Below are 144,179 nucleotides of genomic sequence, written 5' to 3' on the forward strand. Positions count from 1 at the left end.
CAAAAGGGTATACAAACCTTGTAACACTAAAAGCTCCTTTAATCTATTTAATAAACTCCATCATGTTAATGCTATCAAGAAGCAAAAAATGAGAATGGGAGAGGAACAGGGAAGGTTATCACAATTAGCAGTGGTGATGATGAGTGGCACAAGTTGAGGATTAGGAGCCCTCCTACCAAGCTCAGAATTAATATTTTTAAGAGGGGAAACCAGATTGACTGAGAAAGTAGAACACCAGCTGCCTGCTTACTTCTCCACAGTTCAGAAAAATGTAGACTCAGTGGAGGGTTACAGCAGCAGTAGGAGTAACACTAGAAGAAAGAGGGCATCAGCCAAACCAGCACAATGCTCCCTGTTCCATGATAAGTCTGCAGCAGATCTTTGCAGAACCTACTAATTTGAATGAATAGTGTGAGGGAGTAGAAGAATTAGAGGAAGGGGATATTGAAAGTCTAGTAGTTGAGGTAAATTTGGAGAACCTACTTACTAACATGATATTTGGTGATTAGCTGAAACATGTACTCATAATTCAATTCAGGGTCTGGATTGCTTTTATTTTCCTTTTGATAGTCACTTTCCAGCTTCTCAGGAAAAAGCCCAAGCGAGAGAGATATAGTTTTTTGTTTTAACCAAAGGCATAACTTTATTAATTTTAATTTATATTTGCAATGTTGTTTCCTCATCAATCATATTAAATTAAATCAAATTTTCATTAAATGAATGCAAATGATAATTTTTCAAAAATTGTATCTTTTATTTTTGCAACAGGAATAACAAACAGTATTTTACAATTGCCCCATCTCTTTCCTCTATTTTCAAACCTTATATTACTTGTAACTTTCTTCCCTGATAGGAGTCCAGTTTCTCACATAATCTTCTTTAGGAGTATTCTAATCTTTTGCCTCCACAGGTTTTAGGAATCCATTACTCCATCTAAAATGAAAGTTTCCAGAATTTGAGTCCTGCTACCAATTCAGAGTTTCACTGGCCTTTGACCTACAGCTAGCCTGTTGATAATAATACAGGTCTACAGTCTCCTTCAAGGTTTGTACAGAACTGAGGAAATGCCATCTTTCTGCTGACTTTGTGGAGCTATTCCATATGAATTTCCCTCAACTACTGGACATGTGCTTTGAAGGTTTGAATAATCTGCACACGTCATTAGAAGACTGATTATGAATGGGTTTTTTTGCTGGGTTTTGACATACTTGTAACACTTATTCTTTTTCAATTTCTTTCTGATTCTTGGATTTCCTAGTTGTGGACTTACATTTTTTCTTTTCTTGTTTTGAGAAGCAATTATGTATGCTATTGATTTTACTTTTCCTTTATTGTATTTGCTTGAAATGCATTATTTAAAAAAATGCATGTTCCATACTGTAAGTATGTGGGCAATTGAGGTTAATAAAATTGCATATATGCACGTCCATGAAGCCTTTTTGAAAATTCATTCCATAATGTTCTAGGGATACCATCTCCCTTCTCAGGCTTCATGGTATATATAATGTTATATCCTCACCCAGCTGTTTCTATACAATGCAGATTATCAGTTCCCATCTGTCTGACAACTTATGTTTTCCACTCAGAAACAAATCACCTTCTGTAATAAATTATGGGGTAGATTTTATAACATGTGCGCGGGTGTACATGTGCACTCACTACCCGGCACGCGCACATGTACATCCAATTTTATAACTTGCACACACAGGCGCACGCAAGTTATAAAATCAGGGGTCGGCGCGTGCAAGGGGGTGCACGCTGAGCCATGCTGCCTTCCCCCGTTCCCTCCTCCCTAGCCTGACCTTCCCACCCCTTCCCCTAACCTTTCCCCCCCAGCCCTACTCTAACCCCCCCCCCAAAAGTTTTATCCTTCCTTTTGTGCCTGCCTCTAGACAGGCACAAGTTGTGCGCACCGGCAGCTTGCCGGCATGCGATCCAATTGACACAGCAGCAATGGCCGCTATGTTGAAGGCCTCTGGCCCCACCCTCACCCTGCCCCTTTTTGCAAGCCCCAGGACTTACACGCGTCCCGGGGCTTTACATGTGTCACCGGGCCTTTTTAAAATAGGCCCGGCGCGCATAACCCCCCCTACGTGCATAAATCCTCTGGATTTACGCATGTAGGGCTTTGAAAATATGCCCCTATTTATGTATTTTTGCATCTAATCTGTACTTGTTAGCAACCTGGTTGTTCTCGGCCTCTTTAATAGCTAATTCAGAGGCAAATCAGAGTTTTCTCCTTAATTCCTTCATGTAAATTTGATCACTATATAGAACATCCATCTGGCTTGATTCAAAGCAATTGAAAACAAAGGCAGACCATCATACATTAGACAGTAAGTTAATATGACTTCATTTTTAGTACAATTGTATACATGTACTAAATGTTGAAAGTACCTATGCATTTGTATATTTTATTTTTATTTAAAATCATTTATATTCTGATTTATCTGGACAAGTAGTTTAGGGCAGATTACAATTTAAAATACACAAAACAAAATTTCTGACATACAATACATAATCATAAACTAAAATTGATAAACATGAAATCAATAAAACTAAAAAACAAATATATTTCAATCTCCAAAGGCTTGGATAAAATAAAAAGCTTTAAGTTGCTTCCTAAAATCAAGGTAATCATCAATTTCATGATTCACAATAGGTACAGCATTGCACAAGATTGCTCTGATTACAGAATAAAAGTCCGCTGTTGGGTTGAAATCACTGAACATCAGAAGGAGAAAGAACTACTAGCAACTTCTGGTCTGCGGATCTCAGTACATGAACATGGTTATAGGGCAACAAAAGATCTTTTAAACACTAAGGAGCCCATGCAATACAGTGCGCTCATCTGTGCGCACTGTTTAACCCGCAGTTGAGTGTGGGTTGTGTAGTGATAATAACCTGGATTAAATAATTAAATAATGAAAATTATTGGAACAGTTTTGCACAAGAGAAGGAATGTGTTTTAGTTTTTAACAGGCAAAACAGGCCTTGCATGCGAGACGCAAGCAGTTTGTGTGGAGCCAGCTCAAGGCCTAGTGTGCCAAGATAATGGTACTTTTACATCATTAGTTTAGGTAAAGGTTCAGTAATGCCGTGAATAAAACAAAAGAGGAAAAAAAAAAGAAGAAACGCTGTCAGCCATACATGTATATAATGTATCTTATATTAAAAGAGGAGAAGAGAGAAAGCAGGACAGGTTAGGTAGTACTTTGCTGTTAGATGCACTATGCTTCTAAGACAGATTATTACAGAAGGGCAGGCCTTCTGCCCCAGAGCATAGACTCCAGAATTGAACTCTCTGCATGCTTAGAGCATTCAGGTAATGATTTGAACTCCCTGCAAAAGCAGGTAATGATACTTTTGAAATCCCAGAGTATCGCAGCGCTCTAGTAATGAACATAATTGGTGACCCGAGACGTGATTACTCGCCATGGAGGATCTTGAGCTGGCCCTGGGTAAGGATCCCTTCCAGCTGACAGTGGAAGATGTCTATGACATCTCCTCCGTGATCGGCAGGGATCTGCGGAAGATCGGAGGCGACTCGCAGGGGCAGGCCGACAGAATCTCCGAGCTGCAGTTTAAAATCATCCGTGTCCTGGAACTGCTGGAAGCCCTAGTGAACCAGTGCAGCCAGAGCAAGGAGGAGGAGCTGAGACTGGAAAGAGATAATCTTAATCTGAAGATGGAGCTGGAGCGACTGTCGGAGGACAGGGTGAGAGGTGATAAGGAGCAGCCAAACCTTGTAATAGATATGGAGATGATTTCAGCACCGGCACAGGCAGAAATGCTTACACCAGTCACAGAAAAGCAGAGTAGGAATTCTGACAATGTATGCCAGTCTCCAGATGCTTTCTCTCAGCAGGAGACTTTAGCTTCCCCAGCTCCCACTGCACCTCCCGATGCTCTCCCTTCTCTTTCCCACTATACAGACACAGACACAGATGAAAGCTAGTGACCCGTCTTTAAAGGCAGCTGGATATACTCCTAATTTAACTTCAGAGCACCAACTCCCAACCTCCACTATCCCCCTACTTAATCAGCCTACAGGGAACTCCGCTTGGGTTGATATCACGGAGAGAGTTCAGTGTACTCCCGTTATAGAATTAGATTCCCCAGTTTGTGAACAGATTAATGAAACATTTGGAGCCTGTGGCTATCAGCTTAATGACCTAGCCTCTTTAAAACCTTTAGACAAGTGTTTAAGAACAATTGAGGGACAGAATGAAAAGTGTTGTGAGACAACAGCAGATGGGGTAGATGCCCCAGTGGCACACAATACCCCAGTATCTCACAATACCAGGTTTAAGAAAAGGGGGGTGCCTGGCAATGCTCCGTCACATCTTATTGCCCCTGTCATTGCTTTCTTTGCAGTAGTAGAACACTGCTTTGCTCTGCTGCCCTTACACAAATGTGTCATGATTATGTATCCCATTCTGTGTGTTATGTCAAACTGCTATTCCTAGACGAGGTCCACAAGTAGAACCAGGTCACATTTCCCTGAGAGAGATAGGCTTCAGGTAATGAATATTACATGATGACATTGAGGTAAGCAAAGACAGAGCACTCGTCATTTGAGGAACTATTTTCATTTACTTTTTGCTGAATCGCTTCCTTCATAGCTGCAGGAGCTGTTAGCATACCACACCCTTAGGAATTCATTTACAATTTGCTTTGATTAATTTTAGGTTATTGAGGTGCTTATCTTAGATGCATGTATAATCCGTCCTTTATTTTCATTTAATTTCTGTTTAATTACCTACTGTTACATAGTAGCTTAAAGTTGGTAATTTGTTTTTTTCTAAAGCATTCTACATTTAAAGCATTAGTTTGTGAATTGAAAGTTACAAGTAGAGATGTGAATCAGGACCAGAATTGGTTCTGATTCTGGTTCCGATTCACATCGTGAAATTTTTTTTGTGCGGCGCCATCTTTAAAAATGGCATGGGCCATCCAGTGCCATCCAATGCTCCTACCATGTGACAGGGGCCGGCCAATGGCACGGATACCCTGTCACATGGTAAGGGCAAAGGGCCATCGGCGTCAATTTGATTAGTGACAGTCGATGGTCCAAGAGTGGGAGATCACTCCCGGGACCCCCACTGGACCACCAGGTAATTTTAAAAAGTTTGGGGGTGGGGGTCAGGAGGGTGGGGGAAGCTAAGGGATCTGTTTTAAAGGGTTGGGGTGGGTTTAGGGGTTGTTTTTGTGTGCCATTTTTCCCACCCTCCCCCAAAACAACAAGAGAACCCCACGAACAATTTTGTGGGGTTTTCCTATCGGTTTCGGGGAGCCCCTGATTTCTGACGACTTTGAAAATATCATACGATATTTTCAATTGTCAGAAAAACGATTCACATCCCTAGTTACAAGTATTACTAAGTATCAGTTTTTTCATCCCAAAAGTTCTCCCTTCCCCCTTACAAGAGCAGAGAGCAAGTAAGTTTAGAACTTGAAAGGACAAGGCAATTAAGGGTTAACAACAGATGATCAGTAGCAAGCGAGGGAGGTTAGAGCCAGCATGGGAGAATACAGAGAAGTGGGGTTTTTTTTCAAGACAAGACAAACAGAAAAGAAAAGAACTCCATTCAATGAATCAATCCTTTAAGTTTAGAAACAGATGTGTGAAGAATTTAAAGATATTAAGAATAATAATAGCCTTAATTTAGAAAGAAAGTTTAATTTCATTTACAGTGAATAAAAACATCTGTGTCTTGCCAATGCAGGAAATGCAAAGTTGAAAAGGCTTTTTCCTTCTGGAAGAAGATTTGTTTGTTTAAATAGAGCGTCATTATTGGAAGTGAATACATACGTGTGTGTACGTGAATAAGATGGAGTTGTGTCATGGTAATGTTAAAAAGAAAGAGAATTGAGATTGTTTGAAAGTACAGAGAGACATTGAAAAAGTTATGATTCCTTGGCATGCAATCACTGGTGGGGATTGGTACAAAGCATTATCATACCGGCACACTTAAAGCAACCTCCGCCCCCCCCCCCCCCCCCCCCCCCGGCCTTTTTCTTGCAAGTCCAAATTGATTTTATTGAATTGTATAGTAGAACTTATTCTCCAAGATTAAAAAACTAAAAATGTTATTATTCCACAGAGCAACTTGCGGTAGCACCTCCTAGAGGCAAAACAGTAGAAATAAGAAAGTAGTTAAAAATTTCACTCTAATCATTATTTTAATAATTTTGTTGTATGCCAGATTTTATTTTCCAGATTGCTGGCCTTCCTGCCATGAAAGAAGTGAGGCTGACATTTTTTCCAAATTTTTCCCAGTTTATTTTATTTTTAAACAGAATTCTGATTTTTTTTTTATTCTGGATCGATCCTAACACTTTTCAAACATTTTCCACACTTTTTGCCAAACATTTTCCAAACACTTTTTGGTCTAATTTTTTGAGCTCAAATATGTGTTCATTGTTTGTTTTCTGTCTTTTGTCATTTGTGATTTGTATGTCCTTACAGCTGCAGAATGATGTGAGTGAAATTTATGTTTCTATGTAATGTCTGAGTACCTGAGTTGTTTGTGGTTCTGATTATTGCAAATTACCTTATAATAAAGTGGAAACATTATATAGATTAAAAATAGTAGAGTTATATTCATGATGGAATCTTCTCATTGATTAATTGGAATTTGTGTTGCTTTCATATTAGGTTTTTTTGAATCCATAAACACACACATCTCACTTAATAAAGAATTAAGAGGCTATGCTTTGATGACAAAAGAAATACACCATACTGAGAGAACTGAATACACCATTGAGTTTTAGAAATCATCCCATCAAGTCTTTTCCATGCCTTTGCCACAGAAATCATGCCATTACCACAGAAGTCATGTCTTTGCCACAGAGGACATCTTGCACCCTTCATTATATGAACTGAACTGTTACTGCTTTTTGTCTGATTTTCTATTTGTGTTTGTTTTGCTCTATACTTAGATGTTGTTTCCCTTGCTTAGATGAGAACCCTTTGCTCAAAGATTGTAATCAGTATTATCCTTTATTAGATGCACTTAGTTATACCTTTTGCTCAACTCGCAATAGCTGCTGAATTAGGAATACTACTAGAAGATTGCAATCAGTAGTGCATGTAGTGACATATGAGTTAGGAATTGCATTGAAAGCTTTGCAACAAACTGTTGACTTAGATTATATGCTTCCAGCACTATATTAAACAGTTCAGAGCATTTTGAGGGAAGATTAACAGTGCCGATGGGACACTCTCTTTTCCTGGTTCTCTAGGCCTTGATAGTTTTATATTTTTTATCCTATGATTACTGTTATGTTTCTGTCTCCCATGTCTTTGCTCATGCCTGTAACTCTGACCAAGGATGCCTTTCATTATCTCTCAGAATACCGTTGTGCAAACCCAATATGCAGAGTCATGTGCTCCTGATCCAGAATCACCTATGTAAACCAATGGTAACAACAGTATGCTAAGGCAAGGACGGGTAAGATCTGGTGAGGATGGGTAGTGCTGGGCAACCTAGGACAGCCAGGTATGGGCCATTCGGAGTGAAGAATTAGTAGCGTTAATTCTTCAAGAGGGGAATGATAATAACCTGGATTAAATAATTAAATAATGAAAATTCATGGAACAGTTTTGCACAAGAGAAGGAATATATTTTTGTTTTTAACAGGCAAAACAGGCCTTGCATGAGAGATGCAAGCAGTTTGTGTGGAGCTAGCTCAAGGCCTAGTGTGCCAAGATAACGGTACTTTTACATCATTAGTTTAGGTAAAGGTTCAGTAATGCCGTGAGTAAAACAAAAGAAAGAAAAAAAAAATAAGAAATACTGTCAACCATACATTTATATAATGTATCTTGTATCTTGTATTAAAAGAGGAGAAGAGAGAAAGCAGGACAGGTTAGGTAGTACTTTGCTGTTAGATGCACTTAGGGCCGGATTTTAAAAGGGTTACGAGCCTAAATTATGCGTGTAACCCTTTTAAAACCCCCCTGCACGCGCCGAGCCTATTTTGCATAGGCTCGGTGGCGCGTGCAAGCCCTGGGATGTGCGTAAGTCCCGGGGCTTCACTAGGGGGCTGTGTCGGGGGCGTGTCGGGGCCAACGTGACATTCGGGGCGTTCCGGGGGGTGTTTCGGGGGTGTGGTGCTGGCCCGAGGGCATTTCGGGGGCATGGCCAAGGCCTCAGAAATGGGTCCCGGGCCAGGGAATCGCACCAGCAGTCCGCTGGCGCGCGTGAGTTATGCCTGCTTCTGGCAGGCGTAACTTTTAAAACACAGGTAGGGGGGGTTTAGATAGGGCCGGGGGGTGGGTTAGGTAGGGGAAGGGAGGACAAGGTGTGGGGGGGGGGGGTGGAAGGAAAGTTCCCTCCAAGGCCGCTCCGATTTCGGAGTGGCCTCGGAGGGAACAGGCAGCGCATGCAGGGCTCGGTGCACGCAAGGTGCACAAATGTGCACCCCCTTGAGCGCGCCGACCCCGGATTTTATAAGATACGTGCGGCTACACACGTATCTTATAAAATCCCGCGTACTTTTGTTCATTCCTGGTGCGCAAACAATAGTACGCGCGGGAGTAGATTTATAAAATCTACCTCTAAGCTTCTAAGACAGATTATTACAGAAGGGCAGCCTTCTGCCCCAGAGCATAGAGTCTGGAATTGAACTCTCTGCATGCTTAGACCATTCAGATAATGACTTGAACTCCCTGCAAAAGCAGGTAATGATACTTTTGAAATCCCAGAGTACCGCAGCGCTCTGGTAATGAACAGTAGGCACGTCCACAGCCCCTTATGCTATAAGGGGATTAGCACCTCCACAATGCATGTCCAACACACTGCAAAACTAATAGCATTCAACACATGCAAATGCATGAGGATGAGGTTATTAGTCATCCCAAATGCAAAAAAAATGTACATCCAATACACACATTTTTGCGCTCAGAAATTAATGCCTGCCCTGAGCAGTGCCCCCAAAAATCTGTAGAAAAGCAGAAAATACTGTTTTTCTGTAATTATCTGACTTATCATGGTGATATTGTCGGAAGAATGAAAGATTTTTTTTTTTTTTTTTTTTAAGTGTCGGCGGTCAGGTTTGGGAAATGCATGCTCAGTTAACGAGTGTCCATTTTCCAAACCAATGGCTGTGAGCCATTTACAAAAGTGGACGCCAATAAATTCAGCATCCGTTTTCTTAACTGGCGGACAGCTGCAGACAGCTGACCTCTCCCAGGTGCTCACTGTAAAGGAGGTGCTAGGGGTATGCAATTGACCCTAACGCCTCCTTGACAGCTCAACCCGTAATTTAAATACTGCATGGCGCCCCCAGGAGAGGTGCCTGGGGGTACATTAGGGAAGTGGGCACTAAACACTCAGTGCCCACTTTCAGCGCATTTTGTTTTGCATTGGACCCTATGGTACTTTACTTTTCAAATCCTTATAAACTATTGTGCCCACCTTAAAATCAGCCCTATACATCAAGGGTAGACAGTGAAGTTGAATTAATTGTAGGGTAATGTGCGCCTTACAATGCTTCCCAGTAATTAGCCTAGTGGCTGCATTTTATACCATCTGAAGGGTATGAAAGTGATTTTTCAGTAGGCCAGCATAAAGCACAGTACAATAGGGATGTGAATCGTTTTTTGACGATTTAAAATATCGTCCGATATATTTTAAATCATCAAAAATCGTTAGAGCCGCGATACAATAACAATTCCCCCGATTTATCGTCAAAAAATCATAAATCGGGGGAAGGGGGAGGGGAAGGGGGAGGGCGGGAAAACCGGCACACTAAAACAACCCTAAAACCCACCCCGACCCTTTAAAATAAGTCCCCCATCCTCCCGAACCCCCCCCAAAATGCCTTAAATTACCTGGGGTCCAGAGGAAGGGTCCCGGAGTGATCTTTTACTCTCGGACCTCCATGCGTTGTAGAAATGGCGCCGGCGCTACCTTAGGTAGCGCCGGCGCCATTTTGTTTTTTTGTCCCTCGACGTCAGGAGCGTAGGAGATCGCTCCCGGACCCCCGCTGGACTGGGGGTCCGGGAGCGCCGTCCATATGGCCGGCGCCATTTTGCGCAAAATGGCGCCGGCCATACGGAAACACGATTCGACTGCAGGAGGTCGTTCCGGACCCCCGCTGGACTTTTGGCAAGTCTTGTGGGGTCAGGAGGCCCCCCCAAGCTGGCCAAAAGTCCCTGGGGGTCCAGCAGGGGTCCGGAACGACCTGCAGTCAAATCGTTTTTCCGTATGGAAAACCGATTCGCGGTAGGAGATCATTCCGGAACCCCGCTGGACTTTTGGCAAGTCTTGTGGGGGTCAGGAGGCCCCCCCAAGCTGGCCAAAAGTCCCTGGGGGTCCAGCGGGGGTCCGGGAGTGATCTCCTACGCTCCTGATGTCGGGGTACAAAAAAACAAAATGGCGCCGGCGCTACCTTTGACCTGTCATATGACAGGTCAAAGGTAGCGCCGGCACCATTTCTACAACGCACGGATGTCCGAGAGTAAAAGATCACACCGGGACCCTTCCTCTGGACCCCAGGTAATTTAAGGCATTTTGGGGGGGTTCGGGAGGGTGGGGGATTTATTTTAAAGGGTCGGGGTGGGTTTTAGGGTTGTTTTAGTGTGCTGGTTTTCCCGCCCTCCCCCTTCCCCTCCCCCCCCCACTGGACCCCAGGTAATTTAAGGCATTTTGGGGGGTTTCGGGAGGGTGGGGGATTTATTTTAAAGGTTCGGGGTGGTTTTTAGGGATGTTTTAGTGTGCCGGTTTTCGATTTACACGATTTACACGATATTTAAAAAACCCAAACTGCGACGATCCGATTCCCTCCCCCTCCCAGCCGAAATCGATCGTTAAGACGATCGATCACACGATTCACATCTCTACAGTACAATAATCAATTGCACATAGTGCAATGGTCTGTATGACTCTTCGAAAATCAGCAACAGAAAGAAGGTATTTCAGTCTACATAATATCCTCAGTTTAGAAAATGCAGACTTTGACTTCTTGAATTTGCATTTCATGGAAATCTGGGTAGCTAATAGCATACCTAAGTTTCAGACTTCTGAAATTAGTTTAATTTCTGTGCCCTTAATCCTTAATGGTAGGATGTCATCTGGACATATACCCAACTGATTCACAGGATCTCTGTTTTTTTAGCATTGAGGATGAGTCCATATTGGGCTAACCAACTACCTTCTGCCTTTTAACCAGTAACATGGGCATCAATGGCTTCAATCAAACTGATGCTTATTTGAAAAACAAGTTGGGTGTCACCTGCATAGCTTCAGTACTAATGCCATGGCTTTTAGCAAAGCCCCCAGGAGTTGTAGATACAAATTGAATAATACTGAAGAGAGGTCAGATCCCTGGGAATGTCCACACTGTACTGGTCATTTTCTTCTGGTTCCCAAATGTACTCAATATACTTAAGAGGGTTCTGTTAAAGCACTTCATTGGGTTTCCCTTCAGAATTGTTCATGTTTTGACATCACAGATCTGAACCAATCCTGCAATTAATTCAGATTCAAAATTTTCCCCTTCTTCATTGTGGATTCTTCTAGGAAAATCCTTGATGGCTGATGTAATTTTCCTAAAGGGTCTGACCTACAGTCTTGGCAGTCTGATTCTTTGTAAGGTATGCCTGAACATATTTTATAACATGATCAGTAACCACAAGAATATTTTGAATGTCTTTCTCATCTGGTCCTATGGTCAAAATCTGCATGCAACTTTAAAGGGATAATATGATTTTACGTTGATCAATTGGGATGTTTTCTACACTTCATCCTTTCTTTTGATGCACCTTTCACAAGTAATATGTCATTGTGTCTTGTGTCATTTTTGTGCTAATAAACTCTGCCTCATGATAATTCCCATGTTCTTTCTATGCCCATATGGCCTACTTCATCATGTATGCCTCTTATAGCTCTAGAATGCTGGATATTGGTAACACCAACTGAAAGAACTCTTTCCCCTTTCATTGAATAAATTCAGGACTGGGAATAAATCCAAGATCAGTTTCCAAATGTTTCAGCTGTATGGACTTTAAAACCTCCCATCTTACTCATCTACCTACTTCAAGGTCTGCCTTTCTTAAGTAGCCTTATCGAGCTCTGCTGGACATCTAAATGAAATAATTAATTAGTACTCCAGGTGATTAGGTTCCTTAAAAAAAAAATATATATATACAGGTGTTCCACAGAAGCAAATTTATATAATGACTCTTTCAAAGAAATGAAATGAAACATAGAAATGACGGCAGAAAAAGACCAATCGGCCCATCTAGTCTGCCCAGCAAGCTTCCACACTTATTTTCCCATACTTATCTGTTTCAACCACCAACTTCAGGGCTCTTGTTGGTAACTGTTTGATTAAAATTTTCTGCCATCCCCTGTCATTGATATAGAGAGTAATGTTGGAATTGCATCAAAGGTGAGCAAAAGGCTTATGGATAAGGCTTGTAACTGCCGCATCAAGCAAGTTACCCCAATGCTTGTTTACCCAGATTGCACAGATTGATGCCTTGTTGGATGATGTCTGAATGTAAATCCTGTTTTCCTCACTTCCCCCTACTGTTGAAGCAGATAGCAACTCTATATATGCTTTCAAAGTGATTTATCAGGCTTAATTGGTTTAGGGTAGTAACCACCGTAATAAGCAAGCTACCCCATGCTTATTTGTTTACCCAGATTATGAAGTTCAGTCCTAGTTGGTTGTTGTTTCAGTGCAATAACTGAGAATAACTGAAAATAATTGAGAATCTCGACTCCAAAGGCAAACCATCTAGAAACTTAGGGCCTGGTTTTAAAAAGCATTTACTGGGTTTTATTTGAGTAAATGCATTTTACTCAAGTAAGTGGGCTTTTGAAAATTGCTACAATATATGCTATTGAATTGTCCATAGGATTTAGTCGAGTAAGTGCACTTTACTCAAGTAAATGGGTTTTGAAAGTTGCTACAATAGCATGTTACATTTATGTGCGTAACTCGTTTAAAAATTACCCCCTGAGAGCTTTATCATCTGCATGCAGTTCTCTGCCTTAAAAAAGGAGTTAACTGATGTTAAAGAGGAATTAGCTAAAATTAAGGGACCCTCCATTAATACACAATATCCAGAAATCTTCCTCTGAGCTTACAAAGAAACCAAAAACATGAGTCATGGTGACACACAGGCATCCTTTTCAAATCTAACCCACACAAATTGCCCTCACAGCATTTTGAAGCATTGGTTTTTTTGTTATTTTTTTAAGATTGCACTTAGAACGTCTATAGAAACTTCTTCCAGTTTCTAGAATCTATGATTTATAAAGCCCGGTATAAGCGTGGCAATTATCTGCTCAGCATCCCGATGCCGAATCAGTGTTTTGAAATATGTATTCTTGCTTTGGGGCAAAGTTTGTTCACAGGGCTATATTAAGTCTCTCAGATCACAATTTATTTTAAAACTATAATTAAAAAAGAGATTAATGACTAATATCATGCACTGAAGCAAAATTGCCAAGTAAGCCCATGATGCACAGGAAGGTTATTGGAACATCAAATAAAGCATTTTATAAAAAAAATCCTATATAAAGAATTGCGTTACTCTAAAACAGCATTATTCAAAACACTGAGAGTTCATAACATTTTCTTACTAAGAAGGCAGCATAGTATGGAAAAAGAGAAAAGTTCTAATATAGCAAAGGCTTGTAACATTCTGCAGCTATTATTTGGAGCTGCAATACAGATGCCATTTTTAGAGGGACTTATGGTAGGAAATAAACAGTCAAATCAAACTTCAGATATTATTTGTCATTTAAAGTGAATAAAAGATGAAAAAATGTGAAAGTGTACAACTGAACTTAGCAATTCTTGATTAATGTAAAATGCATGTCCAAAAATAACTCAGATTGAAAAATATTAAAAATAAAAATATAACCAAATGTGAATCATAAAAACTTATATTCACTATAAAGACCTTTCTGAGATTTTAAATGGAAATATCACAAAGAATACCAATCTATTTTTTAAGTCCCAATGGAGCAACTTTATTCAGGAAAAACTGCTCATGTCTATTCAAAAATTGTATTACATTGCCACCTCGTGGAGAGAGACATATCTTTTCTAAGACTGTTCACAGCAAATCCAAAAACAGATGACTCTCATGAATACAATGATCCACAATGTGTGCCTGAAATTTCTGTATTTAGACAACATGTTCATTTAGACATACCCTGATAGCTCGACTTATCCATCCAATGCAAATCTTGGGACATGGGCATTGTATCACATAAATTACTGTCTTGGATGTACAATCTGTATAACTTCTATACTTGATTACTTGTCCAGTGATAGAAAAGCACCATTCTAGGCCCTGTATGGTATCAGTACACATATCACAGGAGTCACAAGAACAATGACCTGGTTGTAAAAAAAAGTTCTGGTAATACTGTAAGCAGTGCCACATGTAATGCCTGCTCTCTGATATTATTCCCTCACTTGTATGAAAAACTAAGTGATGTATGGAAAATGGAGTGAAAGTTGAGTATATGCTAAAGTTGCTTTATAGGGCTGGTTATCTTGAGATTGAAAGAGGTATATTTTAAAACACACATGGGGTAGATTTTCAAAGGGTTACGGGCGTAAGATACGCGCATAACCCCGAAAACCTACCCCTGCGCGCCCCGAGCCTATTTTGCATAGGCTTGGCAGCGCGCGCAAGCCCCGGGACGTGAGTATGTCCTGGGGCTTTAAAAAATGGGTGGTCTGGGGCCGAGCCGGGGACATGGCGGTGGGCCGGGGGCAGTTCGGGGGCATTCCCGAGTCCTCTGGCACAGCGGCCGTGCCGGAGATTCACGTGCCGGCAGCTGGCTGGTGCGCGCAAGTTACGCCTGCCAGAGGCAGGCGTAATTTGGCGAAACAAGGTGGGGGAGGGGATTTAGGTAGGGCTGGGGTGGGTTAGATAGAGGAAGGGAGGAGTGAAAAAAAAGTTCCCTCCAAGGCCGCTTCGATTTTGGAGCGGCCTTGGAGGGAACGGGGAAAGCCATCAGGGCTCCCCTTGGGCTCGGCACACGCAAGGTGCACAAGTGTGCACCCCCTTGTGTGCGCCGACCCTGGATTATATAACATGCATGCGGCAGTGCGCGCATGTTATAAAATCGGATGTACATTTGTATATGCCGGGTAGTGCGCACAAATGTACCCCGCGCGCGTAAAATTTTAAATCGGCCCCATAAAATCATCTGATGATGGCCATACTTTGTTTTGTGAAAAATAACTAGCTATATGTTTGTTTTGCCGTGCTGCCGTGCCTCCAACTCAAAAGGTCTGTTTGACTGCCGCCAACGTGGCCGATGTTTCGCTATGAAAAACGCTGCTTCAGGGCGGACTAAAGTTAAAGGGTTCCTCCTTCTTTGAACGTCAGGCTCAGACTGAAACTATGTTGGAGGCACGGCAGCACGGCAAAACAAGAGTTCTACACTGCAAGCGCCAGATAAGTGCTCCCTTATAAAATACAAAAATTGTCGGGATTGTTAAAGAGTACTGACGGCGGTCAAACTGACCCTTTGAGTTGGAGGCACGGCAGCGCGGCAGAATAAGAGTTCTATATTGCAAGCACCAGATAAGTGCTCCGCTATAAAATTGAAAAACTGTTGGGATTGTTAAGGAGTATTGGACATTAGAAGCACAAATATGCGCTTTACAAAATGACACAATTGTCATTTGTTGGAGGTTTGAAAGATAAAAAGAAATTTGTAAGAAGGGCTATCAAGAAAGAATTTTAACTTGTGTTGCAGAGAAAACTGTTGAAAGGTGTCATTTGGTTTATGAGCCAGTGATGAATAAGAGTATATAAATTATAATGTTCCAGCATTTAAAACACAGCGGGATAATAATGAATAGGGATGTGAATCGTGTGATCGATCGTCTTAACGATCGATTTTGGCTGGGGGGGGAGGGAAATCTGATCGTCATGGTTTGGTTTTTTTTTAAATCGTAAAAAATCGTAAATCGGGGGAGGGCGGGAAAACGGGCACACCAAAACAGCCCTAAAACCCACCCGACCCTTTAAAACAAATCCCCCACCCTCCCAAACCCCCCCAAAATGTTTTAAATGACCTGGGGTCTAGTGGGGGTGTCCCGGCGCAATATCCAACTTGGCACATATCATAGTGCTGCCCAAGCCCGGGAAGGATCTTTTCTCCCCATTCTCTTACAGGCCTATATCTTTATTAAATTTTGATCAGAAGATCTTTTCTAAAATATTGGCTGATAGACTGGCGGTGCTTCTTCCCTCCTTTATCTGTCCTGGGCAAGTTGGATTTTTTCATAGACATTCAGTGTTGACGAATGTGCAATCATTATTAACAGCTATAAACCTCTGTCAACATTCTGGACAGCCATTTTTGGTAATTAGCTTTGATGCCAAAAAGGCATTTTACAGAGTGAAATGGAGATATTTTATGTCCTAGATCGCATTGGATGGGGTGTTTTTTGTTTTTTTTAATGCAATCCACTTGCTTTATTCCCAACCAGAAACTGTGATTATGGCCAATGGCATGCAGTCAGACCTATTTTCAATTACTAGAGGAACAAGGCAAGGATGTCCCTTATCCCCTCATTTATTAACTTTGGAACCATTATTGGCATTTATTCATAAGTCTGAGTTGGTGAAGGGGATGTTACTCGGTATAGGTTTTTAAGTATGCTGCCTTTGCAGATGACATTTTAATTTTTCTTACTGACACGGTACCATCCCTTAAATTGCTGATGGGCATATTTAAAGATTTTGGGGCCTTCTCCAGTTTTAAATTGAATACCAACAAGTGAGAAGCTCTAGTATATCCAGATACATTGACGAGCACTTGGGGGTATCATTTTCCTTTGCATTGGGCAGACAAAATGCTTCGATACATGGGACTCCAAATTACTCTAGATTTACCAGCCCTCTATGATTTAAATGTTTCTACCTTAGGCCTGGATTTATCAAAATGCGGTAAGTACTGCATGCGATTGCAAAAGGGGCATGTTTTATGCTAATATAGTATTTATTGCAATTTGTGCAAAGAGCTAAGTTAGTGCAAATTGTGATACCATTTCAGATTCTGTGATAAGTGCCAGACCTGTTGTATTTCCTGCATTCAACCACTGGGGGACCATTTTTAATGATCCCTCAAATGAGAGAGAGAGAGAGAGAGAGAGAGAGAGAGAGAGAGAGAGAGAGAGAGAGAGAGAGAGAGAGAGAGAGAGAGACTGGCCATAATATCATGGCCCATAGGCATGTATTTGTATCCCTATGGTAGGCCCACCTAGTAACTCGAGGTGGGGTTTAGGTATGAGTGTAGGGGGTTCGGGGCCACTTTGACATTCTACGTGACACCTACGAACAGAACAGTGGTCTCTTGTGAAGATTTGCTGGCCTTCGGAGTGAGGAAACTCACTCCAAGATGAGATTTGGGCAAGGTTCTCTCAACCTAGCTTGATGTTACCCAGGTAGAGAGTCCAAAATACTCAAAATGGCGCCGATCACCGTCATAGTGAGGGCAAAGGCGATCGGCGCCATTTTGAGTATTGGGATCGGATGGCCAGCGTGCAAGGAGGTCGCTCCCGGACCCCCGCTGGACTTTTGGCAAGTTTTGTGGGGGTCAGGAGGCCCCCCCAAGCTGGCCAAAAGTCCCTGTGGGTCCAACGGGGTCCCGGAGCGACCTGCCGTCTGACGCCAGGACTCAAAATGGCGCCGAGAGCCTTTGCCCATACTATGTCACAGGGGCTACCGGTGCCATTGGTCAGCCCCTGTCACAAGGTAGGAGCACAAGATGGCGCCGATGGCCATGTGACAGGGGCTGACCAATGGCACCGATAGCCCCTGTGACAAAGGCTATCGGCGCCGTGATGAAACTAGCACCGAGGGTGTGAGTGAGTTCCCGGACCCCACCGCTGGACCACCAGGGAGTTTTGGTAAGTCTTGGGGGGGTCAGGAGGGTGGGGGGTTGTAGTTAATTTAGTAGTAACGTATTTACAGATTGACAACTTATTGAATTCTCCATTCTTCCACATCACACGGAATTGACCCCCCACGAATACCTATCGCGTACGCAACGAAAACTTTTTGCCTGCACATCCCTATTCCCTGGTCTTTGTGCTTTGTGAAAGTGTAAATAACTATTTCATGTTTACCCATTCCAATGCACTCATTATTTTATAGGCCTCTGTCATATCTCCCATCAAGCTGAAGAGCCCTAACTTCTTTAGCCTTTCCTCATAGGGATTTGTTACATCCCCTTTAACATTTTAGTCTCCCTTCTCTGTACCTTTTCTAATTCTACTATATCTTTTATGAGATGTGCTAACTAAAACTGCACACAGTATTCAAGGTGCGGTCAAATCATGGAGCGATACAGATGAATTACGATATTCTATGTTTTATTGTCCATTCCTTTCCTAATAATTCTTAGCATTCTATTTGCTTGCTTTCTTGACTGCCACTGCACACGAGTCAGAGGATTTCAGCATATTGCATTGTGTAGATATAATTTGGGTGCCTCTTCCCTCTGTGCATCACTTTGTACTTGTCCACATTAAATGACATCTACCATTTGGATGCCCAGTCTCCCAGTCTCGCAAGGACCTCTTGCAATATCTCACAGTCCTCTTGTGATTTAACAACTTTGAATAATTTAATATCATCAGCAAATTTGACCATTTTACTCGTTATTCCCATCTCTAGGTCATTTACAAATATGTTAAACAGAAGCAGTTCCAGCACAGATCTCTGGGGCACTCCACTAGTCACCTTTTTCCAATAAGAAAACTGACTGTTTAGCCCTACTCTTAAGAAAGCCACCATGCCTCAGTTTTTAATCAAAAACATCCTTCATGTCATTAAAAAATTCCCATTTAGTTAGTATTGCTTCATGTTGTACAAAACACATCATTGTTATGATATGGCAATAAATTTGAAAATATGTGACAAAAAGTCAATCCAAAAAATGCCTCTCTGTACAAAAATGCTTTAAATCATTCTTGGAGACCAATTGCTGTACATGCAAATTTACATAAGCATTCTATATAATTGTAAAAGGCCCATCAGAACTACTCCAATGTCAGACTACCATTTATGCATTCTGAGATGTATTTTGTATATTTTTGTGAATTTTACAAAATGCAAATAAAATAAATAAACTTAAATGTTTTGCCTGACACTATCAATTAAAAACAGTCTAGTCCCTTATATTTGTTTGTGTACAAGTTTGTGTGTGTGTATGGGGAGGAGGGGATTTCCTTTGCACAAGCAAATATAAGGGGCTACAGTGTTTCCAATTGATAGAGCATCAGCCAAAATATTTAAGGAATTCACACAAAGATGCGTTTATTTATTTTAAAATCCAATGCTGTTCACAACAATTCAAAAGCAGATTCACTTCATTTTCCCTCCAATCCACAGACACACCTATTCCAATACTGACCATCAGAGATCTTCAAAGGAATGATAACATGAAAAACAATATTGTACCATATGTTCTTCCACTTTCTGTATCTTGAGACAACTGTGATGTTAATCTAAGATGTTGTAATTTGACCCTTCATATATCCAACATACAGTTTAGAACATGGGCATATGATTACATAGACAATACTAACCAATGTACAATTTGTCTGTTTCTGACTTTTGTAATTCTGCCCAATCAAAGGATTCTGCAAAAAGACACCATAGGTAGCCTTACACACTGAGCACCCTAGAGATGTGCAGACAAAAAGTTTACGTTGAGTCGTTGATACGTTGTAGGTGAGGGTCGATTCCGTTCAATATGGACGTATGGAGAAATCCATAAGTTGTGGATCTGTCCATACGTTGCCCAGTTCCCTAAATAAAAATTTAAATCCCCCACCCTCCTTAATCCCCCCCCCCCCAAGACTTACCAAAACTCCCTGGTGGTCCAGCGGGGAGTTAGGAAGCCATCCCTGCACTCGTCTGCAATTTCCTCATGGCGCCGATAGCCTGTGTCACAGGGGCTGCCGTGCCATTGGTCAGCCCCTGTCACATGGTCACCGGCACCATCTTGTGCTCCTACCACGTGACAGGTAGGTCATGTGGCAGGAGGTCGCTCTGGGACCCCCGTTGGACCCAACCGGAACTTTTGGCCAGCTTGGGGGGGCCTCCTGACCCCCCCAATCTGGCCAAAACTTCCGGTTGGGTCCAACGGGGGTCCCGGAGCGGAGGAGCACGTGACGCCGGAGCGGAGTGACGCCGGCGTCACGTGCTTTTCCGCGCCTCCGCTCCCGGACCCCCGCTGGACTTTTTGCAAGTCTTGTGGGGGTCAGGAGGCCCCCCCAAGCTGGCCAAAAGTTCTGGTTGGGTCCAACGGGGGTCCGGGAGCGGAGGCGCGGAGGAGCACATGACGCCGGCGTCACTCCGCTCCGGCGTCACGTGCTCCTCCGCTCCGGGACCCCCGTTGGACCCAACCGGAACTTTTGGCCAACTTGGGGGGGGTCAGGAGACCCCCCCAAGCTGGCCAAAAGTTCCGGTTGGGGGGGTCAGGAGACCCCCCCCCCAAGCTGGTCAAGGAGACCCCCCCAAGCTGGCCAAAAGTTCAGCTTGGGGGGGTCAGGAGACCCCCCCAAGCTGGCCAAAAGTTCCGGTTGGGTCCAACGGGGGTCCCGGAGCGACCTCCTGCCACATGACCTACCTGTCACGTGGTAGGAGCACAAGATGGCGCCAGTGACCATGTGACAGGGGCTGACCAATGGCATGGCAGCCCCTGTGACACAGGCTATCGGCGCCATGAGGACATCACAAAGGAGTGCAGGGATGGCTTCCTGACTCCCCGCTGGACCACCAGGGAGTTTTGGTAAGTCTTGGGGGGGTCAGGAGGGTGGGGGGGGTTTAAGTGTTTATTTAGGTTCAACGTATTCAACAGAAATATGTTGAATATATTGGAACTCGCAATGCGTTTCTGCTCAAACCTTTTTTTTCTCTTTTAAAAATATAAGTTGCGTTTTACATATGCGTTCAAAACGAATGCACACCCCTAGAGCACCCCCAATGCATTTGATGGCCTCCTTCAGTCTCTCACATTTTCATCATTACATCTTCGGCATCACATCTATCACATTGTGCTAATGGTGATCTTCCTATATAGTTCTTAATATTTTTTCCTATTGTAAACTATATGCAACATGTGATGGCTCAGAGAAAAATCATATATAGTCATGACACATCCCGATGTTTGAAAATGGCTGATACTATATAAAAGGATTTATTGATATATTTCAATACCCAAGTCGTGCAATCCTCTTCTTCAGTGGATGTAAAAGATTCCAATTTGCATATAAATCCTTCAGGAAAGCCTTCCTAATTGCTCCAGCTGTATATCTATTGGCTAGAACACTAGAGGCCAGCAACTTTGCCTCAATTTTATAATCTGAAACATCTGAGCATATATGGATATGTGGATGGCCACTTTCAATCCCCAACAGATTATTCCGTTCTGTAGGTTTGCAATACGGGGTGTGCTTCAAGCTACTCTCATCATTCATAATTAATAAACCTGAAAAAGCTATTTCCATCATACCATACTAAACTTGAGATGAAGATCTCTGGTGTTCAGCCAGCTATGACATTCTTTTAATTCATCAAGAGAACCATCTCATATCAATCATCTCAAACATAGGACTTGTTCAAATGTATTAAATCCATACAAATATTTTCAGACTTGAACAGCATTTGCTAAACTCTCAAGTATATAAATCATTGTACATATTAAGTCAAGGTAACATGTAAAACAAAAATAAATGTGAATAACCAAAAATAGTTAATGTGGAGCATTAATTTGGTGTATGAATCACAATCATAAACATTATCATGTGCTGTAGAACCTGAAGGGATGAATAATGAAATGGAATAGTTCAGTCTAATATCAGCAAATGATTAAAATGACAAAAATGTGGTATTTTTTCATCCAATAATATGACATCTCGTAGGAAAGTACAAAATGGCACTTCAGGTAGAAGCAAAGAAAGAGAGTGAAATTCCTCTGCCAGCCAAAATTTAGCTTGGCAGATACTGAATGGTGCAAGTCAATGGAGAAAACTTTCAGGATGTAACTGTAGGTATGGAAATCTGTATTGCACTTGTCATATGAAATATGTGCTAAAACTGTGGTTTCTTTCTTTCTAGATTTGTATGAATGATGACAGTGTAAAAATGGGTCAATGCAAATCTGACCCCTGATGCAGATGGCATATTTTGACACATGAGGACTCTATCAGTCATTAGTGATTGAAGGATTTAAATTTGAGAAGGAAGCCTTTGAAGATGGCTGAAAGTTGATAGTGGATGAACTTACCTGTTTGAAAATGACTAAGAACATACGAATATAAGAAATTGCCATACTGGATCAAACCAAGAGTCCATCAAGCCCAGCATCCTGTTTCCAGCAATGGCTAATCCAGGCTACAAGTACCTGGCAAGTACCCAAAAACTAAGTATAATCCAAGCTACTGATGCCAATAATAGCAATGGCTATTTTCTAAGTCAACTTGATTAATAACAGGTAATGGACTTCGAGAATTATCCAAATCTTTTTTAAACCCAGCTACACTAACTGCACTAACCGCATCCCCTGGTAACAAATTCCAGAGTTTAATTGAGCGTTGAGTGAAAAAGAATTTTCTCCAATTAGTTTTAAATGTGCTACATGCTAACTTCATGGAGTGCCCCCTAGCCTTATTATCCGAAATAACCGATTCACATTTACCCATTCTAGACCTCTCATGATTTTAAAGACCTCTATCATATCCCCCCTCAACCGTCTCTTCTCCAAGCTGAACAGCCCTAACCTCTTTAGTCTTTCCTCATAGGGGAGCTGTTCTATCCCCTTTATTATTTTGGTCACCCTTCTCTATACCTTCTCCATTGCAACTATATCTTTTTTGAGATGCAGCAACCAGAATTGTACACAGTATTCAAGGTGCGATCTCCCCATGGAGCGATACAGAGGCATTATGATGTTTTCCGCTTTATTCACCATCCTTCCTAATAATTCCTAACATTCTGTTTGCTTTTTTGACTTCCACAGCACACTGTGCCGACGACTTTAATGAATAGTCCACTATGACATCTAGATCTCTTTCCTGGGTGGTAACTCCTAATATGGAACCTAACATCGTATAACTACAGCATGGGTTATTTTTCCCTATATGCATCACCTTGCACTTATCCACATTAAATTTCATCTGCCATTTGGTTGCCCAATTTTCCAGTGTCACAAGGTTCTCCTGCAATTTATCACAATCTGTTTGTGATTTAACTACCCTGAATAATTTTGTATCACTCGTTGTATTCCTTTCCAGATCATTTATAAATATATTGAAAAACACGGGTCCCAGTACAGATCCCTGAGGCACTCTACTACCTACTCCCCTCTACTGAGAAAACTGTCCATTTAATCCTACTCTCTGTTTCCTGTCTTTTAACCAGTTTGCAATCCATGAAAGAACATCGCTACCTATCCCATGACTTTTTACTTTTATTTTTTTATTTATTTATTTATAAACTTTTCCATACCGTCGCTAAGTTATATACCATCGCAACGGTTTACAAATAGGCACATAGACTAAGGTAAGTAAATGTAGGATATCGTACATTCTAACAGGTGCCAATAAAGTTCAGTTACAATTTCATAAATAAAATCATTATTTGAGTAATGTTGGTCAAGTCCAGGTGTATTATTGAGTTACTATCACTTTGAAATATTATTTCTTAAATGTAGGATTGAGTAAATTCATTCTCATCTGCATTATCCTGTACTTTCATTCTCTACCCTCCACACTCTTTAGTGAAGGCTTTTTTAAAGAGCCATGTTTTTAGATTTTTCTTAAAAGTTTTGAGATTATTCTGTAATCTGAGTTCGGGGGGCATCGTGTTCCATAGTATGGGCCCAGCCAATGATAAAGCCCTTTCTCTCACTTGGGTTAATTTTGCTGACTTTACTGAAGGGATTGTTAGTAGTGCTTTGTTTGCTGATCGGAGGTTTCTTTGTGGAACGTGTACTCGTAAGGCTGTGTTTAGCCAGTCTGCTTCTTTATCATATATTAGTTTGTGTATGGTGCATAAGGCTTTGTATTTTATCCTGTATTCGATGGGTAACCTATGTAAATTTGCTAGAGTTTCGGTTATATGGTCCCTCCTCTTTTTTCCCGTTAGTATTCTGGCTGCAGTATTTTGAAGTATCTGGAGTGGTCTTATCGATGTGCTTGGGAGTCCTAGTAAGAGTGCGTTGCAGTAGTCAGTGCTAGAAAAGATAAGTGTTTGTAATACTGTTCTGAAGTGGGCGGGTGTGAGTAATGGTTTCAGTCTTCTGAGGACCATAAGTTTTGCGTAGCCTTCTCTTACTTTTATAGATATGTGTTGCTTCAGGTTGATTTCTAGGTCCATTATTACTCCCAGATTCCTTACTTTTTCGGCTAGCTCAATTTTTTGGTTATTTCTTAGGGTTATCGGTGTTTGAATGATTTTAGTATGTTTTCTCTCAAGGTGAAGGAATTCAGTTTTGTCAATGTTGATAACCAGTTCCATCTGGTTTAGTAGTTGTTTAATTATGTCTAGGTACATGTTAGCTAGACTTAATGTTTTTTCAATTGTGTCGTCTATTGGTAGAATTAATTGAATGTCATCTGCGTAAATGTAATGTATTATCCCTAGGCCTGCCAGCAGATGACATAAGGGTAGCATATATATGTTAAAGAGGGTAGCAGACAGCGCTGAACCCTGAGGTACTCCTGTTTCAAGTTTAAATTTTTCTTATAATGTGTTTTTTTATCTGGACTTGAAAGAACCTGTTGTTTAGGTAGGATCTGAACCAGTTTATTGTTTTGTCACATAATCCAATTTCTTCGTCTTTTTAGTAGTATTTTGTGGTTTACTGTATCAAAGGCTGCAGATAAGTCTAGCATTATAAGGATGTAATGTTTACTGTTATCAAAACCTCTTAGTATGTTGTCTGTTAGTGAGAGAAGTAATGTCTCAGTGCTGTAGTGTTTTCGGAAGCCGTGTTGTGAAGGGTACAGTATGTTATTATTGTCTAGGTGTTCAGCTAGCTGTTTCTGTACTGTTTTCTCTATTAATTTAGCTAATAATGGGAGGCTTGAGACTGGGCGGTAGTTAATGAGGATTAATGGGTCACTGTTTTTCTTTTTGATGATTGGCTTAATGATTACCCCTTTTAGTGTATCTGGCATTAATCCTTTAGTTAGGGATAGGTTTATGATATTAGTTAGTGTTGGGGTTATTACATTGGTAATCTTTTTTATCTCAGTTGTTGGTATTGTATCGATTTTGTGTGGAGCAGGGTTTATATTTTTTATCATTGATTCAACTTCTTGTTCTGATATTTCTATAAATGAGGACCATATGTTAACATCTCTTTTTTGCATTACGATTGCTTGTTTGCTGTTTTTTGGGAGTTTGTTTCTTAGGTTTAATATTTTGTCACTAAAAAATTTAGCTAATTCATTGCATTTTGATTCAGGAAGACTTTGAGGTGATTCTTGTTTGTCATTTGTGAGATTCGTTACTATGGAGAATAAGGTTCTTGGGTTATTGGCAAACTTTTCTATTTTATTGGAATAGTATTCTTTTTTAGTATTAAGGATCAGTTGTTTGTAGAAAGCTAGATGTTTCCTGAATTTGGTTAGGTTTTCAGTTGTTTTGTGTTTTCTCCAGTTTTTTTCAAGTTTTCTGAGCTTTCTTTTTGCATCTTTTATTTTTGCATTATGCCAGTAGTTATTTTGTTTTGTTTCTTTGATAGTTATTGTTTTGATGGGGTTTATTTCATCAGCTATTTTTTTAGTTGAGTCTAACCAGAGTCTTTTAGTTCTTCTTCTAATTTGTCCTTTAGTTCATCTTTGTTATAGGGTGGTCGATATTTAAATTCTATGGGATTATGAGTTTGTATGGTCTGAGGATTGAGAATATTAATATTGGACTGAATAAGGAGGTGGTCAGACCAAGGAATTTGTGTGTAGCTTGTTGCTAAGTGTTCTAGATAGTTGCTATTTATGAATATTAGTTCAAGTGAGTGTCCGGCTCTGTGTGTTGGTTTATCGGTTATTAGTGAAAACCCTAGTGCTGTCATGGCATCCATTAGTGTCTGGCATGTGTTAGAAAGGGGTTGGATATCCATGTGTAGATTAAAGTCACCTAACACTATGGTAGGTTTAGAGGTGTTTAGATGTGTTGTCAGAAACTCGATTAGTGGTGACATATTTAGCTCTAGTAAACTGGGAGGGCAGTATATAAGGCATATTTGTATATTGTTAGTGCTGAAGATGGCAATTTCATGGTTAGGTGGAGGCATTATTGGGATTAGTTTACATTTAAAAGCTTTTTCGATAATTAGTAGTAGGCCGCCTCCACGTTTATTTATCCTTGGGATTGAGAATACCTCATAATTTTTGTGTGCTATTTGATTTTTTAAGACTACATCAGATTTTTTTAACCAAAGTTGGGTTTATTGTCATACAGTAGGTCGGAGATGATTGGGAATTTTTTAGTGATTGATTGAGCATTAACTAAGATGAATGTTAACATTAGTAAGTAATTTAGAGTTAGGGTGTTAGATTTGGTGGTTCTTATTATCTGTACCAGGTTGTTTTCTTTTTTAAATGACTTCTACAAATCTCTTTTATTGTGATTAGATCTCAAAATTTTATAATTCTTGTTATATTTACCTTTGTTCATGCAGACTGATATTGGTTGCTTACTTGAGACTTATCCTTCCTTTTCCATGTTTGTTGTGTGGTTTGGACGGTTGATCCAAGTTCCTTTGGTGTGCGAATGGGTGTACGAAGGGGCGTACAAAGGGGCATGCCCCTTTGTAGCACCCCTTCGGAGCGCGGCGCCGGCACGTGGCACCTCCGGTCCTTCTTGCTTTTTAAATCCTCCCTCTTGGCTGCGCTTCCGGCATCGGTGACGTCAGCCAAGGGGGAGGAGGTTGCTGGTCTTCTGGGTTCCTCGGGTTTTGCAATCAGCGTCAGCTGCAGGAGAAAAAAGCAGAAAAAAGCAGAATAAGCAGGAGGGAAGGGATAGAAAACAGATAAACAAACAGGTTCATGAGCCACAGGGCAGAGCGAGAAATGAAGGCAGAGGGGGAGGGTAGGTAGGAGCGGGCGGGAGGGTGGAAAGATACAGTGATCCCTGCAATCAGCGTCTGCTGCAGGAGAAAAAAAAACAGAAAAAAAAAGGCAGAAAAAGCAGGAAGGAGAGTGTATTAAACACAGAAACAAACAGGTTGGTGAGCCACAGGGTAGGGCGAGAAAGGAAGGCAGAGGGGGAGGGTAGGTAGGAGCGAGCGGGAGGGTGGAAATGATACAGGGAGCCTTTTGGTTTTTAATCAGGCAGGTTGCAGATCATCTTAGAAGCTTCTTAGAAGCCTCTCATGAGGAACTTTGTCAAATGCCTTCTGAAAATCCAGATGTACCACATCTACCAGTTCACCTTTATCTACATGTTTATTAATACCTTCAAAGAAGTGGATAAAGCCATGCTGACTTTGTGCTATTAAACCATGTCTTTCTATGTGTTCTGTGATTTTGATCTTTAGAACATTTTCAACTATTTTTCCTGGCACTGAAGTCAGGCTAACTGGTCTGTAGTTTCCTGGATCACCCCTGAAGCCCTTTTTAAATATTGGGGTTACATTAGCCACCCACCAATCTTCAGGTACAATGAATGATTTTAATGATAGGTTCCAAATTTTTGTAATAGATCTGAAATTTTATTTTTTAGTTTCTTCAGAACCCTGGGGTGTATACCATCTGGTCCAGGTGATTTACTACTCTTCAATTTGTCAATCAGGCTTACCACATCTTCTAGGTTCACCGTAATTTGGTTCAGCCCATTTGAATCATTACCCATGAAAACCTTCTCTGGCATGGTTATCTCCTCAACATCCTCTTCAGTAAACTCTGAAGCAAAGATGGTCTTATCCTCTCTAAGTGCCCCTTTAACCATTCAATCATCTAATGGTCCAACTGACTCCCTCACAGGCTTTATGCTTCGGATATATTTTTTAAAGTTTTTACTGTGAGTTTTTGCCTCTATGGCCAACTTTTTTACAAATTCTCTATTAGCCTGTCTTATCAATGTCTTAGATTTAACTTGCAATGCTTATGCTTTATCCTATTTTCTTCTGTTAGATCCTTCTTCCAATTTTTGAATGAAGATCTTTTGGCTAAAATAGTGTCTTTTACCTCACCTTTTAACCATGCCAGTATTCATTTTGCCTTCCTTCCACCTTGCATAATACGTGGAATACATCTGGACTGTGCTTCTAGGATGGACTTTTTTTTTTTAATGTCCATACCTCTTGCACACTTTTTACCTTTGTAGCTGCTCCTTTCAGTTTTTTTCTAACTATTTTTCTCATTTTATCAAAGTTTCCCTTTTGAAAGTTTAGTGGTAGAGCCATGGATTTGCTTACTGTCCCCCTTCCAGTCATTAATTCAAATTTGATCATATTATGATCACTATTGCCAAGCAGCCCCACCACCATTACCTCTCTCAGCAAATCCTGTGCTCCACTGAGAATTAGACCTAAAATTGTTCCCTCTCTCTTTGGTTCCTGAACCAATTGCACCATAAAACTGTAATTTATTCCATCCAGGAACTTTATCTCTCTAACATGGCCTTATGTTACATTTACCCAGTCAAAAGTAGGTTAATTTAAATCTCCCATTATTACTTCACTACCAATTTGGTTATTCCCTAATTTCTCTTAGCATTTCACTGTCCGTCGCACCATCTTGGCCAAGTAGACAGTAGTATACTCCTATCACTATAATCTTTCTCAACTCACAAGGGATTTCTACCCAGGAAATCATCAAATGGAGTTTGGGAATAAAATTCCTGTGTTTTTCAGATAAGTGTTTCACCTTCATCTTTATAATTTCACATTTTTTTCATATGTACTGCCATATCAAAACAATGATGTGTTAATAATATTTTTTTTATTTTTATTCCACCTTGCATGGAATAGCAAAGCATATTTTATTCAGGTACAGTAGCTATTTCTCTATTTCTATATGACTTACAATCTAAAGGGGTTATTTCCTAAGGTGCAATAGGCATTTATCATGCAAAAAATGCTGCTTATTATGCTATAAATGCCTATCACAGCAATATTAGCAAGATATTTTAAATACCTTGCATTATTTTTAAAATAATGCAGGTATTTAAATGAGCTACTTTCCATGCATAAGCTTTGTAAATTCATGAAAAACAGCTTATACTTTCATATATGTATGCAAATAAAATAGCAAAGCTTCCCCCAAACAATACAAGCCATGCCATTTCCAAGAAAGCTAGCTAAAATTCCGGAGTTGTAACTAACTTTCCCCTGGAGCATCAGGATGCCAATGTGCATCCTATTGCACTGGGTCTGCTTCTTAAAGATCCACACAAGTCCAAAATAGACCCTTTTCAAAGTGTGCAGGTCACCCACAGGGGTCTTGTGAGACCTCCACCCACCCTCTCTGACCACCACTAAAGCTAGGCCACAGGGCTCACATTTTTTTAAAAAAGGGGCCAAAGTTGCATGGTGATGGCTCCTCCTCTTGTCTCCACCCCAAACATTTAACCAGCAAGATTACCCCCAGCCATCACTCACATCAGTATCAGACCACCCCAGCCAACACCTCCCATCAAATACCTCCATTATCAAAATACCCCCGGCCTTCTCCCCCAGAACCCACTCACACAACCCTCCCTCCACACAATCCTGACCCCTCCTTGGGTACCTTTTTGATCAGGGAGGGGTGTGTGTGAGAGAGTGTGATCAGGGAGGGGTGTGGGGGAGGAAGGCCAGGGTCATTTTTTATGGCACCATTTTGAAAAATATCTGCAGCTGGACCAGATCTTAGGAGGCTCTCCAGGCCCCACTAGACTACATATCTTGGGAGGGGAGGTGGGTAAAGGGGGGCTGTGGTGCTATTAGGAAGGGGGAGGCTGGGGGGGGGGCTTTGCTGCGAGGGGGGCTTTGATGAGGGTGATGGAAAAGAGTCCTGATACTGATGGAGGTTGGAAGGCTGGAAGGAGCTTGATGTTTAAGGGAGTGAGGCGGAGATGGGGGTGGGCTGTCACTGAGTGACTTTTTGGCACCTTTTTAACTTTGAGTTTTCCAGCCTGCCTCTAAATGTGGCAGGGGATGGGGGGAGGAGGATCTCACAAGACACCCAGTAGGGACTTGTACACATTGGGGAGCAGGACTTTAGGACTGATGTGACCTTTTAAAAAGTTAGTGGCCCTGGGTGAAGGCCACCACTGTGCAATTTTTGATGTTTTGTCCTGTGATATTTTTCTTCATAGAATTTGTCCATGAGACAACATAGACCACCATGGCATTTTTTTTACAGAAGGGAAAAATATAATCCATGGAAAAATGCCTTGTGAAAGCCACCGTGGTATTTTTCCCCTCCATGTGAAAATACCACTGCTTAGTAAATGACTCCCTAAATTTGTACCTATGACTTGCCCAAGATCACAAGAAGTGTCAGTGGGATTTGATCTCTTACTTCCCTGATTCGCAACCTGCTGTTCTAACAATAAAGCTATCCCTCCATTTCTGTACAGCATGAAGCAATGTTAATTATTTTTTTTAAAGGATATGAAGAATATTTTTTGACCAATGTTTAAAATTTAGTATGGTGGTTTTTTTAAGATTAACCCATTGACCTCTCTGAATGAGGGTCCTTGAGTTTCTTTAGGGGAAATTTTTCTGGTTTTAGTGAATTTGAACAGCAGACTTTTTTTTTTGTAGACACAATTAACAAAGTATATCTCAATGGGCTAATTTTAAAATGAGCATGCATGCTCCCATACATGCACATATCAGTGCACAAATGAAGGCATGCTACAGCTTTAAATTGTGCACACATTTGCACATGTATCTTTAAAAACACACTTCCCGTGTGTAAGTATGCACCTAATCTTAAGAGATTGCTTGAGAAAGCATATCTTTGCTTTTTTTCCCTAGAACTTTGCTGGCTTTTACGGGCGTATGCAGGTAGATTTTAAAACATGCTCACGTGAGGGACAACCCAGTTTTTCCAATCAGTTCACCAGTTTGCCCAGTTAATATCGAGGTTTTCAGGATCCCTCTGGTTCTTCATCCTGCATGCCCCTAGTTGACCCAGCCCCCTCACCCTGTCCTCTAAGCCCTAAAACTTGAGATCTACAGACTTGCTCCTCATTTGGAGCAGCAGTAAAGTTATGCGGCTAACAAGCTGACGCGTGCCACATTCTCCGTTTTTAAAATCCGGAGTTATGGGCAGGACTGTTTGCCCTGACCTGGAATGCTCTTGCTCCACCGATGCCCTGCCCTTTTTCCGTCCTCTTATTTTGATGCTCACACTGGCATATATGTGCATACTTTGCAGCTTTTTAAAATCCGCGTTGCTTGCACGGAGGCCACATACACCAGTGTAAGGGCATTTTTACGTGAGCAATGATTTTAAAATTGTTTTCTAAATATATAACCATTCACAAAAAAATATCCAGAAAAAAATAATCTGCTTTATAGTGGTATGGAACAACTTATTCTGATCTGGTTTTATGGAAGTAGACACACTCAGGATTTGTTTTGTGTGCTTTTACTAACCTACAAAAGAAGTTCAGTGAACCCAACTACATTGTTATTGCTGTCTTTCTGTTATACAAAACTAAATCAGCCTTGTACTGAAAGTCAATGGCTATGTAAAATTCTTTATCTGACAAAATTTGTGCTCTGGCTTTGTTAAGAGATTTCACTCAATGTTGATACTGGAAAATCAGTCAGTAGATAATCAGGCCATTATCAGCTTTTTTTCTCAATTGCAACCCAGGATAAGTGAAACTCTAGTAACTGCCTGTGCTAGGATCCTTTATATTTCATATCTGAGTGAGTCATATGGTATTGCTTTTTTTCATAGTTTGGATAACACTATAATGGGCTTTTAACTGAAACTGAGGTGTTGCTTATTAGCTTTGGTGTGTCATTTAAGAACATAAGAACATGCCATACTGGGTCAGACCAAGGGTCCATCAAGCCCAGCATCCTGTTTCCAACAGTGGCCAATCCAGGCCATAAGAACCTGGCAATTACCCAAAAACTAAGTCTATTCCATGTTACCGTTGCTAGTAATAGCGGTGGCTATTTTCTAAGTCAACTTAATTAATAGCAGGTAATGGACTTCTCCTCACAAGCCTTGCAGTTCTCCTAGTGATGGATAGAAGAAATAGATATTCTCAGCATGCTTCTTTTACTCTGACCCAACTATTCAACAAAAGTTTATAATATTCTGCTTTCCCAAGATCCCACTCTTAACCTATCCTCTCACACCAAGCATAGATCTCCAGGGGCACCTGCCCAGGAAGGAAGGGTTAGGATTATTATTCATGGGTTGTAAATGTTTTTAATGTACACAGAAAAGGTATCACCAAGTGCACAAAAATACACAAATATATAGATTAAAAAGTGGGTGAGTCTGGTGTAATGGAGGGTATTCGGTGGTGTGTTAATGATTATAAATTGTTTGACACCCCGTTGTTGTTTGACACCCCTGTTGTAGTTGGTGATTCAATTATAGGAAGGTTGATAGTTGGGTGACTGGTAGACATGAGTATCGCTTGGTAACTTGCCTGCCTGGTGCAAAGGTGGTGAAGTTCACATATCACATACATAAGATTTTAGATAGTGCTGGGGAGGAGCCAGCTGTTGTGATACATGTGGGTAACAATGACATAGGAAAGTATATGATGAAGGTTCTAGAAGTCAAATTTAGGATTTTAGGTAGAACATTGAAATCCAGCACCTCCAGAGTAGCATTCTCAGTAGTACTTCCTGTTCCATGTGCAGGACCACAGAGACAGGCAGAGATCCAGAGCCTCATTGCAAGGATGAGACAATAGTGCAGGGAAGAGGGTATTAGGTTTGTTAGGAACTGGACATCATTTGGGGGAAGAGGGAGCCTATTCTGATGGGATGGGCTCCATCAAAATAGCCAAATAGATTTTCACATATTCCAGTGATTTTTCTGAATGATCATGAGACCACTACCACATCCTCTCTTTCTGGGCTAGGAAGCACAAACATAACCAACAAGGCAAATCTTGTTCAATACAACAGAATCAGAATCTAGTAACCATGTTTCTATGATGCAGAAGAAGTCAGGTTCTCTGTAATCAAAAGACTGTGAATAATATGAGACTTTTTCCTAATGGCTTGAACATTTACTAGCATTAAAGTGAGAGGGATATCCATTACATAAAGCCTCACATCACCAATTGGAATAATTAAACAAGATGCCTGTCTTCTACTCATATTATATGTTTGACCATAAAAATCACCAAATGGCTAAATCCATGTTGGCTTTGTCCCATTAGACTATGACTATATATATGTTTATTGATTTTCTTCTTTATGTTTCAACCATTTTTCCCAGCACTGACATCATGCTTACTGGTCTGTAGTTTCCTGGATCACCCCTAGAGCCATTTTTAAAATATGGCATTACATTGGTCACCCTCCAATTTCAGGTACTATAGCTGATTTTAGTGATAGTTTATAGAGATGTGCATCATTTTTTGTGTTCGTGTCGTTCTTCGTTTTTCGGCCGCCATGGAAAATGTCATTTTTTTTCGGTTCGTGTCTTTTTTTTCGCGAAAAATCGATTTTTAGTTAGTGGGTACTAACTCTCCATTAGTGTGCGCTAACTCCCCGTTAGCGCGCACTAACAAAAACCGTTAGATTTTGTTACTTTTTGTTACTTTTTGTTAGTTTTTGTTAGTGCGCGCTAACGGGGAGTTAGCGCGCACTGACTCCCGTTAGTGCACACTAATCGGAAAAATGAATTTTTGCGAAAAAATTGGAAAATCCTGATTTTTTTCGGGCTCCCTGAAACATGCCGAATTGGACAATTTCGTTGCAATTTTCCAATTCGGCAAAAATGAATGCACATCTCTAATAGTTTACAGATGACTAAAAGGTCTGCAATTTCATTTTTCAGTACTTTCAGCACTCTGGGATATATATATATATATACCATCTGGTTCAAGTAACTTGCTATTCTTTTGTCAACTTGCCTTATTGCATCTTTCAGGTTCTCTGAGATTAGTTTCAATTCCTCTGAATCATCATTTTTAAATATCACTTCTGTATGGATATCTGCCCTACATATGTCTCAGTAAAAATCAAATCAAAGAATTAATTTAATCCCTCTGCTATGGTATTATCCTCCCCTAGTACCCTTTTTACCTCTTTTCATCTAATGTCTAACAGGCTCTCTTGCAGGCTTTTTGCTTAGAATGTACCTGATAAGGTTTATGAGTTATTAATTACACAGTAAATTTCTTTTGAAATTCTGTCTTTGCCTTCCATGTGAATGCTTGCCAGTGATTATGCAGTTTCCTGTTTTCTTCATTTGGATTCCTTTTCCATTTTTTGAGTATGTTCTTTTGGCTAAAAAAATCCACTTTCCCCTCACCTTTTAACCATGCCATCAGACTTTTGGCCTTCCTTCCACCATTTTTAATTCATGGAATACATTTAGTCTGGACTTCCAAGATGGTATTTTTAAACAACAGCTATGCTGAAGTAAATCTCTTCAACAATAACCAAAAATCAAAAGACCGCACTACTTAGAATATTCATAACTGGGTGTGATGTCTGCTTGCCTCCACTCAATTCTGATTAAACATCTAAATATATATATATATAGGTGGGAAGGTAGAGATTTCATATACAACTCGTTGCCAGCCCCAAACTTATTGGTTGTTTGCTAATTGTCAAAAAATGTAAAATCATTAACACACCACCGAATACCCTCCATTACAACAGACTCACCCACTTTTTAATCTATATATTTGTATATTTTTGTGCACTTGGTGATACCTTTTCTGTGTACATTAAAAACATTTACAACCCATGAATATTTTTTTCTTTTTTTTTGCTTGTTATCCAACGATTTAGAATATATGCCATAAAATTAGTCTTTAGGTTTAAAAATGGAAGATATACTTCCTCACAGTCGGGCGGATTTTAAAAGCCCTGCTCGCGTAAATCTGCCCAGATTTACGCGAGCAGGGCCTTGCGCGCCGGCACGCCTATTTTCCATAGGCCGCCAGCATAATTTTGGCCAGCTTGGGGGGGTCAGGGCCTCCTGACCCCCCCAAGCTGGCCAAAAGTTCTTTTTGGGCCGAACGAGCCTTCCGGCGCGAACTCGCCGGGAATCACGTGACGCTGCGTCACTCGACGTGGCGCCGACGTCACATGCTTCTCGCCAAGGATTGCAGAAATGGCGTCCTCACTCCTCGCTCGATCACCAGGGAGTTGTGGTAAGTCTGGGGGGGGGATTAAGGAGGGTGAGGGGGTTTAAATTTTTTTTTTTGCACATATGGACATATACCCAACTCATTTAATTTTTTTTATGTCCATATTGACCGCAAATGGGACCCCCTTTGGACATATTGACATATGGACATAAACTTTTGCTCTGCACATCCCTATGAGCTACTACACTGAGCCTCATGTTTGCATAAGAAAGTGTGGCACCTACAACCTTCTAGCAGTCACCTGTTGGCAAAGAAACAACTTGCCAATAGAACTGTCTATGTGTTGCTAAAGATTTGTTTTCAGCTTGTATCACCTTAGATCCAGCACTTGCAGGGTTAACAAGTTTGGAAAGCAGCTATACTCTTTAACCTACCCAAAGAATAGCATTTACATATCCAGCAGAAGATGAAGCACAGGGGCTAAAGGGAGCCACACCAAATGAAAAAAAAAAAGGCACAATTTTCTCTCTCTATGTTTTAAAGGGTGGTGACCAGTAGCAGTTGGAGAGAGAGTCCTGGATTAATTTGGAGACAGGAGACGGTAGAGCAGAGGCTGAATCTGGGTGAGAGCTTAGCAGCAGCAGCTGACATCCATCAATTGCAGGGAAAAGAGACAGTGCACATATACAAAAAGATCTCTAGCGACTTCTCAGCACCGGAACTCAGGGACTGTTTTGTTAGAGAAAAATTGAGCTAAGTAATCTGCCCTGCCTGATGACCTTTAGGACAAAACTTAAGACCTGGCTGTTCCAACAAGCCTTCCCATAATCTGATCCTTTCTCATAATCCTCCCTTTAACCCCCCCCCCCCTCCTCCCAATTCCTTGATCCCGGAAAGTCAAAACCCTTTCCATTTGTTAATCCCCTTCCTGTATTGCCGCTGCATTGCATCGTAGCCACTCTTACTCCTGTGTATATAATTTCTATATTTATAGAGTGTTCTATATGTGATCCATGGCTCAACCAGTATTTATTACCTTGTTAAGTTTATTTTGCTAAACTTCTGTTATCTGCACTTTCAGTTACCCAAGTTTCCACAAACCCTGTTTATTGTAACTTATCTCCTTCCTTAATGTTAATGTTATAATACCCCTGTTCCATGTAAACCGATATATGATATGATATGATATGTTTCATGAATGTTGCTATAGAAAAAAGTTAAATAAATAAATAAAATACATTTCAAAGAGCTATTTTGAAGAGAAGTTTCTCCTTCTATATTACTGTTGTGGCTGCCCTCTGCACACTGAGCATAAACCACCCCCTTTGTGGACAGCAAGTTAGAACACTTCTACCTGTGGCAGGCTGTCCATAGCCCAGCCCTGTGATCAGCTTTCAGCCAAAGGAAGGTTGAGCTGTACCTGTCCCTCAGCACCAGACAAAAAAATCCAAAGATTGGGGGTTTTGGTTTACTCCTCCAGGAAATTAAACATAGTTAACTTACAGTATCCAGCCTGGGAATGTTTTTCTCCTCTCTGAATTTACTTTAACTGGACCCCAGCATTATATATATGCACACACCCTAGCCAGGATTTTGGGGAATGTTTGTTTTTTTTTTTAATTTTCTGAATACTTGGATACAAAGTATCTCTTGGGTTTGGCTGTATGGTTTTGGTTTTTTTTTTGCCCTTTTATACATTGGGTAGCCCAAGTACATGCTGCTGCTCAGCCGGCAGCAGTGCCCATTGGTTCATTTTTACTGCTTTCTCCACATTGCTTATTTAAATTAGAATCTGCCAGTTTATTACTCTTTTTCAATTCTACAGCTACTTTTCTGTACTTGTATTCCAGTTAATGTGTATACAATTTTTTTCCTTTTATTCACATTAATGCCAGTAAAAATTGTTAAGTGTTTATTCTCGGTGTGTTGATTGCATATGGTGTATTCTGGAACAAATAAGGGGTTACCCAAGAAAGGACATCAGGTGTAGCATTGGGGTTGGAGACACAGTTCATACTCCCTTCAAGGCAAGCAAATCTACAAGTATTTATCATAACATTTTTTTTCTATGGTTAACTGCCCCTCCCTTAGCCTGAGTAACTTAAACTACCTTGGGGGAAGAGGGATTCTCACAGAGAATGAAAAACTTGAGGTTCTGGATTTTAATTTCCTACCTAAGAGCTTTACCCTTGCCTCTAGAACCTCCTTCCTGCACCTTCCTATGTCATTGGTACCCACATGTACCACAACAGCTGGCTTCTCCCCAACATTCTTTATAATTTATCTAGGAGACTCATGAAGTCTACTAGCTTTGCGCCAGGCAGGCAAGTTATCAAAACATCCACCAGTCACCCAGCAGTTGAATTTCCTAATGATTGAATTGCCTACTACAATGGCTCTTACCTCCTGGACACAGACCTATGGAGATTAATCTTCAGTGTTAGAGGATAAAACATCACCTGTAGGGCAGGTCCTAGCTACAGGATAATTTTTTGATGCACCAAAGTGATGCTATCCTGCCTGTTGGACCTAGTCCTGGGTCTCTGGGTCTAGGCTTAAGCCAGGCCTAGGTAATGGGACTTAGCTTTAGGCAGAGTACAATTATCAGGCTTGGGCTTGGACTTGAGCTTCAGCAACATTATCTAGGCTTGGGCTGGCATTATCTAGGCATTATCTAGGCTTGAGCCCTGGCATTGGGCCTGGTCCTAGACCCCAGCCTCAGTGATGGAACCCAGCCATGGCCCAAGTGTAAGGTCTGGGTCTAAGCTTGATTCACAGGGATGGGCTCAAGCCTGCAAACAGGCCCCCAACATGTGGTCTATAACTGGGCCTAAGCATGGTCCTCTGTGATTGGAACTATCTTCAGGCCAGGCCTGGGCATAAGGGCTCGGCCTAGACCCAGGCCTCAGTGACAGGCCCAGCCTGAGGCCTAGCCCCTACAGTGATCCTGTTTCTAGGTCCAGGCCTAATCTATAATATAGGCCCTGACATCGAGACCAGGACTGGTACCAGGACCGGATTTTAGTGATAGGATTTGGCCTTGAACCAGGCTCCCACCTCAGATTGGGCCTAAGCCTGGGTCTTGGCAATGGGACTATTTGAGACAGAACCAGGCATCTAGCCTAGAACGTTTCTTAGGCCTTGGCCTCTGCAATGGGACCCGGCCTTGTACTTGATGCATGAATTAGGCCAGGACCTAGACCCTGGCCTTTAACAGGACTCAGCATCACTTTTGGCTCTGACAATATGATTCAGCTTCAGATCAAGCTCCAGTATCAATCCTGAGCCTGGCCTAGGCTCAGGCTTTGGCAATGGAACCCAGTGTCAGGTCTAGGTCTAGGCCTGGGCATCATTGATGAGAACAATCCTGAGGCCAGGCCTCAGAGTCAGGTCCACATGTCAAGCCTGGGCCTTAGTGACAGGATGAGACCTTAGGCAAGGTCCCAGCATCTGGCTTAGGCCTATACCTGTGCTTCGGCATTGGGACCCAGAATTGGGTTGGCCACCAGCTTTGGGCTTAGGTCTTGGTGACAAAACCAGATATGAAGCCAGGCTCCAGCATCAGACCTACACCTCAGCAATAGGACCCGGCCATGGGCTAGTTCCTGGCATCAGGCCCAGATCTCCATGATAAGATGGACCCAGCCATCATACCTGGACCTGGACCTAGGCCCAGGCCAAATGTTGAGGCCCATCTAATCATGGAGGTCTAAGACTAATGCTGGGGCCTAGCCCAAGACCATGTCCCATTACTGAGTCCCAGGCCCAGCCCCAAGCCTGATGCTGGGGCCAGATTTGAAGTCAGGTCCTATCGCCAAGGCCTAGGCCCGAAGTTGGGGCATGGCCTAAGTCTTGGCCTTGTTGTAATGGTCATATAACTGATCATAAGTTGTGTGGAAAGGAGAAATGGACACAGGAGATCAGTAGAAAGTTTAATTTATAAAACAGTATTGTAATACAAACGTGTTCTGACAAAAATATAATATCATAATGGAGTAAATTACACTAGTAAGATTTACAGGAAATGTGTATAGCATATGGCATATAAGAAAGTGAAAATAAAACTATTGCTAGCAACATGCTTATATACAGAACATGAGAATACATATGTAACTATTGTACTGAGACTGAGTGTTCTTGTTGCCCTGGCCCTGAGTCCAGAAATTATGGACAAACAACAAAGAGAACGAGAGAGAGAGAGAGAGAGAGATGTTAATATAATATAAAAACACACTAAATCATAGATTTACTTCCCTTATCTCGCCCTCAATAGATAAGTAACATAGCCCGGTAGTGTTCGCCTTGCAAGGAGTTGGCCTAAGGTTCAAGGAATTCTCCAAGGTATGAGGGCAAGTTATGCAGGAGAACATATCTGCATTTAGCGTCTTCTATCTGATCTGAAGAATAGGGGCTGGGGCCGAATTTATACTTTGCAGTACATAGACATACACAGTTCAGATTTCTTTGTCTCAATAAATGCTAGGCTATAAATCTGAGCTCAGAGTTTTACTTTCCAGTACGGGTTATTCTATCCATACCCATACCATCTAGATGTCTTCTAGTTTGCTCTCCCTAATCATAATACAGGTCCCAATGCCAAGGCAAAGGCCTAAGCCTAGACCAGAGAAAGGTTTAACCCTGAAGTCAATGGTGCCTAAGGATTGCTTCCCCCATTGACTTCAATTTTAAAAAAAGCAAATGGAATGATTAAATAAATTATTTTTTATTTCATTATTACAAACCAAATGAAGTCAGTTGACCTACAAAATTAATAGACAAAATGATATACAAAATTTTTAATCTACATATCTCTAGTGGATTTAATTCTAGAAGTATAAGAACCTAAGTAATTGCATACTGGACCAGACCAATGGTCTATCAAGCCCAGCATCCTGTTTCCAACAGTAGCCAATCGAGGTTACATGTACCTGACAAGTACCCAAACACTAAGTAGATCCCATGCTACTAATGCCAATTATTTCAGTGACTATTCACTAAATTAACTTGATTAATAGCAGTTAATGGACTTCTCCAAGAACTTATCCAAACCTGTTTTAAACCCAGCTACACTAACTGTACTAACCACATCCTCTGGCAACAAATTCCAGAGCATAATTATGTGTTGAGTGAAAAATAATTTTCTCTGATTAATTTTACATGTGCTTCTTGCTAACTTCATAGAGTGCCCGCTAGTCCTTCTATTATCCAAAAGAATAAATAACCGATTCACATTTACCCATTCTAGACCTCTCATGATTTTAAAGACCTCTATCATATCCCCCCTCAGCCATCTCTTTTTCAAGCTGAACAGCCCTAACCTTTAGCCTTTCCTCATAGGGGAGCTGTTCCATCTCCTTTATCATTTTGGTCACTCCTCTCTGTATCTTCTATATCGCAACTATATCTTTTTTGAGATGCGGCAACCATAATTGTACACAGTACTCAAGGTATGGTCGCACCATGGAGCAATACAGAGGTATTATGACATTTTCTGTTTTATTCACCATTCCCTTCCTAATCATTTCTAACATTCTGTTTGCTTTTTTGACTGCTGCAGCACACTGAGCTGACCATGTTAATATATTATCCTGAGTGGCATCTCCTAATATGGAACCTAACATCATGTAACTATGCATGGGTTACTTTTCCCTATATGCATCACCTTACACTTGTCCACATTAAATTTCATCTGCCATTTGGATGCCCAATCTTCCAGACTCGCAAGGTCCTCGCGCAATTTACCATAATCCTCTTGTGATTTAACTACTCTGAATAATTTTGTATCAACTGCAAATATGATTACTTCAATCATCGTCTTCCTTTCCAGATCATTTATAAATATATTGAAAAGCGTCGGTCCAAGTACAGATCCCTGAGGCACTCCACTGTTTACACTTTTCCACTGAGAAAACTGACCATTTAATCCTACTCTCTGTTTCCTGTCTTTTAACCAGTTTGTAATCCATGAAAGGACACCACCTACTATCCCATGACTTTTTAGTTTTCTTAGAAGCCACTCATGAGGACTTTGTCAAATGCCTTCTGAATATCCAAATACACTACATCTACCATTCAACTTTATCCACATTTAAGTGGCAAGACTTGCCTTGGGTAAATCTATGTTGTGTTCCATTAAACAATGTCTTTCTATATGCTCTATGATTTTGATCTTTAGAATAGTTTCCACTATTTTTCCTGGCACTAAACTCGCGCTCACTGATCTATAGTTTCCTGGATCACCCCTGGAGCCCTTCTAAATATTGGGGTTACATTAGCCACCTTCCAGTCTTGAGGTACAATGGATGATTTTAATGATAGGTTACAAATTTTAACTAATAGATCTGTCATTTCATTTTTGAGTTCCTTCAGAACCCTGGGGTGCAAACCATCTGGTCCAAGTGATTTGCTACTCCTTAGCATTACCCTGAGTGTGATTATCCCCATAGTAAATATTCTGGATGAAAAGTTAGAGGGTTCTGGCAAATAAGAGAGAATGGAATCAGAGATGTTGCAATTTGTGGACTCTTTGTATCACTGTTTCTGTTGCAGTCTGGGAAGCTGCAGTCCAGGTGTGAACCCTTGAGCTGAACTACCCTGGTGTAGAGTAGGTCGGGAAGCGGAGCCACAGGCACAGGTCTTCACCCAGGAACCAGGAACCCCCCAGGAGGAGCCCGTAGGGTCCTAGAACCTTGGGACTTAGGAGCACAGTAACAGTCTCTATAGAAAAGGCCTGGGCAAGCGTAACCCACAGAGTCCAGCAGCAAGGAGCAGGAAGGCCCGGCGAGAGCGGGGCAGCCAGATAGAGACTGTAGCCTGCTGAACAAAGCAGTTAGTGAGCAGGCCCGGGGTCTGTAGTAAGCCGCGGAGCGGAGCAGACAGATAACAGGAACAGAGTCTGTAGTGTACCGTAGACTGTGACCAGCTGAAGGCAGGGCTGGAGTCAGTGGCGTGCAATAGGGCCGGACCGGGCAGTGAGTAGAATGGAGACGAACCCGAGTCAGGCTGGCAGCCAGTAGTAGCAGTCTCAGGTGCAGGCAAAGGTCGGAGGCTGGCGGCAAGCAGGAGCGGAGTCGGGTACAAGCTGAAGTCAATGGCGGGCTGCAGGCAGAAGCGGAGTCAGGAACAAGCTGAGGTCAATGGCAGGCGGCAGGCAGAAGCGGAGTCAGGAACAAGCTGAGGTCAATGGCAGGCGGCAGGCAGAAGCGGAGTCAGGAACAAGCTGAGGTCAATGGCAGGCGGCAGGCAGAAGCGGAGTCAGGAACAAGCTGAGGTCAACCGGAACGTAGAACAGCAGAAGCGCAACTAAGAACTACTAACAGTAGCGACCCTCGTTGCAAGGCAATGAGAAGGCAGATGAACGCCGGTTAAATCGGGCTTGGAGCGTGGCGTAGTTAACCCAGGCGGGGCCAGACTTCCGGTGACCGTGCATCCATAATGCGCGTCCTCGCACGCGCGTGCGGCAGCAGCGAAATGACCCAGCAATGGCGGACGCCCCGAAGGCCCAGCGGAGCCGCGGGAACAGCGTTCCCCCCATCGGAGGTGAGCCCTGAGCACAGCAGATAGAGGGGAAGCGGTGGAGACCGCAACGGTACCCCCCCCCCCCTTTACGGCCCCTCTTGAGCGGACCTGGTTTCTCCGGATGGTCCCAGTGGAACTGGTGCAGGAGATCTTTGTCTAGAATATTACGGCTGGGCTCCCAGGTGTTATCTTCGTCACCACAACCTTCCCAGGCCAAGAGATACCCCCATCTGCGGTTGTGAAATCGGATGTCCAGGACGTCCCGCACTTGGTATGTACGATCATCATCAACGGTTGTGGCTGCAGGGTCCGGAGGAGTACGGTGATACCGGGAGAGAACCACAGGGTTGAGCAGTGAGGCATGAAACACGTTGTGTACTCTGAAGGAAGAGGGTAGCCGAAGCCGATACGATACCAATCCCACTCGTTCAGCCACTCAAAACGGACCATAGAATTTTGGTGCAAATCTTCGTGAGGGAAGTCGAAGGTGCAGATTCTTCGTACTTAGCCAGACTCTATCCCCAGGCTGGAATGTGGGAGCTGGCCGGCGATGGTGATCGGCCGTCTGCTTAGCCTTCGTGGCTGCACGGCCACGAAGGCTAAGCGGACGGACGATCACCATCGCCGGCCAGCCTTCGTGCCACAACGCCTGGAGTTGTTGGGCCGTTACTTGAACAGCGGGTGAGGCACTGGGAGCCTCTAGCGGGAGCGGTGGTCGTAACGGCTTACCATATACCAGGTGGAACGGAGATCTGCCTGTGGCAGCGTGGACCTGGTTGTTATATGCAAATTCGGCCCAGGGCAAGAGCTCTGACCAGTTGTCTTGCCTCTCATTAATGAAGGCCTGGAGGTAAGCTTTTAGAGTCCTGTTCATCCTCTCGGTCTGTCCTTTGCTTTGAGGATGAAAGGCGGTGGAGAAACTAAGCTTAACCTGGAAGCATTTACAGAGGGCTCTCCAGTAGCGGGCCACAAACTGCGAACCTCTGTCCGAAACGATATCTTGAGGGAGGCCGTGAGGCCTGAACACATGTTGGGCGAACAGGTGGGCCAACTCGGGTGCAGAGGGAAGCTTAGGCAGGGGAACCAGATGGACCATTTTTGAGAAACGGTCGACCATGACCCAGACGACCGTATGTCCCTGGGAGGGAGGCAGGTCAACTATGAAGTCTGTAGCTATATGAGTCCATGGTTCAGTGGGAACCGGAAGTGGGTGCAGGAGACCATATGGGGAGCCAGAGTTGGGTTTCTGGCGAGCACAGGTGGGGCAAGAAGCCACATACGAGGCGACGTCACGCCGGATGTTGGGCCACCAGTAGTACCGGTTAACAAGCTCCAGAGTCCTCTCTCGTCCAGCATGTCCTCCGATCAAGGAGACGTGGGCCCAACGTAAGGCAGTCAAATGGTCCCGGCGCGAGAGCACCGTCCGGTCTTGTGAGAGGATGGTCATGGCAGTGAGACGAACCTTAGCGGGGTCCAAGATGAATTGTGGTGGGTCACTGTCCTCCTCGGCGCAAGAGGTGCGAGACAAGGCGTCAGCCCGGAGATTTTTAGCAGCAGGGCGGTACTGTACAACAAAGTCAAAACGACTGAAGAACAAGGCCCAGCGGGCTTGGCGGGGGTTCAGTCGTTGAGCCTGGGTCAGAAATTCCAAATTCTTATGATCCGTGTAAACGGTGGTGGTGTGTAAGGAGCCTTTGAGCCACTGTCTCCATTCTTCGAAAGCGAGTTTTATCGCCAGCAACTCCTTATCCCCAATGGAATAGTTAATTTCAGCGGCTGAGAACTTCTGGGAAAAGTACGAGCAAGGAAGGAGTTGTCCAGTATCAAAGTGCTGGCTGAGAACCGCTCCCACTGCGATGCTGGAGGTATCTACCTCCACGATGAACGGTCGTGAAGAGTCCGGGTGTCGGAGACAGACATCCGAGAGAAAGGCCTCCTTGAGATCAGAGAAGGCTGCGACGGCAGCATCCGGCCAGTGCTTAGCATCTGCTCCTTTCCGGGTCAAGGCTGTAAGAGGAGCCACACGGTGAGAGTATCGTGGAATAAAATGTCTATAAAAGTTTGCAAAGCCCAGGAAGCGCTGGAGGGCTTTGAGACCCGTGGGCTGGGGCCATTTAGTGATGGCGGCTACCTTTTCTGGGTCCATACAAAAACCAGCTGCTGAAATAATATATCCCAGGAAAGGTAGAGATTCAGCTTCAAAAACGCATTTCTCAAGCTTGGCATATAGATGATGGGCCCGGAGGGCCTGAAGAACCTGGCAAACATGTTGGTGGTGAGAGTCTATGTCTTTGGAGTATATGAGGACATCATCCAAGTAGACTATTACGTGGGAATGGAGCATCTCTCGAAGGACCTCGTTCATGAGGTGCTGGAAGACGGCAGGGGCATTACAAAGCCCAAAGGGCATCACGAGATACTCGTAATGCCCATCACGTGTGTTGAATGCCATCTTCCACTCGTCTCCTGGGTGAATACGGACGAGGTTATAGGCCCCCCTCAGGTCCAATTTAGTAAAGATGCGAGCCCCTTGGAGACGGTCCAATAGTTCCGGGATAAGCGGCAATGGATAGCGGTCTCGCTTGGTAATGGCGTTGAGACCACGATAGTCAATACACGGTCATAGCGAACCATCCTTTCTGCCCACGAAAAAGAATCCAGCACCTGCCGGGGACCGGGATGGATGAATAAATCCCTTGGCTAGGTTCTCGGAGATATACTGGGACATCGCCTTAGTCTCTGGCAGTGAGAGAGGATATACACGGCCACGAGGCGGTGTGGTACCGGGAACCAGATCAATGGGACAGTCAAATGGTCTGTGTTCCGGGAGAATCTCCGCCATCTCTTTGGAGAAGACATCTTAAAAACTTTGGTAGGCCTCTGGCAGGAGATGCGTGGAACAGAGATGCAGAGAGTTGGGAGGACGAGGAAGACGTAAACATTGGTCAAAGCAGGCAGAACCCCAGCTAACTAGCTGGAAGTCATCCCATCTGATGACGGGGGAGTGCTGGTGGAGCCACGGAAGTCCCAGCACCAAAGGATGCACGGCTCGTTCCAGGATGAGTAGGGAAATCTCCTCGGAGTGAAATAGACCCGTTTGCAAAGTCACTGGTCTCGTGGAGCGAGAGATAACTCCAGGCAGCAAGGTCCCTCGGATCGAAGAGATGCGTAAAGGAGGATTCCGTGGTTCTGTAGGCAGGCCCAGCTGTTTCACTAGCTCGGCCACAATAAAGTTCCCCTCAGCCCCAGAATTGACAAAGGCCCGAATCTGGATCTCCCCACCGGGGTACTTGAGGGTTACAGGCAGAGTGCAGAGAGGAGTGGATCCGGTAGCGCCTAGGTGTAGCTCCTCGGTATAGCCTTGGCACGGGCGTTTCCCGGACGCTCAGTGCAAGATGACAAGAAATGTCCTTTACCTCCACAATATAGGCAGAGGCCTAGGGAGCGCCGACGGCTCCTCTCTTCCGGAGTAAGTGGTGACCTGCCCAGCTGCATAGGTTCAGAAGCAGGGCTGGCAGCAGGAGAAGTCCTTTGCAGAGGAGACCTGGAGGAGACGTGTAGGCGTGGCTGACTCCTATTGGCTGACCGAGTCTCTCTGTCACGCTGTTGAAGACGGCGGTCAACCTTGCCTGCAATGTCCATTAAGTCATTCAACTCCTCAGGAATCTCCCGTCCTGCCAGTTCATCTTTAATCCGACCAGCCAAGCCTTCAAGGAAGATCCCTTTTAAGCAATCATCCTGCCAAGCCAGTTCCATGGCCAGGGTCCGAAAGTTGATAATGTACTCCGCTACCGGACGCGTGCCCTATCGGAGATGCAGGAGTTCAGAAGCCGCCGTAGACTGGCGTGCAGGGTCATCAAAGGCCAGGCGAAACTGAAGAAGAAATTCCTGAAGATTTTGTAGCAGAGGATCGGAGCGTTCCCACAAGGGTGAAGCCCATTCAAGCGCCTTGCCATCCAGTAAAGAAAAAATATAGGCCACTTTAGCTGCTTCAGTGGGAAACTGGGTTCGTAACAAGGTGAACCGTACTTGACACTGGTTCAGGAACCCACGGCAGGACTTACTGTCCCCAGCGTACCTGCTAGGAGCTGGCAGCTGTGTATTGGGAACAGCGACAGGTACAGAAGGCCCTTGGCGAGTAGAAGCTTCTAGACGAGAGACCAATTGGTCCACAGTGGCAGCAAGAGTATCGATACAATGTTGCTGCTGTTGAAGGCGCTGCGCCATCCCAGGGATAGCCTGCAGACTGGGAGACTCCGCCGAGTCCATGGCCTTGCAAACTGTTGCGGTCTGGGAAGCTGCAGTCCAGGTGTGAACCCTTGAGCCAAACTACCCTGGTGTAGAGTAGGTCGGGAGGCAGAGCCACAGGCACAGGTCTTCACCCGGGAACCAGGAACCCCCCAGGAGGAGCCCGTAGGGTCCTAGAACCTTGGGACTTAGGAGCACAGTAACAGTCTCTATAGAAAAGGCCTGGGCAAGCGTAACCCACAGAGTCCAGCAGCAAGGAGCAGGAAGGCCCGGCGAGAGCGGGGCAGCCAGATAGAGTCTGTAGCCTGCTGAACAAAGCAGTTAGTGAGCAGGCCCGGGGTCTGTAGTAAGCCGCGGAGCGGAGCAGACAGATAACAGGAACAGAGTCTGTAGTGTACCGTAGACTGTGACCAGCTGAAGGCAGGGCTGGAGTCAGTGGCATGCAATAGGGCCGGACCGGGCAGTGAGTAGAATGGAGACGAACCCGAGTCAGGCTGGCAGCCAGTAGTAGCAGTCTCAGGTGCAGGCAAAGGTCGGAGGCTGGCGGCAAGCAGGAGCGGAGTCGGGTACAAGCTGAAGTCAATGGCAGGCGTCAGGCAGAAGCGGAGTCAGGAACAAGCTGAGGTCAATGGCAGGCGTCAGGCAGAAGCAGAGTCAGGAACAAGCTGAGGTCAATGGCAGGCGGCAGGCAGAAGCGGAGTCAGGAACAAGCTGAGGTCAACCGGAACGTAGAACAGCAGAAGCGCAACTAAGAACTACTAACAGTAGCGACCCTCGTTGCAAGGCAATGAGAAGGCAGACGAACGCCGGTTAAATCGGGCTTGGGGCGTGGCATAGTTAACCCAGACGGGGCCAGACTTCCGGTGACCGTGCGTCCATAATGCGCGTCCTCGCGCGCGCGCGCGTGGCAGCAGCAAGATGACCCAGCAATGGCGGACGTCCCGAAGGCCCAGCGGAGCCGCGGGAGCAGCGTTCCACCCATCGGAGGTGAGCCCTGAGCACAGCAGATAGAGGGGAAGCGGTGGAGACCGCAACAGTTTCGCCTACTCTGAAATTGTTGCTAATATTTCACTTTTCACTCTCGCTAGGTCCTCTTTAAATTCTCAGAACCAGCACTACAACTCTCCCTATGTAGTTATTTGTGCTGGGTCTGTCATGTTTTTGCTCTCACTAGAACCATCAGAATCTGATATAGCCTGTTCACATATCTCTTTGGCCTTCCCAGTATGCCATATACCTAATTCACGTGTGCCAAACTATGATTTAATTTATCCAGTTTTCCTGCATGTTGCCATGCTCTGCAGGTTTATCTTTCCAAACTTGCAGATGGGACCATGTTCTGTTGCTGAAATCCTGCTTTTTATTGCTTAATTTACCCCGCTTAGAATGTGTGTACAGCTTAAATGGCCATGCAAGTCCATGATGCCACTTCCTCTAATGTTATATATTTTTGTCAGAGCGATCTTTTTTCATTTGACGTAACATGCGACATTGAACATGTCATTAGCTTTCCTCAGCCAGACAGAATCTGTGGCATGGCTTCTTAAACCTGTCTTGGGGATCTCACTGCCAGTGAGTCTATCTCATGCATATTCATTGTGGATATCCTGAAAACCTGAATGGCTGTGGAGTCCCCAGGACAGTTTTGGAAGCCCTGATCTATGGTAACTCAACTCATGGCATCAGATTTTTCAAGACACCATCTTGACAAAACCATGCCACAGGTTATCATGAGTTCATCAGTTTATAACCTGGATCTGAGAATTCATATATACCAAGGTGTCTCATTGTCTGTCTATTGCAAAATTTGCGTTTTATGCTGTCCGCCTAATTCTTCTTGCTGATTGGCTGGAGGTTTGTTGGTGTAACTTTGACCAGACCAAGCAGTGACTTTCCAACCTTTTGACATTTCCACAGTTCATCTTTATCTGATCTGAGTTCTCTATCACTCTAGTCTGCCTGCTACCCTCACCCACTTGCATTGGATACAAAGCTTGCTGCTTTTTTCATTACAAAGCTCTATACAAAAGACAAGAAGCCTCTGTAGTTTTTCTCAGTAAAAAGAAAAAAGACTGTAATGTAACTCTATAACTGGCTTTTAAGTTCTTTCACTACCTACACAGTAGTATATAAAAAACGTAGGGAAAAAATGACCACTATTAACATTCCCAGGGAGAATAATGCACAATAGTATATAAACTTTCAGGAAAAAGAATTCTATATAAGTACTAACAAGAGACTAAAGGGAGTTAATGCTGCAAATTGACTCTTGGACATTTTTGTTATACCTGGAACATTGTGCAAATTGATTATTAATTTCAGTACTGGGAATGTGAAAATTAATACAATCAAGGTCAAACAGTGAATTAACATTTTTTTGAGGGTCAAGCAATTAGCATCAATTACTGTTGTCAGTATTATAACATCTTGCCATATTGCCAAATACATTTGTCAAGTTTGAAACTAAGTATTTGGTGTAGCCATTGTCTTTATTAAAAACAGCACTGAGCAAATTAGCCTCCAGAACCAATATAGATGAAATAGTTGCTGCAATTTTTGGGGTGTTGTGACACCAGGGGTGAAAACAGATTTTAATTCTTACTGGTACTATATTGACCCCTCCCCTGATTTCACACCCTGGGAAGTCTGAATGAGGCAATTGACCTTTATCTGCCATCATTTACTTTATGAGAAAATGATGTTAACCTTTATGAGAATAAAGGTTAACAAATTAGATAGATAGATAGATAGATAGATAGACTGACAGATAAACAGATAGATATGGTGATACCTTTTTATAGATTTTGCTCTGACCTGAATATTAGCTCCTGAAAGCTAGTCAAGAAATGTATTAACTTAATCCAATAAAAAGGTATCACCTTATATTTTGTTTGCTTTTGTTGTTGTTATTATTGTTGTTTTTATTTGTTAATCTTTATTTCCATGTATTAAAATGGACTAAATTGGCAACCACACTACAGTCTATCATTTACAAATATTTTTCAATTACATAGTGCCTGTCATTCAGATCGTATTCCTTAGGAACATTATTATCAGATCTATTTGCAGTTGGATAATATATGCACATGGAGAAAATGTTCATAGCTGCTAAGTCACCCAATTCCTGGAGGGAGTTCTGAGAGCAGTCCTGGTTTTAACAGGCTCTATCTTGATGCATTCTGGTACCTGATGTGCTAATTTCCAATAGTATAAGTAGAGACAACAAATACTAGAATGCATTGAGATGCAAGTTCAAAAAAACAGGACTAAGTTAAACTTCCTACATGAACTGGAAGCTTCACATTTCATTTGCACTTGCAGTTTCATATTCTCAACAGTCCAGTGTGCCCTGACCTGTTGACTCCACTTTTTGACTTTACATAGATTGATTTGAAACAGACATTGCAAAACCAGGCTTGCTCAATCTGAAGCCGGATGTCTACCACAGAGTTGTTCCTTCCCCTGTGTTACCAAAATAAATGCTTTGATTTTAACACCTTTATATCACCTCATTATATTCCTTAATATGCAAGTGACTCACATCACATAAACTTGCCATTCATTATTATTGTTAGTCATTTGTATAGCACTTATCAGATGCACATAGCATTGTAAATAGCCAGATAATGGATAGTCCCTGCCCCTTAGAGCTTACAATCTATACAAGACAGAGAGATGACACACAGCAAAAACATATAAGATCTGAATTAAATGAGAAAAGTCATGACTGAGAAGGTTTAAAGTAGGTAGGAATTAAACTAGGTGGCTTGTAAGTCGTCTTAAATAGTAAGAAGCTTTAATTAAGTAAGTGGTAAAGAATCAATAGTTTACTTAATTAGTGAATCAGCCAAAAATTGCAGTTTTGCTGCAGAAACAATCTGTATAAGAAAAGCAGAAGATGTGGTGAATGGGTGAGGGGAGATAAGAAAGCAAGTAAATAGAGCAGACCACATTTGAATTTCAAAAAGCTTTTTAATTACTATAAACAACTTTCTTATACAAACTGAAACAAGCCACTGCCCTGGGAATATACCTAGCCAGTCAGGTTTTCAGGATATCTATCATGAATATGCTTGAGGTAGATTTGCATGCACTGCCTCTCTTGTATGAAGAACCATCTCACGTATATTCATCATGGATAATATCTTGAAAAACTGACTGGCTAGGTTTGTCCTGAAGACTGGGTTGAGAACCACTGTCCCATAAGACTGTCCACAGGAAACTTGCTGGTATTGACATTGGGGACTGTGGGAACATGAGGAGAGGGGGTGAGACAAGAGAGCACATAATAAAGAAGAAAAACAATTGCCCTGCTCCTTTAGGAGCCTCTTCCCTGCTGTGTTTTCTGTAAACTGACTAAAGGAGAGCCTACAGAAAACATCAGGCTTAATCCTGCCTTTGTGTCTCAGAAGATGTCATACTGTACTGTGTACCTGATTATACCTGCTTACTTGCAGCACTGGGTGTTACACTTATAAGACATTTCTTCTGAATTCAGAACTATATAGTCTTGGAAGGCATATTTCATAGCTGAAAAGAGTGGTCTTCTTAACTATTTAATCTTATAACAAGTTGCACAGGATATTTCACACATAACTTGAGCTAAATCATTACACTCTTACTCGAAAATGTATGGAAAAAACAATGCAATTTATATAATGTAGCAAGCAACTGGGCTGTTTTCTTAACTCATGTGATTAGGTTTTTCTACAAATCTGAATAAAGATACACTATCATGCGTGGGATGTAGACAATATATGTTTCATGCCTTAAAAAGAAAAGCATTTTTTGTCAGGGTTTGCAATCACATTTCAGATGATTAGATATATAATAAGTACTGGCTAAAGTGGTTTGGCACCTGTTTATACATGCATATATGCATACATGTATAGTGTATACATATATACATTCTGGCAATAGAGTTGATTCATGGCAGATCATTATATTGTAGTACAATAGAGAAAATGCCATGTGCCAGCACTGTCACATGAGCAGCCACCGTGTAAAGGAATATCAAAGAGAGTGTATCTTGAAGCTCTGAGGGACCCTTACACGTAGTCATATTTGGAAGGGTAACTTTTTCCATCTTCACTGCGTCGAGATTCATTGTAAGTTTTGCTCTTCACCTCAGAATCATACCCAGACTTGTACCCTGCAGTCTTGTAGCCAGTGCTCTTTGCAGCAGTATGGTAGGACACTGCTTTGTAACTAAAAATAAATCAAAATAAGCATCTTTAATAACAAATTACTCAGAAGACATAACATTTGATCATTGATAACTTGATGAAACTGATGCAAGGTGTTCTGGACTTTGCAATGTGGTTTTGTTTATTAACTTCTTGTAGCCTGTGGGTTTTGAGTTCTAATGGGATGCACCAGGCTGAATGATCTGGTTCCAAGCAACAAAGAGTTATTTGTCCAAAGATCATTCTAGAAACCAGCAATATGCTGTAGAAGAGTGCTTAGAGCACAAAGCTTTCAAAAAGGAGGCAGACTCCTGGATTAAATCCAGCTTTTCCATGCATGGTGTGACCTTAAATAAGTCCCCTATTCTCTGTTCTCAAATTCATAATATCCTGTACTTTTTTTTTTTTAACTTTCCCCAATGTGCTTCTGAAAGTAGAGGCCTGGGGGGACTCGGGGAATAAAAAAAAAAAACCAGGATGAATCACAAGTGCTTTTATACTTTTTAAAGCACTGTGTTATTACTATAGTATTTATCATTTTTAAAGCACTACTAAAAATACATAGTACTATACAGATACACATAACAGGTAGTCCCTGGTCCATGGAGCTTACAATCTAGTCAAGACGAACATACATGACAAATAAGAGTCTGTGAGAAGTGTATTTATTATAGAAAAATACTTAGGATTTAAAAGCGTTTTAAAGCTGGATTTGAATATGACCAGAGAGGTAGCATGATCAAACCTAGGAACTCTCCAGATCTGACCCAGAGATTCCATATTTAGAGCCCTTTCTTCAGGTCCCCAGGAGAGCACCTATGATCTCCAGGCCTTAGAAATCACCTCCTCTTCTAAGCCAAGCTACCTTTTTCCTCCATCTGTGCTATATAAATGACTGGCACTAGGAAGGAGTCCAAGGCAGAAGGCAGGAGGAAGCTCCACTACTGATTCTCCACCTCCCACCCATGACTTGTTCTGGCTATCACACTGAACCAATCAGCAGCCAGATGTAGGGAGGAGGATTGTCTTCCTCTCCAGTCCTGCATGGATCCCAGTAAAGGAGAGGGCAAGAGAAAATGTGCATGTGTGAGTGAAACTAGGTTCAGTGGTCTCAACTTAGTCAGATAAGTCACTCGTCTGGCTAAGTAGTTAGCCAGATAGCCAATGGGCAGGCAGTGGGTGTAATTGGGCAGCTCTACTTATCCGGCTAAGGGGTGCATTTTTTAAAGCTAGCACACGTGAAAAGGGACCTTTCACATGAGATAGTTAAAAAGGGGCGGAGTCTGCCCCAGAAGAGGAGGAGTCGGGGCGGACACTGTGAAGACAGCGTGGACAGCGAAAAGGTAAGGAGCCTTTTCGCTGCCCGTTTCGTGCCCAATAGTGCCACCTTTTATGACGGCGCTATAGGGTGCCAAAGCTGGCAGCGATCACACTGCAGAGGTGTGATCGCTGCCAGCTTTCGCAGGCCCGCCCCCCGCTTCGCCCCCCCTGCCCCCCTGCACCGCGCAATTCACGCTGCCACGTTGTTTTAGAAAATATAGGCCTGTTAGCCAGATAAGTAGCAATATTATTCACACTTATCAGGTTAAGTTAACGAAATAAATTAGACCTGTTCCATAGCAGGTCTAAACTTAGATGGATAAAACTTATGCAAATAAGAAGTAGCAAATACAGGGATATTCAGCAGCATAGCCATGTTGCTGAATATCCTGTGTAAGTTACTTTGCCAGCTACATCTAAATATTGACCTCTAAAAAAAATATAAATACTATAGAAGAAGGAAAGGCCAAGAAAAGGAATGGATGTGTAAAGATAACACAACGAATATAACTGATTTAACAGAGAAAACCAAAGTACAATAGAACAAGATACTTCTAGATGGAAAATAAATAGGGTATTTTTTTGCTGATTTCTGACACCTTTTTATTAAACACTTTCCTTTATGACTCTCTTGTCCCCTTAAGTTACTAATTCTCAGGTAGGAAACTCTTGCTGATTGGGTCAATAGTGATGATTTTTCACGTTCAGCCTCCTACACATCACTTCAGTGCATTTGCATGAAAGATTAGGACATTTCCACATCAATATTTCCATGTTGTATGCTCTTCCCTTTTACAGTTCTTGTTTTATTTATTATTGAAAGCAGGGCATTCTTTCTTGTTCCTCAGTGCATACAATTTGTCCATCCCATGCTCTAACCACATTACTCTAATTTAAGGTGACCAAACTTAATTTTCAACAAGATACTATACTATTTTCCATTTATTTCCAGCCTGTAAAACTCCCAACTCAAAGCATTCTAAGGATTTCTAGTCTTCTTTTTAAAAAAAAAATGCTTGGTGGATTCTTGAATTACTGTGTAATAAAAAATTAAAACCAGGTCTAGGCAAATAATTATCTCATGGCTTAAAGACATCTGGTCAGTCACTGTAACTTAAAATGCCAACTACGATTATGCACTAAAATGTGTCACTCACGTGGTCTCCTCTGGCATCAGACCTCTGCAGGCAATGCACATCATAACTCCACCTATCAGGGTTAGGCCTCCTGCCACCCACCCAACAAACAAAGCGGATCCAAAGGTATATCTGCAACAGAAAAAATACAGGTGAATTGACCTGTTAGAACATTCTCAAAGACTATCAAGTTTAAGCAAGATTTATTTCTGGCCATTTTATCTCAAAAACCGTAAAACCTTTTTCTGGATTATTGTATCAAGAACCTTCCCCCTTTTTATATCCTTAGCATTATGAACCAATATTCAAAGTTATTTAGCTGGATAACTCACAAGTTACCCAGCTAAATGGTAAATTTTTAAAAATTGGATCACTTATCCAGTTTAACTAGCCGAATAAAAAAGAGGCATTACGGGGTGTTCTAGGACGGACCTAAGCTAATCGACTGTCAAATTGTAGCCATGCATGGATGGATAATTCTCCACTTAACCAGATATTTTCAAAAATATCCATTTACGTGAAACTGTTAAACAAAACTTAAACAATAGTACCATGCAAGCCTATAACCTGATTCCCACCCTCCTCTCCAAATATGTCCTAAATGATCCTGCTGGGCTACACATCCCCCACCCTCCAATTCCTCTGGTGTTCAAAATATGCAGAGGGGTCCTTGGGTCTACACTTAGCCCCTTCCCTGTTGTTTTTTAAATTCAAAATCAGACTATCTCTTGCCCTCCCCTTCACCCCCATAGACTTAAAAAACCCCAACTGGGAACGAGGTATTCACTTATCCACACCTGGGTTTCCAGCACAGTTTACAATTCCAGCACTGCATTTATCCTGCTAAATATCTGGGACAAGTTATCCAGCTAACTTTAACTGGATAATTTGACCCCTTGCCAGGTTACTAAATATGCCCCCTCTGTACTTTTACCACTGTGGTATAAATATGTATTCATTATGAAATCTCAGATTCCCCTGGATAATTTATCTTGATTCTCCACCTAAATTTTAAGTTATAAAATAAATACTGATATATTTCTGGGGAATTTTATTTAAAAGTCTGAAGGCCTGTAAAGGATATTGATGCTATATGTAGATGAAACTGAATGATTTAGTATCTAAACATATGGGTATGGAATTTATTGGTTTTATTATATCAGGCTGCAACAATGTGGGTGTGATTTAAGCTGAAAGGTAGAGAATTCATAAGTTCCATGAAAACTGTATCCGGTATACCATAAGCAATCCTATTGTGGGTGTATTTGCTTGGTATATAGCGCATGCACAGCATCATACCTATTGGCACTCACTCCTTATGAGGGCAATACTCTCATGGGAAGATGGTCACCCTCTTAGTGAATTATGGACTGAAGAAGCCCAATTTCAAAATTTGATTATAAATACCATCCTGGTGGATGTGTGGATTTTTAACTGAACATTAGAGAATGAGAAGTGTTTGTTTCAGTTCCAGATCATTTGCTTAAGAAGAAATCCTGGCCCTACAATTGAGGCCTGGATTAGGTGAAGAATTCGTAGACTTCCTCTTTTCTGAGCTCTTCCTTTTAGAGGAGGGAAGAGCTGGAGTATTTTGTATTTTACTTTGAAGTTTTCCCATCCTCTTCCACTGTGAGCATTTGGAATGATTCTTTTCTTGCCTCTCAAAGGCTATGTCACAGGGGCCGTCCAATGGCACTGGTAGCCCCTGTGACATAGTAAGGGCAAAGGCTATTGGTGCCATTTTGAATACCGGCAGCTGACGGCCCAAGTGCAGGAGATGGCTCCAGGACCCCCACTGGACCACCAGGGACTTTTGGCAAGTCTTGGGGGGAGTTCCTGGGAGTGAGGGGAAATTTTACAGTGAAGGAGGTAAAAATGATATTTTCTGCTAGCAGAGAATTGACCTACATGCCTCTATGGGGAACAGTTTGGGACAAGTTTAGGAACAAGACACTGGATAAAACTAGTTATCCTACTTGCAAACAATACATGAAGAATTACATAGGTAGGACAAACCCATTTTAAAAAAGTAGCCTGGGGTCCAAAGTGATCTTAAATATTTTTATAGACTAGAATTGTGTTGTAGTTTTTATTTATTTAAGGTACATATTCTCCACATCCCTTAAAAATTACCTTAAAATATAACTATTCTTTTAAAAAACTCCAAATAAAAACCTGACAGCCCAAGACTCAGGCAAAGTTATTAGAACCTTCATTCTCTCTCAAAATTATTTTCCAGAGAAAAGTCAGATCTTAACCTTTTGTTTTTGAAAGGTGAGATAATTTCTTCCTTACCTGATATCCACCTGTAGCAGATTCTATAGTGCAGCTAGGGATGTTTATTCATTGTTTCATTTGTTTTGGCAGTATGCACGTATCTCACGAATAGTTAGTAGGCGTGCAAAATGGATGGTATGTGCGTACATGTATTACCGACTACGTATGCACAGACTGTTTTGTGTGCCTACTATCCATTTGTGAGAATGAAATGAATGGAGCAATGAATGCACATGCCTGGTACAACTGAAAATACTCTGGCGCTTACTGGAATCACCCCATTTCCCTAAGAGATGGTACAACTACCAATGTCCTTTGACTTGATCTCAGCTGGCACCCAGTAATATACTAGTTTAAATTATTATTCAAATCATGATAATTTTAGTGTTCTCTTGATCATTCTCAGTGGCTCTTCCAACAGCTCTATATCCTGTGTCTCATTACTATTAGCACTATAGTAAAAGAGGTACCTGTTCTGGACTGTCGTCATTCCTCCCATACCTCCCATGCCTCCCATTGCCCCTCCTCCATACATGTTGGCTGTGGTCATCCAGAAGTTTGTGACAAGCATGTTTGCAAAGACTGACACTCCAGCAATGGAACACAATCCTGAAGGAGAGAGACATCAGTTAACAAGCATCCCATATCCTTCTTAAAGACTAGTCCCTTAGTTACTGTTGGAAATTAGTTCCCTTCTCCAAAGAAGACTGGAAAGCTTCCTTACAAGCATGTGCTATAGTGTTCCAAAGTTGATGTGCACTTTAGTACATTACATGTGATATTTTTATATTAGGACTAAAATGTTATCTCATCCCAGTAGGAAAAAATAGCATGTAGAAACTATCTATGCAAAGTTTCACAAAAGAACTAATGATACCTCATTGAAGTGTGGTTATTTCTTTTGCAAAATCTGACCCATGAAGCCAATTTTGCATGCATTGTTGCACCACACTCATAGTTAATGAGCTACTTTACCTGAATTTGCATAATAGTAGCTCATTAACTTTCATATTTTTATTTTTATTTATAAGTTGTGAACAAACCACAAGCAAACCGAGCATATGGAAAGCATTCAGAAATTATGTAAAAATCCACCACGAATGCTAATATTGTGTAATACAGTCACAATACTTCAGATTGGTATATAAGTTGAAAGTCTTATTTATTCACAAATCGGCAACTCCATTATTATACAGCGCAATTTTTCATGCACACGGGGTCCCCCGACACGGTCCCGTGTTTCGCCAGCGGCTGCGTCGGGAGGGATGCCCACAAATTCAAAGAGGGAAATCTAAAAATGAACAAAAGGACTGTATAAGAAATAGTAATGGTACAGAGTCAATACAGGTAGATGCACACATACATTTTACCTTTAGACGGATTTCTTAAGTTCCAGGCATGGAGTGCGTTCGAGCGAGGTTCAAGGACAACTTAAAAGCTGTCAAAACTCGCGCCAACCAGATTTCAAAGACCAATCAGAAAAGAGAAAGAGCCAACCTATCGCAGCTGAGGTGGTATCAGCTGCAGCCTATCAAGATTATGTAAAATGAAACCATTCGATTTCTTTATTAAGGCCCTTGGGAATCACACAGTCTAACCGGTATATCCACCTTTGTTCACAACGCGTCAGTAAAAGATCAAAATCACCACCACGTAATGGAGGTGTCACAATTTCTAAAACAAAAAAGAATAAATCAGAAATTGTGTGAGAGCGTGATAACCAATGATCCACTAGGGGGGCCAAGTTGCGGGAATGTTTAATATTCGATCTATGTTCGATCACTCGGGTACGTATCTGTCTTGTGGTTTTTCCTACGTATAGCATGTCACAAGGGCAGCGGATAATGTAAACCACGCCTATGGAGGCACAGTCCGAATCTTGACGTCAAGATTCGGACTGTGCCTCCATAGGCGTGGTTTACATTATCCGCTGCCCTTGTGACATGCTATACGTAGGAAAAACCACAAGACAGATACGTACCCGAGTGATCGAACATAGATCGAATATTAAACATTCCCGCAACTTGGCCCCCCTAGTGGATCATTGGTTATCACGCTCTCACACAATTTCTGATTTATTCTTTTTTGTTTTAGAAATTGTGACACCTCCATTACGTGGTGGTGATTTTGATCTTTTACTGACGCGTTGTGAACAAAGGTGGATATACCGGTTAGACTGTGTGATTCCCAAGGGCCTTAATAAAGAAATCGAATGGTTTCATTTTACATAATCTTGATAGGCTGCAGCTGATACCACCTCAGCTGCGATAGGTTGGCTCTTTCTCTTTTCTGATTGGTCTTTGAAATCTGGTTGGCGCGAGTTTTGACAGCTTTTAAGTTGTCCTTGAACCTCGCTCGAACGCACTCCATGCCTGGAACTTAAGAAATCCGTCTAAAGGTAAAATGTATGTGTGCATCTACCTGTATTGACTCTGTACCATTACTATTTCTTATACAGTCCTTTTGTTAATTTTTAGATTTCCCTCTTTGAATTTGTGGGCATCCCTCCCGACGCAGCCGCTGGCGAAACACGGGACCGTGTCGGGGGACCCCGTGTGCATGAAAAATTGCGCTGTATAATAATGGAGTTGCCGATTTGTGAATAAATAAGACTTTCAACTTATATACCAATCTGAAGTATTGTGACGGTATTACACAATATTAGCATTCGTGGTGGATTTTTATTTATAAGTTGTAACATAATCATATAAACAACAATAAACTAATTCTTGAAAAAAAAAAGATCATTCCTAAACAAAGTAAATCAAATGAAATATTAAGCTAGAAGCATAAACAAAATTCTAAAAATAATCTTGAATACATTAGTCCACCAATGTAAAGTCCATTTTAATGGAGAAGAAAAAAATCATAACAGTAATAAAACATAACTCTAATAAATATGTAAAGTGAAAAAACATGAATTGTGGGCATCAGTGATGGACCCTTCCAAGATATAGGTATTATGAGTAGAAAGAGAGATCTTTTTCAATGAGAAGGTAAATATTTGGGAGGGATCAAAAAAATGTAATGAACTCCTGGTACTTTATGATTCAATCATGAAATATGAGCAAAAGACTTTCATGAAAATTACAATAAATAAATGCCCAAGTTATGTTACCTTGGGACAGAGAAATACAAATGTCTTCCATTTTATCTGTGTTACAATCTATCAGGATACATTCACATTTTATTATTCAAAACTGCACATCTCTATGTTTTAAAAAAATATTTTCAATAGTCATTTTCTGTCTGTGTCTAATGCTAGCTGGACAATCAGAGTAGCAGGTGTTCTTTCATCTATAAGCAATCTCTCTCGAAATGTAGCTAAATCAAAACTATCAAGGGACAATCAAGACTGCCAATCTTTAAAAGTCAGCCTCTTGAGTAGAGGCAGGTAATATATTTTTGATAGATGAAGAATAGATTCAGGTGGCACCTTTAAGATTTTTAATAATGATATTTTAAACATATTATAAGAAAAGATTGTAATAACCTTTGGGAAATTAATTAACTGCAAATTCCTTCTTCTAACCACATTCTCTAAATATTCAATTTGATTGTGCAAAGAACCATTGGGGTTGATATTCAAATGGTTGGTTCACATGATTTTTCAAAGTTCCCATGCTTTGATCATTTCCAAGTAATCCAGTTAAGTAGTTAATTGGGTAAAACTTATTTGGATAACTTGGAGGCATTCTGGAGCAAGTTAAGGCCTGGATTTATAAAAATGCGGTAAGTACCGCATGCGATAGCAAAAGGGATGTGTTTTATGCTAATATAGCATTTTGCACTAATTACCTGTGTGAAGAGCTAAGTTAGTGCAAATTGCAATACCATTTTCAGAATCTGCAATAAGTGCCAGACCTGTTGTATTTCCTGCATTTAACCACTGGGGGACCATTTTTAATGGTCCCAGACACACAAGGGGGAGAGAGAGAGAGAGCACCTGGCCATAATGTCATGGCCCATAGGTAGGTATTTGTATCCCTATGGTAGGCCCACCTAGTAACTCGAGGTGGGGTTTAGGTAACAGTTTAGGGGGTTAGGGACCACTTTGACATTCTACGTGACACCTACAAAAGAACAGTGGTCTCTTGTGAAGATTTGATGGCGTTGCAAAATGGCGCCGCCCGTATGGCCATATTGCCGTACTGCAAAATGGCGCCGGCCGTATGGCCGTATGGCCGGCGCCATTTTGCATTACGGCAACACGATTCGAGTGCAGGAGGTCGTTCCCGGACCCCCGCTGGACTTTTGGCAAGTCTTGTGGGGGTCAGGAGGCCCCCCCAAGCTGGCCAAAAGTCCCTGGGGGTCCAGCAGGGGTCCGGGAGCGATCTCCTACGCTCGTGACGTCGGGGGACAGGAACCAAAATGGCGCCGGCGCTACCTTTGCCGCAAAGGTAGCGCCGGCCCCATTTCTATCAACGCACCCGTGGCCCGAGAGTGGAACATCACACCGGGACCCCCCACTGGACCCCAGGTAATTTAAGACATTTTGGGGGGATTCGGGAGGGTGGGGGATTTATTTTAAAGGGTCGGGGTGGGTTTTAGGGTTGTTTTAGTGTGCCGGTTTTCCCGCCCTCCCCCTTCCCCTCTACGATTTTTGACGATAAATCGGGGGAATTCCTATCATATATCGCCTCTAACGATTTTTGACGATTTAAAATATATCAGACGATATTTTAAATCGTCAAAAAACGATTCACATCCCTATTAAGTATTAGTGTAGGGGGGTAGGGGCCACTTTGACATTCAACGTGAGATGTACGAACAGAACAGTGGTCTCTTGTGAAGATTTGCTGGCCTTCGGAGTGAGGAAACTCACTCCATGATGAGATTTGGGCAAGGTTCTCTCAACCTAGCTTGATGTTACCCAGGTAGAGAGTCCCTCAAGCTAGGTTGAGAGAACCTTGCCCAAATCTCATCTTGGAGTGAGTTTCCTCACTCCGAAGGCCAGCAAATCTTCACAAGAGACCACTGTTCTGTTCGTACATCTCACGTTGAATGTCAAAGTGGTCCTACCCCCCTACACTAATACTTAACCCTCACCTCGAGTTACTAGGTGGGCCTCCCATAGGGATACAAATACCTGTCTAGGGAGGAGGCACTATAGCAAGTCTCATTATGGTCAGGTGCGCTCTCTCTCTCTCTCTCACACTTGCAGCATACTGAAACAGGCCTGTCCAGAAACATCATGAACCACAATAGGAGCTTTTTTGCATAGCTGATATCTCAATTTGCGATACACATGCTTATTAGCAAAAGGTACACCCCTTTTTCGTATCGCATGTGATATTGGAAAATGAGGCCCTTAGTTTGTGTTTGTCGACACAGTGAGGGCAAAAGTAGCGCCGGCGCCATTTTGAATATTGGCAATACGGCCCGCGTGCAGGAGGTCGCTCCCGGAACCCCGCTGGACTTTTGGCAAGTCTTGTGGGGGTCAGGAGGCCCCCCCAAGCTGGCCAAAAGTCCCTGGGGGTCCAGCGGGGGTCCGAAAGTGATCTCCTGCACTCGTGACGTCGGGTGACAGGAACCAAAATGGCGCCGGCGCTACCTTTGCCCTGTCATATGGTAAGGGCAAAGGGTCACTGGCGCCATTTCTTTTAACGCAGCCGTGGCCCGAGAGCGGGAGATCGCGCCGGGACCCCCCCCCCCCCCACTGGACCCCAGGTAATTTAAAACATTTTGGGGGGCTTCGGGAGGGTGGGGGGATTTATTTTAAAGGGTCGGGGTGGGTTTTAGGGTGCCGGTTTTCCCGCCCTCCCCCAATTAACGATTTTTTACGATTTAAAAAAAACCAAAAACCATGACGATCAGATTTCCCTCCCCCCCCAGCCAAAATCGATCGAAGACGATCGATCACCCGATTCACATCCCTAAAACCTACCATACCATAACGCACTAACTGCCAGACTCAAACAGTAGGAGTGTGCATTCGTTTTCACCGTATTGGCGATCCACAACGTATATTGCACTATTCATAGTATTCATGGGGAAGCGAAACGTATCGTGATTCCCCACGAATACACGAATCTTTGCCGAATTATACGGCCACCTAAATAAAAATTTAAACAAACCGCCCCAAGACTTACCAAAACTCCGAGGTGGTCCAGCGGGGGGTCCGGGAACCATCCCCTGCACTCACACCCTCGGTGCTGGTTTCATCATGGCGCCGATAGCCTTTGTCACAGGGGCTACCAGTGCCATTGGTCAGCCCCTGTCACATGGTAGGAGCACAAGATGGCGCCGATGGCCATGTGACAGGGGGCTGACCAATGGCACCAGTAGCCCCTGTGACATAATATGGGCAAAGGCTATCGGAGCCATTTTGAGTACTGGCATCGGATGGCCGGAGTGCAGGAGGTTGCTCCGGGACCCCCGTTGGACCCCCAGGGACTTTTGGCCAGCTTGTGGGGGCCTCCTGACCCCCACAAGACTTGCCAAAAGTCCAGCGGGGGTCCAGGAGCTACCTCCTGCACGCCGGCCGTCCGATGCCAGTATTCAAAATGGCGTCGATTGCCTTTGCCCTCACTATGTCACAGGGGCCGACCGTCGGTACCATGATGAAACCGGCACTGAGGGTGTGAGAGTGCATGGGATGGTTCCCTGTCTCCCCGTTGGATCACCAGGGAGTTTTGGTAAGTCTTGGGGGTGGGGGGTCAGGAGGATGGGAGGTTGTAGTTAATTTTAATTTTAGCTGGGACACGAATAGAAATCGCCGTATTAACGCATCGGGGCGCCATACGGCCGAATGCAACGCATCTGCTCCCCGATGAATCTGAATCACAAATTCAATGTATGGCGTCCCTCTGCACATCCCTATCAAACAGTAACACTTCTAACTATGAAAAGGCAATACTGCAAATATTACACCAGGCCCTAAACACCAATACATCTCCCACTAGGAAAACAGGTCAGGATGCTATAGATCCATTCACAGAAACTACAAGCTAGCAGAATACTTCTATCACACATGCAGAGCACAGACAAACCCTCACCAAATAAAGAATAAAGAGACCATAAAGAAGAAATACATATGTGCAGACAAAAATTGAACTGGAAACTGCAAGAAACAGAGAAACAGAGAAACATGATGGCAGAAAAGGACCATATGATCCATCTAGTCTGCCTATCCATCTACTTTATGTAGCCCTTACAATTCCCATCACTCCCTCAGAGTTCCCATGCACTTATCCCATGCATTCTTGAATTCAGATATCATTTTTGCCTCCACCATCTCCACTGAGTTGCCGTTCCATGCATCCACTACCCTCTCTGTAAAGAAACCTAAGATTACTCCTGAGTCTACCACTTTTCATCACCTTCCCATGATCCTTGTTCTAGAGCCTCCTTTCCAATGAAAGAGGCTAGCTTCCTGTGCATGTGTTGAAGAGTTTGGTATCATTGGCAAAAAGACAAACCTTTCCCGACAATCCTTCCATTTCCCACTAGCCTTTGTCGCCTCCCATTCATCCAGTTTCTAACCCAGTCAGTTACTCTAGGTTCCATGGCGAGGGCAGTTTGTTTATGTCTCCTATGTGGAACCGTGTCAAATGCCTTACTGAAATCAAAGTACACCGTGTCTAGTGCTCTCCCTTCAATTGGATTCTGACAGCAACCAATGAGGGCCCAGACTTTTACGGTTTGGAGAACAAATAAACATGGGGGTAACTTGATGATGTGACCTTTACTACCCTTAATCACTAAGCCTGATACTTTTGATGCAGCTCCAACATTGCTCTCTGCTTCCATGGCAAGGGTTAAGGGAAACTGGATTCAAACAGCATCTGAGGGCCTTGACTTTTATGGTCTGGGAAACTGATAAGCATGAGGGAAAACTGAACAGTCCAGCAGATACTGGCATAAGCTTGCTGGGCAGACTGGGTGGATCATTTAGTTCTTTTCTGCCATCATTTCTATGTTTAACTCTCTGATGATCCAATCAAAGAAATTGATCAGATTTGTTCTACAAGATTTACCACTAGTAAAACTACACGGCCTCAGATCTTGCAATCTATTGGATTCCAGAAACTGCACTATCTGTCCTTCACACACACACACACACACACACACACACACACACACACACACACACACACTCTCTCTCTCTCTCTTTTACACATATACATGTTCTCACACATACTTTATCTCTCTCACACACATACACACTCACATGCAACATGCTCTTTTTCTCTCTCTTTCTCACACACTCACACATTCTTACTTTCACAGGCTCTCTCACACACACACACACACACACACACACACACACACACTTACACAAGTTCTCAATTCCATAGGCTCCCTTGCACACACACATGCTGTCACACCCAAACTTTCACTCCCACATGCTCCTTCTCTCACACACATACAAAGGTTTTCACTCCCACAGGCTATTACTCTTTCTCTTACACACACACACACACACACACACACACACACAGACACGCTCTTTCTCCAAGCCTCCCCCTCTCTTCTGGGCCTCTTCTGTGGCCAATGCTGGTCTTGCTGGGCCTCTTCTTCTGCTGCCATGTGTTAGGATCTGTGGCAACCTGTTGGACCCCTCATTCTGCCATCATGGGATGGAATCCACAGTGGCCTGTTAGATTTTATCTCCAGCCAATACGGGATGAGATTCATGGCAGTCTATAGAGTCACTATTATGGGATTCATGGAAGCCTGCAGCGCCATTATTATATTTTATATTTTTTGAGATCTTTCTCTTTGTCCCCAACTCAAATCCTACCCCCTTTTCCATCTCCCCCATCTTGGCCCTATCCTCTTTGTCTCCTTTCCCTTCCCCATACCAGATATTTACAATCTCATCCCCCCCCCCCCCCCATTCTGTCAATATATATATACACATTCCAGTCCCTCTTTCAGATCCTTTTTTGCCCAGCCCCTTTTTCACACAATGTTCATCTCCTAGTCGCTCACTTACTCTTTCAAATACAGCCTTATCCTCCAGTTCCTTTTTTACATTCCTTTTCTCTAGGCCCTCATTCATAAAACTCCCCCTTTGATCAACCCCAGCTTCCATTTCACATTCTCTTGCCCTCTTTTTCCCAATCTCCTCAGCACCTTCTTCATACAATTCTATTGACCATCACTCCCCCCCCCCCCCCCATTCTGATCAGTATGGCATTAAGAATTGGTGAATGGTAATGTCGTAAGCCATATTCCTCTCCTCTGATACTTGGAACCCAGCTAGAACTTTGAATCATTTGGGACACTTGTAGTGCTACATGGCTCAAAGCATAAGTTGGACCCCTGGTGACAGGAAGAGTATGTAACCTGAGGCATCATCACTCATCTTCAACTGCTGGTCTGATCAGCATAGAAAGAGAGAGAGAGATAGCTATTGAAGGGGGCAAAGGGAACTGTAAATGTGTTGCTGGTCAGCCAACCCAACTTTTCCCTCCAGTCTCTTGTATTGATTCTACAGGAACTGGTCAATTCTGTCGTAAGGACCAAAGTTTCCAGCCTTTCCACAGTCACAGAATTGAAGGAAATTAGGAGTCCTGCACACAGAATCCTCTTAATACACAGGTTACATGATGTACACAGAATCATTTATCTATTAATAAACACGTCCCATGGAGCAAACATATGAAACACACACTCACTTACCAGCCACAATAAACATAATGCCAGAGGTCAGGGTCATGTTGGCTTTTGCAGAGTCCTCCATGTTACCAATATGAATGCATTTCAAGGCAAAAATGGCTATAAGCAGTCCAATAACTCCCAGAACAATGCCCACAATCATCAGGGCTCTTACGGCCTGGAACATGGCTGAAAAAAAAAACATATTCAACATGAGTCTGGCTGACCTAGCTGTGCTGTGCTGGAAGAGGAAGAATAAATCTCATAGGAGGCAGTTCTGTGGTTTTAATAGGTATTCTGATGAATGCTGGGAATTGTAGTCTTCCCATCCTTATAAAAATCAGTAATATAAATTACAGAAGGCAGTGCATAAGACATTAGCTCAATGAATGTTGATTAGCTCTGTTCCTAATACAAAACTACCAGAGAGACAGTTTCCCTTGTGCAGTAAAATAATTCCATGGTTACTGCTTTACCATTAAGGCACTCCCCTTCATGCATCCCGTAGTGTTAGCCATTCCCCATGTTCTTTTATATCCCTTGTTAACAATCCCCATATTTAAATGTTTAATGTATTTGACAAAGGTAACGCATAAGTTTCTGCAAATTTTGTTTAAATGTAAACCGATGTGATATGTAAAATCGAACACCGGTATATAAAAGTAAATAAATAAATAAAATAAATTAAAACATATTCCTTCCCTACAAAGTATTCCAAAGGAACACAGTGAGGACTAAAACCCATGAGTCTTTCAATTTTTATTCCTGTGATGTAACAATTAGATCTCACACTTCATGACTAGAGTTGCTCTAGAAATTCAGGACAGGTTGATCCAGTCCTGGTTTTAATCTATTGCATACTGGGCCTTATTCTGATTTCCCTATTGCACTGCTTAAGAAAAACAAGACTATTAGTACCTGCATGCAGGGGCGTAAAACCAAGACTCAATCAAACTGTCCTGAAAATCTGGAACCAGTTGGAAACCCTATTCATGACTCACTCTGATACTGTAGCCATGGAAAAGGCACAGAGGAATATGGGAAAGTATAGATAACAATGATAAATAAAGCTGATAAAAAAGTCCAAGAGGGTTCTGGGAGAAGCAAAAAGATTGAAAGAGAGGCAGAGCACATGGAATGAATTCATAAGGAATATGTAGTTTGAGAAGAGATAGGTTTTGTGTCTTCATATGATTCTTCTTAACATTCTCTTTAACATCTTGTTTTGGATCAGGAGAGGAACATAGTATTGGTGCTGCTTGATTTGTCTGTAGCACTCAACACTGTGGACCATGATTCACTGGCTGCAAGAGATTGGAATGACAGATATAGCATTTCAGTTGTTTATCTCTTTCTTGGTAGATTGCAGTCGAAAGGTAAAAATGGAGCATAAATTGCCAACCCCCTGGACCCTAAAGTATAGAATGCCACAAAGTCTCAAGTGTATCAGCAATAATGTTTAAAATTTATATTCACTCTCTGGCAGAATTGCAGTAATTGAAAGAGATGATCTTAATTTCTGTTTCATGCTGATCATATTCTACTGTGGGTACCTCTAGGAAAAGATTGTGATAAAGCAATAAATAATCTTAATAATTGCCTCAGTGCGATAACAAAATGGTTGACTAAAATAAACTCTTCTTAAATCTTACAAAACCCAAGATATTATGGGTATCAAAATCCTCATATAAGAGCATTAGTCTATTATTTGTCTTGGGGGATAATCGTGCAGTATTTCATTAAACAACCAAGTTTGGATATTGGGGGTTAAAATAGATGAACACCTTGACAAGATCCCATAAATATTGAAGAAAGCTGTGGTCTCTAGACGTTTTGAAAATGGCAGCTGTCTAAGAGAATGTTACCAGCAAAAACACTTTCTCTAGCCCCTGAAGCAGACATCCATTGTCGAAATGCTGGCAGTGTTGGGCAAGTAATATCAGGGAAGGCAAGAAATAAGCAGAGTGTAAAGAGACCGCAGCTTTCTTCAACTTAAAGATAAGTTCTTACCTGCTTACTGATATGTATTTTCTCAGCGAGAGCTTTCTGTTTGAGAAGCCTTTTGATTTGGATTATTTGCATTATAAAAAAAAATAATTAAATGTGAAATGGACACCTACAAAATTAATCTCAAAATTTGAATTAAAAAATGGTATATCAAGTAAAAAGGCATAACTATAGTTATGTCATATGCCTGTTCCACAAATACTGGATATTATTTATAGCTAATAAGCTATTCACATCCCTCATTTTGTTTTTTCATTACTTTTAGCTCACCAATCATACCACTAGTCAATCTAGGAAAGTTTTTAACATTAAAAAAAAGAAAGTAAATGGGCTTGTGCCTGATTTTAACCCTCCCCCCACCAAATTTCATTGATGGCACTGTTGGGCCATACACCCTCACCCTACATCATCTCCTAAATATAAAATATGCTCCAGGTCCCTAGACAGGGCACCCTCCCCCTAACCCCCATTCACCCATGCTCTGTTTAAAAACAAAAATCACTTTACCACTCTATACCCTGCCTCTACCAACCCGTTTGGTTACACAGTGTCGGATAATTAAAAAATCTAACTGGCTACATTCACACATAAATGGTTATTTTTTAGTTATCCATCTATATGTAGCCAGAAAACATTTATCACCAAAGTATTTTACTAAGCTAGGGGCAATAGGAGGACTTCTCCTATTTTGAGACTTCTCCCATTGCTTTAACCCCACTTTTTAGGGGGAAAGGCAAGTTATTTGCATTTGTAACCCTTGGAAGCATGCCCAGTGGGTTAGAGGGGAGAGGAGAGAGGAGAGAAGGGAGAAAGTTGGAGGAGTCAGAGAGCTAATAGAGATCACCCTTAATCTTGAGCAGCACTGAAGTGGGAGAGAGAAGGAGGAATTTTGTAGAGCTGTTTTTTGGAATGCATCCAGAGTCTCTGCTGGAGGAGGTTTGACATTTTGGGAGATTTTGTATTGGACCTTTTCTGAGGGGAAGGGTTGCCTCCCGTCTCTCTGAAGATTGGGGTTTGGAGATAATTTTGTCCAAGTGTAAAGTCAAGCGAGGGTGGAGAGATATTTAGAGACTTTTGAACCCAGAAGCAAATGCCTCAACTTTTGGATAATTGAATTACAGTATAAAGTTTTGAAAGTTGGAAACCCTTTTTGGATTTTTTGGAGTGGGGGATATTTTTTTGATGTGTTTTTTGGTTAATGTTGGAGCTACACTAGCTATCCCACCCTCACGGGTGAGGATATCTTTTCTCAGGATGAAGGTGCAAGAGCCAGGAGAGCAAGGATGGACAGAGAAAACATTTGATTTTTGTTGATCATTGAATGTATGTCGATTCTTATTTTTGTGATCTTGGCTTGGATCCTCACCTTTAAATTACAGTAAAGACTCTATCTTATTTGAACACCAACTTTGGACTCCAGTGTTTTCCTTGTGAATTTTACTCTGGGTTGTGATTACTAGGGGCTGGATGGACCCTATTATGACTCCTGGTTTATCCTTATTGTTTTAATTTTGGCTTCCCTGCTTTTATTTTTCATGATTTATTTAGGAGTTTTATATATTATCTTTCCAAAAGAAGATCACAAAGGTTTACAAAGCCAGCTTTAAAATTCTTGGTCAGCATTCACATCTTTGTCAGCTTTCATATTCTAAGTCAACACAACAGCAAAAGCATATTCTTATTTATATCCATACATATTCTAGGTCAACACATCAGCAAATATATAATCTAGTACATATTCATATACTTTCTAGATTAACACAACAGCAACTACAGACTCTCACAAAGTTTGATAGCACCCAGGTAGAGAGTGCATGAAGCTTGGGTGAGAATACGTTGTAGAAATCCCATCATTGGGTAACTTTCCTCATTTCAAATCACATCTAATCTTCATTGATGTGTACTGTGTTGTTCATACCTCTGACTGTGCATGTACAACTGCTCCCAAACCCTAGACCACCACCAAAACCTCACCTCCAGTTACTAGTTCAACCTCCTACAGTGGTATAAATAGATGACAAATATGATGCCACCCCAGAGGCTGTCTCTCTCTCTCTCTCTCTCTACTCCACTCCCTCTCTCCTGCCAAAAATGGGATTTGCAATAAATATCACAAATCCTGTTTTGGGCATTTCACACAGCTTAATGCCAGGAAAAAAAAGGTGGAGTTATTTCCAGCATTAAAATGTGTTTTATGCTATTGCACACAACTTTAAACACCCCTCATTTTTATAAACTCTTCCCAAACTCCTCCCCTTTGACAAAATTTTCAAAATTTGCATTTGCATTGCGTGATGTGAAAAATAACGCATGTGTTATGTCGTTATCCCGGGTGTTAGGGCCCTAATGCCTGCAATAATGTCCTAACACATTTTGATGAATGACCTAGTAAATTAGGGGTATTCCAAGGGTGTAACTAGGAGGAGTTGAGTTAGCTGGCTAAGTTAACTGGTTAACTCCAATATTCAGTTAGCTGGATGACTTAGCCAGCTAAGGCTGGTCGGGCCAAAGAGCTTTCCTAAAATTAGGAGGATAAATGGAACTTTAAGATAGCCAGATATATTCAATAGTGCAGTTTCACTATTGAATATACCTCCAAATTTAGCTGGATAAGTGTATCCAGCTAATTTTGCTAGCCAGAATGTCTCTGAATATGGACCTCATGGATTTTACCAGAGGAAGGTCGTGTCAAATGAATCAGCTTTATTTTTTGATTGGGTGACTAATGGCTGAATTCTAAATCCCCTCCATGCGTAAAAAACGGGTTATGGGGCGGATTTTCAGAGCCCTGCTCGCCTAAATCCACCCAAAACCGGGCGGATTTAGGCGAGCAGGGCCCTGCGCGCCGGTAAGCCTATTTTACATAGGCCTACCGGCACGTGCAGAGCCCCGGGACTCGCGTAAGTCCCGGGGTTTTCGGAGGGGGCGTGTCGGGGGGGCGTGTCGGGGGGGGCGTGTCGGGGGGGGCGTGTCGGGGGCGTGTCGGGGGCGTGTTGGGGCGGGCCCGAACCGCTCGGCGTTTTCGGGGCGTGTCAGGAGCGTTCCGGGGGCGGGCCCGGGGTCATGGCTACGGCTCGGGGCGGCCCGGGGGCATGGCCGCGCCCTCCGGACCTGCCCCCAGGTCGCGTCCCAGCGCGCAGGAGGCCCGCTGACGCGCGGGGATTTACGCCTCCCTCTGGGAGGCGTAAATCCCCCGACAAAGGTAAGGGGGGGGGTTTAGACAGGGCCGGGCAGGTGGGTTAGGTAGGGGAAGGGAGGGGAAGGTGAGGGGAGGGCAAAGGAAAGTTCCCTCCGAGGCCGCTCCGATTTCGGAGCGGCCTTGGAGGGAACGGGGGTAGGCTGCGTGGCTCGGCGCGCGCCGGCTATACAAAATCCATAGCCTTGCGCGCGCCGATCCAGGTTTTTAGCAGATACGCGCGGCTCCGCGCGTATCTACTAAAATCCAGCGTACTTTTGTTTGCGCCTGGAGCGCAAACAAAAGTAGGCTATTCGTGCTCCTTTTAAAATCCGCCCCTATGCGTATGGCCGTGCCTTATGTGCGCTGTGCGTATTTTCAAAAGGACCCGGCCATGCACATAATCCCTGTTACGTGCAGAAGTGCTGGGCCCAAGGAAAGGGGTGGGGAGGGGCAGGGCTGGAGGCAGCCGGTACAGTGGCCATTTGCTTCTGTGCCGAGAAAGTGTGCGCCGGCAGTCAGCCTGCGCGCGCAAGTTGCTTCTGTTCCAATGGAGCAGTAAGCAAAAAAGTAAACAAAAGAAAAGGTAGGAAAAAGGGTTTAGGGGGTAGGGAGGAGAAGGGAAGGGGAAGGCAGGTTAGGTAGGGGGGGGGGGTAGGGAAGTTCCCTCCCAGTCCGCTCCTTAATTGGAGCGGACTGGGAAGGAACTAGGAAAAGCCAGGATGCATCACCTCATGGAAACTGCATGTCCCCCCCTTTGCACGTGCCACCTGCACATGCACAGGCGGATTACAAAATCCGCACATGGCCCACGTATTTTATAACATGGGCATGCCGGCGTGCGCAAGTTATAAAATCGGTGCATCCATGTGTGCGCGCTGGGATGCACGTGCGCACCTTTAAAAATCTACCCCTAAATGAGCACATGATGTAATTTATCTGGATTTGGGGGGGGGGGGGGGGGTTTGGATGATACTAAGATCTGCAACAGAGTGGACAGACCAGAAGGTGTAGAGAGAATGAGAAGGGATCTATGAAGGCTCTAGGAATGGTCAGAAGCTGTCAGCTAGGATTTGATGCCAAAAATGCAGAGTCATACATTTGGGGTGTAGAAATCCAAAAGGAGCTGTATCTGATGGGGGTAAAAGACTGATGTGCACTAACTGGGAAATAAGCCTTAGAGTGATAATGTCTGATGATCTATAGGCAGTAAAGCAATGTGAAAAGGCAATAGCTAAGGCCAGCAGGATACTGGGCTTCATAGAGAAGAATAGCCAGCAGGAAAAAGGAAGTGATGATGCCCCTGTACAGTTCTTTGGTAAGGCCTCGCCTGGAGTACTGTGTTCAGTTCTGGAGACTGAATGCCAAAAAGGATAGAGGCAGGATAGTAGCAGACCAGAGAAAGGCAAACAAAATGGTATGAGGTCTGCACCAGAAGACTTATTAGATGAGCATGAAGGACCTAAATATTTATACTCTGGAGGAGGTGAGAGAAGGGAAGATAAGATACAGACTTTTAAAAATCTGAATGGTATTAATAATGCACAAGAATCAAACCTTTTCTAGTGGAACAAAAGCTGTAGAACTAAGAGCCATGATATGAAACCCCAAGGAACAACCTCAGGAAATATTTATTTTTAGAAAGAGTGGTGAAGAAATGGAATACCCTCCCTGAAGTAGTAGTAAAGAGAAGAATGGTAATAAAATTCAAAAGAGCCTGGCATAAACACAGAGGGCCCAATATTGAAAGCATATTTAGCGCTGGATAGCCAGTCAATTTGTGGGCAGGCAGTGGGAGGAGCTCACTGGCACTACGTAACGTATCCAGCTAACTTAACCAGATAAGTAGCAATATTCATTCTTATCTGGTTAAGTTAATGGGATAAGTTACATCAATGATAGAGCTGATCTAATGTAGCCGGATTTATCTTATCCGGCTAAGTAGCACCTTGACCGTGGATATTCAATGGCATAACCATGCCACTGAATATCCCGTGTAATTTAGCTGGATAAGTCATATCTGGATAACTTATTTACCCAGCCAATACTGAATATTGGCCCAGAGTATCCCTAGTGGCTAAAGGTTGGAAATAAAGAGGTAACCTGTGTTAATTGTGGTAATCTGCATATAGAACATAAGAACATAAGAACATGCCATACTGGGTCAGACCAAGGGTCCATCAAGCCCAGCATCCTGTTTCCAACAGTGGCCAATCCAGGCCATAAGAACCTGGCAAGTACCCAAAAGCTAAGTCTATTCCATGTTACCATTGCTAATGGCAGTGGCTATTCTCTAAGTGAACTTAATAGCAGGTAATGGACTTCTCCTCCAAGAACTTATCCAATCCTTTTTTAAACACAGCTATACTAACTGTACTAATCACATCCTCTGGCAACAAATTCCAGAGTTTGATTGTGCGTTGAGTAAAAAAGAACTTTCTCCGATTAGTTTTAAATGTGCCCCATGCTAACTTCATGGAGTGCCCCCTAGTCTTTCTACTATCTGAAAGAGTAAATAACCGATTCACATATACCCGTTCTAGACCTCTCATGATTTTAAACACCTCTATCATATCCCCCCTCAGCCGTCTCTTCTCCAAGCTGAAAAGTCCTAACCTCTTTAGTCTTTCCTCATAGGGGAGTTGTTCCATTCCCCTTATCATTTTGGTATCCCTTCTCTGTACCTTCTCCATCACAATTATATCTTTTTTGAGATGCGGCGACCAGAATTGTACACAGTATTCAAGGTGCGGTCTCACCATGGAGCGATACAGAGGCATTATGACATTTTCCATTTTATTCATCATTCCCTTTCTAATAATTCCCAACATTCTGTTTGCTTTTTTGACTGCCGCAGCACACTGTACTGACGATTTCAATGTGTTATCCACTATGACACCTAGATCTCTTTCTTGGGTTGTAGCACCTAATACGGAACTCAACATTGTGTAATTATAGCATGGGTTATTTTTCCCTATATGCATCACCTTGCACTTATCCACATTAAATTTCATCTGCCATTTGGATGCCCAATTTTCCAGTCTCACAAGGTCTTCCTGCAATTTATTTATTTATTTATTTATTTTAAGTTTTTCTATACCGGCATTCGCGATAAATATCGCATCATGTCGGTTCACAATTAACAAGTGGATAGGAACAAAATCAAAAAATAACATTTAGTAACAAAATCAAAAAATAACATTTAGTAATAAATAATAATAATAATAATAGTAGTAAAAAACATAGATCAAGAGAAGGCTAAGGAATGCAGTTACAATAAAACAAGGGAATAAAATAACTTGGATCTGAGAAAAGAAGCAGGGGTTTAAATTAAAAGAATATATATGCCAGTCAATGTGCTTATAGCATTGATGAATTGCCCTTATGAGGTAGGGATGTTAATTACCATGATTAAGGCAAAGTCTGGGCGACTGGTTGATAATGTAATAAGTTCAGTTTAGTTCAGGAAAAGCTTTCATGAATAGCCACGTTTTTAGTCTTTTCCTAAAAGTAGGAAGGCATGGTTCCTGTCGCAAATCTGGTGGGATAGAGTTCCACAGAGTTGGTCCTGCAGTGGAGAATGCCCTGTCTCTGGCGGTTATGTGCTTCATGGTTTTGGAGTGTGGTATTTGTAGGGTTTCTCTATAGGACTCTCTGATTGGTCTTTTGGACGTGAATTTTTTGAGAGGAATTTGAAGGTTGAGCTGAGATTGTTGATGTATAGCTTTGAAAATAGTGGTTATGGACTTATATATGATTCTGTAGTGAATTGGCAGCCAGTGCAGGTCTTTGAGGATTGGTGATATGTGGTCTCTTCTCCGTGTGTTTGTTAATATTCTCGCAGCCGTGTTTTGGACCATCTGAAGGGGTTTAGTGTGAGATGCTGGAAGACCTAAAAGCAAAGAGTTGCAGTAATCTAGTTTAGCAAATATTATAGATTGTAGAATAGTTCTGTAGTCATGAAAATGGAAGAGTGGTCTTATTCTTTTTAGGACTTGGAGTTTATAGAAACAGTCCTTAGTAGTCACAATCTGCTTGTGATTTAAATATTCTGAACAATTTTGTGTCATCTGCAAATTTGATTATCTCACTCGTCGTATTTCTTTCCAGATCATTTATAAATATATTGAAAAGTAAAGGTCCCAATACAGATCCCTGAGGCACTCCACTGTCCACTCCCTTCCATTGAGAAAATTTCCCATTTAATCCTACTCTCTGTTTCCTGTCTTTTAGCCAGTTTGCAATCCACGAAAGGACATCGCCACCTATCCCATGACTTTTTACTTTTCCTAGAAGCCTCTCATGAGGAACTTTGTCAAACGCCTTCCGAAAATCCAAGTATACTATATCTACCGGTTCACCTTTATCCACATGTTTATTAACTCCTTCAAAAAAGTGAAGCAGATTTGTGAGGCAAGACTTGCCTCACAAATTTGATTTTGTTCCATTAAACCATGTCTTTCTATATGTTCTGTGATTTTGATGTTTAGAACACTTTCCACTATTTTTCCTGGCACTGAAGTCAGGCTAGCCGGTCTGTAGTTTCCTGGATCGCCCCTGGAGCCCTTTTTAAATATTGGGGTTACATTTGCTATCCTCCAGTCTTCAGGTACAATGGATGATTTTAATGATAAGTTACAAATTTTTACTAATAGGTCTGAAATTTCATTTTTTAGTTCTTTCAGAACTGTGGGGTGTATACCATCCGGTCCAGGTGATTTACTACTCTTCAGTTTGTCAATCAGGCCTACCACATCTTCTAGGTTCACCGTGATTTGATTCAGTCCATTTGAATCATTACCCATGAAAACCTTCTCCATTACGTCTACCTCCCCAACATCCTCTTTAGTAAACACCAAAGCAAATAAATCATTTAATCTTTCCGCGATGGCCTTATCTTTTCTAAGTGCCCCTTTAACCCCCTTTAACCCTTCGATCATCTAACGGTCCAACTGACTCCCCCACAGGCAGTTACGGCAGTTACTACTCTAAGTAAAACTTGCTGGGCAGATTTCATGGATCACTTGGGCCTTTTTCTGCAGTCATTTACTGTCACTGTGTTAGCATTGATGAAGGCTTGTAATTGATATCTTTAGATGATGGTTCATTCTTTTTTGGTTTTGGTTTGATGCTTTGCACTTGCACTGGATTGATTTTAAACTTTATTCTGCTTTGGACAACTTTTTCCTAAAGTCAGGGAAGTGATTTATAAAAGAAAGAAAGGAAAGTTAAGAATAGCAGCTCTGAGCCTCGCTTTCTGATTAGAATTAGCTCCAATATTACAGACTATGATCCTTAGTTGACTGTATATGAGGTTCTTTATATACTGAATTGCCCTTAAAAATGTTCATAAAATCCAGTACATTCAAAACTCATTAGCCAGGTTATTAGGAATGAAGTGGTGGAAGCATATTACTCCAGACTGAAACAATTACATTGGCTTCCAGTAAGAAAATGTATCCTGTTCAAACTAATGATATTAACATTTAAAGCTACAAAGTTAGGCCCCTCCTATTATCCAATTGATTGTTTTTCTGGACCCCAGTTCAAACTAGTAAAGTTAAGGCCAGTATCCATTGCAAAGCACATGGGTACCTAGAATAAAGCATTTTCCTGTGCAATACACAAAGAATAATTCAAAATGCTCAGACTATCTAATATTTAGAACGACTAAAAAACATGGCTGTATGTAACTGCTTTTAATTAGTATTGAGTTTACTTTATTCATTCCTAAGTTGCCTAGGATATTTGTGAGTTAGGAGGACCTATGTATCAGGATCCTAACTACAAAGGTCTGCTTAAGTACCAGAGCACTGTAGTTTATGGAATGTTTTTGAAATGACGGTAGCATCTTAATTGCTATAATTAATCCTAGCTGTAATTATTAGAAATGAGGCTTTTATTCATGTGCTGTAAACCTGAAATAACTCAGCTTGTTATAATGCTATCAAAGGTTGGCTTCCAATTTTTCAATATTAAAATACTTATCTTGTTATTAATGATTTTTTTAAATTGATAATGATAGAGTTCAGGTATTATGTTCTCAGCACTTTTGTTCTTAGCAATAAAACCTTTATTTCCATGAACTCTTCATTTCCACCATCCAAAATATTTTGCAGTTTATGATTATTACATCTTTCTTCTCTATTACAGCAAATTATATAAACTCGATATAACATGGGCTCACTTATAATGCTGGCTAAATTTTTGGATCCCACTGCCAGCATTCTATCAGGCCTTCAGTGCATCTACCTTTTTATGGTTATTCTTTGCTTATTCTTTATTTTTTTGTTTGTGTTTGCTTCATTGATGTGTATTTTTTGTTGCATATTATGTGTACCACCTTGGGACTAGAAAGAAAAGGTGGATATAAGTTTAAGTATACAGTAAGGTAAAGTTAACTAAGATGAAGAGACATATGGTGAGAGATGGAAAAAGAAGGGTAAAGTTAGCATGAGCTCAGTATGTACCATATATGAATCTCAAAAGGAAAAAGCAAGAGGCCAAAAGTAAGAAATATTATCTCACTAGGAATGTCTTTATCAGTGCAAACATATATGAAACAGGGTGATAGTCACTTCACAGCCATAGCCCTATTAGTCATTCACCGATATGGCTATTAATCATCAGAAACAAATAGTTGGGAACTGGTAGTTATAAGATCAATCACATCTGGACAGATCCATGATATCTTCAATAAACAATAGAAATAGGAATGAAACATACATTTTTCTCATTACTCTTTCCAAATAGAAAAGTTTTGTTCAACTTCTTAGGTTTCAGAGTACAACAGGCATATTTTTTTCATAGCACGCTGCTGTTCTGCATGTATCCAAGAAAAATAAACGCCTGGCGTATGTACGCACAATGCTATATACTTATGAGGTCTCCTCACTAATGCTGCTTGAAAAACATCATGAGACTTCTTCAGGAGAAAGGAGTGTGTGAATATCATAAAACAATGTGATTAGAGAGCCTTAATAACACTATGAGATCTCTTCACTAGAAAAATTAAACAAATGTTATTAGTCTTCTTACCTGCAGATTGTGATTAATATCATGAGGTCCCCTCACTTGAATTATGTTGATAATGCCATGAAGCCTCTTCACTTGCAGTGACTGAACAACATTATGAAATTGAGATCTCCACATTTTTACACCAATAGTTTAGGGTCAGTTATTAAATAACGTAGTCTTTATGACACCCTGCATTTGCCTGTGGTGATTATCACACTTTAAACATGCTGAGATCCTTTCCAAATTTCTTTACCATCTTTTTTTAACCTTTATAATGTATATCAGCTCCATTCTTTCTGATTCTCTAAATAGTTCACTTTCTATCATAAAGGAATAAATACATTTTTTTTAAAACCTGGAGATGAATATAGAGTTGTAGTCTTTAAGGTGAATTTTAAAACCAGTGGATGGACACACATGTGTGTGCATTGGCTGGCCCATGTCTAGGGGCACTGCTATTTTATAACAGATGCATATATATGCGTGCATATTGTTAAATGACTTGGCCAAGCACACAAGTTAAATGGATGCACGACTGTGAGCACAAAAGTCACCTCTACCACATAAGTGTGGAAATTTTAAAAGGGATGCGCGTTGACACCATTACCTGTTTTACCAGTTCTTCCCCAGTTCACTCAGTTAATAGCTAGGTCCTCCAAACCCCCCTGGTTTGATAACCTGTACACCCTCCAGTTACCCCAGACCTTTTATATCCCTCAAATGGCTCGTTAGTTTTATTTTTAAATTACACACCATCCATAGCAGAAGTAAAGTTATGCATCAGGAGACTTGGTGCATGTCAGATCACGTAAGTATTTATGTGCTAATTTCTGGTTCAAGACTCAAAATGCCCATGTACCATCCATGTCCTGTCAGATCATACCCTTCCTTGCCCTGCCCTTTTTAAGAATTTCCGAGATGTGCTCACAATGGCATTTACGAGCATAACCAAAAGGCTTTAAAATCCGAGTCTGACATATTCATGCATACCCTAATTTCAGCATACGTCAGGCTTTTAGAATTCATCTTTTTGTGTTTGAAGGTTTCAGTCATTATTTTGAGCTGTTTGACTCTTTCTTTTGGATCATAGCAGATACAGAGTTACCATGTGGATTGTCTGTGCATAATGGACCTTTTTTGCATGGTGGAAGCATCCAAGGCAAAACTACAGAAATAAAAATTGGAATTCTAAAGAATGAGTACTCAAGCTAGTAAGAAGCAGGCTTCTAACAAAAATTCAGAAAGAATGGCACTAATCTCTATAATATACTATGCTCCAAGATGCCAACACACATCACTGGATTCCATAGTTATCCAAAGTGTGGTTGTCATGTTAGCTTACTTCAATGCATGGAAATAAATAAATTAACAGGGAAAAATATAAGGTAATACTTTGCCATTGCATTAACTTAATACATGGGGACAACATTTAGCATGCTCCTCCTCTTATGTAGTATTTACTATGCAATACAGAAAATGAGAACGATGCTACATTGATGAAAGAGGCCAGGATCTAAACATTAAACTTACACAGACACGGAACTGTACATCACAAATAAGACAAAGGCAACATTTCTATGATGGAACATTTTTTAAGACCATTTCACTGTGTCAATGACCTTATATTATGATCAGGATACTAAAAGGTAAATTCAGAACAATCCAGAAACATAAGACATTTAGAAATACATTTTCAAAAGCATTTACTTGTGTGAATGGACTTTTTGAAAATGTATATATGGAAGTGATTTCATTGTGGGCCGGATTTTAAATGCCCTGCATGCGTAAATCCGGCCGGATTTACGCGCGCAGGGCCCTCGCACGCCTGCGCACCTATTTTGCATAGGCCGCCGGTGCACGCACAGCCCCGGGACGCGCGTAAGTCCCGGGGCTTCGTAAAAGGGGCGGGGAGGGGGCGTGCCCGGGACGGGTCCGGGGTCAGGGGACAGTTTGGGGTGGGGGCATGGTGCCGGCCCGGGGGCTGTGGTCGAGGCCTCCGGACCAGCCCCCGGGTCGGGTGATGGCGCACCAGCAGCCCACTGGCGCGCGCAGATTTACACCTGCTTTCAGCAGGCGTAAATCTGGCAACAAAGGTAGGGGGAGGTTTAGATAGGGCCGGGGGGTGGGTTAGGTAGGGGAAGGGAGGGGAAGGTGGGGGAAGGGCGAAGGAAAGTTCCCTCAGAGGCCGCTCCGATTTCAGAGCTCGGCGCGCGCAGGTTACACAAATGTGCACCCCCTTGCACGCGCCAACCCCGGATTTTATAAGATACGAGCAGCTACGCGCATATCTTATAAAATCCAGCGTACTTTTGTTTGCACCTGGTGCATGAACAAAAGTACGCCCTCGCGCAAATTTATAAAATCTACCCCTGTATGTATAAATGTTTGCAGACACATATGCACTTGCTCTCTAGATGCTATAAATGTGCACATCTGCATTAAGGTATGCATGGTCTTGAGAAGTTTCAAAATAGTTTTATGTACATAAGCCTTTTGAAAATTAGGGCTGAGATCTGTCTGTACTTTGTACTTCAGCTCTAAGCATAAGTTACATAATTGTGTTCCCTGGGGTGAATTTTCCAAGATTTATGTGGGAGTTGTCCATTCAAAATCAGTGTACACACGTGTAAGTAGCCTCTGAAAGTGGTAAGAACATGTTCAGAAGGGTGAGAGTACGTGCATACTCTCACTGCAACATTAAAAATTATAGGGCGGATTTTAAGAGCCCTGCTCGCCTAAATCCGCCCAAATCCGGGCGGATTTAGGCGAGCAGGGCCCTGCGCGCTGGTAAGCCTATTTTACATAGGCCTACCGGCGCGCGCAGAGCCCCGGGACTTGCGTAAGTCCCAGGGTTTTCGGAGGGGGTGTGTCGGGGGGCGTGTCGGGGGGCGGGCCCGAACCGCGCTGCATTTTCGGGGCGTGTCGGGAGCTTTTTGGGGGCGGGTACGGGGTGTGGCTACGGCCCGGGGCAGTCCGGGGGCGTGGCCGCGCCCTCCATACCCGCCCCCAGGTCACGTCCCGGCGCGGAAGAGGCCCACTGGCGCGCGGGGATTTACGCCTCCCGGAGGGAGGCGTAAATCCCCCAACAAAGGTAAGGGGGGGGCTTAGACAGGGCCGGGTAGGTGGGTTAGGTAGGGGAATGGAGGGGAAGGTGAGGGGAGGGCAAAAGGAAGTTCCCTCCGAGGCCGCTCCGATTTCGGAGCGGCCTCGGAGGGAACGGGGGTAGGCTGCGCGGCTCGGCGCGCGCCGGCTATACAAAATCAATAGCCTTGCGCGCACCGATCCAGGTTTTTAGCAGATACGTGCGGCTCCGCGCGTATCTACTAAAATCCAGCTTACTTTTGCTTGCGCCTGATGCGCCTGCAAAAGTAGGCCAATTTGCGCTATTTGAAAATCTACCCCTATGTGGGATAGATTTTAAAAAGCATTTACTCGAGCAAAACTGGTTTTTGCTCGAGTAAATACACTTTACTCAAGTAAGTGGGCTTTTCAAAATTGTTACAATATATGCCATTGAATTGTCCATAGGATTTACTCAAGTAAGTGCACTTTACTCGAGTAAATAGCTTTTGAAAATTGCTACGATAGTATGTCACATTTACATGCGTAACTCCTTTGAAAATAACCCCCTGTATGTACAAGCATTTCTCAGCTGGATTTGAAAATCTGTGCATATTTAGGTATTTTATAAACTGAGTATACACATATGTTATCAAACAAATGCAGATGTTTTTACAACTGCTGATCAAGTTGTGGATATTACATCTGACTCCTCTTTTATCTGAAATGTTTGGGTGGAGAGTCAGTCTACAGCAAGTGACAGAGGGTGCTTATGAACTGGAGAAGATTTGGGTCAACTGGTGTAGTTCTCAGGAAATAGGTGTTTGGAAGTACATGCACAAGTATTTTCATAAAAGAGATATGTGCAAATATTAGATACCTGGCTATGAACATAAACTGAGTGTTACATGCACATATTACAATTATTTAACACATAAAATATATATGTCCATACTATATATATACTATACAGATCTCTGTATTAAAAAATATGTGTAGACAAATGTAAGAACATTCTTTCAGGTGGTGATATGTTGTATTTTATAAACTGTGTGGCCTCCAATGCACAGTTTATGAACTGCAGCGCAATCTTTAGGTGCACCTACTTACCCGTGTACGTGCTAAGTTATGAAATAAACAAAAAATAAGTGTGCGCTGCGTTAATGTTCAGTCTGGTTGCAGATGATCAAAATAATTTCAATGATATTAAAGGTGGATACCTCTCACCATAGAAAGACGAAACAATGTTCTTTTAATCAGAGATCCTGATTGAAACCCAAATTCACTCACAACAAAGCAATATATGGGTTGAACAATTGCTCAACAGTACATTTGAAAATTCAGTCCTCCGACGTTGAACCCTGTTTCACAAGGCTGCTTAGAGGGGGACAAGTTCAAACTGAGCAAGTATCAGGTTTCTCTGGGAATAAAATTAAATACAACAGCATTAAATTGCAAACCAACAAAATGAGCACAAGCAAGAGGTGACAAGATATAAGAATACATACCCAATTCAAAAAAGGGGAAGCAGCTAATAGTGTAAAGACTGGTTTAAAGGAGATTCTGAGAGAATACCGAATAACAGATGCCTGAAAAGTGTGGAATAAAGAAAATGTTGATACATAAGTTAAAAATATAATTGCAGAATAGAAGATAAATCTAAGAGTAAAAAAATAAAAGTAGAAAACAAATATCAGTAAGCAGAATAGTGTCGGCAAGGTAAACAGCGAAATGAATAGTAGAGATGTAGCAACTGACACAGTGGTGGCCGCAGAAACGGGATTAAGAGTACAAAATTGAAATAACAAAGATGTGTGAAAACAGTGAAAAGGACAAAATAAAGATGCCCAAAACTGGGGGTATTAAACAAACTTGAAAAAAAATCTAAAAAATCAATTAAAGAAATCAAGATCTTAGATTTAACACCGACATCTTGCTTGATTTCGTCGTTCTGACTCACGACCGCCATGTCACCGCTATTGGACGCTCAGTGCTGCCCTGTTCACCATTGCTCTCAGTGCCCTTTACTTTTATATAATGGTTCTCCTTCAGACAGTCCCCTTTTCCAAACAACTCTTTTTAAACTTTCCACTGTTGTTACCTTGCATTTAGTTTCCCAGTGTTGCACACGTCTGGTTTTACTCTCCTTTTCATCCAATTTATAACAATGTTACTTTGTCTTTTATTATGCAGTTTTATTTTAACTTATGTATCAACGTTTTCTTTATTCCACACTTTTCAGGCATCTGTTATTCGGTATTCTCTCAGAATCTCCTTTAAATCAGTCTTTACACTATTAGCTGCTCCCCCTTTTTTGAACTGGGTATGTATTCTTATATCTGTGCACCTCTTGCTTGTGCTCATTTTGTTGGTTTGCAATTTAATGCCATTGTATTTCATTTTATTCCCAGAGAAACCTGATACTTGCTCAGTTTGAAATTGTCCCTCCGACACGGGACCAGTTTGAACTGGTCCCGTGTCGGAGGACTAAATTTTCAAATGTACTTTTGAACAAATGGGGGGCTTCAATTTTCAATTGTACTAATGAGCAACTGTTCAACCCATATATCGCTGGGGCTTTGTTGTGAGTAAATTTGGGTTTCAATCAGGATCTCTGATTAAAAGAACATTGTTTTGTCTTTCTATGTTGAGAGATATCTACCTCTAAAGTCACTGAAATTGTTTTGATCATATGCAACCACACTGAATATTAATGCAACACACACCTATTTTTTGTTTATTTCATTTTTGTGTATTTATTTGTTTGAGCTAAGTTATGCACACTATCGAAAATTACCCTTCCTAAGTTAAAATAATCAAACTCTTTAGAACCAAGTTAAAAGGACTTTAAGAAACTTGTTCTCTAAACTCACCAACAGAAATAATTCTACTGCCTTTCACCTTCTTATCACTAGCATATCACTCTCTACCCACTACCCCCTTTCCCTTCCCTCTCGCATTGTAATGTAATCTACGATTCACTTGTATTTTCTGCCAATGTTACATTTTACTCTGACCCGCTCATTCTGTTTGGATTCCTGAAAGCTAGTCAATACATGTATGTTTTCCAATAAAAAGGTATCATCTTATATTTCATTTACTTATGTATAATTTATATATATATATATATATATATATATATATATATATATATATATGTTTTTGTTTGCTGACTATTTCTGGGCATTAAAGTGGCCTAACATGACTATTACACTATTTTATCCAGGATGGAATATAATGTAGGCAGCCAGGACTATCTCCTCCCTCCACATTTGCCCTTCACTAAGTAACCACACAAGAATACAGGACAATTGCCGCCCCCCCCCCCCCCATTTAGGACCTCGATAGTAACCATCCACTGCCTTCCAGTAATATGGTTACCACTAGGTCACCCGACCTAGAGATTTCAGTAATGGCTAACTCATTCGACCCCCGCCGCCGCCCAGCAAGAAGCTGAAACCATTGACCCCCGCCACTACCCAGCTAGGAGTCATGCAGGGACAACTGCACCCAGCTGTACCCTTGTGGTATTCGAACCTGGCACCAGCCAAGTCATACAACCGATCGGCAAGATGCTGCCATCCTAAATAGGCTTGGGCCACCCACCCCCTCCAAGCTGCAACAAGAACATCCCCAAATCAAACAATGATAAAATAGGGCGGGCAGGAGGGAGCGATGGGATAGAGGAGACAGAGTGAGGAGAAAACTCCGGAGCCTGCGAGCTATCTCCTCCCCCTGAACACTGACGCATCACCTCTATGGCCAATTAGGGCACTGAAGTCCTGAAATTCAAACATACCCACACCAACGGTTCCATGAGAACCCGGGCCACCTTCGTGCCTGAACCTGCGCTCAGCCCAGACCCCTCCCCGCCCCTCCCTCCTGGGCATTGGGGCACCCGTTGGGAGAGAGCCCGGTACCACACTAATGTGGGCATGAGGGCATTAGGCCCACATGCCCTTTCATGACTTGTAACTGATCACCTTCACTTGCAAGCATACTAACTTAAAGTTCTGAAAACAAAGGTTTGTGTGCTCAAGTCATACAAATAGTCTCATTTCTTTTTCATTTGAACTTTTGTTTCAAGTATTTTGATGAATTCTTAATTTTGCTATGATATCTCACGTCCCTATCCTGCATGGTAATAAGGGTCTCTAACCATCTAACAATTTAGGAATGGCATAACTTATTAAAATTCTGTATCAGTTGTATTCTCAAAAGTCTCCTGCTATCACATAATATTTGAAATGGGACAAACTGAAACATTGATAAAATATGTATTTTTAAAATGTTCTAGACAATCTAAAAGAGAAAACAAATTAGGGTGGATAGGAAATAATAATCTCACACAAGAAGGTATATTCAAAGATAGCAACAGTGTGAGGAACAGCTATTAATATCCCACAGAGTAGATTTCAGAAAACCTTTTTTATTTTGTTAATTTATACTATAGAAAATGGCATGAACATGCTTTTATTCCCAAACAGAAGGTATGCCAAAGTGTTCCTGTGAGTGTCTATTATATTCCCTTCAGCTTGATTCCTCCCGAGGAAGCTGTCCAGCGAAACATGGCCATATCGGGGAACTTCGTCGATACATCTTCTCTTTGGGAATAAACATTTTGTTCATACCCCTTTCTATAGTATTCATACACCATCAAATGATTTGAAGTGCTCAACCAATTGGAACACCATTATTTTGAGAAATTTAAAAAATTTAACACTAAAAAATTAACAAAATAAAAAAAAGTTATTTCGAAATCTACACTGTGGGATATTAATAGCTGCACCTCACACATTTGCTGTCCTAGAATACTCTATGAAATTCACCATGTTTCTCTTTGCTTTCATGAGTTTTACAGATCACATAGGGCTCTTCTTCAGCTGTTGGACTTATAAAAAGTTTCACAACCTACAACAAATCCAGTTTTCTCTCAGATCAATATGGCTCCTGGAACTCTGCACTCCTGCTTTCCAAAAATCATTATCTGGAGGGAAATTTTCTAAGAAACCAAGAGTCAGCTAATCATATAGTTAGGTGGCAAGATCTCTTGGTTGAAAGTTGCCCTTCCTTTGAGCAGATAAATATAGTTACCTAGTTTCACTACAGAACTATATTTAGTTTCTCTCTGAGGACAATGTAATACTATCGCACACATTAATGTCTGTTAAAAGTGCTGCACTTTTACCAGCACTGTTAAAGCACATACACTAGTTTTAATGTGAAATCTAAGCTAAAGAAGTAATGAGATGTAAACATACAAAATAATTCATTACTTCATAGCACAGTGAAAAAATGCACGCACAAAATGCTCCAGTGATGCAGAAATGTAACTACAGCTCAGTAAATAAACAGAGAAACAAAAAGCAGGATCCTTAGGTCCAGAAATGGTGCTCTCAGCAGCAGAACAGGCCAGATAAAAAAAAGGCAAAAGACAGGGATTTAGTCCATGCCTTTGCATTGGTAGCTCAAGGCAAGTTACATTCATGTGTGGTAGGTATATTCCCTGACCCCAAAGGATTTACAATCTAAGGAATCCATTTCCTAAAGGTTTTCTCTTGTGTTGTGTCTATGGGGAAAAATGCTTGGTAAATAAGGCTCTAAGTGTATACTTGCATGGATGGAGGGTGACATGACTTGCCCAAAGTCACAAGGAGCAGCACTGGGATTTGAACGATGGCTTCCCTGGTTCACAGCCCTCTGCTTTAACTACTCGGCTACTTCTCCACTCTAACACTGCTATTCCAGTGAAGTAGCACAATTCTCATCCAAAGAATTCAGGAATGGCACTTCAGTATAACAGTAATAAGAATAATATAACTCTACCTATTTATTCAATACATAAATTAAAATACTCCAGCCTTGACCTCAAGAATCCTATGCTCTGAATATCCATTTCACAACTTTCTTGCTGCCCTTTTTTTACTTTGTGTATCTTCCCATGCATTATCCCTACATGACTAGAATCTTGTTAATGTTAGATATTCAATATCTACTAAATCGATATCAATCAAATTTTTACTCTTTAACAAAGATATCCTTTCCTTGAAAATATTTCCCCACAGTATGAAGTTTCAGGACCTTAGTTCCAGTTTTTTTCGCCAGTCAATTAACTGTCTCTTTGTGATATCCCAGAAGCAGGACCAGAGATCCCATGCAAATGTCTATAGTGGCACTGGGATACCATGCCCAACTCCTAAAGAATGTGCACAGTGAAAGTCAAATGTGTGGGATGCATGCCAGGTATAGGAATCAACATTACAAATTGAATTAGTTATTTTCCTTGCTATGTTACTGGCCAGTGTTTTATGAACTATATTCATATAGACTGGGAGAAGATTTAAGATAGCTAGCAAAAATGGTGCATACATTTGATTACAAAAAGTCAAAAGTTTATGAAAACCAAAATCCAGAAAAGATGGGTTTGCATAAAGCAAAGTAATTATTATGGAGATGATTTTCAAGCAACCTGTAGAGTTGAAAATTATATGAGTGATGTAATACACATACTTTGTTGAATACTTGCTCTTTGAAAATTAATGTGCATGTAAAACCTCCCAAGTAATTTGCACTTGTTCTTTGTGTGGGTGGCTGAAGAGGAAAATGGCAGGCATACTTTTGAGAATGTCATGAATGCACATAATTTTCTTCTTATGCCCTAAAAATACGCAAAGGAACATCTTTTTTTAAGGCGGGTACAAGTGCATGTACAGTGAGCTCAATGCATAATTTTAGCTGCATTTGAGGAGGGCAATTTTCAGTTTGGCTAATTTATCTAGATACCTTTAGAAAATTTCCTTCTAAATACTTCAACAGTGACAAGTAATATTTACTAAAGATTTCTAAGATACTGGGCATATTTCACAATATATGTATCAAGAGTAGAAAGAGCACTGGGGGTCTTTAGATCCCCAAACCCATGTTCGCCTTAGGTTTATTATTAAATAATATGGAGAAAATGTACTTAGATTAATATTTCCCCATGCTAATGCCCAGTCAGCTGACAGGCTGACTACACTGATTGATACCTATCTTTCTAAAGAGTACTGCTGTCCTGTTCTTCTATATCATCCCTCTTACCTGGTAATCCCAGGATGGTGAAGTAAGGTCTGCATTCTGTGAACCCTGAGCTCTGCCGGACACAGCTCCTCCAGAGCCCCTGGTACTGGAAGACGGCAGTAACTGGGTTATCATACAAGTCCTGGGTGCTCCACATATCCAGTGCAGTGGCTGTGATTATTCCAGCACTGCCTAAAGTAGCGACAACGAAGCCCATCACTTGGCACATTGTCACTGACATGATTTCTTCTTGTTCACAAGTAACTTGTGTTAACGCTAATTTGTTCTGATGGAAAAATAGGCGTCTCTGTGACTGAGCTCTTAGAAGGGCAACGACTCTTATCACCAGTGCTCCATTGACGCTCTTTGTTTGTTCAATGTGTTTTCATAAGATACTGTGCATGAGTTTCACCCTCAGTTTCGTTGGATCATAGTTATGACTTCTCCTTCTCTATCCTTCTTAAAGAGCAGTCAACACTTCCTCATTACATATCAATAATTTGTGATATCACAGACAGTGACATCATTGAGTGACTTGTGCGACATAATTCAGTTTGTCTCTCATTGTCTTTATTGTTTAGTTTTATAGTCCCTTCAAAAATCCCTTGTCAAGTTGGCAGGTTGTGATGCTAAAAGAACTACATTGGGATATCACTAAATTAACTAGATGAAAGAATTTCATTTTTCCCATAGTGGTGATGTTTTGAGGTGGATCAAGGGATAATTTTGATTTTGCTTTCTCAGAGTTAAGCCTTCTTTGTATTGCATCACCTTAATTTTAAACAATAGGGCATGGATATTGGCAGATTTGCTCTGTGAAAAATGTCACTGTTTGTGAACTTTGATTCAAAATTTGATTAATCATTTTCATAGAGTTATAGGTTTTACATTATATCATTCCACCTACTTTCCAACAACTCTGCTTTTTTACTGAATACATATGATGGGCCTCCAAAACGGGCCCTATGTCACTCAAGTATAACAGTGAAGGGAGTTTGTATGGGGGAGACCTATGACCTTCTTCATGGGTTGTGAAGCTGACTGATGCTCCTGAAAAATTATGAGGAAGTTAAGCCTTATGGAAAACTACTGATAAGATAATTACATTGAGCACTACCAGATGGCAGAGTGTTTGGTAAAACAAGATGGTGTATGTTAAATAATGGGAAAGTTCAGGATGGGATGTTTATTGAGTTTCTATTGTGTGTTTTGTTTAAGAAAACTAGTAAAAGGGTTCTCTAGGAAAAGAATTACAAAGACTATGTATGGTGTGTTCAAAGTTTGGTGGAAGGAGTTGGGAGGAACCTACCAGAAGTATGAGGCAATCATAGTACTTCTCCTCAAAGGGAGAACTCTGCAGCGGCTTTCCTCCTCAAGGAAAAAGGCCTGAGACTGCAGAGAAAACAACCAGAGGGTGATGAGGAGGTGGGAGGTGATAATTTGGTATACTATTCCTTGTTATTAACTGGAGGAGAAGTCTGAAAGCATTATTGAAATGATACAGAATTGCCTGGGAGTGAGGAGAGGACTTACAATGTGCCTAATGAGTGAGTACTTATATAACAAAAGTTGATACAGTTATTGTTCGGACTGTGAATAATAGTCCATTGGAATGGAGAGTGGAAGAGTACTTTTGGGTATGTTTCCTAATATATAATAAAGTATGTAGTTGATAGATGAAAACATGGTTAATAGTTATTGTGATATTGCTAAAATTGCATTGTTAAAATCAATGTCATTTAATATCCCTTGTTATTTTGTACACTCTGACTGCTGGAACCCTCAGAAATAGATATTCTGTTTCTGGGTGATATGTGAGACACTGCTCTACTCAAAGGTGTAGCTTTGTTCAGGGACTGATATCAGAATTGAAGGAAGAGGGGTCAGAGAGAGGAAACAGTGCTTTTGTGTTTCCCTTTTCGGCTTGGTAAATATTGTCCTTGCCTCTGTGCCTGGTCCATTACACCATCTGCTTGAACAACGTTTTAGCAAACATACAGAGAGCCTGGTGCTCAGCTCCAGAAGAGGCATTAGAAAGCCCCATCAGGGGATTATAAACATCAAGGAGGTAATTTTGTAACTGCTTACACTGGTGCAAAGTCTAAGGCTATCTTTTACCCATGGAATTTACACTAATTTTCGAAGTGAAATTATGTACTTTCACTTTGAAAATTATCCCACATATTTACTAGGGATGTGAATCGTTTTTTGACGATTTAAAATATCGTCCGATATATTTTAAATCGACAAAAATCATTAGAGGCGATATACAATAGCAATACAATTTTTGCAATACAAAATGGCACCGGCCGTATGGCCATATTGCCGTATTGCAAAATGGCGCCGGCCGTATGGCCGGCGCCATTTTGCAATACGGCAATACGATTCGAGTGCAGGAGGTCGCTCCCGGACCCCCACTGGACTTTTGGCAAGTCTTGTGGGGGTCAGGAGGCCCCCCCAAGCTGGCCAAAAGTCCCTGGGGGTCCAGCAGGGGTCCGGGAGCGATCACCTGCGCTCGTGACGTCAGGAGACAGGAACCAAAATGGCGCCGGCGCCATTTCTATTAACGCACCCGTGGCCCGAGAGTGGAAGATCACACCGGGACCCCCCCACTGGACCCCAGGTAATTTAAGACATTTTGGGGGGGGTTCGGGCAGGTGGGGGATTTATTTTAAAGGGTCGGGGTGGGTTTTAGGGTTGTTTTTGTGTGCCGGTTTTCCCGCCCTCCCCCGATTTACGATTTACACGATTTTTAAAAAAACAAAACCGCGACGATCCGATTCCCTCCCCCCCAGCCAAAATCGATCGTTAAGACGATCGATCACACGATTCACATCTCTAATATTTACTCCTACTAACTTGTGCAGCTGGTTTTCCCAAGAGAAACTAAGCACACATGTTTGAAAATGCAAAACTATGTGCATACATAGTTTCAAACTGAATCCATTATTATTACAGCAGGCTTAGCCATGATTGGAGCTTTAGCTGTCATAGAACCTTGATCCTGCTGGCACGTTACCTCCGAGGAAGGGACCAGTGTCCCATTGGGCTCCACTATTATTTCACCTAGGACCCAGAGGAGATGGGCCCTGGCATGATAGCTTGTTGACCTAACTAGAAAAGTCATTTCTCATTTAACTGTTGCAGTCACCTCCCCGTCATCCACCAATGTCACTGCCGTTTGCTGTAAACACATAGCTGGAGAGGTACAATAGAAAGAAGCACCGCTCTTACCTATGAGCCAGCTATCACCATGGAGGCCATCTTCAAATTGCTCAAAAAGGCCAGGTTGCCTAAGTATAAAGGAATCTTGTGCAGCTCCCACGTACCTGGTGACCATGTTAAGAATGTGCAGTCAAGTGTCATAAACCACTTGTACATTGATGGAGTGGAAGAGTTTTCTGTTGCTGTAGATCTCCTCCCTGCCATTGGGTGGGATGATGGATGTGAGCACAGTCAATAGCTCCAGGAACATTAGGGAAGTTGGCAATGGCATAAAAACCTCTCTTCAAGTCCAGCAAATCCTGTCTTTGCTGAGGAAATCTTATGTAATGATTAATGTGGCTAAGGACCTGGCCCAGACAACAAGAAAAAGACATTTGTGACATTCCTCTAATGACCCCGACTGTTGTTTGAATTGAGCCAGATGCCAAAAAATGCAGGGGCACAATAGTTTGGTGAGGCCTGATATAGTGCAGGACCTTTCTGTAACCAGATCCAGATCCCCTCTGAGTTCTTTATATAATTCCGTGACAGCCTGAGAGCTGAGGCGATACCTCATAGCCACTTGATCCTCTGGTATCCTCAGCAATGTGGTGTGGGGATGAAAGATGCACTCTCTATACTGCCTGCGTGCAAGCCCTGACGTGGGTCAGCATGATCAACCAGCAGGATTTACAACTCTGGCTCAGTGCGGGTACATCCCTAGCCACTGCTATTACTGGCAACAGGAGCATGGGATCTACTTAGTGTTTGGGTACTTGCCAGGTACTTGTAGCCTGGATTGGCCACTGTTGGAAACAGGATGTTGGGCTTCATGGACCCTTGGTCTGACCCAGTATGGCAATTTCTTATGTTCTTAGGCATTGGAAATTCTTTGGCCTGTTGTAGTAGTAATTGTTGTTGCTGTTGAGCAGCCTGAAACAGCCAGTATCCCACTGCTTGTACACTTCCCCCTAACATTGTAGCTTTCTGAAGACAGGGCAAGTAAGAAAAGCTGATTTTATTGGGCCACCAGGGCCATGTATGAGTGTCTGAAAGAAGGTCTTATTTTATCACACGTGATAGACACAATGTGCAATAATGGCTGCTATAGTGCAATAAAACTTTTTTCCCACTCTATCGCAAATCAAGAAGGTGTTGTTATTTCCCTCATTAAATCCCACATTATTGTGTATTTTTCTGCAAAATGCTGTAGGAGTCCCTAAATTGCATAATTGTCTATCTTTTGCATACTCATTATCATATTTACATACTAAAGTGCGATGCAATAAATATTGCATGTCTATCATGCATTAGATCCCATTTATTGCTCCATGAGGCCCTAATGCGGCTTGAAGAATGACCCTAGATGTTAAATAAGGATGGAGAAATTACACTTTATTTGTAAACCTTCTTGAACAAGCAATAGGAGCAAATAGAAACAGTGTATGCCAGTCAAATGAGGGGAAATAGACAAAATCCATATGTGCACAGATTAATGTTTGACTTAATGAGCTGAGAGTTCTTTGGATGATATTTATAATTTATTAAGTATATGCTCAAGGCCTATACAGAATAGATCTCTAAAGAATGAATGTCAACAGCATTCCATCATTTTGAAGAAAAATTCATCTTTTGGGTCATTGCTAATGCATAAGAGATTTGTCCTTAAGCATCCTCCAAAGATGCATTTGAAAAAATACTATATTTCATATCTTTCAGAATAGTAATATTAAATCATTTTAAGTTTAAATTACTCCATAATATCATTGTGGCTGCAGCAGTATAGTGTGTTTAGTATAACTGTCATGAAATAGAATTATATGTGTTTTGAGTGTTTCAATAATATGTACATTAATTAAAGCTGACAATTTTTAAGCATGAAATTGCAAATATCTCACTTCTCACCTCTTCCACTGTAAAGTACCCTAAAACTTTCCAAAGACTTCTTCAGGTTTAATAAGAATATTTGCATTCAAAAAGGGGGGCACTTACTATCCCTGCTTCTTTATAAGAGTCAAAAGTCTGCATGAGGCATGGTGACTTTTTTAAAGCAATACTTTGGAAGCCCAGATAAACAGTATTCAACAAATTAAGAAAGATCAAAAAAATAACAAGGACTTGCCTGCACAGCTAAATAGTGCTGTAAAAGAGACTATCAAATCCAAAAAGGCATCTTTTAAAAAATATAAAGCAGGGCCTAATGAGAAAATAGAAATGCACATAAGGCTGAGAATTAGATGTAAAACATTAATAAAGCAGGCCAAGAGAAAATATGAGGAGATACTTGCCAAAGAGATAACAACCTATAATAAAAACCTTTTCAAGTATACTGTGAGGGAGTCAGTTGGGCCACTATATGATCAGGGGATAAAAGGGGCACTCAGTGAGGATAAGGTCATTGCAGATAAACTAAATAAATGTTTAGATTCAGTCTTTACAGAGAAAAATGATGGAAAGCTAACCCATACTGAACAATTTTTTTCTAGGCGGAATGGACCTGGAGGAATTAAAACCAATCAGCTTGACACTAAAGAAGTAGTAGAGCAAATTGACAAAATAATAATAGAAACTCACTGGGAGCTGATGGTATTCTTCACAGAGTTTTAAAGGAACTCAAACATGACAATGCAGACCAACTACTGGTAATGTAGCCTGTAATTCAAATCTGCCTTGGTACCTGAGCACTAAAGGATACCATATGTAACACCAATTTTCAAAAGTGCTTTGGGGGTGACCCGAGTAAGTATTGAGTAGTGAACCTGACATCTGTTTCTGGTAAAATGGTGGAAGCTATAATTAAGAATAAAATTGCTGATCATATGGAAAAACATGGCTTAATGGAGAAGAGCTAGAATGGACCGTTCAAAGGAAAGTTGTGTCTTACTAACCAATCAGAATTCTTTGAAGGCAAACACTGCATGCCAATAACATTACTGTTTGGGATCTTGCCAGATAATAGTGACTTCAATTGGACACTGTTGGAAACAAGATACTGGGCTTGATTGACTCTCAGTCTGATCCAGTTTGGCAATTATTGTGTTCTTAATAGGAATTATTTGGAAAGGAATAAATAATAAAACAGAGAACATCTTATTGCCACTGTACAGATCTATTGTATGACCATATCTTGAGTATTGTGTTCAGTTCTGGTCACTCCACCTCAAAAAAAAGATATAGCCAGATTCTCAGGGGAAGGATTTGCTATCAATTCAAGCTGCGAGGCGTACATGCTTAAAAGCAATAGAAATCGGGCTTTCTCAGTAATTGACCCATGTTGATGGACTACCTCGCTTAAATCTCTGTCTTTTAGAAGACTATTTTTATTTCATAAACACAATCTTTGCTATTTAAGGAGGCATTTGGTGAGGAGCAGGGATGAGGGGTATCAGATTTTTATGTGCTTTGAGTTTTGGGAATTGTATTTTATGCTTTGTATATATTTTAAATTGCTGTTTAGATCATGCATTTTTTGTATTGTTTTCAACAGCATTTTCTAAAATGTACTCACTGAAATGTTTGAGTGACCACTATTGGCAGTGCTCACTAAAAGCTGGAAGTCAGACTACCCCCTTCTATCCTGAGGATTAAATCCATATCAATTGGGTTGTTTTTTTTTACAAATCTCCCTACCCCCTGCCCCTAGGCCTTCCCTCCCTTCTTCCAACCTCCTCACCCTCTCCTTAAAGTAGTCTTTACAATTTTAGGATGTGGTTCAATCAGGACAGGAAACAAATAGGGATCAGTCCTGCTCCATTTGAACCCAGGGATGTGGTTCAAATGGAGCAGGACTGAGGGGGCTGAGGGGCTGAGGGGCTGGAAGTACAGAAGGGAGGCTGGGTGTATTCTTAGTAAACGTTTCTGCATGGATTTAATCCAAGGGTATGAAGGAGGGAGAAGAATGTAAATGAATCAAAAGAAAAATGAAATGCACTGTCATCTAGAAGCAGGGGGTTACTGGTTAGAAACATAGAAACATAGAAATGACGGCAGAAAAGGATCAAATGGTCCATCCAGTCTGCCCAGCAAGCTTATGGTAGCATCAAAGGTATCAGGCTTATTGGTTAAGGGTACTAACAGCCACATCAGCAAGTTACCCCAAATCTTATTTGTTTTCTCAGATCTTAAAATTTACTGTCCTTGTTGGTTGCTGTCTGAATCTGATTCCCCTTTTTTTTTTTACTTTTTCCCCTATTGTTAAAGCAGAGAGCAATATTGGAGTCATATCAACAGTATGAAGGCTTATTGGTTAAGGGTAGTAACCACACATCAGCAAGTTACCTCCATGAACTTTTTTCTTCATTTCCATCCTTTAGTTTTGAGTTTATCCCATCCCGTTTTGAAATCTTTCACCATTTTTGTCTTCACCACCTCCTCTGGAAGGGGATTCCAGGCATCCACCACCCTCTCCATGAAGAAATATTTCCTGATGTTGGTTCTGAGTCTTCCTTCCTGGAGTTTCATTTCGTGACCAATAGTTCTACTAATTTCTTTCATACGGAGAATGTTTGTTGATTGTGCATCATTAAAACCTTTCAGGTATCTGAAGGTCTGTATCATATTTCCCCTGCACCTCCTCCAGGGTATACATATTTAGGTCCTTCAACCTCTCCTTGTAAGTCATTTGATGGAGACACTCCACCATTTTTGTTGCCCTTCTCTGGACTGCCTCCATCCTGTCTCTGTCCCTCTTAAAATATGGTCTCCAGAACTGAACACAATACTCCAGGTGAGGTCTCACCAAGGACTTGTTCAAGGGCATTATCACCTCCTTTTACTTACTGGTTATTCCTCTCTCTGTGCAGCCCAGCATTTTGCTGGCTTTAGATATCGCCTTGTCACATTGCTTTGCCATCTTCAGATCACTAGACACTATCACCCCAAGGTCCCTCTCTTCCTCCAGGCACAGCAGCCTTTCACCCCTCATCACATACAGCTCTTTTGGATTACTGTATCCCAGATGCATGACTCTGCACTTCTTGGCATTGAATCCCAGCTGCCATATCTTCAACCATCGTTCAAGCTTCCTTAAATCACATCTCATTCTCTCTACTCCTTCTGGTGTGTCCACTCTGTTGTGGATCTAAGTATCATCCACAAATAGACAAACTTTACCTTCTATCCCTTCTGCAATGTCACTCACAAAGATATTGAACAAAAATGGTCCCAACACTGATCCGTGCAGCACTCCACTTAACACCGTTCTCTTTTAAGAGTAGGTTCCATCTACCATCACATGCTGCCTTCTAACCATCAACCAGTTTGTAATTCACTCCAACATCTTGGCGCTCACTCCAAAGCTTCTCATTATATTCATAAGCCTCCTGTGCAGGACCGTATCAAAAGCTTTGCTGAAATCCATGTAGATCACTTTGAGCACTCTTCCTCAATCCAATTCTTTAGGCACCCAATCAAAAAAATCAATCAGATTTGTCTGACAGGACCTTCCCCTGGTGAATCATGTTTCCTCAAATTGAACATCCCTTTGGATTCTAAATAGTTCACTATCCTTTCCTTCAGCAGAGCCTCCATTAATGTTTTCACCACTGAGGTGAGGCTAACTAGCCTGTAGTTAGCAGCCTCTTCTCAGCTCCCACTCTTGTGAAGCAGGACCACTGCCGCTCTCAAGAAGAACAATTCTGGCAATCAATAACAGAACCAACACATGAGGGGGTAATATCAGACCTGGATTTATAAATGGATAAAGTGTTTCAGATATAATACTGGAAACATCACTTGGGCTCCAAGGATAACAGGATGGTGCGGTTCAATATAAGAGCATAGACATAGGTGGTTAATTCAAAGCTGAGACTCTGAGACTTGGGAAAAACTAACTTTGCTGCCCTGAAGGAAGAGGTAGCTCAGGGAAGCATTAACTGGATGTGATAAGCTAGGGGATGTAAAAGGGCAGTAGGCAAAACTGAAAGGAGATATGTGAGGGAACAAAACATTTTGTTAGAAAAGTAAACAAAGGTAGGAGGGAAAAGAAGCCACTATGGTTTTCTAAAGAAGTGGCTGCAAAGGTAAGGGGTAAAAGGTTAACATTAGCATTAGTATACCTCCCTAAAAAGTGCATTCAACAAATTCAGGTGGCTCAGAAGATGGTGGCTCAGCTGATTTATGTATCCCAGAAGGTGAGTGTGAGTTTATATTTTATATTTCAGCAGTTATACTGGTTATCTATTGAGAAGTGCAGGCAGTTTAAGTTCCTAATTTTAATGTTTAAGTCCCTACATGGGGGGAGCCAAATAGCTGCAGGAAAGCATTAAGAACTATGTCCCTAAGCGCAGTTTGCAATCCCAATATGAGGTTACTGCTTTGATGGCAGTAGGTTCGTAAAATGGTTCATAAGAGGAGGATGTTTCTGGATAGAGGGCTAGAGCTTTGGAATTCAGCCCCCTGAGAAGTGAGATTGGAAACAATTATCTGAAAAAAGTAAAAATGTGATTATTTTAATTAGGACTTTGGATGGATTGATAATTTCTGCTAGGAATAGTGGAATTGACATTGACTGCTATATTTGATTATAATATTATTTTTATGTTTTCATTTGTTTTAATAACATTAACACTGTTTTGACCAGATTTGTTCTGCTTTAGTGGTATAAAAAACTGTGAAATAAATAAATAGCTTGATTCCACCCCAGAATGCCTCTGGTTTATCTGAGGCTGCTGCCTATGTGGTCTGAAAGAGTCAGGTAGCAGGAGTGAAAGGCTTAGCTTAGAGCTGCTGTATATATACAGGATTCCCTTACAGTGAACATTGTATACAACGAGAACCTCCTGACCCAATTCCAAGTATCATAAACAAATCCAAAACATGTTTACTACCTCCCTGCCTGCAGGGCGGCAAGATCATTTTGCATCCAGATGACATCTTAAATCCTCAGTATCTAAGTTTCATGTTATAAATTATAAGATAATGGATGTTTAAGCAATATAAAAGACAGTAGGGGGTGAGTTTTATGGTTGTTGATATTTTACACCATTACAACAGAAAGCTGCTAACGGATATTGATAAATACTAGGGATGTGCATTCATCCAGGATGAATAAGGCAATTTCAACAAAATTGCCTAATTCGTCCTAGTTCGGGGAGCCCAAAATCCCAAGGAATCTTTCCCGAAATCTCAGGAAAAATTTGTTTTCGGGTTTAGTGCACACTAATGGGGAGTTAGTGCGCACTAACCCCATTAGTGTTAGGGATTCCCTTAGAGTGAAGCCAAATCTCCCAGAATGATCTACTTCCTGATGTAGACTTGACAATAAGGTCCAATATAGCTACTAGAACCTGAATTCAAAAATCCTTGTCCTAGATTTAAATGAAAAAGAAAGCAGAAGGATATTAATCATCTCATTTTTAACTGCCAGTTTAAGCACTATATTTTTTACTTACTCTGTTCTCCTAATCTTATCAGCATTAGTTTTCTTCTCACACCCATTTGACTAATTTTGCTAAACAAACTGAGCTGTGAATGCTTATCCACCACTTTGTATGTAGGAGGACTGTTTTAGAGAGTGTTCCAGGGTTCACCTGCTAATTTTGTCCATGGGTAATGGGAAATCCATTACCTTTCTAACTAACATCATCACAAAGGCAACAATGTTCAGTTTAATCATGCTCCCTTGCTTAAAATGACTTCTTGCTCACAAAACTGTATGTAAATGTAGAGACCAGTAGTTAATTATTACCACAAAGAAGTATGAATGTCAAATATCATCCTGCTTCATGATTTACCAACTAATGAGAATATGCTAGATTTCGTAGTTATATAGTCTTTTATAGTAGGTGAAGACTGAATACACTGCTTCATCCATTTGCAAAGGCTAGGGACCAACCCATTCTTCCTAATAGTGCATAGAAAACAATACTTGTGTCCATAGATAGCAGTGCTGAAAGGAGCAATGTGACCCAGAAATTAGGTTTTTTTTCTCACTCTCATAAATAGTATTCCTTCCTGTGAATTTTATTTTGTTTTGAATATCAAGGTTTTTTTTCATTTTAGTCATTCTCACTATGATTTGGGGCGGCCATCTTTCTTGCTCTGTGTATGCCTGGTACATCTGCAGCGTCTCCAGATCCTTTTGCTTATAATGGACAATTTTAAAACTCTCTGCATTGAGACAAAGTCCACTGGTAATTTTACCTTTGTAATATGCATCAGTTTTCACAGATAAAGTACATGATATTTTCACTTTGAAACCAGCAGTAAACATTTTTATTTGCTTTCTGTATGGGTTATTTGTTCATAGAAAATAACACAATGTACTCTCGATAAGCTTTTGATAAAAGACCCCCATAGTTTGTTAGATTTCAAAGTTAGCAAGTTGTGTATAGCTGGATAAATGTATTTTAGAATATTTAGTAAGACATTTATTCCTCACAATATTCCTGCTAACTTATCCATATTTGTAAAATTGGACCTTACCACATGTGTACACTCATATATATGAGAGAGAGAGAGACTCTTTATAATGTGCTCATATAATAAATTATACCAGTGTAGAAGGGGCAACAAGTAACTCGAAGTGAGGTTTTGGTAGTGGTCTAGGTTTGGGGGGGCAGTTTTATATGCCAAGCTAGGTCGAAAGTACATTGTACAAATCTCATCTTTATGTACCTTTCCTCTCTCCAAATCACATCAAATCTTCACTGATGTGTTCTGTGCTGTTCATAGCTCTGACTATGCATGTAAAACTGCCCCACAAAAGCTAGACCACCACCAAAACTTCACCTTGAGTTACTAGTTGCCCCGCCTCTCAGTGGTATAAATAGTCTACTTATAGACACACCTTACAAAACCTCTCTCTCTCTCTCTCCCCCCCCCCCCCTTCCTGGGCATAACACCAGGAAAAAAGGTTTAGTTATTTCTGGTGTTATAATGTGCATAGCAGAGAAGAAATGGAGATCAGTGTATAGAATGCCCTTTATTGAATTAGCCCAACTCTGGCAGAATTTCACTCTATGAGCTAGAACTGCCTCAGGGGCAATGCACTATGACAGGGCTTGTAGCATGTCTGTTGTTGTATTTCAATACAGTTACCTTTACATATTCAACTTATTCTCAGAATCTGTCTTATGCTCAGATTTAGTTTTATTCTGTTGGTGCACACATGGTGTGCTACAGCATAAACAGGCCGATATAGTGCAGTGCACTCCGATGGAGCGCACTGTTAGCCTGCTATTGGACACGCGTTTTCCCTTATCCCTTATTCAGTAAGCGGAGGAAAATGCGCGTCCAACCCGCGGCACCTAATAGTGCCCTCAACATGTAAATGCATGTTGATGGCCCTATTAGGTATGCGCGCGGGATACAGAAAGTAAAATGTTTATTTACTTATTTATTTATTTATTTAAGTCTTTTCTATACCGGCGTTTAGTAGTTTCCGTCACAACGGTTTATAATAGGCACAAACAAATAATGATGCTGAAACGTTACTTTACACAAGTGCCATATCGGTCCGGTACATAGCCAATGTACAGCCAAGCCGCACATTTTACTTTCAGAAATTAGCGCCGACCCAAAGATGGGCGCTAATTTCTTACGGCACCGGGAAAATGCACAGAAAAGCAGTAAAAACTGGTTTTCTGTGCACCCTCTGACTTAATATCATAGCGATATTACGTCGGAGGTCCCGAAGAGTAAAAAAAGTTTAAAAAAAAAAAAAAATTGAATTCGGCCCACGGCTGTCGGGCCGAAAACTGGATGCTCAATTTTGCCGGCGGCGGTTTCCGAGCCTGTGGCTGTCAGCGGGCTCGAGAACCGACACCGGCAAAATTGAGCGTCAGCTGTCAAACCCGCTAACAGCCGCCGCTCCTGTCAAAAAGGAGGCGCTTGTGCCTCCTTTTACCCAGATCTACCGCTGGACCTAATTTAAATACTGAATCGTGCGCACCGGCGAGTGGCTGGTGTGCGCGCCGGGAGAGCAGGCATTCGCCCGCTCTCCCGCAGACTTTACTGTATCAGCCCGAAAGTTAGCTGAATCGGCTAAGTACCATACTACAGGTTTTCTGGATGATTTGAACTCCAAAAGGTCTTACATGCTTGGTCGGCATTTATATCCTATAACTTTATGCTGTAGCACACCCATGTGTGCACCAACAGAATTAAACTAAGTCTGAGCATAAGACAGATTCTGAGAATAAGTTGAATATGTAAAGGTAACCGTATTGAAATACAACAGACATGCTACAAGCCCTGTCATAGTGCATTGCCCCTGAGGCAGCTCTAGCTCATAGAGCGAAATTCGGCCAGAGTCGGGCTAATTCACTAAAGGGCATTCTATATACACCAATCTCCATTTCTTTTCTGTTATACAGACTACTGGATTGGCTTCCGATTTGTTTTTTGGTTATAATGTGAATTACATTAAGTACCCCTCATTTTAATTTACTCCTCCCATTCAGGAAAAATTTTAAAATTGAAATACATATCTCACGATGTGTTGTATATCGTGGGTGTTGCGGCGTTATCACGTGATAAGGCCCTAATGTGATTTGATGGCCCCCTTAAATTTATATCCTGCTAACCCATGAACAGTCAATAATAGATTACAACTAATAACACATTGCACATAAAATCCAAGACACAACAAGACAGACATCAATACAAATCCCTCCTATCTTAACTCAAATCTGAGTTTACCCAAAACTAGAGCCCTGGTTCTTAAAATTAAAACAAAATGACAACTAAAATAATACATATTAAAGTTGTGTAAAAGCCTGTCTTAACCTTGTTACAGAAATGAAGAAAGTCCTGTTCTTGATGAATTTCCAGCAGCAATGCATTCCAGATCATTGTTCCCGTGTAAGAAAAAGGTTTGTTTTATGTCCCTACCAGATTCAACTCCCTAAGTCATGCATAAGTTGACCAGTTCTCTGGGCATTTGTTTTGCTTTCTTTGAATGTAGAGTCAATGATATCTCATGGCAATACCCTTTTATTAACATCAGTAAGAGTGATAGGTAGGTGATTTCAGTGTAGCAAACAGAAAATCATTTTTTTAATTGATAGTAGTTAGAGTGGCTATAAGCTTTCATCAGTATTAGTGATATGAATGGTAATACTCTTTCATTGTTTCAGTGAATTTGTTATTGCAATCTAGATGCATGATCCTACAAATTTTAGTATTAAATCTTAGCAGCCAGACTCTGGAATACTCTTGCACAACTCTAACTACAAATCAAATAAGCATTTGTGATAGGATATATAAGATCATGGGCTTGACTAAAAAGGTATAAGCACTGAAAAAGCCCTTTATTTATATCAGTTTGGAATGATGAATCTAGGGGATAATGAGGTTCAAAATAGGGTTGGACTTTTCTGAAAGATAGTCCATAGATAATTATTTGATAGGTAGACTTGGGAAAGCCAGAACAGGCTTTGACTCCCACAGCCTCAGCTTCTATAGGCCCCACACACTTCCAGCAGGAAAATACCAGAAGGCCTGTCCCTCACCACCATTACTATAAATTTACAACAACCAAGTTCATACAGGGAATTATTTTGAAACAAAAGTCAATCAGATCTTTCTCATTTCTTTCAAGAGTACCAGAAGTTACCAACAGCTGAAAGATGGTTGGGAAACATTGTACTGCCAAATCCATTGTCTCTGTTACCACATCTACTGCTGTTCAGACAGATGTCCTGATCACAGTGATGAACCTTTTCAGTGGAAAGATATGCAGATTGATTCCCACAGGAAACAGGTGGCAGAAGTCAGAGAGGAGATGGTGAGACTGAGAAGCATTCGGGAGAATGAGGACTATATTGATAAAATGCTTATCGAGGCATCAAAGATGGAGAATTCAAGCAGAGGGGAAAGTGTAACTGGACCATGAGATAACAGCTAGACTGAGATTATTATGGCTATTATACCTTATGCCCCGAATCTGATTTCCTTTGAGCTGAAGAACCAGTATGGAGCCCTGAAAATGGAGGAAGAGAAACCATCCCAGAATGAAGAGGAGCGAAAACATGCAGACCACAAAACTGTTGGCTCAACAGGGATTGCACCTAGAAGGAGTAACGTAATGGTTAAAGCAGTGGAAACCAAGATTCAAATCCCGTTTCCACTCATTGTGACCTTGGGCAAATCACTATACCTTCTATTGCCTCAGGTACCTACTTAGATTGTGAGCCCACTGGAGACAGGAAGATACTTACAGTACCTGAATGTAATCCACTTTGAAGTACCTGAAAAAGTGCAATATAAATAAATAAAACAATATATATTTCTAGGAGCTGGAGTGTAGTGGTGGTTGGTGACTCACTTCTGAGGGGCACAGAGGCATCTATCTGCTAACCAGACATGTTATCCTGGGAAGTATGCTGTCTGTCAGATGCCAAAATCCAAGATATTATGGACATATTGCCAAATATCTTCAAGTCTACTGACTTCTATGATGCTGCTCATCCATATTGGCATGAATGATATTGACAGATCATATACAAGTGACTTCATGGCTCTGGAAGAGAGGGTTAAGCAGATAGATGCACAAGTGGCATTCTCCTCTCCTTTCAGTCAAGCATAAAGCCCCAGGCATTCTGGAGATAAATGAATGGCTGTGTAGATAGCGTTGATGAAAATGTTTTGGCTTCCTCGACCATAGGATGATGTTTCAAGGACAGATGAGCACAGATGGAGTCCACCAGCTGAAGAAGGTGTGCAACATCTTCCAATTAAGATTGGCATACCTACTGAGGAGCGCTTTAAACTAGAATCATTAGGGATGGATGAACAAAATCTTAAGGTAAGTAAAACATTAAATACATGAATAGAAATGGGGGGAAAAAGAGAAATATCTAAAAAGCCTTGAACACTAATGTTTATAGTATGGGAAATAAAGTTTTGGATCTAGAGGCAGTCAATCAAGAAGCTGACTAGATGTAGTGGCTGTCACGTGGGTTTGATATACAAAAATCATAATTGGGATATACTTACTTATACAGGACTATAATCTATTCAGGAAGGACTGGATAGGAAGGAAGGGAGGAGGCATGAGATTATATATAAAAAATAATATTGAACAGAATTACAGGGTTTTCAAGGAAGGAAGATAATTTGAAAAGAGGGAATGGAACATCTATTTCTATTGGTGTAATATACAGAATCTCCATCACAGAGAGTGGAGACAGATAGAGATTTAATGGAGGATATTCACAAAATTGCTATGAAGGGGAATGTGCTTTGTCAGGGGATTTCTATTTGCCGGATATTGATTGGGATATCCCAAGTGCAGTAGAAGCAGGGAGATCCTGGATTCTCTGCAAGGATAATTGTTCTGTCAACTGTTAATGGAATCCACACGGGAGGGAGTGATATGATACTAAACTTGTTGTTTACCAACAGGGTCAGTATATCTGATGTTGTATTTGATGATCTTCTGGGATCCAATGATCACTGGATGGTGTGGCTCATTATCAGAGCACAAGAGATGAAGGTTCATTCTAAGGTAAAGGTCCTAGACTTCATAAAAACTAATTTTGTTAAAATGGGAGAATTCCTCAAGGAGTCATTAGCTGGTGGGGAAAATCTAGGGGATGTAGAAGAGCAGTGGGTAAAACTAAAAGAAAATATTATTAGGGCAAATGACTTTTTTGCTAGGAAAGTACATAAAGGAAAGAGGGGGAAAAAAGGCCACTATGGTTTTCTAAAGAAGTAACTGAAAATGTAAGGGAGAAAAGGGCACTGTTCATAAATTACAAGAGATCTCAGAAAACGGAAGAAAGGCAGCAATATCTGGAAAAGTTAACCGGGAAAGTAGTCAGGAATGCAAAAATTCAAATGGAAGAAAAAATAGCAAATATGGTAAAATGGGAGGGGGACAAGATTTTTTTAAACATATGTTACTGATAGAAGAAAGTGCAAAAATGACTTTGCAAGACTCAAAGGTGAACGGGAGGAATATGTAGAGGCTGATGAGAAAAAGCAAAATTGTTAAACAAATATTCCTGTTCGGTGTTCACTGAAGGGCCTGGAGCAGAATGACATCAAATGAATACAAATAGGATTGACAGTGATTTTTAGTTTTATTATAGTCCCCTTGTCTATTTTATCTTTTTAAACCCTCTTTTGTTTTTAATGTATCCCCACCTGGTTAACATGCTTTACAAGCAGTATGTAACATTTTAATAGTAATGTTAATAATAATAACCTCAGTCGATTTTCAGAAAAGTGGGTTCATGAGGTACTAAATAAAATCAAAGTAGATAAGGTGATGGGTCAGATGGGATAAATCTGAGGATATTGAGGGAACTTGGAGAAGTCCTGGTAGTTCCACTGGCTGTTGCACCCGTCGGTCACAGATGGCTGCGACCGACACTGCTCACCTCTCTTTTCCCTGCACCAGCAATTCTCAGAGCCATGGCGGGCTCAGCCTGCAAATGCCACCTTCCTCTGCGTCCCCGGGATGGCATGGGCGATCCTGTTCACCATCTTGAACCAGGGATTACCTAGGGCATGCCGCACGTACCAGGCCCTCTCTTATTCACATCATGGCGGGAACCTCGGGGGCGCCCCTTCCGCACCGTACCTAAGGTGTTCTAAGTCCAGGAGTTCAGGAACAAGTTCAGAGTAGCGAAGTGAAGCATCTCCAAGAGGAGTGGAATAAGCAGGAAGGAAGTCCTTGCTAACTCATAGGAAGCAGAGGCTGGATGGATTAATTACACTGGCGGGTGGGAGGTAAAAAAGGGTAGTGGTAAATGGAGTTTACTTGGAGGAGGGGGATGTTTCTAGTGCTATGTTTCAGGGATCAGTCCTGGGACTGGTTATTTTCAAGATTTTCAGGATTGACATAATGGAAGGATTGTCAGGAAAGGTTTGTCTTTTTGCTGATGATACCTAAACCTGCAACAGGGTAGATAGCCAGTGTAACTCCCTGTACACCAAGGGTCACCTTCCTAGTCTAAGGGAGCATCATAATTACTATCCCAAGGTGGGGAAATAAATCTCTGTGGCTGGGAGCTGAGGGCAGGATAACCTGCAGGGCCAATACCAAGCTGAGAAGACTCCACACAAACAAACCACTTCCAGGCACAAGTTATGCTCCAAAAAATGAATAGTTTACTGGAGAATCTTCTGGATCAAACAAAATGACATTTTCAGATAGATGCAGAAATTAAACAGAATTGCAGTCCAGAAAATCTTTAACTCTTCTTCTTAACAAGCTCCTCTTGTTAAGTAAAAGTTTCTTCTTTTAGTAACATAGGGTCTCTAGTTACTTTGTTTCTCTTCCTCTCAGTCATTTGCACAACTTAGACTGGTCTTCTTTTAATTTCTTCAGTTACAAAATAGTTACTCACAAAAATGTCCAGTTCAGCTCAAGGGAAAATCCTACTGGTGCAGCATCTTCCGAGTCCCAAATCAAGTTCCCTATGGCACAGTTTGAGGCAAGCCTCAAACTATAAAACTATAAAACTAAGCCTATGCTTAACTGAGGCAAGAACTGGCCAAGTTCTTGCCTCAGTTAAGCATAGGCTTAGTTTTATAGCTTCCAGGCTATATTGCACCCCTTACTTCTTTTCCTCTGGCTGGCTTCTAGACTTCTAGAGGAAAATCCCGCCCACTCCTGCTGTTCCCTTCTGTAAACCTGGGAGAGGATCACAGCTCCAACCGGTATCTATCTATTTCAATCTTTACAGCCCCCAGACCCAGTAGAGTCCGGGTTTTTATTAGGGATGTGCATCTTTTTTTATGTCGGGTCGGGCTACAGGGCGGGTGATCCTTGGAAAACTTTGTTTTACAACGAGTCATTTCTTTTCACCAAAAAACCCCCAAACATCCCAACCCTTTGAATTTAGTTAATTATAAGCCCCCCAAAACTTGCCTAAAGTCCCTGGTGGTCCAACAGGAGATTCGGGAGCAATCTCCCACCCTTGGGCCATCGGCTGCCAGTAAACAAAATGGCGCCAGTGGCCCTTTGCTGTTACCATGTGACAGGGGCTACCGGTGCCATTGGTTGGCCCCTGTCACATGATAGGAGCAATGGATGGCCGGCACCATCTTAGAAAATGGCATAGGCCATCCATTGCTCCTTCCATGTGACAGGGGCCGACCAATGGCACCGGTAGTTCCTGTCACATGGTAAGGGCAAAAGGGCCACGGGTGCCATTTTGTTTACTGGCAGCTGATGGTCCGAGAGCAGGAGATCGCTCCCGGGACCCCCGCTAGACCACAAGGGACTTTAGACAAGTTTCGGGGGGGTTGGGAGGGTGGGGAGTTGTAATTAACTAAATATGAAGGGTTGAGGTGGGTTGGGTTTTTTTTTTTAACTAAATGTGCCCCTCCCCTTTGTGCTAACCTGAACAATGAATTTTCCCCGAAGTTTAGGGAAAATCCGTCTCGGGATACGGGTCCTCCAACCCATGCCGAATTGGATTATTTCTTTGAAATTTTCCAATTCGACAAAAACGATTGCACATCCCTAGTTTTATCACTTCTGCTCAATAATTCAGCCTCTCAAGAGATGTATCACCTTGTCTGTCAAAAAGCATAGGTAAAACCTTCTGACATATAGCTGACCCAGAGTTCTGTAATATTCCTACACTGGTTACAAATTAACCTCTTGTGCCATGCACATCCTGTACATTTCCAGCAGCAATCTACATACTGCTTAAGGCAATTCAGGGCTCCCATAAGGGGAATCCACCAGTTTACCATCAAACCTGTTAGCACTGTTAACTTCTTGTGACATGGAGGCCACACCAGGAAGATTTGGAAAACATAGCAGGTATGTCGCGGCTCCCAGTGTTCCACTGCCCCGCTTGTGCTTCCCTTCTCCCTAGGGGCGGGGCCGAAGAGCAGAGAGATGCTGTGCACCACTGCTGGAGGCCAGGCCAGCAGGGTCGAAGAGTAGAGAGACCTGCACGCCTCCGCCGGCAGGGCCAAAGAGTAGATAGAGAGACACGTACACCGCCGTTGGCAGGGCCGAAGAGTGGAGAGACCTGCGCACTGCCGGTGGTGGGGCCAAAGAGTAGAGAGACCTGTGTGCCACCGCCGGTGGGGCCGAAGAATGAAGAGACGCTGTGCGCCGCCACCGGCGGCTGAAGAGTGGAGACATACCTCTGCACTGCCGCTGGAGACCAGGTCGGCAGGGCCGAAGAGTGGAGAGGCCCTGCACTCCATAGGAGGCAGCTGGAGAGGCGTTGCATGCCGCCAGAAGTCAGGCCAGAGGCGGCTGAGAAGTGGAGGCCAGGCTAATTGGGCCAAACAATGAGAAGAGGCTCCATGTCAGCTTGTGTGTGTGTGGTAGAACAGGTGCCTGGGTGCATGAGTGAGAGCTTGTGTATGTGTGTGTTGTAGAATGGGTGCCTGGGTGCATGAGAGCTTGTGTGTGTGGTAGAATGGGTGCCTGGGTGCATGAGTGAGAGCTTGTGTGTGTGTGTGTGTTTGTGTGGTAGAATGGGTGCCTGGGTGCATGAGTGAGAGCTTGTGTGTGTGTGGTACAGTGGGTGCATGAGTGGCAGTGTGTGTGTGTGGTAGAATGGGTGCCTGGGTGCATGAGTGAGAGCTTGTGTGTGTGTGGTACAGTGGGTGCATGAGTGGCAGTGTGTGTGTGTGGTAGAATGGGTGCCTGCATGCATGAGTGGCAGCTTTGTCTGTGTGTGTGTGTGTGTGTGTGTGTGTGTGTGTGTGTTTGTGTGGTAGAATGGGTGCCTGGGTGCATGAGTGAGAGCTTGTGTGTGTATGGTACAGTGGGTGCATGAGTGGCAGTGTGTGTGTGTGGTAGAATGGGTTCCTGGGTGCGTGAGTGAGAGTTTGTGTGTGTGCGGTACAATGGGTGCATGAGTGGTAGTGTGCATATGTGTTTGTGTGTGTGTGTGTGTGTGTGTGTGGTTGTAATTGACAGAGTATGTGTGAGCTTGTATGTAAGTGACAGAGCATGTATATGATTGAGAGAGACAGGGAGATGACTGGTGTGTGTGTGTGAGAGACAGAAACTGATCAGGGAGGTGACTGGGGGGGGGGGGGGGGGTGAGACAGAGAATGGTCACCGAGGTGACTGGTGTCTGTGTGAGAGAGACAAATACTTGTCAGGGAGGTGACTTGTGTGTGTGTGTGTGACAGAGAGAGAGAGAGAGACAGAGACTGGTCAGGGAGGTGACTTGTGTGTGTGTGTGTGTGAGAGAGAGAGAGAGAGAGACAGAGATTGGTAAGGGAGATGACTGGTGTGTGTGTGTGTGGGAGAGACAGAGACTGGTCAGGGAGGTGACTGGTCTGTGTGAGACAGAGACTGGTTGTGACTGGTTGTGGGCCCTAAGGAAGAGGACTATGAGGACAGAGCTTCAGCAGCCACTGCTGCTTCTGGTGAGTGCTATTGGCCTGCAAGGGAAAGGAGTAGGAGAGTTGCTGGAGAGGGTAAGTAAAGGCAGCTTTTTAAGTTTATTTTTCTTGATTGACTGCCATTTTAATTATTGGGTATTATGTGATGTCTGCTGTTTTGAAATATTGTATTGATATTTGGACAATTTTTAATAATTTTTATGAGTTTTTAATTGTTGGATGTTATTCTGTTCATCAGCTGTTTTGTAACATCTATTAGTATAGTTTTACAATCATTTCTTTTTTTTTTTTCATTTATATTTTATTTCATTTTACACAAATTTAAACATTTGCACAAAATAAGAAATTTTTTCCTGTGTACAAGTAAATTCCATGAAAACAAGTTATCACATTATAAGTACACATAAAAAAAAATAGTCCTCATAATTGGGAGGATACACATAAGAAAAAGGAAAAAAACAAATATACATTTTGCACTAGCAAATTATTTGAGAGCATCATTCATTTCTTTTGTGCAGATAAATATCTCAACTAGCTTCTTTATCTGTCAAAAAAGTCTCTAAATGTACAGGGTCTTGAAAAATAAATTTGTTCTTCTGATAAATCACAGAACATTTACAAGGGAATCGAAGTAAATAACTCGCTCCAATAGCTAATACCCTTGACTTCAGAGTTAAGAATTGTTGAGTAGTGCGGGAGACATCCGGAAAGATTTGAATCCTTTCGCCACAAAATGCAAAATCTTTATTTTTAAAATATTTTTGTAGTGTCAAGTTTTTATCCTTTTCACTACAAAAGGAGACCAAAAGAGTCGCTCTTTCCGTATGTCATCTATTGATGCCTCTAGGAAAGATGTTAAGTTAGGTGACTCTCTTTGTATTACATCCATCTCTTCCAAATAATTTTGAGGCCTAGTCTTTGTTTTAGGAACATAATATATTTTAGAAATATTCTTTTCCTCTATTGAGGTAATAGACAATATTTCTGATAGATATTTCTTAAATAATTCTATAGCGGACAACAATCTAGATACTGGAAAATTTAACAATCTAAGATTTTTCTTTCTATTCTCATTCTCGATATTTTCCAATTGTCTATGTATTATTAAGCTATCTTTAATAAAGGCAGTATTTGATGCCTGTATCACAGGTATTTGCACATTTACCATTTTAGACGTTTCTTCTAACTGATTCAAATGTACTTCATGTTTATCCACAACTTTTTTAATTTCCAAAGTTACATTATTAAACTGAGTAGTTGAATTTACAAGAAATTTTGCATATCTAGTAAAACTTTCCAGACATCTCCCAAAGTAACCTTTTGAGGGTCAATACCTACTAAATTTAAATTGGTATCTTGAGGGGGTTCCGATGTCGTCTGAGAACCAGATTCGATCTGTTCCCCCTCAGTAACCATGTTACTAGGAAAATTAATTACAGGTAACATTCCATCAGAATTAATATCTTGAGGAACTACTTCTAATGATTCCATCTGTAGTTGGGATATCTGCACTGGGCCTGGACTCTCGGGGGAACCAGAAGAAAATGAGATTTCAGGAATATTCCTGGGAAAATAGCTTACCCTACGATCCACATGAAGGTCCATAGGTCCTCTAACCATAGAGGCCCCCGGTGATGAAGTAAATGGCTTAGATTTCCTTTTTCTACCCATATATAGATGTAAAAGAAAAAAGAAAAATTTTCAGAAGGGGCGCGCCCCTTTGGCGCATGGCTTCGGCTGCGCGCCGCAGTCCCACCGAATTTATCGGGCAGTCCGTGCCCCGATAGATGACGTCACTGGTGTCACGTACTAAAAGGATGTTCCCACGACGTCCTGGGCGCAGCAAAAAGCCCGTCACAGTCCCATGGCCTTTCCCTCTCTCCCAAGGGGTATCTCTCACCGACTCCTCCGGTTTTCTGCCACAGTCCCTCCGAATTTGTTGGGCAGTCCGGGCCCCGGTAGATGATGTCACTGGGGTCACGTACTGAAAGGATGTTCCCATGACCTCCTGGGTGCAGCGAAAAGCCCTGTCACTGTCCCGTGGCCTTTCCCTCTCTCCCAAGGGGTATCTCTCACCGACTCCTCCCAGTTTTACAATCATTTCTAAGTCGGTATCTATAGCAGCTTGGCTTGCTCTGTTTTCCTAATAGGAGGTGTATTAGTGTTTAGGGCCTGGTTAAATATTTGTAGTGGTAAATTACTGTCTTTTCATAAGGAGGGGTATTGTGCTTGCTAGTAATGGGTTTGTTTTGCTTTTATTGAGATGTCATCAGATCCAGAATATCTTTTTTTGTATGGTGAGCTGTATGGGTAATGCCCTAGTTCTGCTCTGCACTCATTTTTGGGGGTCGAGGGGGTTCCTGAGGATGCAGAATGTATATTTACATTCTGCATCCTCAGAATGTTCAGTGACGGTTACATGTTCAGTGTGTCATGCATGTGAGAACCATCTGTCAGGTGTGTCCCGGCCGAAAAAAGGTTGAGAACCACTGGTTTAGAGAATGGCAGTTAAGATTTATTGCTAAAAAATGCAGTAATGCATTTAGGATGCAAAACCCCATGAGAGAGATATAGTGGTAGAGGTAAAATTCTTCTAGGCACAAAAGAAGAACAGGATCTGGGGTGATTATATCTGATATTCTTAAGGTAGCCAAACAGATGGATAAAGTGATGGCAAAAGCCAGAAAGATACTTGGCTGCATAGGCAGAGGAATGGTCAGCAGAAAATGGGAAGGGATATTGCCCTGAGACCTCATTTGGAATACTTGTGCAATTCTGGAGACCCCACCTTCAAAATGATATAAATTGGTTGGCGTCAGTCCAGAATGTGGCTACTAAAATGATCAGTGGTCTTCATTCTAAATCATATGAGAATAGACATAAAGTTCTAAACATGTATACTCTAGAGGAAAGGTGACACGGGGGAGATATGATAGACATTTAAATATCTCAAATGTTTCCATGCACAGAAGACGAGCCTCTTTCAAAGGAAAGGAAGGTCTAAAACAAGGGGTCATGAGATATGGGTGAAAGGGGGTAGACTCGGAAGTAATTCTAGGAAATATTTCTTTACAGAGAGAGTGGTGGATGCATGGAACAGTCTCCCAGTGGAGGTGGTGAAGACTAAAACGGTTTCTGAATTCAAGAAAACATTGGATAAATACAGGGGATCTCTGAGCTATTGATGAGAATTTTAAGGGCTTTATAAATTGAATGGATAGGCAGACTAGAAGGGCCATATGGTCTTTTTCTGCCATCATGGTTATATGTTTCAATGTTTATCACTGGAAGTGAAATACAAGGAATGGAACAACTACTAGGGATCTGTTGGAAACTTGCGACCTGGACTGACCACTCTCAGAGACAGGATTCTGGGCTTGATGAACATTGGTCTGACTCAACATGGCACTTCTTATGCTGCTAGGAAGTGTATTGGTATTCTAGGGCCCACTACTATATTTGCAGTGCTGCCGTAGTTTTTATAGGAAAGGTTGTTGCTGTGTGAGTCCTGGGTGCTAGTGTTGTAATGGTATTGCAGGTTTGCTACAAAGGTTCTAAATTGGGTTTTTGACTGTGTTCTATGGTGCATCACAATGTGCTTGGTAGTGGAGGGAATTTGCTTTGCTATTGATGAGCTCTAGAACCTAATTATTTTAATATAGTTTAAAATAATTTAATTCAATAGAAGGAAAAATGTATCCTCATTGAAATCAATACCTCCACTGATAAAGCATATGAAGAGCATTTGGCTTATAATTTAAATGTCACTTGCCAAAAAAAACAAAAAAACCAAAACAACACTTTTTAAATTGACTTTTGAAATGGCTAACATTTTAAAATGTTCATATATTTTTACTAATATCCTAAATCAAATATTTTTGACACATTCAAAAATTACTTATTCAAAATAGTTGGTAATTTTCATAACTATAAACTTCACAGGACTTATTTTATTAATCTGGGTAGGTATTCATTTCCCAAATCTTAATAACAGTTTTTGAAAGAGCTTGTGATGTACCCCTAAATCTATTCTGATCTAGGCAGACCCTCCTTTTTCAATTCCTACTGCTTAGCAAGCTGCAGATTACTAATCAGTTGAATCCACACAGACCTAAGGTCACTTCTGCATCTACTTATAGATGATGAATAATACGTTTTATATTTCAATTAGAAAATATAACATTTAACAGCTCATGGTATCATGTGTTGCCTATAGAGCAAGAGTGCACCTTTTTACTTGGCCAATAGGTGCCAAATTGTCTGTCTATGGCTCAGACCCAAAGGAGCAATAGAATATAGAAGGCAAAGTTCTATGAACAAAACAGTGGGATCTGGGGGTGATTATATCTGCTGATCTTAACGTAGTCAAATAGGTAGATAAGGTAACAACAAAAGCCAGAAGAATTAATTGGTGCATAGGGAGACACATAACCAGCAGGAAAAAAGAAGGTAATGTTTTCTCTATGTAAGTCTCTGGTGAGACCTCATTTATTGTACTGTGTACAGTTCTGGAGATTGCACCTTCAAAAGGATTTAAACCAAAGAGTGTTAGTTCCAGGCCCGATTTTAGGAATAAGCAACATAAGCAACTGCCTAGGGTACCACATTTTGAAGGCGCTAAATATGCAGGCCAAAAAGGATCCTGCTTCTGCTTGCATTAGGGCCATGTACTGGCACAGCTTCAAATAAGTACCACAATGGCACGCTGTCTATGAGCACCAAAATATTAAATCTGGCCTTGGTTGCTCTAGAGGGAAGCTATTAAAATGGTCATTGAACTGCAACATAAAACATATGGGTTTAGACTTAAAGATCTAAGCATATATATCCTGGAGGAAAATAGGGAAAGGGGAGATATAGAGACATTCAAATACCTGTAAGGAATAAATTCACAGAAAGTGTACCTCTTTCAATAAAAAGGAGGCTCTGGGATGAAGGTAAAAGAGCAATTTAAGGATATTTTCCTTTATAAAAGAAAAGTAGACACATACACCAGTCTCCCTGAGGTGGTGTAGATGAGGACAGTGTCAGAATTCAATAAAACATGGAACAAGTACAGAGGATATGTGAGGGAGAGTATGGAAACTTAAACTGATGTGAATGGGCAGCTTGGATGGACCATAGGGCCTTTATCTACTGGAGGAGGAATAGCCTAGTGGTTAGAGCAGTGGACTATGAACCAGGAGACCAGGCTTCAAGTCCTGCTGTCACTCCTTGTGACCTTGGGCAAGTCACTTTACCCTCCATTGCCTCAGGTACAAAAACTTAGATTGTAAGCTCTCTGGGGATAGAGAAATACCTACAGTACCTGAATGTAAACCAGTGTGATATCTCAATTGAGATCAAATGTCAGTATATATAAATACATCTTCCTATGTTAATAGTGAACACCATGCTTTTTGTCTTTCTGGAACAATTCACATAAAATATTTGTTTCTACATTTTTTTGGGGGGGGTTATAAAGTTTAATATAAACATTTTCAAAGGGGCTGTTAAGATCAGCAAACAGTTTAAGTTGATACATATTTATTAGACTAAAAAGGAATTGCTTATATATTGTTTGCTGACCTACATTTTTATATACCTCCAAGTGGACTAACACAGCAATCACTCAAAAGGTTCTGATTTACTAAGGCTTTCCTCACATTCTGAGTGTCTGGGAAAATCTTAGTAAATGAGGTCCTTTATTTGAAAGGGGGAAAGAAACGTAAATGCTAAATCAAACTTTAGAAAATAGAAAAAGATTCGTCAAAGATATAAAATGACAGAAATGGCACATAGTATATCTACATTGATGACCACCCAAAAAATATATAGTGATAATTAAATGTACCTTCTCTAAGAGTTTTAAATCATATATCCAAATAGTATAATAATGTAAAATAGAAACAATGAATATAATTCAACTGATTGATAGAGAATATTTTGATAATTATTTAGATGTTCCAGGTAAAAGAAATCATGGCTAAGACTGATCTTAAATACCTCTTTTAAGGAAACATTTTTGAAACATTGCAGAGCTGTTGAATTTTGACATTTTCTGCATGTATTACAGACATTCTTCAAAGTCTATAGCTTCTATTTTTGCAAATTTTTACTGTAGAATATTCTGCAAAATATTCATGATATTTAAAAGTAAAATTTCACACATTTTTATTTGTGGTAGCATTTTTGTAATGTTTTGTTCTATGAGGTAAAGACTAGAGTTCAAGTCATTTCTATCTGATCATTTTCCTCCAGTAGTTACTTCCCTACCTAGCTGATGATGCCTATGAAGAAAAATCTCTTACCAGGCAGGCCCAGGATGGTGAAGTAGGACCGACACTCAGTGAAGCCAGAACTTTGCCTGACACAAGTCTGCCATAGCCCTTGATAGTTAAACACAGCTGTCACGGGGTTGTTGTAGAGGTCTTGGGTACTCCACTGGTTCATGCATGTTGATGCCACTATTCCAGCCACCCCAATTGCTGAGATGACAAAGCCCATACCCTGACACAGTGTCACAGCCATGGCACCTGGTATTCTGCAACGTTAGTACTCAGGACTCTGAAGTATTGCTGTAGGTCTGTTCTGAGCAATAAGGCTATCAAGAAAGGATTTTTACTTAATGTCATCAGTGTGATGCAGAAAGGCCTTAAACGTATGTGTTGCAGACTCGCCCAGTGCCTTTATCTGCTACAGTGAGATAATTCATGATATCGGTACCATGAGCTTATTGTTAATGATTATGCCTCATTCTGTTTACCTTTTCCAGCTTCCACTCCCCACCTTATCCACTAATTCATATGATTAATATTGAGTTGCAGCTGTTGGGATTCATATCGAAGAGAAATCATGGCTATTAACATTAGCAGCTCCAGCAAAAAACTGAAGAATCAATGTGGATATATTGGGATTTCAAATGAAAAGAGATCATTTCTGGAAGCTCAGTCTTTTTCTTGACATCTACAACTTTTAGCAAATTCACTTTCTTTCAACAAAATGTTTAGTTTTGAATTTATTTTATATTACTTATAGACCACTTTCCTAAGAACATAAGAACAAAAGAACATAAGAAAATGCCATACTGGGTCAGACCAAGGGTCCATCAAGCCCAGCATCCTGTTTCCAACAGTGGCCAATCCAGGCCATAAGAACCTGGCAAATACCCAAAAACTAAGTCTATTCCATGTTACCATTGCTAATGGCAGTGGCTATTCTCTAAGTGAACTTAATAGCAGGTAATGGACTTCTCCTCCAAAAACTTATCCAATCCTTTTTTAAACACTGCTATACTAACTGCACTAACCACATCCTCTGGCAACAAATTCCAGAGTTTAATTGTGCGTTGAGTAAAAAAGAACTTTCTCCGATTAGTTTTAAATGTACCCCATGCTAACTTCATGGAGTGCCCCCTAGTCTTTCTACTATCGGAAAGAGTAAATAACCGATTCACATCTACCTGTTCTAGACCTCTCATAATTTTAAATATCTTTATCATATCCCCCCTCAGCCGTCTCTTCTCCAAGATGAAAAGTCCTAACCTCTTTAGTCTTTCCTCATAGGGGAGCTGTTTCATTCCCCTTATCATTTTGGTAGCCCTTCTCTGTACCTTCTCCATTGCAATTATATCTTTTTTGAGATGCGGCAACCAGAAATATACACAGTATTCAAGGTGCGGTCTCACCATGGAGCGATACAGAGGCACTATGACATTTTCCGTTTTATTCACCATTCCCTTTCTAATAATTCCCAACATTCTGTTTGCTTTTTTGACTGCCGCAGCACATTGAACTGACGATTTCAATGTGTTATCCACTATGACGCCTAAATCTCTTACTTGGGTTGTAGCGCCTAATATGGAACCCAACATTGTGTAATTATAGCATGGGTTATTTTTCCCTATATGCATCACCTTGCACTTATCCATATTTATTTATTTATTTATTTATTTAAAGTCTCTTCTATACCGATATCCATTTGCACATCGCATCGGTTCACAAAAAACAAGAACTATTGGGCGGAGCCCTTACATATAACAGAGGAATACAATTAACTTTTGGGCAGAGCCCTTACACTTAACCAAATGAGGTTAAATGTAATTTTTTGGGCAGAGCCCTTACATTTAACCAAATAAGGGCAGAGCCCTTACATTTAACCAAATGAATACATTAAACAATATAGTATTAATAAATCAATAAATAGTTACAACAAGAACTATAAACATAACTATAAAATATAAGTAGCAATGTACAAAGTACAAAAATCAGCGGGCATAAGGTATTCTTAGTCATAAATCGATAAGTCATAAATCTTAGTCATAAATCGATCATATTAAATTTCATCTGCCATTTGGATGCCCAATTTTCCAGTCTCACAAGGTCTTCCTGCAATTTATCACAATCTGCTTGTGATTTAACTGCTCTGAACAATTTTGTGTCATCTGCAAATTTGATAATCTCACTCGTCGTATTTCTTTCCAGATCATTTATAAATATATTGAAAAGTAAGGGTCCCAATACAGATCCCTGAGGCACTCCACTGTCCACTCCCTTCCACTGAGAAAATTGTCCATTTAATCTTACTCTCTGTTTCCTGTCTTTTAGCCAGTTTGCAAACCACGAAAGGACATCGCCACCTATCCAATGACTTTTTACTTTTCCTAGAAGCCTCTCATGAGGAACTTTGTCAAATGCCTTCTGAAAATCCAAGTATACTACATCTACCAGTTCCACGTGTTTATTAACTCCTTCAAAAAAGTGAAGCAGATTTGTGAGGCAAGACTTGCTCTGGGTAAAGCCATTCTGACTTTGTTCCATTAAACCATGTCTTTCTATATGTTCTGTGATTTTGATGTTTAGAACACTTTCCACTATTTTTCCTGGCACTGAAGTCAGGCTAACCTGGTATAATAAATCTCCCAAAGCATTGTATAAACATGGAAAAATTTCAGTTACAAAAATTAATAAAACAAAATAATAGAACCAAGCAGCATGAACATCACATGCACTATCAAACTCCGGGACCCTAGCCTATCTCAAATCCCATGAAAAATGGCTAGGCCAGCAAATAAATGCTCTCCCAATCATAAATAGTGGCCCAGTCAAAATCCATACCCCCACTGAGAGCAGCATTTCCTTGCCAGCACCTCACAAGATCCAACACTATCTTAAAATCCAACATACAGTAAATCTACCCCATTACAACATAAAAATACACTAGCTTCACAAGTAGATCAAGTCCTACACTCTGCCATGGGTCATTGCATCTCCAGACCCTTACTTGCTCCCTTCTCTCTTTTTCATAGCTCCTCACCTGTTGCTATCCTAATCAGGGACTTGTCTAGATGGAAGTGGAATGGGGCTGGACACAACTCAGGGCTACCCTATGATGATATTTTCACGGTCATGCCTGTACTCTTGATCACACAGCTTCCTTGATCTTTGAAGTGGAGAGAACCTCATTTCATCTTCAGGCACTGGTGTCCTTTCATATCGGATGTCCTACCTTGCAGCCCTGATATCCCGAGTCCCAATCCTGAAGTACTGTCAGTTCCTAGCTCTGGGTCCAGCATCACCTTGCCCCAGTCCTCATCTCCTGCTGACCTTCCTGAAAGTAAATCCATTTCTATCCGGTGTCTGAGTTTGGTGGCTGAGTCCTCTTCTGGTTGGATCTGTCTTCAAGCACTGCCCGGATTCCTCCTTCATCCTGAGCCTCAGTCCTGTGCTTGTTCTGCTCTCCGTGTGGTCCGTGACCAGCCTTTTCAGGTTGTGTAGGGTACACATTGGGACAGGGTGGTCCGTGACCAGCACATGTTGGCTGTGTAGGGTGCCCTGAGGGACAGCACCTGTCTAAGTCTATGAGTATCCCGAGTCCTCAACCTCGCCTGAGTCTTCCCAATTTCCAAGTCTTCATCGGAGTATCTGGATCCTCGCCTGACTCTCTAGATTCCACCTCTGACCTTCATCCACGCATCTTGCATCTGAGTTCCAAGCCACCTCATGTCTTCATCTTGTCTGAGTTCCAAGCTACCTTATGTCCTCGTCTCATCTGAGTTCCAAGTTTTAAGTTCCAAGTTTCCTTATGTCCTTGTCTCATCTGAGTTCTAAGTTCCAAGTACCAAGCATCCTCATTTCATCTGAGTCTTCAAGTGTACTCGTCTCATCTGAGTCCCAAGCTCCACATGTCCTCATCTCATCTGAGTCTCCAAGTACCAAGTGTCCTCACCTCGCCTGAGTCTTCTAGTGTCCTCGTCTCATCTGAGCCCCAAGCTCCAAATATCTTCATCTCATCTGAGCCTCCAAGCTTTCTCATCTTGTTCAAGTTTTCAGGAGGCCCCGTTCAAGGTCCCGTCTTGTTCCAAGCTCCAGTACCATCGCCTGTCTTCAACCTCTGTCCATCCTGCTGCATCTGCCGCTCCCCAGTGGCAGGTCCGAAAGGGCTATCGAGTGGCCAGAGGGCTACCCCAGAGACCAGCAATGCATTGTTGGGTCTCTGCTGGTGGCGTGCAGGTTCCACAGAGGTTAGGACTCAGTGGCCAGCCTGCTCCTCCCTTGCTTGGACACATCTTGTCTGCTGCGGCATATCCACACAGCTCCTCTCTGCAGTCACGTTGTGGTCCATGGGCACACATTTCCCTGGAATCAGGAGCACTTCCTAGCGCTCCCTCAACAGCCTCTGCACATCCCTGTTAAACTCCATGCATCCACTTACATGCAGAACTGTAGAAGTTGGGATCTGAGTTTGAAAAACATCTTATTTATGGAGAAAGAATGAAGGATGCCCATTGTCTAAAATATTCAATCAAATGAGCAATGATTTCCATGAAATACAGACTTACACAAAATGGGGGTAATTTTCAAAGGAGTTATGCATGTAAATGTGACATACTATCGTAGCAATTTTCAAAAGATATTTACTCGAGTAAAGTGCACTTACTTGAGTAAATCCTATGGACAATTCAATGGCATATATTGTAGCAATTTTGAAAAGCCCACTTACTTGAGTAAAGTGTATTTACTCGAGCAAAAACCAGTTTTGCTCGAGTAAATGCTTTTTAAAATCAGACCCAATATCTGTAAGGCAGTGCCCCTAGTGTCCCCTTGTGAGCATGTGCAGGACCAGGCTGGGAGATGGTCCCCTTTAAATCCCCTAGAGGGAGAATGTCTGTGGGAGTGATATGCTTGGAGAGTGTGCCGAGTATAGAGGAGGATAACTTGCTGAGGCAGCAAGGAGAGGATAGGTCCCGTGGATCTGGGATCAGGAACTCTAGGTCCTGTCTGAGAGTGGCAGCTACAGGCACCTTTCTGGGAGAGGGTAGGCAGAATTCTGGGAAGTGCCTAAGGATCTGTGAAAGTAGACAGACTGCTGGGAAGTTAGTTGAGACTAGAGAGAAGTCTTTATGCTTGCTATTCCTGACTATGTTAAATGTGGCACTGTAAATAAATGCACTGAAGTTACAGCACTGTCTGAGTGTGAATCCTCTGGCTCTGTTCAAGTCCTTGACCACTCAAGTGCCACATATGGTGTCTTTGTGGGATCCCTTTAAGCAAGGCACAGAGGGAAGGAACCAGTCTCCAGAAGAAAAGACTGAGGTAAAGATTTTTTTTTTTCTGAGCAACACTGTTGAGGGAGAGTGTGGCTCTGGGAGCACACTGCAGAATGCAGTTGGTCTGGTGTGACTCTGGGAGTATACAGTCTGAAGAGGGAAACATTTGTGGAGAAAAGAAACAAGTATGTTGGAATTGGTTTTTTTTTGAGAGTGCGGCTTGGGAAGTGCACTGCAGAGGGCAGTGGGTCTTGTGGGGCTCTGGGAGCACACAGACAGAGGAGAGAAAAAGGTGTTTGAAAGAGGAAAAGTTTGGTTAATTGGGCTGTCTGCTAGAAGCAGCTGAAGAAATGGGTGTGTCTCCGCAGAGCATTAGTGCCCTGCAGCAGTGCTAGTCTCCAGGGCACAGAGGAAAAAAAAGGTGCTTTCAACCCAGAGCGAGGTATAAGGGGCCTATTAGGAAAGAAAGTTGGGTTTGTTTGTTTTTACTGAGACTAAAGGGGCTTTCCCTGTCTTGAGATAGAGGTGCAAGCAAAGTGTAGCCAGAGCTGGTCAAGCAGGATTTCATTTGCTTTCAGGGATTTTTTTTAGGCAGAGAAAAAAAAAAACAGAGGAAAAGCAGGAAGAAAATTTTGTGCTCCAGGCTGGAGCAGGGACAGCTAGAAGGATCAGGTTCTGGACGCCTAATCATTATCTCAGTAAGGCTTGGTTGGGAACCAGTGGGGATTATTGCAACTCAGAAAAAAAAGGGGGAAGAAAGAAGAACCAGAGGGCTGGAGAAGGAACTAAAGTCTGGTACAATGTACATTTTGTGCAATGGGAGTGCCCCATGCCCAGGAGCTGGGCAAGAGGGAAAACCTGGAGTTGCAGGTGTGGCAGCTGGAGAGGTCAGCCAGATCCAAGAGTGAATGGCTAGAGAGGCTGGACAAAGAGTCGCAAGAGCTCCTATAGGAGATAGATGAGATACTGGCAGACCAAGCTGGGGCAACTGTCTGAAGTGAGAGGTGCTGGAGAAGGTTCTCCTGGTCTCCTTTAAATCTCCTAGAGGGAGAATATCCATTGGTGGGACCCTGCCAGGCAGAGTGCGCCTAGAATAGGGGAGGATAACTTGCTGAGCCAGCAGGGAGAGGATGGGCCCCATGGATCTGGGATCAGGATCTCCAGGTCCTGTCTGAGAGTGGGAGCTTGAGACCTCTCTCTGGGAGAGGTCTCAAGCAGTCTTTTAGGAAATGCCCAAGGATCTGTGAAAGTAGGCAGACTGCTGGGAAGTTCCTCGGAGATACTGTGAAGGTGGACAAACTTCTGGCAAGTGCCTGGTTAGTTGAGAGGCTAGAGAGCAGTCTTTGTGTTTGCTAATCCTGACTGTGTTAAGTGTGGCACTGAAAATAAACTCACTGAAGCTACAGCTGAGTCTGAGTGTGATTCATCTGTCTGTGTCCACGTCCTTGACCACTCAAGTGCCACACTATTAAAGCTACAATTTCTTCTAGCTAAAGTGAGCATTGTACTTTTTTCCTCAAGGACACTTGATTGGAAAACTAGGAAAAGGTGTGAATAGTGTCAATGATTTGCTCATGTAGAGCACACATCACAACAAAATTTAATACAAATATGTGGAAAAATTTGAAAATCTTTACTGGATAAACTACTATTTTACTGGTGAGAACTAGGGTGTGCAAACATTTTTTTTTTCCATTTCATTGTTTTCTTTCTTGTTTCTATGAATAAATGGGGTGAGGTAGTAAGTGTGGTAGGTAGGATTACAGGAGCAGATATAATGCTGTTTGGGGAAGAGGAGAGTAGGGATGTGAATCGTTTTTTGACGATTTAAAATATCGTCCGATATATTTTAAATCGTCAGAAATCGTTAGGGCCACGATACAATACCAATTCCCCCGATTTAACGTTAAAAAATCGTAAATCGGGGGAAGGGGGAGGGCAGGAACTTACTTACTTGCCCTAAACCAATGGCAGGAAAACCGGCACACTAAAACCCCCTAAAACCCACCCCCGACCCTTTAAATTAAAACCCACACCCTCCCGAAACCCCCCAAATGCCTTAAATTACCTGGGGGTCCAGCGGCGGTCCGGAACGGGCTCCTGCAATTGAATTGTGTTGTCTTCAGCCGGCGCCATTTTGCAAAATGGCGGCCGTAAAATGGCGGCGGCCATAGACCAACACGATTCGACTGCAGGAGGTCGTTCTGGACCCCCGCTGGACTTTTGGCAAGTCTTGTGGGGGTCAGGAGGCCCCCCAAGCTGGCCAAAGGTCCCTGGGGGTCCAGCAGGGGTCCGGGAGTGATCTCCTGCCGCAAATCGTTTTCCGTACGGAAAATGGCGCCGGCAGGAGATCGACTGCAGGAGGTCGTTCAGCGGTGGTTCCGGACCGCTGCTGAACGACCTCCTGCAGTCGATCTCCTGCCGGCGCCATTTTCCGTATGGAAAACGATTCGCGGCAGGAGATCGCTCCCGGACCCCCGCTGGACCCCCAGGGACTTTTGGCCAGCTTGGGGGGGCCTCCTGACCCCCACAAGACTTGCCAAAAGTCCAGCGGGGGTCCGGAACGACCTCCTGCAGTCGAATCGTGTTGGTCTATGGCCGCCGCCATTTTGCGGCCGCCATTTTGCAAAATGGCGCCGGCTGAAGACAACACAATTCAATTGCAGGAGCCCGTTCCGGACCGCCGCTGGACCCCCAGGTAATTTAAGGCTTTTGGGGGGGGGGGTGAGGGAGGGTGAGGGATTTAATTTAAAGGGTCGGGGGTGGGTTTTAGGGGGTTTTAGTGTGCCGGTTTTCCTGCCATTGGTTTAGGGCAAGTAAGTACTTCCCTCCCAAAGTTGATGAAGTATTAAGGCATTTGGGGTGGGGGATTTAATTTAAAGGGTCGGGGGTGGGTTTTAGGGGGTTTTAGTGTGCCGGCTCACGATTTTAACGATTTTCACGATATTTTAAACACCCAAACGGCAACAATATGATTCCCTCCCCCTCCCAGCCGAAATCGATCGTTAAGACGATCGAGGACACGATTCACATCTCTAGAGGAGAGTAATAAAAATGAGCCTGATGCTTTTTTTTTTTTTCTGTGGTGATACAGAAAGAAGAGTGAGAGAGCTGACAGGATGTTTACCTCTCAGAAAGGGGAGGAATTAAGTTTGGAACTGTGCAGCAGATAACAGCAGGGAGCTGTTTTGAAGTTCTTCCCAGTGCATGAAAAAGTCTAGACAGAAAACAAGCAATAACTATATACTGGCTCTGCACTAGAGGCAGGGAGCATTTTTTAAAACTCCTGCTGATGTACTGAAACTTCAGTGGGTTTGTTTGAGTATTAGGGAGTTTCTGTTAGTGACTGGGACTAATGTTGATGTCATCAATAATGTCATGGATTGGGAAGTAACATCAACTCTGTGGGGTTATCGTCTCAGTAGGGAGTGTTTAAAGGTGTTTAAAGATAAGAAAAATAATCAGCAAGGCAAGCAAGCCTTGGGAAAGCTTCTCCTAAGCTTTAAAATACTCTGGTGTGATTTTAAAGCAAAACCTATAATTAGGATCCGGATAGAGGAAATCACATCACAGCTATGCCACTTTAATGAAATCATTCTGGTAAAGAATTACTATAAAACAAATTGAAGCAATGCTGGATGTGAGAGGACCCTAAAGAAGCCCCCAGGTTAAATTAATTTCAAAATGAGTATGTTTAAAAGAGCTTTGAAGTAAAATAGAGAGCTGCTACCAAACAGGAAGTCTCCTTTCTCATACTAGCGTATGGGAAGGGGAAATTTCTCCATAGACACTAGAGTTCTGCAAAAGCACAGGACCCATGAGATCCTCCTTATTTGCATAGACACTGACACTATTGTACTGGCTTCTAAAAGCTTGTCTGAAAGCTTTGCAACCAGGCAGCAGGAGGCAGAGCCTGAGACTTTGAGGATTAAAACAAGTGAGGGAGATGCCTGTGAAAGAATGCAAGGGGTGTAAAGTAACTTTCTCCCCTGGGGTTTCCAGAACAATATTAAATAATTTTAAGGATATCTAAATCCATTGGATATTACCTACATCTCTAGCAGGAGGTATTTGGAAAGATTAGAAGTCTAAGTGATGGTATACTGAGTCCATCAAGTAACTATTTTTTTTTATGTGATGTCATTAGTGGAGTAATAATAGAACAGTACAGGCTTTTTTTTTTACAGTTCTCTTACAGTTAGAGAGATGAGATGAAAACCGAGAAAAGGGAGAATTTAGAGAGTCTTATCCTGAAGCGTTTAAAGATAACTTTTAAACCAAAACTGTTTCATGAAAGACAAATATAGTATAGATTTTCACATCTCCTAGTGAAGGGAGATCTGTCTAAGGTTTAATTGTATGTACGTGAAAAGACTGAGTGAAATATTATATGCATTCTAAGGTCTCCTATAAAGTAGCGGTCCAAGAAAAAGATTTTTTTTTTAGAAAGAAGGCAGAACATGCAGTAATTGACTGCCTAATATAGGGTGAGATTGAAAAATGATGAATGAGATTTAATTAGCCTCAGATTTTGTTTATCTGAGGGAAAGGAAAACATATTACCAACTCAAACTCAGCTTCATAGTTTTTTAAATTAAAGAAAATTTGCTGCTACACTAAACTCAGGAAAGGGGTTTTGACTTGAGTGTCATCACCCAAATCAGCACCATTTTGATGCCTGCTCTGGCACTGATAGATAAACCTACTGAATAGGGAAAGTTGGGAGAAGTGTAGCTGAAGTGATTCTCCTAGAAAGTACTGACCAGAGAGAAAAGGTTGTTCTTAGCTGAGGAGGTACCAGGAATTTACAGACAATTCACTGAGGGGCGGATTTTAAGAACCCTGCTCGCCTAAATCCGCCCAAATCCGGGCGTATTTAGGCAAGCAGGGCCCTGCGCGCCGGTGAGCCTATTTTACATAGGCCTACCGGCGCGCGCAGAGTCCCGGGACTCGCGTAAGTCCCGGGGTTTTCAGAGGGGGGCGTGTCGGGGGCGTGTCGGGGGCGGGACCGAGCGCAGCGGCGTTTTCAGGGCGTGTTGGGAGCATTACGGGGGCGGGCTCGGGGGCGTGGCTACGGCCCTGGGGCGGTCTGGGGGCGTGGCCGTGCCCTCCAGACCCGCCCCCAGGTCGCGTCCCGGCGCGCTAGCGGCCCGCTGGCACGAGGGGATTTACTTCTCCCTCCGGGAGGCGTAAATCCCCCGACAAAGGTAAGTGAGGGGTTTAGACAGGGCCGGGTGGGTTAGGTAGGGGAAGAGAGGGGAAGGTGAGGGGAGGGCAAAGGAAAGTTCCCTTCAAGGCCGCTCCGATTTCGGAGCGGCCTCGGAGGGAATGGAGGTAGGCTGCGCGGCTCGGCGCGCGCCGGCTATACGGAATCGATAGCCTTGCGTGCGCCGATCCCGGATTTTAGCGGATACGCGCGGCTACGCGCGTATCTACTAAAATCCAGCGTACTTTTGTTGGCGCCTGGAGCGCCAACAAAAGTACGCCTATTCGCGGTATTTGAAAATCTACCCCTGAGAGAGTTAAAAAGTGGTGTTGGTAGGAATTTAAATTCAAGAAAACTGAGAGGTTGAGAAAACTCAGTAAAGAATAAAAACAGTGGCTGAAACTGACTGGAACTTTGTTAACAAAACACCAGTGATCATAATTTTCCCCCAAAAAAAGAAAATTCCAATTCTGCAGATAAGTGTAATTATATTATTATAAATATTGCCCATAATTAGAGCAATAACATCAGTAAACAGAAACAGCATCATTAACTAATTAAAGAAATACACCTCTAATTTTACCAATCTTATTATGACGTCTTGGTTATGTGCTTAAATAATAGGGATTACTTCAAAGATATAAAACTCTAATTAGAGTTAAACAAATTTAAAAAATTAAAATTAATAAAAGTCTCAGAGTAAAAGGGAATTAGTTAGGGACACTTTAAATTATTTTATTTTTACATCTAGCCAGATACACAAGTTCACTTCGCTATCCTGACTATGGATAGCAAGACACTGATAAATTTTAGTCTGTGGAAGAGAGGCCATGCAAGAATAGTTCGTTTTTCCTCTTCTATGTTCTTTAAGTTAGCAAAGTGTGAAAATCAAGAAGAAGAAACTGCGAAGAAGATCACATGAAGATGTCAAGAAAGACCACATGAAGATGGAGATAAATGTGTCCGCATATTTATAATATACTGGAAACAATTAAATGAACATTACATTTTTCCTAAATAAAAGAGAGGGTTCAGATTTAGAAGTACAGTCACAAATAAGGAAAAGATATAGAGAATAATAGAAAAATGAATATTTAGAGAAATACTTTCTAAATATATCAAACTCTGTCCAAGAGAAGAAACTTACAAAGGGAAAGAGAAAATAATACAAAGTCAGTTTCTTAAAACAAAATTATTTAATATTTAAGAACTCATGTAAAGAAAATTAAAAATAATACCTATCTGACTGTTAAAACCCAAAAAAGAAATATATAAAAAATCCCCTGGCATGGTACCTAGAAAGAAACAGCTTATTAATATCATAAAGAAAGTTGAAAACTGTCTAATTAGCTTCAGTTTTTTTTAAAAATGTAGTGTACTTTAAACAAAAAGAAAGTAACTTTAAATAGCCACATGAGCGCACATGTATGCCCATATACCAGCTTGCGATAATGGACGTGGCCATTTTATAACATGCATGTATATGTACATGGTATACAAGAGACTGTGTACATGTGCATGTGCACACAATTTTATATAGATGAGTGCATGTGCACGCAAATGCCCCTTCTACCACTTAAACTGAAGAATTTTAGTACATATGCATGCCAACGCAATTGCCAGTTTCCCCGGTTCATACCAGTTCACCCAGATAAAGGAGAGGATTTTCTAATCCCCCTAGTTAAATAGCCTGCCTTTTACCCTGTTAGCCCTAATTCTTAAAACCCTTCTGACTAGCCTAGATTTTGTTTCATGTTTTACATGCCATCCACAGCAGAAGTAAAGTTATTTAGTAAGGGATTCTGGCACATGCTTGTGCATGTAAATACTTATGTGCTGGTTTCATTCAAAAATCTAGGGATCCCTATGCCCTGCCCAGACCACACCCATGCTCCTCCCCATTTTTAAAACAAAGGTTTGTGTGCACAGCGGGAGATTCGTGTGTACTCGTGTGCCTTTTAAAACCCATGTGGCGCACACTGGCCCAACAACTGCGCATATCTCCCAGCTTTGGTGCATGTAGGTCTTTTAAAATTCACCTGAAAGGGTTTAAAAAGTATAGCTCATTATCTAATTATCTTGACAGAACTGTTAATTGCTTTAATGTAATTTGAAAATTAGCTCTTTGTTAGTTTACATTTAATTTTTGTTAGGAATTGTGGACCCTTGACCCGAGGTGGGGTTGCTGCTACCTGAAGGGTTGGGCCCCACAGGTCCCCACTGTTGGGAGGCGAGGCTGGCTGGGAACAGAGGCAAGCTGGAACTTCACCTGTGCCGACCCTCGTTCCCCGCAGGTTGAGCCCTTGGGTACCGGGGCTGGTAGGACTTAGGAGCGCCCCTGCGTGGCTGGTCCCAGAGAGGGTAGACAAGTGAGTGCAGAGAGTGTCAGAGAGGTTAGGCACAGTTCGAGACAGGAGCACTCTCAGAAGGAGGAGGAGAAAGAGTCTCAGGGAGTGCAAGGCCACTGCAGCTCTAAAGGGAGTAGATCAGGACCATGTGGGAGTAGCCTTGAGGAGAGAAGGTGCAGCTGCGGAGACATGAACTGTAATGCATAGGAAAAGGGCTAGAGCAGGGCACCTGCTGTAGCCAGTGCCTGGAGAGTAGCAGTGCAGGGGTACTGCCTGGGATTCGGCAAGCCAGTGGCAAGATCTTCTGTAGTAGCAGCCTAGAGGACTACCCTGAGGAGCAGGGCTCCAAGGCCCAGTCTAAAGGTGTACTGCGCTGAGCCAACTCCCAGAGAGAGAAGATACTGTATCAAAAGTCCTCAAGGAGAAGTACCGTGGGGATTCCCAGGATCAGCAGGCACTGCTGTTGGAACTCACAAGTAGACTGGCGCTGAGCCTGGCCCCAAGGAGTGGGGAGCGCTGGGAGAGAGTCCAGGTTAGGTTGCGCTGAGCCAGGACCTGCAGAGAGGGAAGCGCTGAGAGAGAGAGTCCTGTTAGGTTGCGCTGAACCGGAGCCCACAGAGCGGGAGGTGCAGAGAAAGAATCCGGGTAAGGTTGCACTGAGCCTGGCCCCGAGGAGCGGGAAACACTGAGAAGGAGTCCAGTTAAGTAGTGCTGAGTCAGGGCCCGTGGAGCAGGAAGTGCTGAGAGAGGAACCCGGAAGGAGAAGCACAGAGGTCCGACGACAGGAACAATTGGTCCATGGAGAAAGTATGGCACCAAAAGGAACAATGGAACTCGTTGCCAAGTTGGTTAGTGGAGGCTACAGGTGAAGCTTAAATATCCCGGGTCAATGATGTCATCAGGTGGAGATGAACCCAGAGTTCCCGCCATGGTCCCTTTAAAAGCAGGGTAGGTAGCGCATGCACCTAGAGAAGCCCAGGATTAGCGGTGTCCTGGCTGCCACGTGGAGTGCAGAAAGCCGGGAGAAATGCAGCAGTGGTGCCTGGCCACCGCTGTGAGAGCACCGGAGGTGGAGGCCCAGACAAGACAAGAGGTGAGTTGAGCCTGCCACGGATGGCCATGGCAGGTGGTCATAACACATTTCACATTTACATTTTACATTTTATTAGATTTCTGGATCGCCTAACTCACAGGTGGTCTAGGCGATTAACAATAATTACACACATAAGTAAAACATAAGGAAAAAATAAAAAAAACAATTTAAAATCATATTAAACATAAAATAATTATACATAAAACTGAAATCCAACTAAAAGTTAAAAATAAGAAAGTTTGAACAAAAATTTTTTAGGAGAGTTCTAAATTTCTTAATAGAATCGGCCTGTCGCATTTCAAGAGAGAGTGAATTCCAAAATTTGAGGCCTGCTACCGAGAAGGAACATTCATGAGCAATGTGGAAATGTGCAGGTTTTGGTGAGGGAACTTCAAGGAGAATACTCTATGAAGAGCACAGAGAACATGCTGGTTGATGAAACTTCAGTAAAGAATTTACCCAGGGTCAGGAATATCGTCATTGATAAGTTTGTATAATGCCATGCCAAGTTTGTACTTAATACGCTCGGCAATAGACAACTAATGAAGATTAATGAGAGTAGGTGTTATATGGTCAGGACGCTTAGCCCCTGCAGGAAGCTAGGCAGATGAATTAAGAAGTAGCTGAATGGGCCATAAAGTGGAAAATGATAGACCAATGTAAAGAGTGCTACAGTAATCAATGAAGGGGAATATACAAGCTTGTAGCACTGTGTGAGATTCAGACGGAAAAAGAATTTTTTTGAGACCAGCGAGTAGCCGGAGTCTAAAAAAGCCTTGTCTTATAACCTGTTTAATTTGCAGTTTGAATGAAAGAGTGCTGTCCAGGATGATTCCTTGATTGCTTTATGAGAAAGGAGTAGAGCTGATACTAATATTTGACTGGGAAAAAAGAGAATAAGGACTGGAGATCAAAAGAAATTTGGTTTTCGACATATTAAGTGACAATTAACTGAACATAAATATAAAATTGTTCAGTAGTATTAACATCTTGTCCCTTTTTAATAACATCTAGTCACTTACCTTTATTTGTCTTTTTGTACTTATTTCTGCTTCTATTTTCTGTCTTAGGGGTTGAGACTAGGAAATTACTCAAATGATCCTGAATAGAAAAAAAGGTTATTTTCTTTTTCTGTAAATATATTGAAGACTATAAGATCTAATTAACTTCACTCAGTAGTTACCATTAATTTGGAAACCCTGAGCCTTTAAAGCCATTGACCACTAAGTAACAGTGGAAGAGAGAAGTTCCCCAGCCTGAGTAGTTTACATTTCTTTTTACAAATCATTTGTTGTTTCTTTTGTTCAGCCACTTAAAATGAAATGATAAATGAAAAAAAAAAAGAGAACTCCTCTCCCCAAAAAAGTAAAACAAAAAGAAAAACCATTGGGTAATGGGTTCACCCCAGCCTCTTTCCCCTACTGCCATTGGTGCTAAAATTCCCTGCAGTGCTGCTGGACTCTCTCAGAACCCCCTCCCCCCTCCAACCACTTACACAATCCATGAGTATATGGGGCAGGAGCAATCCAAATCATTCTTACCCCACTGGGTCCCATCTCAAAATGGCCCTGGATGATCCTGAGAGCAGCATTTTGTTGAACATAGGTATCTCTGTATTTCCCTCATACTGTACAACAAAATAGTGCTGGCTGGTTCCATTTTGAGATAGACCCAGCAGCAAAAACATAAGATCATGAAAACATAAGATATGCCATACTGGGTCAGACCAAGGGTCCATCAAACTCAACATCCTGTTTCCAACAGTGGCCAATCCAAGTCACAAGCACCTGGCAAGTACCCAAACATTAAATAGATCTTAAGCTACTATTCCTTATTGATTAATAGCAGTTTATGGATTTTTCCTCTAAGAATTTATCCAAACCTTTTTTAAACCCAGTTATACTAATTGCTGTAACCACATCCTCTGGCAATGAATTCCAGAGTTTAACTATGTGCTGAGGGAAAAGATTGTCTGGAAATCATTTCTGCCCCTTAGATTGATGGGTAATTTAACTGGTAGGAGGAGGGGTGGTAGAGCAGCCACCTTATTTGGAAAACAAAATATACAGAAATTAAACTTTCTTTGTTTTAGTTTTATTTGTTTTTAAAGTTGAAATGAGAAATTTTGTAAAATTTACTTTTGTGTCATTTGTAGGCACAACCCTACTGAGAGCAGACTTAATTATTGTTTGAAGATTTGAATCATTTCAGCATATGTTCATCATTTTCAAAAATGTTGTTTCTTATTTCCTTAAGTCAAAGAGAGCATATTTTAGAAAGTATTGCTAATGTTTAATAGCCAGCCTGTTCCCAATTAATACTATTATCATTGATTTTTTTATTGTGCATGTGTATGAAGTCCATATTATAGATGATAGTGACAATGTATGAGATACAAAAATACCCTGCAGTGACATGAGAAACTGTTACATTTTCCTGAATCAAGTTGAAGGTTAAAAAGTTCATCTATTATTCATTGATGACTTCCTGAACCGCGTAAACCTAAATATATTTACACCCAGAGCTCTTATAAGAAAAGGATACAGTGGGAAGCTCAGAGAGTTGTCAAGAGGAAAATGACTTAAGTGGACAAAGAAAATACATTGATAAAGTGCCCATATTATTGATTGATTGCTGCACAGCAGTCACTCATTCATCCAACACAAAGTCTAAATTGCAGAACCAATTAACTCCACTAATAGTCTTCAACGGAATTAATTTTTGGGACAAAGGGGGAGAAAACTGAAAATGCTTGAACAAATGAAACTGCAGTGCCCTGGTTCTCATGCCGACGCTTATGTATCTGCTATCTGCCTTCATGTGCTGGCTGCAATTACAGTCTTCATTTGAAGTGATTAAGTGGTTATAATTATATTTCAATTAAAATTCAGATCTTCCATTCAGGTGATATTATAGACCTCAATTAAATTTTCTCTCTTTTCTTCATTTAAATTCATCACTCATGCCATTACAAGCTGTAAACAATGTATATAGCTACTAAACCAAAGCTAACATGCTAATTATAATATTGCTTTCGTTTCACCCTGAAGTTTCAACATGACCGAGGCAACTCAGAGGATGTGCTATGCTAAAGGGCTCATGTACTAAAATGTAATAATGTATTTATCACATACTAAAAGGTCATGGAGGGGGGGGGCGGAGTTAATTGAATACAGTATTTCTCTTGCTGAGTCTCAATGAAGTACTTCATGTGGTGACCTAATTGAATTAGACCAATTCTCAGCAAGGTGACCACTACTATTGAAGTATGAAAAGAAGAAGAAAAAAAAAAGTATATTGTTTACATATCACCCAGAATATAAAGTTGCCCATCCTTAACCTCACCACTAGTGATAATGATAGTGGTAGACATAGAGCAGAGTCTCCAGCTGAAAATAATATCCCTTATAAAGTTATAGTCATGGTGTTCATGGACCCAGTGTAGCAGGAGACAGATCACAGCAGTGAATGAAAAGATTAAGATAATCAAAAACAGTTATGTGGAGTCCTGAAGATATAATGGGGATACCACACAGCTATCTTTAAGCCGAACTGCATGCATTTAAATCTTTAGGCTCTATAAAGAGAATCCTTCAGAAACTGGAAGAAAAAGTAGTCGAATCAAAGGAAAACCTGAAAAAAGCAACTGATGCAAATAAGTGCATAAGTGTTGATATCTCCTTAAAATGGCTGAGTGATGCTGCAGAAAGAGCAGCCATAAAAGTGCCATAAAAGCAAGAAATATTGCAGAGTATAAAAGGGTAGGATACCGGTGAATGATAATGGTGTAACACAGGAAGATAAGACTAATACAAGAACTGTCTAGAAACTGAGTCAAGACGAAAGACAAATGAGACTAGGAGATGGAAGAACATAGCTGAGTTCCTAGACAGTGCTGAGAGTGATAGTCTTTCCATTTTCTGGATATCAGCATATTTATGCAAGCTAAACCTGACAACCAAAAGTAAAACACATGATAAGTAATATCAGCTCCATACCTGCATAAAAGGATCATCTATTGATATCAAGGAAACAAATCAGATACAATACAGTGAAGTGAAAATCATTACTGAGAGAGTTTTACCAACATGAACTCAAGGCTGGACAAAAAGGAGAAAGATAACTCCTCCTTGGAAAACAAATATATATAGATAGAATGCATGTGAGTTAGCAAGGCACACATATTCACTGTATGTGTGTGTGTGATGATGATGATGATGATTCACTAGCATTTTCACTAGTCCCTGCACAGCAAATTTGCACCTGAAAACTATAAGGTACAATCTGGTTAAGATCTAAATAAGGTGAAAAACAAGATGGCTGCCCTGAGTGACTGCATTTCCCAGCCTTCCCTTCTAGCTGGCTTCTGGGAGAGTCTTGATAGGGAGGAGCTGACATTGGGTAGAGTCAGTACTGCACCATTGATAAGCTATCAGATATATATAAATGTAGAGTCTTTGCAGCAGCTGAGGAGTGTGGAGTTAGGAGAGAGGGTCCAGAGAGAGAAGCCTTACTGACCAGTTCCAAAAGAGAACACAGCTTGGAAGCTTGCTTGCTCTGGAAGAAGGCTCTGAGAAGGAAGACCCAGAGACAGTTTTATCAAACAGTCCAGAAATTAAACTAAGTGACCTTTTCTAAGCTGTTAAGAGAAAGAGATTGTATTGTTAGTCTTTGGGAAACTATTTTAAAAAGGAATAAAAGTTTTCCAGAAGTCCTTTGATAAGCCAGACAGGTTTAACAAATAGGGCAGAATCTAGTAGTGCTGAGCCCTGGTTTGGTGTTTGTTTTGCTGACCAGAAAACAATTATTAGTGTGGTAGTCTCATTCCACAAAGAGTTAGAAGAAATGCATTTAAACTGCACAGGAATAAAGGTTTCACTAATTAGTAAGCAAAGCTGGAAGACAGCAAATCATAGTTTGCCTGCTGCCCCTAAATGTTTCCTGCCCTAGGCACAAGCATAATAGGTGCCTATTGACAAATCCAGGGCTGGTTGCAAGCCATGATGGTGAAAAAAAAATGAAGAAACCGGGCACAAGCACAGTGCTCTTCAACTGGTGCAAGAGATGCAGACCCAAATCACAAGACCACAGCAGGCCCTGAAAGTGAAGAAGGCTTCACATAATAGAACAGAGAAGCAAGAGAATGCTTTAAGTCAGGAACTAGAAACACTGAAGGGAGAGCTAAAAGATTGCTTGCATGCCAATGAGGTCCATTTTGAATTTAGTATGGAATATGAACAAGAAGTGACTGTGTTAAAGAAGGCTAAGGAAACAGAAGGTAAGAAGCGTGCAATCCAAGTCCTAAGAGTTGAGGACTCATTTAGTGACATTGGAGGCCCAAACACATATCACAAGGAATGTTGAGTTACAACTGGAGAGGACATAGAAACTATAAGGCTCCTTGTTGATGGTCATCCATAGGCTCAAGAGAAACTGAATGAGTAAGAAGAGAGGTTGTTAAAACAGCCGGGAGATCGGAAAGAAGAGTGTGAAGAAAGGAAAAAAAGGTTTATGGAAGAACTGCAGAAGATTTTGGTGGAGGTGACATGTAAGCTGTAGCTCCCCTTGTGTGCTAAAGAGCCACCGTGATCAATGAGTATGATATTGCCTTTGTAGCCGTGGCTTTTGAGGGCAGCAGGTTCTTCAAAGATGTTACACAAGGGTGACAGTTCAATATGCCTTCCTCTCAAGAACAGAGATACATAATCTACCCAGTAATGACTCCCAGGGTTCGGGGGGGGGGGGGGGGGGGGAGGGAAGTATAAAAATACAGAACTTAATCTACTTAGCAAGTGAAACCAATTGTAAAACCTTTTATTCCAAGCAACCATTTTACTTAACCATTAAATTGTTGTAGTTATAAACCAAAATCATTCATTTTCTATAATATTCTCTATAATAACTGTTTCTGTTTCCTTATTTTGGAATGCTATACTAGTGAAACCAAAATTCTGGAAATTCTCAACTTCACAAATGAGTGTATCAGATAAATATTGTTTATTTAATAAAAAAACTGTCATGTTTTTACTTCTAATTGCTACTTTAAGAATTGATACTTTGTGCCCTTTTCTGGTTTTCAGCTATGGATGAACTCCTGTACCCTGGATGCTTCTCTCTTGTAAGAACAATGCTTTGCATCTGTACTCTGCTTAGTTTATGTCTGTTGTGGGCTTTCTTTCCTTTCTTTCCTATTTTTTCCTTTACATCCTTTTCTCTCTTTCTCTCTTTGCTGATATTTTACTATCTCTATGCAGGCCTCTCTCAAAAAGTGATGTGTGCATACTTATCTTAGTTCCTACCTGCTTGTGGGTGTAGCTAGTGTTCAAGCTGGCAGGAACTCTTGACATGCAGGTCTTTCTTCTACCTACTAGTCTAAACTTTAAAGTCATCAATACAAAAGTCTGTCTCCCTGTACCAAAGGTTCTTTCAAAAACTAAACGTGTTCCTTGGTGTGCATGTCTGTGATGGTTTATTGAACTATTACAACTAATTATTGAAAACAAAGGATAATTACATTTTCCCTAATCTGTTGATATGTAGGGCTGAATTAGACATGATCTATGGAGTGACATCATCTGGGGACACCAAATGGACTTGTCTCTCCAAGCTTTGAGCTCTAATGATCATGTGTGGGAGTTCCCTGTGGGTGTTGCCTCAAGAGCCTGTTTAGTCTGTTTTTGTCTGAACACAGCCTGGATGTTTATTCAGTCTCTCTAGAGAATTTTTTCCAGAAACTTTTAAATTTGTGTTTCATTTCTTCACTTTTAGCTGCCTTGCTGCTCCTCAAAATTCACAATATTCTCCTCAAAATGGCCGAAGAATAGCATCTGTAGTAAGATGAAGTCTCTATTGTCAGGTTAATCCTGCTTTGCTCTGAATATGCCAGTGGACACTCCAGGTTCTCAATACTCCAATGCACCAGACATGGAGGAATTGTGTAAGTCTCTCAGAAGTGGTAGTAGATCCTCCTCCCACAGTACAACATTGCTTGCCTCATCAGGAAATGAGTTGAGCAAGAGTTCCTCATTACCTTTCCTATCAGCCTAAATCAAAGCCATGGGGTTGAGTGTTACAATCACTCTACACTGATGGAGCCTTCATCGAAGAAATGTAAGTCAGCACGAGGCACTGATGTACTGATGGATGAGCAAGGCACATCAAAGGATGGTGGTGCATCAAGGGATGACTCGATGCAAGCTACACCATGTGCACTCAACACACGGTGCACCATGCACTTGGCAAAGGAAGCATCAAAGCACTTTATGCAAAGGAAACATTGAGGGATTTAAAGAAAAGAAAGCATTGAGACACTCAATGCAAAGGCATGAAGCATCAATGCACTAGGAGCAGCTGTATGCAGACCACTGCAGTCCAGCTGTTGAAGGTCTTATCTTAACTACATCTTTCAATTACCACAGCTCCCATTCATTCATTCTAAGTTGATAGCAGAGGGCTTCTGACAAAAGACTCCAGTTCCAAGATACTTCATATTGTTGCTTTCTTCTTAAAAAAAATAGAGAAACCTATTGATGTGTAGAAACCTTTCCTTGTCCCTGGAGAGGATATTCCACCACTTCCACCAAGTAAGACTTGCATGTTTAATGCAAAATGTCTTTGCTCCTTCATTTTAAGAGACATAATAATAATAATAATAAAATAATCCCAAACTACTCCTCAGCATTACTGCAGTAATTCCTTAAACTAGAGTTCCAATATTACCCATGTGGTGAAAGCTTCCTCAGAACCCTTAATATGGGGCTCTTAATCTTCTTACTCAATGGCAGTGGAGTCAAGCTGTTCAGAGGAGGTTGTCCAGGGGTTTTCTCTTCTGTGACAACCAGAAGAGCCCCCAGGCTTCATCATCATTAGAGTCCTGTGTTAGTAAATCCTCACTTTCAGATGAAGGATCTCCAAACCCATTTCCTCCTAACCCTTTTCTAGATATGCCTGGCATCACACTGAACACTTGTCATATTCAAAGTTCATGGGACAGGTGGAGACAAGGCTTACTGCCTAATTTTCAAAAACATTTACACACTTTTAACTGGGTTCTTCATGTCCACATACACTTTACTCACATTAAGTAGCTTTATAATGATTGCCACAAGATATACTGTTGAATTGTCCATACGTTTTACCCACAGGTATACAAATTTTAAAATTTGCTACAATAGTATGCTTCATTTATATGCTTAACTCCTTTTAAGAATCACCTGTTAGCATCAAAGGCACCTGCAAAGAAATCTTCAGTCCCTCCAGATATTGGATGCCCCATCTGGGCCAGTAGTTCTCCCAGTATACCATACTCTGAATTATTAGCAGATGAGAATTTGGTAACATCTATCTCTGGCGTTCCTACAGCTACAAACTTGAATCTGAAATGTAGAGTTCAAACTTTCTGGGGTTCGGAGTCGTCCAAATGCTGCATCAGTTAATTGTTGTTTGGTCTGCTCTGAATAAAGCTGATAGACATTAATGGCAAGGAAGTCTTCCAAACCTCCATGTTACCGCCCATATCTCTATGCACCAGTTTTATATGGTGCAATATCTTCGCAACTGTATTCAAAATCTGAAAGTTTTTTCTGCAAACTGTGGAAGGAGAGTATTCTTGGTCACAACCACTTTTGAATGTGGAAGAGTACATTTGTCACTGACTCTGTTCTAGTAACTTTTCAACTCTTTTTCATGCATCAGCTTTGATTGGAGCTCTGTGTATGACATGATCAGGGTGAAAAGAATCCAAGACAATGACCACAAGAAGTCACTGGATGTACCTAGTATCTGTGACAATTTAAGAAATGGGATGTAGTGGTCTGACTCAATTGTGGGTCCCTGAGCACCTTTTATACTTACCAATGAACATACATTCAAAGGAATCAATTCTGGCTTTTTCAGCAGCATCACCTACCACCTCTTCTGGCCAGATTTTGGCAACCTCCTCCAGCCACTCCATGGCACTATGATCACCATGAGCAAAAGGTTAAACAAGAAGCCCGGCACATGCCCAGGCCCAGATTTTCATTCCTCTAAACCTTGTTCTGGAAGAGGAAAGATCCAAATCTTCTTCAAGGCATGGGTCAATGTAACCCAGAACCTCCAGGTCTTATGAATCGTGGAGTTTGAATACTGTTTGTTTTTCTCCCAGCTTCACTCCCCTCCACAGTGCTCATATATTGATCCATATCTGTCTCCCTTGATGCAGTTCCACTGATGAGTGGAATCACTTTTTCACTCACAAATGAGGGAACCAGTATCTGCATCTCAGCATGCATGAGGTTTCTACCTCCCCTATATTTTCCTTGGTTTTCTCTGTACAATATGACCCTTTCTCTATAAATTTATATTTTTCTGGTCATTTTTTAAAAGTCTGATCTAGTGCCTGTATGAAAGAGTGCTTCAGATGACCGATTCTCTGCATACAATGATATCACTCATGCAGAAACTACTGACCTCCCAGCGCACGATGGCTAGAGCAATTCTCATTATGTCAGGATATATGGTGGTAGATGTTGCTCATGGTCCCACTGACTCACCTTTATATCTGTTATCTACATGGGGGTCTCCATTCTCAATGGGATCAGCAAATTCATCCTTTATCCACTACAATCCTGGTTTTTGAGGTAAGATTCTATTGCTATTAGCCCTTGTGGGGCACTACCTTGTGCTTTTCCTCATCAGTTCTTCCTAGCGGCAAACACCCACTTGAAATATAGAAACATAGAAATGACAGCAGAAGAAGACCAAATGGCCCATCCAGTCTGCCCAGCAAGTTTCACACTTTTTTTTTCATACTTATCTGTTTCTCTTGGCTCTTAGTAACCTTTTGGTTCTATTTCCCTTCCACCCCCACCATTAATGTAGAGAGCAGTGTTGGAGCTGCATCTAAGTGAAATATCTAGCTTAATTAGTTGGGGGTAGTAACTGCCGCAATAAGCAAGCTACACCCATGCTTATTTGTTTACCCAGACTATGTAATTCAATCCTTGTTGGTTGTCTGTATATAGATCCACTTTTCTTCATTCCCCCTGCTGTGGAAGCAGAGAGTTATGCTGGATATGCATTGAAAGTGAAGTATCAGTCTTTCTCCCCTGCCGTTGAAGCAGAGAGTTATGCTGGATATGCATTGAAAGTGAAGTATCAGTCTTTCTCCCCTGCCGTTGAAGCAGAGTTATGCTGGATATGCATTGAAAGTGAAATATCAGTCTTTCTCCCCTGCCGTTGAAGCAGAGAGCTATGCTGGATATGCATGAAGTATCAGACTTTCTCCCCTGCCGTTGAAGCAGAAAGCTATGCTGGATATGCTTGAAGTGTCAGACTTTCTCCCCTGCCGTTGAAGCAGAGAACTATGCTGGATATGCATTGAAAGTGAAGTATCAGGCTTATTTGGTTTGGGGTAGTAACTGCCATAAAAAGCAAGCTACTCCCTGCTTTTTTGTGAATGCAAATCTTTTTTTTCCCATGTTCATTTACGTCCTGTAGACTTTATGGATCCACAGTGTTTATCCCACGCCCCTTTGAAGTCTTTCACACTTCTGGTCTTCACCACTTCCTCCGGAAGGGCATTCCAGGCATCCACCACCCTCTCTGTGAAGAAATACTTCCTGACATTGGTTCTGAGTCTTCCTCCCTGGAGCTTCAAATCGTGACCCCTGGTTCTGCTGATTTTTTTCTGATGGAAAAGGTTTGTCGTTGTCTTTGGATCATTAAAACCTTTCAAGTATCTGAAAGTCTGTATCATATCACCTCTGCTCCTCCTTTCCTCCAGGGTGTACATATTTAGATTCTTCAATCTCTCCTCATAAGTCATTCGATGAAGACCTTCCACCTTATTGGTCACCCTTCTCTGGACCACCTCCATCTTGTCTCTGTCTCTTTGGAGATACGGTCTCCAGAACTGAACACAGTATTCCAGGTGAGGCCTCACCAAGGACCTGTACAAGGGGATAATCACTTCCCTTTTCTTACTCGATATTCCTCTCTCTATGCAGCCCAGCATTCTTCTGGCTTTAGCTATCACCTTGTCACATTGTTCGCCGACTTCAGATCATTAGACACTATCACCCCAAGGTCTCTCTCCTGCTCCTTGCACATCAGCCCTTCTCCCCCCATCGAATACAGTTCATTCGGATTTCCACTCCCCATATGCATGACTCTGCACTTCTTGGCATTGAATCTCAGCTGCCATATCTGCATAATGCAGGAGGCACTCACATGGGATCATTTCTATCCCAGGTCAGCTGGTCTCACGAACAGAGCCATTATCAGATCAATCTATGTGAGTTAAGAGTGATTAGATATGCTGTTTCAAAGTTCATATACCTTCTTTGAAGGGAGAGAATCTTAATTTGAACAGCCTACCAGGTTGCAATGTTTTATGTCAGAAAACAGGGAGACATGATATCATAGATTCCCTATAAGGAAATGTTCAAAATTGAGCCATGTTCAACCAGACATTGACTTCTCCTACAAGCCTTCTATCTTCCAGGAATCTATAAAATGCTGACAGATCACTTCAACAGATATTCTAACCACATGAGTGATCCTTGCGACAACCATCAATCAGTGAATTATTCATTTTATAGGGTCTGCACCAATACAGAGTGGATACCTAGATTGGTTTTGTTCTTATTTCTTGCCAGTGAACTCAGATTGGCTTAGGATGCTTTCCTTCTCAATTGGGAGATGAACCTCAGGAATGCTTTTCCATTACTTCTACTGATTACCAGGGCAATGCGAAGGCTGCTGCAAGACCATGCATCCTAGCTACTTATAGCTTCAGTGTGGCCTGGATAGACAAAGTTTGCAAATCTCATACAATTTTCCATCAATGCTAAGTCTTGTCTACTTCAGTCCAAGGGATTGGATATTGAATGTTCAGTACTTGCTCGTCTATCCTTGTCTAGAGTGATTTTGAACAGTTTGATTACAGCTGGAACACAATCCAACAGAGAGTGTTATACCTTCCTGTGCATTGGATATTCCAAGTGGTACCAACAGAAAGCTTTCAACCTATTTTCTTGTAAGCCCAAGCACTAGCTAACACCAGTAAAACTACATCTTAATGTTTTACTGGCTTGCCATGCTAAACCCATCTCTACTCATCCATTAATATCTAGCTATGTGAAAGACCTGTGCCACTTTTACCCTCAGCACAACAACATCCCCTTCTTTGGGACTTGAATATTGTTCCTTTTTAACCCATGGGGGTGGCCTTTTGATTCACTGCAGATGGATTCTCTTCAGTTTTGACATGGAAAGTAGCATTTCTCACCACTGTTACCTTAGCTATGAGAATCTACAAGCTTCAAGCTCATGTCCACTATATATCTTACATACAAATTTTTCCATGATGAGGTGGTCCTTCCCACTCAACCAACATTTCTACCAAAGGTTGCCTTGGCTTTCCATTTCAATCCATCATATTGTATTTTGAGACTGTATGTCCATGAAGGAGAATGAGTCCTTCGTACCTTGGATAATAAAAGTGTCTTCATATGGTGTAAAAAAAGAATACAATTGTGGCTCCAGGCTTCTCATTTCTTGGTCACATGCAACACTAAACAACTTGATGTCAAAGTTACCTATCATACTTTGTCCACCAGGTTAGTGGAATATGGTCATCACTGTTACGTCTTACCATGATTGCAAATAACAGACTTAGTAAAACCATATCAGCTCAGAACTCTAACTTCTATTGTTGCTCATCTTAGCGTAGTACCCTTCAAGTACATTTGAAAAGCTGCAGCTTGATCACCAGTTCACACATCTACATCCCATTGCTGCCTGAACAACTTCACAAGTGTTGGTAGTAACTTTGGACAAGACATTTTGCATGACTTATTCTTACAGTAATCTACTCTTCATGGAGGAACTGGATTCCTTACCCAATAAAAGCTCTGCTGCAACTCTCAGCTTGGGACTTCCCACAGCTCAAGTGTAATTAAGCTCTGCTCATCAATGGAAAAAAAGAAGTTTGCTTACTGTAACAGAGTTTCTTGTAGCTAGCATGATGAATTAGACATGAGGTGCCCACTTGCATCCCTGGAGAGTTAACTACCTAGCTATATTCAGCTTCAATACAGACTGAAGAGAATCTCAAGGCAATATCCACATGGCAGTTTTCGCACATGTTCAATAGAGCTCATAACTCTACTAGCTTGGAGAGACAAATCCATTCAGTGCTGCCAGATAACATCACTCCACAGATCATGTCTAATTTGTCCTGCTATCTATGGAAAAACTGTTTATGGTAAGTAAACTTGCTTTCACCCTAATCTAAAATAAGGACAGTGAGAATGTGTATTATAATCAGACTGTCTTCACACAAGTAATCTTTCCCTTAGCCCTTCTAGAATAAAATTGAGGGAGTAAGTCTCTGTCATGGTAGGAGCACTGGATGGCTGGCGCCATCTTTAAAAATGGCGCGGGCCATCCAGTGCTCCTACCATGTGACAGGGGCCGGCCAATGGCACGAATAGCCTGTCACATGGTAAGGGCAAAGGGCCATCGGCACCATTTTGATTAGTGGCAACCGACAGCCCGGGAACAGGAGATCACTCCCGGGACCCCCACTGGACCACCAGGTACCTGTAAAAAGTTTTTTGGGGGGGTCGGGAGGGTGGGGGAAGCTAAGGGATTCATTTTAAAGGGTCGGGGTGA

At 41.8% G+C, this 144,179-nt stretch overlaps 1 protein-coding gene across 2 annotated transcripts; it reads right to left on the reverse strand.

The window, feature by feature from the left end:
* Nucleotides 1-48,059: 48,059 nt before the first annotated feature.
* CLDN18 (claudin 18) lies at nt 48,060-116,957 on the reverse strand. Of its 2 annotated transcripts, none has more exons than XM_029617074.1 (5): nt 116,637-116,957; nt 66,570-66,734; nt 57,410-57,548; nt 54,684-54,794; nt 48,060-52,228 (listed from the first exon to the last, which is right to left on the reverse strand). In XM_029617074.1, exons 1-5 carry the CDS (start codon nt 116,854-116,856, stop codon nt 52,069-52,071), a joined length of 795 nt encoding a protein of 264 aa, XP_029472934.1. In that variant the 5' UTR covers nt 116,857-116,957; the 3' UTR covers nt 48,060-52,068. The 2 variants fall into 2 exon arrangements, with proteins under 2 accessions (XP_029472934.1, XP_029472933.1); XM_029617073.1 differs by lacking the exon at nt 116,637-116,957 and adding an exon at nt 88,885-89,191.
* Between the last annotated feature and the right edge of the window lie 27,222 nt (nt 116,958-144,179).

The sequence above is a fragment of the Rhinatrema bivittatum genome, chromosome 9 (genome assembly GCF_901001135.1).
Source record: "Rhinatrema bivittatum chromosome 9, aRhiBiv1.1, whole genome shotgun sequence".
NCBI lineage: Eukaryota > Metazoa > Chordata > Amphibia > Gymnophiona > Rhinatrematidae > Rhinatrema > Rhinatrema bivittatum.

Bases quoted from the DNA above. Each gene is read 5' to 3' on its own strand.
- CLDN18 (XM_029617074.1), bottom strand. From the start codon at position 116,856: ATGGCTGTGACACTGTGTCAGGGTATGGGCTTTGTCATCTCAGCAATT. The intron at 54,795-57,409 runs GTACCTCTTTTA...TTTCTGTTGCAG, and splicing joins ATGACGACAGTCCAGAACAG to ATATACCTTTGGATCCGCTT. The intron at 52,229-54,683 runs GTGAGTGACACA...ATTTATTTTTAG, and splicing joins CTGATGCCAGAGGAGACCAC to TTACAAAGCAGTGTCCTACC.